Source organism: Colletotrichum siamense (genome assembly GCF_013390195.1).
Source record: "Colletotrichum siamense strain Cg363 chromosome Unknown KSG_Cg363_contig09, whole genome shotgun sequence".
NCBI lineage: Eukaryota > Fungi > Ascomycota > Sordariomycetes > Glomerellales > Glomerellaceae > Colletotrichum > Colletotrichum siamense.
Window position 1 is genome coordinate 1,720,260 of NW_023501022.1, and position 114,140 is coordinate 1,834,399.

The following is a 114,140-nucleotide window of genomic DNA, read 5'->3' on the forward strand; positions in this document are numbered from 1 at the left end:
TTTCCCTCTTCCGCTCCTCGCCTCCTTCTCCTCATCAATGTCCCGGTCTCCTCCAAGTGGTTTGCTGTCAATTGCCTTTTGCTTGTCGCAAACTTCCCCTCCTCCAACTCCAACAAAACCACCGCACTCTTAATTTTTTTAGTGTCTTGTCGTGGCTTCGCGATCGTCAGCGTTAGTTTTCTAGTCCCAGCCGTCTCTGCTCCCGCGCCTGACACTCTTCACGCATCAAGCAAGCAGCAGCAGCATCCTGCAGCAAGCCAACAGCTCCGGAAGCCAGTCATCTTGTTGCATCGTTTCCCCTCCTTCCCGTCCGCCGCCACCCGGAATCAGACTACTACCCGGTACCCAGCAGTTCAGTAACCGCGGCTCTTCTGAGAACCACCCCTTCCCCGCGACCGACCGACAAGAGCCGAAGAAAAAAATAAGGGAACCCCTCATAACAAAAACCCCGCGATACACACAAAAACCGCCGCCATCATGAACGCAGCCCGCTTCCTCCGCCGTCCCGCAACCTTCGCCCTCCGGCCCTCCTTCGTCGTCCCCAACTCCTCCTTCTCCGCATTCAACATTGCCCGCACAATGGCTACCGCCGCCAAGATCAAGGTCAAGAACCCCGTTGTCGAGCTCGACGGCGACGAGATGACCCGCATCATCTGGCAGACCATCAAGGACAAGTTCATCCACCCCTACCTCGACATCGACCTCAAGTACTACGACCTCGGCCTGCCCTACCGTGACGAGACCAACGACAAGGTCACCCTCGACGCCGCCGAGGCTATCAAGAAGTACTCCGTCGGTGTCAAGTGCGCCACCATCACCCCCGATGAGGCCCGTGTCAAGGAGTTCAACCTGAAGCAGAGTGAGTACACCTGAACGTACCCGCCTCCGTCACTTTCCTCTCCTCTCCATGCGCCGGCGTTGTGGCTGCGTGAATCTGCAAGCAATTGCGGTTCTCCAGCCCCCAACCCCGAGATACTTGTCTCAGTGCCGCCGCCGCCGCCTGCTCCCCGCATTCCGGGCGCTGCGCCGGTAGCTGCATAAAGTTTTCCGGCGCGAGCTCCCGCATGGCAGATCAGCCCCGGCCCCTCCCGTTCTCCCCGATGCCCTTAGAGTTGTAACCCCATGACAAAAAAGTAAACGCACCACCCTCGTAGACTAACACAATGACCCCTCTCCGCAGTGTGGCTCTCCCCCAACGGCACCATCCGTAACCACCTCGGCGGTACCGTCTTCCGCGAGCCCATCGTCATCCCCCGCGTTCCCCGCCTGGTCCCCGGCTGGAAGAAGCCCATCGTCATCGGCCGTCACGCCTTTGGCGACCAGTACCGCGCCAAGGATGCCGTCCTCCCCGGCCCCGGCACCCTGAAGATGGTCTACACTCCCGAGGGTGGTGAGCCCCAGGAGATTGAGGTCTACAAGTTCAAGGAGGGCGGCGGCGTCGCCCAGACCCAGTACAACACTGACGAGTCCATCACCGGCTTCGCCCACGCGTCCTTCAAGCTCGCCATCCAGAAGGGCCTGCCCCTCTACATGTCCACCAAGAACACCATCCTCAAGAAGTACGACGGCCGCTTCAAGGACATCTTCCAGGAGCTCTACGACACCCAGTACAAGGCCGAGTTCGAGGCCAAGGGCATCTGGTACGAGCACCGCCTCATCGACGACATGGTCGCCCAGATGGTCAAGAGCTCCGGCGGCTACATCATGGCGCTCAAGAACTACGACGGCGACGTCCAGTCCGACATCGTCGCCCAGGGCTTCGGCTCCCTCGGCCTCATGACCTCCGTCCTCATCACGCCCGACGGCAAGACCTTCGAGTCCGAGGCCGCCCACGGCACCGTCACCCGCCACTTCCGCGAGCACCAGAAGGGCAAGGAGACCTCCACCAACCCCATCGCCTCCATCTTCGCCTGGACCCGCGGCCTCATCCAGCGCGGCAAGCTCGACGACACCCCCGAGCTCGTCGCCTTCGCCGAGTCCCTCGAGAAGGCCTGCGTCGACACCGTCGACGTCGACGGCATCATGACCAAGGACCTGGCCCTCGCCTGCGGCAAGACCGCCCGCGAGGACTACGTCACCACCAACGAGTACCTCGACGCCGTCGAGCGCCGCATGAAGAACATCCTCAAGCAGAAGCTGTAAAAGTGCCTTCCAGACTTAGAGCGCGGCCGTTACACGTGTGATCTCCGACGAAGTTTCAGGAGACATACGATGAAGGGCAGGGTTTAGACTAGACCCTTGACAACTGTAGAAAGGACGAAAAGAGAAGGGAAGTGCCGCCTACGGCCTCTGTACCTATGGGCTTTAACGACATTGGGTATTTCTGTTTTGCGCGGTTTGAAGCAAGAACACAAGCAGACGGCATGGGCATACAGGCATCTTGGTGTGTGCGGATTGTATTTCTCGTTTTATTTGATATCACATCTGTTTAGCATTTACTTGCGAGGACAGAACGGAGGGCGGGAGAGAGAGTGAAGATAACCTTGGGGGCCGTCTGTACATAGGGAAGCACCCAGTGGTAAATAACGAAACCAACCAATTTTTGAACACAATCTGGGTGATAGTCCACTATGCTGAGTTTCGAAGAAGATGGAGAAGCACAAAGAAAAAGGTGTCATTTGATTTGCTGCCTTGCCTAATTTACCCCTTGCGAGAAAATGCTCCCGCGATGAATTCCGTGACGCCTGCCCTGCCTACCACCTGCATGCCCTACACTTGGGCTCTGCGAGGCTCAGGTCTCCCACCCGCCGCACAGCCAGCCCACCACGCAAACACGTACATGCCGTCGTCTCCTAGTTCTACCTTTGGGAGCACTGATTGTCCCCTGATTGATCTAGTGTATGATGTACAAGTCTAGAAAATAGACGATTGCGACGGACCGAGAAAGAAAAAGAAGAGGAAAAAACAGACTTTTCGCGCCAAGCAATAGTGCTCCTACAACGCGGCAAAGTAGCTATCGCACATCCATCGCACCATGTAAACTTCGAGGTCTTCGCATCCATGATCGCCTCAGTAGTGACGGAGCTCGGCCAGCCTTCGAAACCTAAGAGCCGCCCTCTAGTCGTCCAGGGCTGCGCTCTTACGCCCTCTCTTTGATACTGTGGGAGTTCCGGCGTCGGCTCCCTCGCTCTTGCGCTTCTTCTTGGCCGGACGTCCTACAGACCCCCTAGGCCTGTAGCCGCCGTCATCGTCGTCCTTAGCGGCTGCGCGCTTCCTCTTACCGCGGCCGGTAACCGGGGTCGCGACGGCCACGTCGTCGTCATCCTCTTCCATGGCTTCCCAGGCCTCGGCGGCCTCACGCATAGCTGCAGCACGCTCGGCGGCGATGGCAGCCTTCTCCGCCGCCCTCTCGGCGGCCTTCTCTGCGCGGGACGCGGCGAGGGAGGCGCGCTTGCCGCCGCGAGAACCGCGTCCGCCTCGACTGCCCTCGCCCCTAGCACCGCCGCGTCGTCTGCGGCCGTCGGTTTGCGGTGTTTCGACGGCGTGCTCTTCGTCTCCTACGGCTGCGGCGGCGGCGTTCTCGGCATCTTGCAGGAACGTCTTGGGTGCGTGCTTACGGAGCCAGTTGTACACGCTCGTAGGGTTCTTCATGGCGATGCTCTGGGACAGGGCGTGCGGATTGGCTTCCGGCAGGGGAACGTTTGTTCGGGCGGATGGGGCGAGGGTCGGGAGGAGGTGCTCCGGGTCGATGCGCCTGTCGACATCGTAGAGGTAGTCGTCGATGTCGTCTGGGGTGAGGAAGGCTGGGGTGTGCGATACTCCGGGGGCGGGCTCCATGTCTGCTACGACGGAGGGGGAATGCTCCTTTGCTTGAACATAGGTTGAGTGAGGGACGTCCTTGAGAAGGACCGTGAGAGACTTCGTCGGCTTGTTGAGCTCGTCGGTATCGGCGGCCTCGACAGCGGTAGCCTCGTCGACGTCGAGCGGAGAGTACGGTACATCTTTGGGTGGTGGTTGGGCGATGTCGACGCGTTTGTCGAAGGGAATCTGTGCTGAGGAGTTCATGTCCATGAGCAGATCAAGGATGCGACTGGTAAGAGAAAAGTCAATGCATTGTCGAAAGATTCAGGGGGGAGGCCGTTGATGGCATTTCTGGTGGCTCACTCGTTCTCGATGGCGATTTGCTTTGCAGTGGCGAGCGCTTTCGACTCTTGACGATGCAGCTCCTCGCAATCGTGCATCTTCTGGTCGAACGTGATGCGCATCTTGCGGTACTTCTTCTTCCACGACTTATACGTCGTCTTTCCGTCGCCTGCTCTCCCATCGTCGGAGTCGTTGTGTTCGTCTTTGACGTCGCGGGCGACGCTGCCGTTCGCGTCTTCCATTGCGGCAGGCATGATGAGTGCGTGTGAGGGTTTTCGAATGCTCGTTCCGCAGGGAAGTAATCAATCGCGACGGCCGAGATGCTGGAGTTTTCGTCGATTGGAATGTGAAAAGGAAAGTGGGCGAGCTACGCTTCAAAAGGTATGGTCGTGCTCATCGGATACTGATGGGGCTTGCTGTTGTTGATGACATTGATGGATAGTTGCAATTGTGTACGGGCGACGTGACCAGAGTTGCGTTGGGGGTTTCCACGGGCGCGCGGATGCAGGGCGAGGCTGCGATCGGTCCTGGCAACTTCTCTCCAGTAGGAGCTTGGGAAAAGCGTCAGTGTCGCTGATACGCCGACAGTGGCGTGGTGATAAGAAAGGTTCATCTTGCTTGTGATTGGTGTGGCTTGAGCTGGGGTCAGGGAGTGTGGCTATCACATCTCAAAACTTCACATTTTGCCTTCCACGATCCATCACCACCAACTTTCCAACAACAATCCACAGCTTGGCTTTGTTTGTGAGAACCCAATACTACGATTTTTACGATATCAAGGGGTAACGCAAAAACCTTCTTTTCAAAGATACCCAAACAGTTGAGAAAAATTGAGCTGGCACTCTGAAAGCGAAGGAGCTTTCCTCACCCACAAATCTACCCCTCAGCTGCATGTTCCGCAGCTTTTTCAGAACTAGCAACCCTTTACGAATGGCTGAAAACGCTGCAAAGAGACTCAAGATGTCGCCCGTCACTATCGGCACCCACAACGGCCACTTCCACGCCGACGAGGCCCTGGCCGTGCACATGCTGCGCCTGCTGCCCACGTACAAGGACTCCAACCTGGTTCGTACCCGCGACCCCAAGCTCCTCGAGACCTGCCACACCGTCGTCGACGTCGGCGGCGAGTACGACGACGGCAAGAAGCGCTACGACCACCACCAGCGTGGCTTCACCACCACCTTCCCCGGAAAGGCGACCAAGCTCTCTTCCGCCGGCCTCGTCTTCATGCACTTCGGCAAGGCCATCATCGCCCAGAAGCTCAGCGAGGGCGCCGAGACCCCCGTTTCCGAGGACAGCCCCGAGGTCGAGCTCCTGTACAACAAGCTGTACGAGAGCTTCGTCGAGGCCCTCGACGCCCACGACAACGGCATCTCCGTCTACGACCCCAAGGCCGTCGCCGCCGCCGGCCTCGAGAAGCGCTTCAGCGAGGGCGCCTTCACCCTCGGCTCCGTCGTCGGCCGCCTGAACCCCAACTGGAACGACCCCGTCCCCTCCGACCCTGTCGAGGCCCAGCGCCTGGAGGACGAGCGCTTCGCCAAGGCGAGCCGCCGCATCGGCGAGGAGTTCGACGCCGACCTCGACTACTACGCCAAGGCGTGGCTGCCCGCCCGCGCCGTCGTGCAGGCCGCCTTTGAGAAGCGCACGCAGTACGACCCCCAGGGCCGCGTGCTGGTTCTCGAGGGCCAGAGTGCTCCCTGGAAGGACCACCTCTACTCCCTCGAGGGCGGAAACCCGTCCGTCGTGTACGTCCTGTACCCGGAGAAGCCCGCCCCTGATGCCAAGTGGCGTGTGCAGGCTGTTCCCGTCACCAAGGACTCTTTCGAGAGCCGCAAGCCCCTGCCCGAGGCGTGGCGCGGATTCAGAGACGAGGAGCTCGACGGCATCACTGGTATTCCCGGGGGTGTCTTTGTCCACGCTGCTGGCTTCATTGGTGGAAACAAGACTTTTGATGGTGCCAAGGATATGGCCATCAAGGCGTTGGATCTGTAAATAAGGTCTTCAAGACGGATTGGTCACTGGGAGGAAGGATATTGGGACATGGGACGGCGCATGGCATCAGAAAAAAGTGTCTTCTGCTTATCAATACATCGATATCCCATCAATGCCTGTTTCTCGATGTTCGATAACTATCTGTGGCCTTCTGACTGTGCATGGTATGATGATATTAACACGGGCGTGACCTGACTGGAAAGTATCTGCACTTAAGTTGGTTCCACTGGGATGACCGGGGACGGCGTGGGTTTAAGGTAACCACGGGAGTGCTCGCAGGCGGAACGACCCTGTACGACGACCTAGTGCCCTTCCACAACTCATGAACGAACCGGTTGAACGGCGGAGGCCATGTGCCTATTGACACGAATTCTCGATTTGGCTGCTTTGATGTATCGTTCTCTTCCTCCGCTTCAGCCCTTTACACATGTACGGAAAATCAGACTTCCTGGTAGTCCCGCGCGGAGCGGGAAAAACGATCAGGAGCGCGGCGTAACACCGCCAGCGCCCCCGCCGTCCATCCACGACAGACAAGCCGACGACATAAGTCCACCTCCACCCAACAACCGATTGTGCTTGGTTTCCCACCCATTCCAACGCCAAGGAGTTTCATGAAAAGATCAACACTTCATCATAACATCGTAGTAGAAATCCAACCCCCCGACAAACACCCAATTTGCCTCCGGGGAGTTTCCGATAAACACCCGTACAAAACCTGGGGTAACAAGACAGAGAAAGGACAGCGGACTAAGGCATTCGGGCAGACCCCTCATCTTCGGATGGGGATGGCCTCGGTCTTTGCAGCGCCGTCAATGACTGGCGTGCTGTTCTCGTTGTTCTTATTCTCGACCTCCTCGGCGCTGGTCTCTTGGTTAAGGAAGCTGGACTCCTTCACGGGGCTGCCGGCTTGGGCCCCGCTGGGAACGTTGGGGTGGTGCTTGGCGCCGTTGTTGAGGGAGGAGGAGGAGTTGTTCACAGGGCTCGAGAGGTGGGGGATGTTCTCGGGGACGGGGTGCTGGCTGCCTACGGCACCAGTGTCGACGCTGTCGCCCTTGCCGGCCTTGGACATGGCATAGTCGCCCGAGTCGAAGTACTTGCGCTCCTTCAAGTGCTTGGCGAAGTGATCGGAGCGGGAGGGGAGCTTGCCGTAGAGGCGGAAGAGACGTTGCTCCTCGGGAGAGAGGGACTGTGAAGAATACTGTCAGCAGGCGATATTATTTCAACCGCTGCGGCTCATCGAGTGGCCGATTGTGTGCGTGGTAATGCAATCGCGGGCTTCGTCGTCAAGGTGGGGGCCATTGGGTAGGAAAGAGGGCGTGGCTGGTGCCAACATACCGAGACGTCGATCTTGTTCTTCTGAAGAGGGTTCATTTTGACGGCAGAAGTCGCTTTCGGGCTTTGGTTTATGAGAAGTATTGACGCTCGATAGCGAGAGATTTGACAGCTTCTCAAGTACGAAGAAGCAGAGCCGCGGGAAAGAAGATCGGAGAGGAGGGATGTTGATGTAGACGGAGGTGGGATGCGGTGCGAATGTGACGGGACTTGGAGGTGCAGTGGGTTGGTAAGGCGGCGGGTGCGTCCTGTGCTGGTGGTTTTTAGCGGGGCCCCTTTCTTTTTGGAGAGGAGGGGGGAGCGGCATCCGTCAGTGCAGGCCATTGGCGGGTGGACACAGTGAAGTCAGTCTGGTTCAGTGCCAGTGCAAGGCAGGTGTCCCAGACTGCCCTTCGCTGGTGAAGGCGGGACGGGTAGAGGCAGAGGTACGTACCTTTTCTGGCGAAGTACCGCTCTATCGATCAGCAAGGTCGCTTGGAGATGCGGGCGGTGGAATTCAAAGTCGCCGCTGGAGTTGGAGAGTGGTGGAAGGGAAGTTCATAGACAGCGACGAGAACAGGTGGGCAAGACACTTGTGCGACAAGAGTTGCCTTCTGGGGAAAACAGACACAACAAGGTGAGCAGAAATTCGCATGACCATTAGGGTCAGGATTTCGGCGGTTTTTGATTGCTAACTATAGACTGGGAAAATTCGGTTTCATCTGGTGGTTCCCGTGGAACGCAGAAAGCATAGCCATGCCCTGGACAGGAGACGAAAGGGTCCAGCAGGTCGAGGGGCAGGCCTAGATCCAGGAGCCGGGAAAGGAGGCAAGGCAAGGCAAGGTAAGCAGCTACTACTCCATCCCGTCGTCGTCGTCGCCGTAGCCGCTGCTGCGAGCTAGTGGTTGCATGAATGTTTACCGTCCGTGTTATTGCTACCTGGAGTAGTTTCCCTGCTCTCGGTTCCCAGTCACCAATTACCAGCTCACGGCTGGCTGTCTGGCCGACCTTCGTTTGCCCTGTCATGCTTTTGCATCGCACATCCGGGTGTTGTTGTTGTGGTTGCTGCTGCTGCTCTGCTCCCTTGAAGCCCAACGCGTTGCTCTGTTGCGTCAATGCATCAGACCCCAACGACTCCAATTCTCTAGCTGGGCTCTTGGGCTGGATGACACACGAACAACGGGGCTTTAGGGAAGACAGGACCCTGGTTTGTTAGCCCGAGACTTGGGGGCCGTCCATTGGCTGCGGCTGGAGCGAGCTGGGGTTTCCTTCCGGCTCGAGACATGGCTCACCTTGCGGATGGCTCTGACTGCTTGCTGGAAGTCCCCATCGTCTTTCTAACGGTGCTGTCCTGACCTGACCTGGCCTGAGTCTTTACTTTCTCGGTCCATCATCTGTTTGCATCTTCCCCATTGGTCTGAGATGCTTCCCGCAAGGCATTTTGTCTGAGCAACAGCAACAACAACAACACAAACACGCGCGCTCACGACTCATTCTTTGGCCAATGTCGCGCTTCAATGGGCCGTTTGCTCTTCTTCTCGACCGATGCCAGCAAGTCCCCGGCCATTGGCACCGCGACGTTCCGTCCTACCGGAAATCTTCCAGTTGGTCACTTGACCACCAGGCCCCCGTCCCCAACGGGAAAGGATGAGCTGCGTTCTCGGGACTCGTTGCAGCTCGCATCTGCCATTCTGTTTGGACACTCCCACACGACGCTTTTCTCGGATCAGCCAAACAGCTTTCGCTGGCCCCCACCGAGACACAGGATTCCAAGAAGGATTCCAAGATTTCGCACGTTGATTCTCTTGTCCTTCCCTGAAGATCCTCAGGGTCTTGAGTGACTGCAATGGCCACCCGATCTACATGGCCTTGATGCCGGACACTCGTTGGGCCCATTTGAGCCGTCCGTGGTACCTGCGGCTGCCCCGCGGCTCGCATATCCGGGAACGCTATCATGGCCACACATCCAAGCTCCGAGCTCTCACCTTCACTATGCCAAACGTCCACTCGACTGGTGTCACTTCTTATCAGCATTTACTTGGAAGACGGCACTCACAGGTGCGACAGCTAGTCGAAGGAGGGGATGATCCCCAACGCTGATATGGCACCCAAACCCCCAAGTGACGTAAAACGGCCATCCCTGCCGTGCCACGGTGGAGAATGGTCAAACGACGAAACCACCTCAGAGCTCGTCGACTTACAAGTGTGTCCCGCTAGACACCATCAACCGGCCTCCAAGACTTTGAAAACGCCCTCGGTCAATGCTATCTTCCCCCGCATTCCGCCCCCAAGGTGGTCTCGACTTGTTGCCCTCTCGTGATGCGCAGGGAGCAAGTGCCGCTCGTCACAACCTCGATGAACGAGGGGCAGCTTAGCCTACCATCCAGCTTTCTTTTCTTTCTCTCCCACTCACACCACCTTCAGTCGCAAAAGTCAGACTGCCGTCCTCGCCGAGGCCACCCTATGAAGCACGAGGGAACACAAGAAACTTCGTAGCGATGATAGCCGGGGCTTTTCATGTCTTCCCGCAGTCAATGGGATGCTTCTGCGACCCTTCTTTTCGTCCATGGCTCCATCTGCCGCCGCAAGACTACGGCCATCATACGATCCCGCGTGGTTGGTGTTGCACAGTCAAGACTTGACAGCCGTCAGTCCCCTGCTGGTTCAGCGGCGTGCCCACGCTTGGCCCGACGCCGCTAGCCGCTGATAGAGTTTACCGCTCCGGTCCCCAGGGTAGCCTGCATGCGCATGCTGCCATCCTACCGAAGCCCGCCATTCCCGTCTCGTCTGGCCTCAGAAGGAAAGTTGGAGCTGGAGATGCTTTCGGATTTTTGGGGGACAGCATGCCTTTTTCACTCCCGGCCGAGGCCCCGTTCGTTGTTGATACCCCGCTTATCAGCCTTCGTTGCATGCATGTACAAGCGCCAGACATGAATCGTTGGATTACCATCCTGACCTCGTGATGATAGTCACCGCTTACACGCATTCGCGAGCTGTCACAGCAGGTGCGTCCCATGAATTAAGTATTGAGCGGCTACCAACAAGTATTACATGGCCTGCGCCGTCTGAAGAAGAATCGTCACACCGAGCTTCCGAGAAACCATCCCTGTCTTCAATCGTCACCGAATGGTCTAGATCAGTATCTGCTTCTCCTTCTTCAACTGCTGGACAAACTCAATCGGAACCTTGAGGGTCTGAGCTACAATCTCCGGCGGCGTCAGGGCGAGCCACTGGGTGAGAGGAACGTCGGCGACCCTGTCTGATTTGTACAGCTCGATCCACACGAGGTCTTCCGTGTCGGAAGTGTTCTCGATGTAGTGTCTGCGGAGCATATCTTTCGTCAGTAACGGAATCCGGCACGGTGCCCACGGAAAAGAGGGGCTGACTCACCCGGAGTTGTCGGGAAAAGCGGCCGTATCTCCCGCGGAGAAGTCAAACGTCCGCGCCGCTGCGTTGCCGATGAAGACGGTGGCGCGGCCCTCGCCCTTGTGGAAGTACAGCCACTCTTCGGCCTAGAAAGTGTTAGAAACCCAGTTCCGAGTCCCGGACAGGATTGCGCCCTTACGTTTGGGTGCCAGTGAAGCTCTCTCAGACCTCCCGGCTTCAAAGTGACGAACGTTGCGGCGATGGTCTTGCTGATGGGGAAGTTGGTTGAGTCAATCTTTCTGAACTCGCCGCCGTTGCCGGGCACCACTTCCGCTGGATGTTCCAGGGTGCGATACACGAAGGAGCTGTTGCCTGAAAGGTAGCCGTTGGCACCAGCAGTCACGTTCTGGGTGGCGATGGTGCCGTTGAAGATGTATGGGTTGGTGGACGGCAGCTTCTCAAAGACTGAAGGGTCGACGCCAAAGTTCTTGGCCAAGATGTCTCGAGGGGTGTGAGCAAGCCAGTCGACGATGTTGAATGTTGTGCTTTTGCAATGTCAGCAGAATCGTCCCTTGTAATAAGGGAGTACGCACCCGATCTTGTCAAAGTCGGCCTCGTCAAACGCAAGCAGGTACTCGTTCTCATCATCGAGCCCCTGAATTGTGTGTGGCAACCCCTTCGGAAAGTACTTTGATCCCGTGAGTATACGTCTGAGTATGGAGGGGAGTGTATAGGTACCCAGATATCTCCGTAGTTTAGCTTCTCAGCTTGGTACCTGCCGTTCTCATCGACTGCCGACACGAGCACGGAGCCGGAGTAGACGATGCCCCATTCCGCCTGTCCGCCACGCAATGTTAACAAATCACTCCGCACCGGAGGATAGTGGGATGGACATACCACTTTGTGCCAGTGAAGCTCCCTGATGGCCCCCTTTCTGAGATGCTGCTGGGCAGCCGCAATGTCATGGCTCTGGGGCAGATCCTGGATGACCTGCTCGCGGACCCAACCTCCGTTGAGGATCCGGGTCTTGGAGTCGGAGAATCTCCACTTGAGGTTAGGCACCACCCCGTTGTCGGTTGGCTGCTGGCCGAGGTTGTCCGGGTTGTCTCTGTCGACTTGGTTGTTGGTGCCGCCTGTGCTCTCCCGTGTCAGTGAGGTATTCGAGGTATTCGAGAAGGCAATGTACCAAGGATCGGGCCTCCCTTGCCATTGGCGTCGATGGGCTGGCAGACGTTGAACTGCGCGTCTCGCTTCTCGTTCTGGGGTGCGGCGTTGGTGCTCGAGGCGATCGCTGCGAGGCCCAGCAGGGAAGCTTGGAGGAGTCTCATGATGGACGGTACAACGAGTGACTGAAAACCTGCGCAAAGACACGAGTGACAACTGTTTATCCCAGAGTCGAGTGACGTTCAAAGAAAGGGGGGATTGCGCTCGTCTCAGCATTGCCTTTATACACCCGCAACTTCTACGGCCTTCCGTCTCTGAATCTGTTATTACACAGCATACCCGCCGGCGATGGCGGAATACTACACGGCGCATCACGTTCAAGCCAAGCCATGGCGTCTTCCAACTCGGCAGCAGCAGGTCTGCAGCATTGTGCCTCTCGCAATGACGACATGGAACTATTGATGCTACCTGGTAATTTTGAGTCGTCAATATATCTTTCGTGCTGCAGCTCTAGCTCCGTGATCGTCGAGAGGTTTGTCTTTGAACGAGGAATTTTGGTGGTGTTGACCCCGGCCATTCGACATTTCTCCGAAGATCACGACATCGAAGGAAAGCGTGGGGGGAGGGGAGGTTGCTTGAGGGCTGCACCTGCACCGGTTAGGCGCGCCGATCGCTATGGGGCCGGATCGTGTTAGCTTGGAAAGCTTAGTTTGACCGGTAATTTTGTTTGGTTTCTTGGCTTACATGAATTTTGGGGTGGGGGTGCGGTTGTTGTTGTTTCCTTTTGATGTTAAGGTGCGCGTTTGATTTGGACAACAAGTGCTTTTCAACACTCTAGATTCAAAATGTGCTGGTTGTAGAAGTAATAATAACCATAGTGGCGACGACGACGACGACGACGATAGGAATAGCAATGATGATAACAGTAGTAATGACGATAACGACGACGATGATAGCAGCGACGATGACGACGGTAGAGTAGAGAGTTTAGCCACAGGAAAAGCAGTCGCTCTAGCACAGGAAAAAATAGGCGGTCTCATAAATCTGACTATCTTGGTGAATATTCGTCACCAAGGTATGAATTACAGAAGTCGAGTGCAGAGAGGTACACAATGCGACCATGCTGCTTCCGAAAACCATCATTTAACTGTGCGACCTTCAGGTCGCTTTTCTTGAGCTTGATTCCACAGCGTTGAATCACCGGAGCCCAAGAATATGGTAATCAGAAAAGTCGTTTGCTTCAGTCTCCCTTGACTCTCAGCCTCGATCTGGACAGCAAGTTGCCGCTAAAGATCCTGACTCCTTCGAGACTCCCTGATTCGTGGGGTATGATGCCATCCTAAGCTATTGGAACCATCAACCAACCTGAGTAATGTTTCTCTTTATCCCACAGGCAGTGATCGACAGCCTCATCGTAGTCCAAAAGTCTTTCCAAGTCAGCTTTTTTTTAGCCATAAAGTTAAGCATGCGTGTGACTGCAAGCTACCGCTGGTCGTCGATCCCTCCTGCTCTTGTTCTTGGTGATCACCGCGAAAACCAGGGGATTGGGACCTTGTGAGTGAGTCCACTGCCGAATTGAGACAATTCTGTGTCCAGGTCCTCATTTTTGGGCATCTTGGCATCTTCGGAAGTCAGACTTGCCGCTGTTGGTCAAGATGGCGACATCTCCAAACCTCCTTCTGGCGGTGTCTATCGCGGCTGTGATATTACGATGGGCATCATCTGAATGTTTTGGAAAAGTCATTTTCAACCATGTGCCGCGCTGTGCGGCTAGATCAATTACAACTGTGAATATCACGACCCAAGAAGTCTCTTCGTCTTCGACGGCGCGGATGAGGAGCTTTATTGGCTTCATGATGCGATTCCCAAGGGGGAGTGAGGGTTTTGCTCGGAACGGCAGATTGCCAAGCAGAAGAAATCACAAGTTCTCAACAGAATGGGCAATTAAGTATAAGAAGCAGATGAGATTGCTCCTTCTTCAAACACTTAGAACAGCATCACCAAGCAGACCTCATCAGCCCTCCTCAATCAATCAAGCATTCCCCGTCTGTCGTCTCCGTCTGTCACCATGCTCTCCAAGGTTTCCCTTGCAGCGCTCGCGGGCGTCTTGCTCTCTCCTGTAGCGGGAGGGCCTGTCAACGCCAACGATCACTCCCCCGCCAGCAAGAGATCTCCGCTAGGGCTCAGCCTGCCTCCTTTGATTCCCTCCATCCCAGGCGTTACGGAGCCTCTTGCCTCCAACGCGCCGCCCCTTCCTATTCTCCAGATCCCCACGCCTCCCATTGATAGCCCCCCTTTCACGGGTGCCAACATCAAGCCCAAGAAAATTGGATACTTTTGGACTGGGGCAGGCGACAACATTCACAAAGACTTCCTAGTGACTGCCAGCCTGGACGACGTACGTAACCCCCATATTCTCCCCTGTCTGATGTGTGAGGGTTTGAAAGTATTGACTGTTTTTGGCGTCCAGGATACGTTTGGGCAAATCATCACTGTCACCGATGTCCCTACCAGTGGCAATTCGCCTCATCACTTGGGAAGCTCACTCGACGGCAAGACCCTCATCGGAGGTGGACTTCTCTCACTGTTGAAGACCCAGGATACGGCTTTCTACTTTGACGTGTCGAACCCGTATGCTCCCAAGTTTAAGAAGTCCAACCGTGCTCTTTTGAGCTCCATCGTGGACGAAATCAGAGCTAAGCCTGAGGGGTAAGTTCCGTTTCATACGACGTGTCCCTTCCCATCGCTACTTCCGCGACAAATCACTTACTAGTCTAGTGGGTTCTTCATCACCTATATGGGCAGCGCAGTGGGCACCTCACCCGGTCGTCTCGTCGAGACTAACGCCGAGGGTGACATCATTCACGAGTGGCCTGAGGATGTCGCTGGCACGCTGAACATCCTTGGCGAGCAGTTCAGCCCCCACGGTCTGGCTGTAGACTTCAACAAGGGCATCATCTTGACGTCTGATTTCGTTGTTCCCATCACCATCCTCAAGCCGACCCTGGGCATTCAGAAGGCGAGCACTCTGAGACTGTGGAATCTGTCTGACCGAACGATCATTTCGACCATCACCATCCCTAACGTGAGCACCCTTTGACCGAGGATCTTGGACTCCAGACTGACGCAACCTTCTGCAGGGACTCGGCATCCAAGATGTGAAGTTCATCCCAGGAAATCCCGAAAGCGCTGCCATCGCAACGTAAGTCCCCGCCCGTCGCCCCCTCACAAGATCATCACTGACAGTCTTTCCTCACCAGCGCCGTCGGCCCAGGCCAAGTCTGGATCATCTACCCCTTCCGCCGCGACTCGTCCGGAAAGCAGGGCGTCGCCGAGCTGCTCTACGATCTCGGCTCCAAGGCGAAGGACTCCCTGGCCATCTACTCGGATATCAGCGACGACGGCAAGCTGGCGTACTTCACCATCACGCTCGGCAACCACGTCGCGGCGCTCGACATCTCAGACTTGAACAACGTCAAGAGGCTCGACGACCCCAACGAGACGCAGCCCATCATCGGGCCGCACTATGTCAAGATCAGCCCCGACAAGAAGAACCTGCTTGTTACCGGATACTTTGTCCAGGGCGGCGATGTGAGTGGCTCTCCAATCATGTCCGATGGACTTTTGGCTGACCTTGTCTGAAACAGATTTCAATTGTCAACACCCCTGGAGACTACAAGGGCCACTGGATTGACATCCTTCCCAACGGAGGTCTCAGTTTCAACAGGACGATCGATTTCGAGAGCATCTTCACCCGCGACCGTGGTGGTGCTCGGCCTCATTCTTCCGTCATTTTCGACCTTACCGATCCCAAGAACCCCAAGTACTACTGAGCAGCTGCGATTATCAGGGGCAAATCATTTAGAGATCGTATTGAGATAACAGTGTGGCGGTGTCATATTCGTACAACTCTGATCTGGGCCAATATGGGGGATGTGAATGTGTTTTGCGGCGTCGTTGTTGAACCTTTTTATCTTCTTCCCTGTTCATAGTATCCTTAATGCTGTGGTAATTTTTTCTTGGGCAGTATTATTAAAACCGCCTGTCTTTCCTGTGTCTACTTGTGCGACCATATTTCCCGTGCTCGGATGTACTCGAAGCATTAAGAGGTAGCCTATCAATCCAAGTAGAAACAACGACGATAAAGACCACGATGACGAAGACAGCAAAGACCAAGACGAAGGCAGACGACGACGAAGGTAGACGACGACGAAGGTAGACGACGACGAAGGTAGACGACGACGAAGGTAGACGACGACGAAGGTAGACGACGACGAAGGTAGATGACGATAAAGGTAGAGACGACGACGGTAGAGACGTTCTAATAAGTAGAGACTGAACCAACGGATTCTGGCGCCTCTGTAGTCCTCACCGGCGCAGCCAATCATCAAACATCAACTAAAAGGGCCCTCACACACCTTCGGCGATGGGGGTTGCCTTTTGTTTTTCTGTAGTATGAGTCTTTGAGGCTTCTGATTTTTGGAAGATTTTTCTGATGCTGAAAAAGGTTCGAAATGTGGTTCTTTGGGGCGCTCATAACTGAAGACATCACGACGGGCCACATCTTCAAGAGGATTGACCCGAGTCCGGTCTGAGAGGGTACCTATCCAGGTTGTTGTCTGCTCCTGCCAGAAATTTGAGCGTCCGTTGCATTCATCACCACATCACGGGCTTGGCAGGTGTGGATGGATGCAGCTTCCTCATCCAATATTGTGCCGGGAGCTGATGCAGCAAGAAGCAGCGACGTTGGGTTAAGCGTTTGTGCTCCACAGGGCAATCTGGCAGTGCCCGAATGCCGCTGCGCGCTAGCACTAACAATTTCCGTCACAGCCAACCTCAGTGGGAAAGTGCGTCATTGGCCCGCGCTTCCCCCAAGACATGGACTCAAGTCCGGCCGACACTTCCGTGTCGCACAATGATCCCTCCGCGCGTTTACGTTGAGCTGAACGCTCAGACCGTTGCATCCCGTAATCCGTTTCTTCCATCCAACTTCACTTCGTTTCCCCATGTTTGAGTGACACAACACCTTCACATCGGCAGAGACTCAAAATGCCGGCAAGACAGAGCTTGGATAAGAGCCCGGCCGTTCCGGCAGCGGTGGCTCAGAGAGCTTCTGCAGGGAAGCAATCCTCACGAAGTTCCTTATTAACCCGGCTTTGGCCAGTCATTTCCTTTTTGATCATCGTCAACTTCATCTTGCAGACCTACCTCTATTTCGGCAAATCAAAACAGCTTCCTGGCAAGCTCAACACTGCAAATGTCGATGCAGATAACGATGTTTATCTTCTTGGCGCTGGTCGCGCAGATATTACCGGTCCGGTTGTGGAGATCAACATGATGGGATATGCAGATCCCAAACAGCTTGGAACCGGCCTTCGCCAGAGGCTCTATGCTCGTGCTTTCATCGTCGGAAGCGTCGATCAACCGGATGATCGATTCATCTATGTCGTTCTAGACACACAGTCCGGGGACACCGCGGTCCGGTATGGCGTTTTGCATGGCCTTGCAGACCTTGGCTATGAGTATTCCATGTACGGCCATCACAATCTAGCTCTCACCGGGACACACTCCCACTCTGGACCGGGTGCTTGGCTCAACTATCTTCTGCCACAAATCACCAGCAAGGGCTTCGACAAGCAGAGCTACCGGGCTATCGTTGACGGCACTTTGCTCGCCATCAAGCGTGCCCACGAGAGCTTGGTGCCTGGCCATCTCAGCGTTGGAACTACCAAAGTCAAGGGCGCCAACATCAACCGAAGCTTGTATGCGTACATGGCAAATCCTGAGGAGGAACGTGCCAAGTACAACATTAGTGCCGAAGAAGATGGCTCTGTCGAAAAGGACTTGACATTACTCAAGTTCCAAAGAGCATCAGATGGCAAGAACCTTGCTGTTTTGACGTGGTTTCCTACGCACGGCACGTCGATGCTCGGCAACAACACTCTGATTTCGGGAGACAACAAAGGCGTGGCAGCTTGGCTGTTTGAGAAAAGTGTCCGTGAGCAAGATCACGTAACGTCGAACTTCATCGCCGGCTTCTCCCAGGCCAATATGGGGGATGTCAGTCCAAACGTTCTCGGCGCTTGGTGCGAAGATGGCAGCGGTTCGCAATGCGACTTCAAGACCAGCACCTGCGGTGACGGCAGGAGCCAAAAGTGTCACGCCCGAGGCCCGTTCTTCCGAGAGAAAGATAACGGAGCCAAGTCCTGCTACGAAATAGGCAGAAGACAATTCGATGCCGCCAGGAGACTGTATGACGAAATGGGTGACAATGCTCAGCGAGTACGCGGATCGTGGGTCAAGTCGTTCCATACTTTCCACAACATGTCCGACTTCCAGTTCGAGCTCCCCAACGGCACCGAGGTGCGGACTTGTCCTGCGGCACTCGGATACTCATTCGCGGCCGGAACCTCTGATGGGCCTGGCGCATTTGACTTTACCCAGCACGATTCGAACTCTTCAAATACATCCCCATTGTGGAAGGTCGTTTCTGGCTTGCTGAAAGCCCCGACCCAAGATCAGCTTGCTTGTCATTCTCCTAAGCCAATCCTGCTGGACGTGGGCGAGGTTTTCAACCCGTACCAGTGGACACCCAACATTGTTGATATCCAAGCTTTCCGAGTCGGCCAGTTGGTCATCATTGTCAGTCCAGGCGAGGCATCAACCATGGCGGGACGTCGTTGGAAAGATGCCGTCAGGGGCGAGGCCGAATCATTGTTCAGTGACGAAACGGCAGTCAAACCTATTGTGGTAATCGGTGGACCGGCGAACAGCTATACCCACTACATCACAACTCAACAGGAATATGGGTAAGTGTGGGATGTCATGACATCTTGCCCGCCGCTGCTAACGATTTCCACAGCATTCAAAGATACGAAGGTGCATCAACGTTGTACGGACCTTATACGTTGGACGCGTACATCAATCGCACCCTGACTTACCTGCCCACGCTGGGCGCCTCGTCAGCAAAGACGCCGCCGTCGCACGCCGGGCGTCCATACCCTCCGGACAATAGCGACCGTTCCTTGAGCTTTATTACTGGTGTTGTCCGCGACGGCACACCAGTCTTCCGCAGTTTTGGTGACGTGAAGAAGGACGTGGAACAGAAGTATTCGATTGGCGATGTGGTGCGTGCCACATTTGTCGGAGCCAATCCCCGGAACAACCTGCGTCTTGAAGGAACCTACGCTGCTGTCGAGCGTCTCGTCATCGATGTTGGCGGAATTAAGAAATGGGACATTGTTCGAGACGACCAGGACTGGAGTCTGATATTCCACTGGAAGCGAACGAGTGATCTCTTGGCCACCAGTGAGGTGGAGATTACGTGGGAGACGGAGGAGGATGTGGAAGCAGGGACATATCGCTTCCGGTATTATGGCGACTCCAAGTCGTTGGGCGGCACAATCACCAGCTTCGAAGGGGTCAGCGGGCAATTTGAACTGCATTGAGGGCGGTTTGCTTTGGGCGTTGGTTTAATTTTGGTACTGGATGGGGGGCTTTGATACCCTGCATTTCTTTTTTCGGGCGGGAGCATGGGAGGATTAGAAACCACAGACTGTATGACTGACGAGGCATTGGTTTACGAGACGTAGAATTACTTTCCTGCGTCGGCAATCGAGAAGAGACGGAATTTGGTAACCACATCGCCGCAATGGCACGAGTGACCACTTGTTTTTTCTTGGTTCGCGACGCCGGTCTCAGTCGAGACAGGCTGTGCCGCGGTCCTGCGTCGGGCGGTGCCGAGACATGTACTCGGAAATTTAGAGGTTGAGTTGACGTGCATGCGCCGTCTTTGTCCCCTCGGCGAATCAAGTTGTACGTCTATGTCCACCGTCACCGAGGTGGCGCTTCTGCAACCCTACCTACGGATAGAGCTTTTAGAACTGCGTTCTCGGTCGTCTCGTGTCTCTCGTTTATCGGATCCTTGGGAGGACAAGAACGTCAAGCCCTGCTCATGCGGGGAGAAAAGCAGTTCGGTCGCTGGCAAACCTTGCCTACCGCGGCAAGCGTGGAGATTTTGACTCCCTGAAGATGCATGGGGGTGAACTCCCGCCGCCAATGGGGACTCGCCGCGCCCTCTGCGACGCGCCCCCACTTGATGGATCCGCCCCGCCGGGAACCAACTGGCGGAGTGTTACACTCCGTTGCGTTGACAGCGTCCACCCCGCAGTTTTTAGCCCGAAAAAGGCAAAAAAAGGGGCTTTTTACCGAAAAACCACCAAATCGCCCTAAACTTCGTCTACTAATACCTCTATGCGTACGCAATGCGCGTAAATAAAAAATATATCAATCGATAGCCCTCGATTAGGTAATTATAATAATATCTTTTTTATTCTCGCGCATTACGTACGCATAGAGTTATCTAAGTGTGAAGTTAAAGCTAATTTTGAGGGGTTTTTTAAGCGGACAGTTCAACGCAACGCGCCGGGGGTTTCGTTTTTTCTTTTTAGCGTTGCGTTAAGTGTCCGCTAACCTAGAAACCCCCTTAAAACCCCCTAAACTTCACACTTAGATAACTCTATGCGTACGTAATACGCGAGAATAAAAAAGATATCATTATAATCACCTAATCGAGGGCTATCGATTGATATATTTTTTATTTACGCGCATTACGTACGCATAGAGTTATTAAAACGTGAAGTTTAGGGGGTTTTAAGGGGTTTCTAAGCTAGCGGAAAATTTTCCTTCCGGGTCAAACTTGGGGGCGGACGCTGTCAACGCAACGGAGTGTACACATTGGTGGGCGTTTACTGCAGGGCAGCACTTTTTCCAAGAGTCTCTGATTCATCAACTTGTCATTGTCGATGCATGTTTGCCCTCTGTTGGCCTGCTCGTTTCTTGTTTTCAGGAGCGCAACAGGCTATCTGCTGCCGGGAACCGTTTACCGCCTCGAGGAACCTTTCATCCGACCAATGTCGAAGTCTGTTGATCTGAGACTTGACAGGGGGTCACACCCAGCGGTGTGCAGATTGGAGAGAACAGTTTGTTCTACGCCCCAACCTATCATCGATCCGCCCATCGTCATCTCTCAGAGCTTCTCCCCTACCAACGAATCACATGTGGATAATTAGCAAGAGAGGGAGCAAACACGCTCGACGAGATCCATAGAGCTAAAGCTCACGCTACCCATTCAAGTTCGTAACAATGGGGTAGGGGTTGTGCTAGTTTCGGGTCGAGCGCACTCCGAAACCAGAGCTGTCGACCCCTGCCCACCTGCTGCCACATGGGGGCTTGTCCCGTGTCTGCTTGGACGTTTCTGTCCCTTCTTTCGTTTCTTCCATTACTCTTTTGTCGAATCTTTTCTCTACTTTTCTTCTGGTCTTTCCAGTGTCCGGGTGACGTGCTTGTTTCCTTGTGATCATAATTCTCCATACTATTAAATCTTCTCGAGGTCGAACCAGGGGAGGACGAAGAGGAGCCTGAGGTCAATTGCCGCCAGTTGCACCCGAATTCAACTCACCGGCTGGCTATAACTTCTGTCGAGCACCCCGCTACCCACTCTATCGCACACGTCGCTACTTCGATTCCTCGAAAGGCCATTGGTGTGTGGGATTTGACATCATGGTGTCTTCCATCTATGCTCTCGTCGGGGCGGTGGTCGCCTATGGCGTCTACTCCTACGTCTCCGGCTTGCAGCGCAACATAGCTGAGGCAAAGAAGTCTGGCTTGCCTTACGTCGTGTCTCGTATGTGTCCATGATGTGTTGGGATCCGCCTGGTACTGACTATAGATGCGCAGCTATTTCGCCATTCTCGATGCTTTGGCAGCTAACCCATAAACTCTGGCTCCCCATCATCAAGACCCTCCCAAAGACATGGTGGGAGGACTGGCTACAGTCCGTACCAAGACAAGCTTGCCCTCTCCTCGTCATGCTAACTCTAAAGCAGAGTCGCAATTCCCAACTGGTCCTACGAACTCCTCCACGAACCCTTCGCACGCCACGGCGAGACATTCATGATCGTTTCCCCGTTCCAGATCCTCATCCTGACCGACAGCGCCGAGGCGATCCACCAAATCACCCAGCAGCGTGAAAAGTTCCCCAAGCTCGTCGAGACGTACGCGATCCTCAAGCAGTTTGGCGAGAACGTCCTGACCACCGAGGGCGCCGCCTGGCGCATGCACCGCAAGGTCACCTCCGCCACCTTCAACGAGAAGAACGCCGCCCTCGTGTTCGCCGAGTCCATCAAGCAGGCGCAGAGCATGACGCAAAAGTGGCTCAGCGCGGACGGCAAGGGCACAAAGACGATCGAGACGCTGGACCACGACACCATGCGCCTCGCGCTCAACATCATTAGCTACGTGGGCTTCGGCATGCGGCTGCTGTGGCCGGGGCAGGTGCTGCCTGCGGGGACGGATCCGAAGCTTACCAAGTACAGCTCTCTGGAGGCGCCGCCGGGACATACGATGAGCTTTGTGGATGCGATTGCCGAGATGTTGGAGCACATTCTGGTCTTGTTGCTGGTTCCGCGGTGGCTGCTCAAGAGACTTCCGTTCAAGTACACGAAGCTTGCGATGGATTCGCACGACAACTATGTGCAGTACATTGACGAGTTGATGCAAGACAAGATTGAGGACCTGCAAAAGGGCGATCACGGGGACGCGGGCATGGATCTGATGGGGCAGCTTGTGAGGTCAAAGTACGGCAATGAAGGAGAGATCAATGGGGGCGCCAACGGGATCGTCAGCAAGGGCAAGGACTCGAAGATCCCCCAGTTGTCAAAGTCAGAAATCACCGGCAACGCTTTTATCATGCTCGTCGCCGGTCACGAGACAACAGCGAACGCCATGCACTTTGGCTGCATCGAAATCGCCTGCAACCCGGCCGTCCAGCGACAGCTCCAGAAAGACATTGACGGCATCTTTGGCGACAGCGACCCCAGCACGTGGAACTACGACAGCACAGTCAACCCCATGCTCGCGTCGATGCTGGGTGCCTGCATGAACGAGACGCTGCGCATGACGCCGGCCGTGACGGAGATCCCTAAGAAGGTCAACCCCGAAGGCGACGGCATCGTGACCCTCGACGGCGAGAAGCACGCGCTGCCGCGGGGCGCCCACATCTCCATCGTCGGGGTGGCGGCGCACCGCAACCCGCGCAACTGGCCGTCGAAGCCGAGCAAGGTCACGGACGCGGCGCACGACCTGAACGACTACGTCCCGGAGCGGTGGTACCGACAGAACATCAACGGCGAGCAGATGGAGGACAAGGGTGGTGACACGGAGGACTACGGGGGTTACAAGGGGTCCGACACCAGCGAGAAGATGTTCCGGCCGGTGCGGGGGTCGTACGTGCCCTTCTCCGACGGCCCACGGTCGTGTCTGGGGCGGCGCATTGCGCAGGTGGAGATTATCGCCGCGTTGTCTGTCATTTTCCAGCGGTATAGTCTCGAGTTGGCGGTGGACGAGTGGGCTAGTGATGCCGAGGTCGAGGCGATGAGCCCGGCGGAGCGGGCCAAGTTGTATAAGAAGGCGCAGGACAAGTGCCGGCAGACGCTGAAGACTGCGAGCACGATGTTGACGTTGAAGTTGCCGCATGGGACGACTGTTCCGCTGAGAATCGTGCCCAGGGGCAAGGAGAGGTTTGTAAATTTAGTGGACTCTGCCTAGATTGGGTTATGGTAGGGTTGGATACCTGCGGGCGTTTGTATCTCTGTACATTATTGAGGTTGAAGATGTTTGAACATACCAATGAGAACTGGCTGGAATAGCAGCTGTCTTTCTGTCGGAGAATGATTATCAAGTGCATCAAGACCATGTCATTTGAAAGCGATGATTGGAGGATACTGAATCTGGCGTCAAGCAACTGCCAATGTTGACATTGGAACCCCGCGGTTGGCATGGCAGCTGATGGTTATCACGTTCTTTCCCGGGCTTCTTCGCGCGTGTGGTGTGAAGAGGAGGGGGGAAATCGGGCAACGTGTTATTGAAAAGCACGCATCATCCCGGCAAAGTCCCCAGATGGCTCATGTCGGGAGATCACCAGTAGTCGAGAGCAGTGGCCAGCGACTATGCCGTTTGTTTACATGGCTCTTGCCTAATTCGGACAGCTCCATTGGAGGGCGCATTCATGTCCCGTGTTGCCGTCGCGTCAGTGGTGGATATGAGCAGCGAAGAATGCCCCACCCTTTTCGTCATGACTGGCCCAGTGCTTGCTGCTCCCGGGGGCCGCTAAGCCAGTCGCAACGTCCATCTGCAGCACCCGCACCGCTGTTGCAGCACATGCACCCGCTATCGAACTTCTCCGGGGGGCCCCTCCCCCCCAAAGGGTCTCCAGCTCCCTGTGTGATTGCGATTGCCCTCAAGAAGACTCGGGACGGCAGGAGGGAGGTACACGGTCTCAGTGCACCAAGGCGCACTCGTCCCGAGTCACTCGTCATCCCCTCTCCTCCTCCCTCACCCTTCTGTCCCTCTGAACCCTCCAAATCCCGCTGCTCTCTCTCACCATAACAACAAAGTGGCCCGCTGTCGAGGACGGGAAAAAAACATAAACAACGCTTCGACCAACTCGCTCATCCACACACACTACACCCTTACAACCTAGCTCAGCTCAGCCCAGCTACCCGTTGTCCGTTATCACCATCTGCCCCTCCACGTCCCACGATTATCACAACCGAAAGGACCCTTCGCCCCTTGCATCACTCCAATCACTGTACAAGAACATCTCTTCGCTCCAAGATTTAGAGTCGCTTCTTCTGCGCGATTCCTGTGATACCCATCTCAGTCGCCTTTTCCGCCGTTTCAACTACTAAACCATGTCGGGCGCAAATCCGTGGCTCGTTCGCCAGCGCAAGAGCGACTTGGTCGAGCTCGCAGAGCTGACCGGACTTACTGGGTACGTGAATCTTTGCTCTTCCTCCTCATGCGCCAGCTCGCGTCTATCGTGAGCTTCGTGCCTTTGCGCAAGGCGCATTCCTCTGCGATTTGCGCCGCGATCGCGTTCTGCCGGATCCGTCGCGCAAGGCTACCCCTCGAGGCGCGTCGAACCACCCTAGATCACCAGGTGCATGACACCCTCACGAACCCTCATGGCTAACGGCCTGCTCCTTTTAGATATGAGAACCAGAAGAAGGTCGATTTGGAGGCTACCCTCGATGAGTACCTTACGGAAAACGCGTTCAAATTCTCTACCGAGCCGAAGCTCACTCCCTACTACACGAGCCGCGCCAAGGCAGCCGGGTCACCCATCAAGAGGGAGGCTCCTTCGTCAGAAGTTGTCAAGTCTGTGCGACGCAGGACTACGAGAGTCATCGAGGAGATCCGTCCCGAGTAAGTCGCAATGTCCGGACTCTCTGCTGCGCGATGGGCATTGCAGAGAGGAATCCACTCGCGCGTCCCCGCTCGTGATCGCGAACTAACAGACGCGTCTCTAGGCCTGAACCTGAAGCTGAAGAAGAGGAGGCTTCATCATCCAGCCCAGAGCCCGCCGCGGCCTCAACTGCCCTGGCTCTGCGTACGCCTGCCCGCAATCTCTCTCTCGCCAGCCGTATTCCTCTGCCCGCAACTCCTGCCGACGTCGCTGAGGCTGTCGATCGCCACACAGTCGCCATCCGGGAACGCGCCACAGAATTGTACGACCAATCTGGCATCCAGGAGGGTACTCAGGCCGTTCGCTCCTCTCTGTCAACGGTCACCTCCATCCTCTTCACCGTTGCTGCGTTCGAGGCGTGGAATCTGCGCGCCGAGGTTCTACCCCTGCGCTACGCCTTCACCATCCCGGCTATCCCCGCGCTAGGCACCAGCTTCTACCCAGTTTACGTGCCCGACGCGTTTCTGTTCGTGACGTCGTCTTTCTGGTCCCCGGTTTCCCTGTGGACCCTGACATCCGTTCTCATTCCGTCCTTGTTCGGCTACTTCTACAACTTGAGCGCGGCTAGCCATCCCCAGAGGCGCGAGGGCTCCGAACTCACGACAGTGGAGTACAATGTCGACCCCCTCGTCTTCAGCATCGTAAAGGCTCTCATTTCCTTCGTCGTTTACGGACAGAAGGTCACCTTCGGCGGCTGGATTAACGAGAACTCGATCGACCGCATCAACGGTGCTTTGTACGGCGAATGGAAGGGCATCCTTACAGGCGCTGCCATCACCGGCCTCGTGAGCTTGTACGACGCCGTCTTGAAGAAGTAGAGACTTCCTTCAGGTCACGATCGTGCAAAGTTGCCTCCCATGGACGCTCCTCAGCTTGTCCTGCCCGTCAGATCCAGGGCTCCCATCGCAACGGGTGCACGTGGATTCGGGCGTGGCATGGGTCGCAGCAGCGACACAATCTACGCATCTACTCCAATACTGCGAAGATCGACGCGCAAAGCTTAGGCATATCTTTTTCCTCATTTTTTCATCACTCGAGGGCGGCGTTATAAGGCGTTTTGATCGGCGTCACGCGTGGCTCTTCGGCTGATACCTCTTCGTTTTCCGTATTGCGCTTGACGCAACTCTTTGAGCTGGTCTGTCCCTGAAACAAAGGGCTCTAGTCTGGCTGAAGTGGTCGTCGTTGTTTTTCACTGTGATTTGTATATCTGACCGGTGGTTTGTTGTTTCTTGCCGGGATGTTCTAGGTGCTTTTTGGTACGCGTTCTGGGTTTTTCTCTTCCGAACTGGTGCAGGTTGATTATGGCATCACGTTCTAGTAGAAGAAGGGTCGGGGTGGCTGGCGGCGATGGCAGGCAGATGAGTTTTCTCCATTCACACAGTTACGCGAGGGCGGTTTCTCTGGGAAGTTAGGGAAATCGACGGCACTGGTGTTGAGTAGAGTCATGGCAGATGCCTGGAATACATTGTCTTTTGAAGTTCTACAAATAGGTTTCTCCTTTCGCGTCGTGATCTCGTGTCTGCCGCAGGAAGGTATCGACCGTGGAATCCAGTGTCATTTGAGGCTTCATCGCAAAGCCAATGAAGTGCCTAAGCTACAAAACTAATCGTGTTGGAACTTCCTCTGCATGGTGACTTGGTTAAGACTTCGAGAGCTTCTTGATGTTAAAGACCCCTATCATAATCTATGCTAGATGACACCATCAATACAGCCTGTCTATGTCTGATATTTGTACCAACTTGATTCATTTTCCCTTTGCATTTGCAATAATGATACCGGATGGACAACCTCCGAGGGCAAGTCTAGGAGTTCAATAGCATCAGCGTGAGAGCCGATGCTTTTGAGTATGAGAGGTTCTGGGGCGACTTGAAGGTCATGCCGAGTATGTTTATCAGCAACTCTCTGCCAACCATGTATAACACTTGGATTCAGCTTCAAATCCCATGTTCCACGCCACCCAATCCGAGTTTGACTAGTCTTTGCACGGTAGAAGAACTTGGAAGCTTCCCCCTTGCGACCATTCCAAATGACCATTGTATGTAGATGTGGCATTGAAAGTGCTGTCATAGCGGCATTCTCCAAGAGAGTTTGTATCTCGAGACTTCTTGTTTGGGTGAGCATCCTCGATGTAAGGGTCAAGGATCTCATATGGCTCCAGACCCAGTCTTGCTGGCATGACCGGAAGAAGTCCGAGGCTTCAACCATGAATGCAACGGAGAGCTTCTCAAGACTAAGACTTCTTTTGGCGAAGGCAGCATTGACCGCGGGCGATGTTACTCGGACTATGTCAGGTCTCCTAGTAACTTGTTGCCCATGTCGAAGTATGCTAATGTAATGTTCGTTGGTCTCTTCAAATACCGATATTTGCTTCAGTGTCTGTGGCAAATGTGATTCAATGAGGCTCAAGTATTCTGCATAGCGAGAAGTTAGTTAGTATAAGAAACAGGTATAAGCATAACATCTTACGAGAATCCCATATAAACTTCTGTTCCGACGCATCCCAAACTTGCCATGGCTCAAGAATCAATGACTGTAATCGGGGAAGGGCATCAAATAGAAACCCTAGGGCTGGGGGCTCAATATTTCTTCGGCACTGCCGACGGAGTATGAACCGTGTTGCGACCTTGACTTGAGGGAGGCTTTCTTTGAATTTCAAAAAATGAAGAGGCTCGAAAATTCGTAATAAACCCCATTCGTCTGGAGCACCGACCTGACGTCCATCTATCCAGCCATGTTTAGAGTCGTGAAAGAGTTGATTACCAGACTGTTTGGGTGTTAGATGCTCATGCTCGTCAACACCTCCAAAGTGAAGGTTCTTGAAATAATGCTCCTTATCACTCGGAGACTGAATGGAGAGCTCCAGCGTCAGCTCGGCTCCCTCTGTTACGGGCCATTGCGACAGGATGGAGAAAAGCTTCACGATTGCTCTGCGAACCACACGAATGTTGCTATCATGCCATGAACCACTTTCAAGGTTCGTACAACTTCGACATGTGTACGGCCTCAGGTCGATGTTTAGCCATAAACGTCGAACGAGCTGTGCGCGCCTCATACCAACCATCGTCTCCATATCATCCAAGCATGATGTTTGTAGTTTTAGCCGGCGAAAACTTTCCTTCTCCAGTGTAGCCTGCCACTCCCGACAAACAGAAGCGCAGGCGCCCCAACCAGAAGTTTGTCGTGCGAGAACTTCAAGTATCATATGCCGCAGTTCCGGTGGTAGAGAACTCCAGGCCGGGACGTATGTCGGTGAAGTAGCATGGAGCTTGGAGCCAGGCATCGGAGCGGGCTGAATCGACCCAGCCATGAGGAATGAATGAAGGCACTGGAGGATGAGCTGTTGGGCAGCAAATCATCGAATAAAGGAAACTCGAATCAGGAAGATACCTCAAGAGACTCGGCCTGGCGTAGATAATAATTCATGTGTTGTAGAATCGAGTTGTTGATCTGTTTTATCAAACGAATGTGTGAATGTGTGACGTTGAACGGTTGAAGGAGCCAAGCTGCAATCAAATGGTTTGAAGGTATTTAAATATCTGCTTCCCCTTCTGTGGAGTTTTTTGTGCTTTCTTACCGTCTATGAGCACGCCTCAATCAGCAAGGCAAAGACCGCAGCGGTACCCGCCCCCCACATTCCTAAACTCAAGTCAGGAAATAATATTAGAACTTGACTGAATAGCCCACAGGTTATTGGAAATGAGTCCAGTCTATGAAGAAATCTTAGGCTACAATCGAAAGTTGATTTGCGAAGCGGCGGCCGGGGACATAGCGCATGTCTGGTACGCTTCGAGCCATTCTGCAGAGCTCTCTTCTGGGGAACAGAATTAAACATGCCGTCACTGGTATATCTGCATTCAGCGCCATTCTATGTCTTGCTCTTACTCATCCGTCTCTGATACAGGGCTGGGTCAGAGGACCGGGCGGCGTGGCTTTGAGAGCCTTGACGTGGGTGTTGGCCCGCTTTATGCCTTCTGGCTTCTTTCTTATACTTTCGTGTGGCAAGATACTGCCTGCGGACACACGTTCTCGACTTTCGTATGACCCTGACGGGGAAATATGTGAGTCACCCCCGTCTTTCATATCTATTACCTTCGACTATCTTCGTCAAGTAGTGACTGACTATTCTTCTTTCCCTATTTGACCCATTATTTCAAAGTGCATAGGCTGTTGTGAGGGCTGAAGATACACCCAGTCATGCCTAATAATTGCCGCTGTTTCGGTATAAGTAATGAGTTTTGCTGTTCAGACGGGTAGTAGGCATAAACGACAATAGGGGTAACAAAGATGACGACAGCGACAAAGACAGGGACAAGGAAGATAGAGACATCATGGACGATAGAGACAGTAGGGACGACAGAGACGACAGGGAAGATAGAGAGAGCACTAGCAACAGGGACACCAGGAACGATAGGGTCAATAGATATTTGTATTAAATGAACTATGCGTCCTAATACAATAGTCATCCGCCCGGATGGCAAGACTCTAACTTATTTTTCTCGGCTATTTCGCCTGCAAGAACGCCACTATCCTCTTTTTCCCCCAGTCGTTACCTAATAGAGTCTTCTGTGAATTGTCGTTCCAAAGAGCTCGATGTGCACAAATCTCACGATGCTGACCATCTTTCCGCCGGCCGCTGACCATTTCTCCAGTCATCGTTTCACACCTAAAATAGCCCGTCTTCCAACATCTCGATCAAAACCTTGTTGACTGGTCCTTATATATTTAACCATACTTTCCGACGGCAATTATATCGGTCATTGTTTGTGCCTTCCGGGGTTGGACGTAAGCGGTCGTTGGCCTGGGTGTGGGTCGCTGGCATCCATCCCAGCCTGCTTCTCCATGCAGAGCCAAGCCAGTCAGAACAGCGTCATTGGCGGAGCGTATTTCAACTGGGGTCCTTTCGGTTGTACTGCATATGCTTGTCCCGGCCGATGAAGAGCTCCATCTGATTTGCTGCCTGGTTGTCCCGCAATTATTTACACGTTGGCACCGCGGACAGCTTACCGTCTTTCTCTCTTCCGCCTTGAACAGTCGTCAACACACCACGGCAAGCCGGCCAAAACAAACAACCTCTGTTGCAGCTCTTGAATGACTAACTCAGAGACGAAGACACAAAGATCGAAGATGAAATGTCACTTTTAAAGGATGACCTGAAACCACAACATGATGCAGCGGACGGATCCCTGGGAGAAAAGGATCTACAATACGGAGAGGGTTTCCCAGGCTTTGAGGATTCCTTGGTCAGAGAACCAAGTGAGTTTCAACAACTCATTGTGGCTGGTGAAGAACTGTTGTCAGAAACTGCTCGACGAGGCCAATTTCTCTCGCATCCGGTATTTTGGGCAGTGATAGGTTTGTTGACCCCGAGAAAGCGCACCGTTAAGTCGATAGGCCTATACTCATATCGGCATAGGAATTGGTCTGCAAGTATGGCTCGCATCCTAGACACAGACCTACCAGGAATTTCGATGTAGCAGGACATCATTAGCCGCCAATACACGCTTGCCACATGACGAGACAGATACTCGTACCGCAGCGGGGGGATATCGTCGATGATATGTAGTCTACAAGCGTCATCTTCATAAGGAGGACTAAGTGTTTCGGATGTCGCTGCAGTGGGATGCTCCTTTGAGCGCAGTAAAAGAATAGAAAAAGAGAAGCGGCTAGTTTTTTATCAAATCATACTCATGATCAAGCACGGCTCGTTGACGTTGTACTGTGACACTTCATGAGATTTTAGTAGACTAAGTGTCTACAGTAGAAGCTCAATCGTAGTTGCATGCTAAGAAAAACAAGATGATTATCTCCAATTGGAAACCAAGTGAGAAATAACGACCGCGCTCACATGAACTCGTGTAAGCACTCATTCGTAACCCAAGCTGAACCTGTACGGCCTATCAGGACAGTGAAATAAGTTGACGGGAAAAAGGCCCAGCGTATGGACGAATGAATCAAGAAAATCCGACTTTACCGTGGTGCCCCATGGGTCACTTGATGGCTACCACAAAGGTTGTTTAGGTATCTGACCCATTACCTGAGGTTGAAACACACACCATATTTCAAAAGCCCCTGTAGACTTCACTCTATGGCACACCTGCCGCTTCCGAATTCGCGAACATATCACATGGTGACCTCTTATAATTCACCCAATATGGTACAGCCATCTCCTTGCCCACCGAGATATGTATCTGACAACTCTGTAGTTAGCCCGCCAACTCATCTCGAGGGTCACCCGACCCGTCACACTCCCGCCTCGCACCCAGTCCATCATCACCTCACGAGGCATCCATGCAACCCCGATCTCTCCCGCCAACGTCCAAAGGCCAGCCAACGATTCTTACCTCGTCCCAGCCGCCCCCACCGCAGCGGAGCTTGACACGATGATGAACAACCTCCAAAAGAGCGAAGCGCACCCCGTCGTCGTGTACAGCGCCCTCAAGGCCTATGAGGCCGCCTTCAACGCAGACAAGCAAAAGATACTCGACGGCTTCAAGCAGCAACACATCGAGATTCGAAACAGTCACGACGCGATTGACAGGGTGCTGAATAAGCTTCAACGCCTGCATAATCGTGTGTACTACTGGGACGATAGAATCGACGATTGGATGGCCAAGATGGACGCCACACCTGTGCCGGAGCGTTTCGACTTTCGCCGGGTTTTGCAGGCGGGGCTTTGGATGCTCAGCGGCGGCACTGCTGTTTATGTATGGACATCATAGCGGGAGACGTATAAGCCTGGGGAGAATGAGTTGTGTCGTTGAGGGGAGACTTGTAGTCACGATGTTGTTTGTCTTGGTACAGGCACTCATCATCTGAACTGCACCGAGCACTTGTATAAGAGACCGCCTATCTTTCCTATGCTGGAGCGACTACTCTTCCTATAGCTATATTCTACTTTACTGTTCCCGTCGGCGCTTTTATTATCGCTATTGTCGTTCTCGTCGTTGTCGTCGTACTGTTGTCGTTTTTTTTCAACGTCATCATTACTATTACTGTTGTCGTTATTATTACCGTCATCGTTACTATCGTTGTCGTTATCACTGTCGTCGTCGTCGTCGTCTTTATCGCTATTGCTATTACTACTATCGTCTTCGATAGCGGTAATTAAGTACATAGGAAACACAGCCGCGAAGACGTAGGAAAACCAGTCGGTCCCTTGCATATAAGCAGCAAAAGACATTGTCTCCTCTCATGGTGGTTTTGGGCTCCAGGCCGATTCACGTACCAACTTTGGCAATGCCTGATACATCAAGAAGCAACACAGCACACTGAGTGCTGGACCTACACACTCAAGACTGTAGTCAAAATGCGTGGCCCCAGAACGCCAAAACCTATTTTCAGCACCGAACAAAAGACCCATAGCTGATCTTCTCTGGCGAATGAGGTTCGTTTTCGGGCAGAGATAAACAATGATTCAGGGCATGGTTATCTTCAACGCGAAACGTCCCGAAAGGGTCCGCAATCTATCCGTGTCAGCACTACGTCATCGCCCGGACCTCACCGCTCCAAGATCCAGGGACGAAGAAAATTGCGATGCATGGTTTATGAACAGAATGGTAATGCTCGATATTGTATGTTCTATGGCAGTCTATGCTCATGATAGATAGCTCATCTCTTTGCTGACCCAGCTGCTGTGCGTGTGTCGGTCTGATGGTTTCCCATCTCATCTTAGGTATTCTGTAGCCAATTGCAGATTCTCGGTGACTTGATGCAACCCAAACCTAAAGCTTCTTTCCTCGTCTCAATGTAACCAGTCAACGAACGCCGTCCCGATGAACTATACAGATCTCGCTTTTCTTTTTCTCTTGTAGTCTTAACTCCTCGCTGCAAACCCGACGGCTCCTCATGGCCGCCGGTGGTATATGATACAAAACCCGCCAATTATTTGGCGGGAGGCTGGGTAGGCTTTGCGGAATGACGTCCGCAACGATGAGGGTGCTTCGGCGACTTGATGGAGCAATGGTCGGCCGCATCCTCGGGAGCACGGCGGCCGTACTTCTTGGTGACCTCGCAGTATTCCCTGTCAGGACCCATCCACTCGCGCAAGTGGCGGTACAGCTGGCAGCGGTAGTGACCACACTTGCGGCAGTAGACCTGCCCCTTCAGGCGCATGCCCTCAAGAGGGTGAAGTTGGCTGTGACCCTCAGTAGTGGGTGTGGAAGTTCCCGAGCTGGACTGCGGGACGCGGCGACTGGCGAGGTAGAAAGCCCACTCCAAGTCGTTGGGTCCGTCACGGTGGGACGACAATGGAACACTGCCGTGCATGCGACGGTGGATATCGTAGAAGTGGCTGTTGGTCAGGCCCAAGCATGCACTATCCATAGGATCGAGATAGTCCATAATGGTGTAGTGAAGCTCAATGGGAAGATCAAAGATATCCATACGAGCCGAGGGCCGGTGGGTGCGTGGTGGCGGCTCGTACTCCATGACCGAGTAGGAGCGGCGTGGGGGCGGAAGAGGAGGCCGGCGAACCTGGGGAGGATGCGGCGCATTCTTCATCTCTGTTGCTGGAAGCTCGCCCTGCTCGGGAACAGAGGAGATGGAGCTTGAGTTGGATGTAGTAGATGTCTGCGACTCCATAGGAGGAGCAGGGTAGGGCGAAGCGTTGGGCGCAGGACTGCCCTGCGACGAGGCAACGGGTGAGTCGGTAATGGACCAACCGCGACGGGGAGTGCGCCAGCCGCCGCGCTTCTTGTGAAGCTCGTCCTTGATGGCCTGGTGCTGGCTGATCTCCTTCATCATGGCATGGCGCTCTTCGCGGCTCATCATCTTGTCCTCCTGGTTAGATGCAATGCTGCTGGCAAGAATCATACGGGCCAGGGAAGCGACGTTGTCGTCGTGAGTGGGAGCGGCGTGGCCATTTTGGCCGGGGCCTGGGGACAGGACTTCGACCATTGTGAAAGGGCTCTGTGTAACAACGGAAGAGAGGATGAGGTGTCGCCGACGGCCCGAAGTGGGCAACTATTCGACGATGGCTTGGATGGTAATGTGAGGGGTTGGCAGCGACCAACCGCGTTGAAGGTCGGTGGTCTCGTGATGCGAGAGGGGTCGTTCTCGAAGGCGGATGAATTCACCTATGAGGTGAGGGGAACGAAGTGGTCGTCGGGTAAAGGTTCGTGGGATCTTTGTCGTTGTGCTCAGGCTGAGGGGGACCTATGTTCTCGGACTCCCTGGGTACTGGCGAGCTGTTTCGGTTCAGGTGATATCGATGTTGAGGCTGGGCGGGCCAATGTCGTAGAGTGATGTAGTTGGTAAGCCGGATTGCCTCAATAGCAAGTTCATGAGTTGCGTATGAACCGTTGAAGACGGGGCCGGGCGAGGTTCGTTAGATATTTAAGGGTACGTCAAAGGCAGAGTGACAGGACCCTGAAGAGGCAAAGTCGGGTGCTGATCAGTTGTGTGTTCTTTTAAGGAAGAAGAAGAGACGGGAAGCCCTGGGAGGAAAAGAGGGTGTGCGGTCGCGGTAGCGGTGGTAGTGGTGTGATGGAGCAAAGACTGGACTGGACCTTTGACCGACCGGCGCGCGAAAGGAAGAGCGTGAAGTCACAGGTACCGGGACATGGCCGCGAGGGAAAAGGATGCGCTGCTGGGGACTAGTCAGGCCAAGAGAGCGCAAGCAGGGCACCAGTGAGTAATGGTAGGCCAGATTAGCGGTGGGGATTGGGGGTCCAGAGTGTCACTGGCAACGCTGCGAGCTGCAGGCACTACGCCATAGTTGCCAAGTACGGCAGTAAAGTGGCCCCCTCGGCCTAGCGCCTTCCAGTGCCTCCCCTGATAACCTAGCGGGTAGCGCGAGGCACGACTGCTATTGCTGGACATTTGGCTGAAGCTGGCGCTAGGTATTCCCGGCCTGGGGGTCCTCGCCTCGCACTGCTCTCTTGCAGCTGCAGCACTCTTCCGAACGTCTTTTTTCTCTGTTTCCCTCGGTGACTGGCCCCTTCATCTCATGGCAGCTCGAAAAATGGGGAATTCGGTCATTGGCATCCTCGCGCGAATCATGGAGCATAACGTCCAATAACACATTGAGCAATAATGTCGACAATCCTCGCAGAAAAACACTGGAGAAGATGGAGATAGCTGACACCGGACTCCAGCTCTGTAACCGACCAAATCGCCCCTCGAGCCACTCAGCTTGCGCAGACACGCAGACAGGGCCTGCTGGAGGGTCTTTGACTTGCCTCTGTCCTCCACAAGTCCACCCATGGGTGAGGTAAGGTACGCCGCTGAGGTACGAGGTGACGGCGAACGGACGGATTCTCAGCGACGGCGCAAACCTCGAGAGGTACCGGTACTTGGCCGGCTACTTTCGTCATAGGGTCTCGCAGACAGGAAGGTGAGGGTGTACCAACCGGTGGCGGTCACCGACGAAGGACAGCAAGCAACGTGCTGTGCTGTAGGGCAGTTCCGCAGCACCAACTCTGCGAATCGACAGATCCGAGAACAACGCTCGGCGCGTCGGAAGAACGAGAGACATGCGACTTTCTCACCACCTCACACTCGACACAACTGATATCGACGCAAGCCACGCCTGTCCGTCGACGAATCGACTCTCTGTTTTCAGATCATGCCCTCCATCACCCCTCGTTTCCCTCTCAAACCACCTTTCTTTTCTGCCGACCAAGCAGCGCCTGGCGGGTGAGATGCGCGACACGACAGGGTGGTTTGAGGCCTGGCATGCTGTGATAGGTCTTGTGTCGTCTGCTTGGTGTTCTGGAACTGGCCAGACATCAATGGCATGCAGCTACAACGCATGGAAACACCGTTATCGATGCGATAGAAGCATCAACACCCACACGATTGCTAACGGCGGCCCGCAGACTTCCACCAGAGTCTAATTGCAGCAAAGACCAGAGATTCTCCCATCTTCCCTTCCTTCGTCCATTGCAACCCAACAGGGGATGCCACACCGTCTGTCAGACATCCGGTTGGCGCCCTCGACTGATCTGATCTCCTGTCACCGCCCAACGCAGGTCTAATTTTCAAGGCGCTGTATCTGTCGAGAATGATGATTCTTGCAACCACCAAGGGCTAGATCATGAACTCGGGCATGCAGAGCCGAAGCAAATCAGAGCTCAGCACCCCAGCCAGGCCGCTGTTGTTGTAACGCGGGGAAGCAAGACAGGTCTCATCCTGGGAAACATGGTCTCATGACCTCCAAAAACATGCCAGTAAGGCTACCATCGTTACACAGCTCTCAGCTATCATATCACCGCACCAAGCATACATTCGCCCATTGGCGTGCCATAGACAGAGGATGGCGTTGGGGCATAGCAACACCAGACGGCGGAAAACAGGGCGCTGCCTTCCACGGGATCGACAGCGTCATGCTCTGTGGTGCACTGGTCGTACAGCTGCACCATCCGTGAATACCACCCAACGTGTGGGGGGACCACAGAAGCGGTGGCGCTTCTCTTCCATTCCAATCGTGACCTATCGTTGCCTGCCTCATCCAAGGGATTCTCCAGTCTACCCCAATCTCCGCTATGGAAAATCGCAGCGAAATCTCCTACCCCAGCTTTTCCACGCGCATCGGCTCGACGGCCGTTCACGATATGACGATGCCCCACGGCACGTCACCGGCCCTGCAAAGAGGGTCCAACTCCGGAGGAGCTTCCAACGGGCGGCCGGGAACCACAAGTCAACGAAGCTTGACCTTGGAAGAAACGTGGACGAACTTCTGCCCTGGGCTGCCTTCTCGGATGGTGGAAACGCCGCCTATTTCGCTGATCTGATCTGGCGCATCCTTCCCAGGCCACGTTCCCTCCATCGGCGCACACCGATCAGGCCAGCACAGGACCGAAGAAAATATGCGTAACCTCATGATCTGATCTCGCCCCTCACTGCCGTTTCCAGCAGCTGTGAGGGTTCCGGCGGCGCTCAGCATCAAATGTGGCACACACATGCCGCGTTTTTGCGCCTTGAATCTTGATGCGGGCGGGGAGATCTCGTAGAAGTCCCGGAGAGCACAATCCCGTTCAATCAGATCAACATTCTGCGCCGATACTTTTTCGGCGTCGTTTGTTTTCGACAACCATCTCGAGAGTCGGTGCTCTTCGTTCTCTCCGAAGAGGGTGTGAAAGCCGTCAATGTCGGCGCCGGCACCGGCACCAGGACATCGTATTGCTCTTACTAACCACCACCACTAACAAGCCGGTCCCAACGCTCAGGGTCTTCCTGAATAGTTGGAGGGGGTAACTGCAACCACAAAGTCTAAGGCGCCTCGAACCGTGGGATGGCCCTAAGCTACTTTGCGACTCGCGCCCATCCGCTGTGACGACGTCCCATCCGTATTGAGCTTACGGTATGCTCATCCAGAGCTGTCCGGCCGGGAAGTGACGCTTCTTCGCCAACTAGTCCGATTGGCAAAAATGTCAAAGATGTCAGATCGAGGTGTGCGAATCGAGTGAGCGAGGTTGAGAGAAAAGATCATCAGGGTCCTGCGGTTTTTGGGCGTTACGGGGACTGACGTCGCCACAATGACATACGACAAATGGGGGACTTCAATCTGTGGGACCCATCTCAACCGCAATTGTCCATTCACGAAGAGCCACGCTGAAGGACGCTGCAGAACGACGTCTGGTCATTAATGCTGCAGAACTCTGATACCATCAAGTTTTGAGCAATCTCATTGAGACATAATCTAGTCAGCCGCTCTAAGCGTACGTAGCACGTGAGCTGCTACCCTCCCACTGGGGTTGATATTGGCATGGCTTAGATCTTATGGCTCAGATGGGGGAATGGAAAGGCGCATTTTATATGGCATTTCCGCTTGTGCAGGGATGGCACACCGAGATTATTCAATGCGCCTCATTCGTCGGGCGGTGAAGACCACAACAAATAAACAATCCAGCACAGCAACCGAGGAATATAGTAAAGAACGAGAAATGAGGCACAGAAGAGAGCTTCATGATGTTATCGTGTTTCTTGTATACCATCAAAACTCCGGCTGTTGTAAATCCGATAGAATAGACGTACATTGACCTCCGTTCGCCGTCGATGACCGACTTTTCGAAATGCATTACCAACAGACGTGCTTCATCCTCCCGGCGTGCTTGCCATCCAATTTATATACCGTGCATGATCCGTCCTGGCCGCATTCAACCCCTATCGTTAGACGGGCGACCTGCTCTTGAGCCTCGTAGTCCGTCTTCCCTGGGCGGACGATCCTGCTTTTCGGGAAGAGGTTGACGGCTTGCCACAGGACCACTCTCTGAGCCCTTCTCCTTAGCGGTCTCTGGCCCTGGAGCCTCTGACCTGCGCTTCTTTTAGGCCTGTCGACTCTGAACATTCACCGCTTAGATAGCGACCCAGATGAGCATGATGACGACATCCATGCCCTTGCCCTCGCCGCCGTCGTACTTATAGGACCACATGCCGTCCTTCTTTTCATCCCAGTAGGCACCCGTGGCGCTGTGCATGCCGCGGCGTCCGACGTGAGGCTTGCCGTCGGTACCGGTAGTCTCGGCGCTCGTGGAGATGTGCGGCTCCTCGGAGTTGGCGGTGGTGCCCTTGGACTTGTTCAGGGAAGAAGTAGGAACGAGGTGCTGAACGATCGTAGAGTTGCAAGCGAATTTATAGGCAGGGGCTGATCCGCCTTGGGGAGTGGACTCGGAGATGACAGCCTTCAGGACGGAGGACTGTTGCCATGGTGGTTAGATTTCGGCTGGATCGTCCCCGAAAAGGGGCTTGGGAGGAGGGGAAGGAGCCTACAATGATTGCACTATTCCATTGCTCGGTCTTCGCATGGTCGTAGAATTCCGCAGATCCAATTGCTGATTGGCAAGCCTGGCCATTGTGTCAGTTACTGTTGCTATTCCCAAGTGGCGGTAAGGCAGGCGCTCGTTGCGCTGCTCGAATGCTTACATCGGTAGCGATCTGCTTAAGGCGGTTGAACGCAACAGGCTAGATGGCAAGAGTCAGTGACAGTTCCCAGATGCAACATTGGAAGCCAATGCGGCGGGGTAGCCAACGTACGGGCGTAGCGGTCGTGGGTGCGGCAGACATTGTGATCGGATGTTTTGTTGATTCCGGGAAATCGGTGAGACTATTGACGGAAATTTCGTGATGATTGGAAGTCACTTGTGTCGATGTCAGCGTTGCTTGAGACGGCCAAGTTTTTCAGTCTGGTGGTGCGGTGTTTACCGGTGTAGATGTGGATGCGGTGGTGTTGTCAGTTGCGGAATAAGGCGAAAGATGAGGCTCCTCCACAAAAAGTTAAGGCGTCCCGTGTTGTGATGCGCAGCCCGATGCAAGCGCCTCGCGTCGCAACACGGGCCGTCCGGTCTGGCGCAGCTGCCGCAGGCCGGTGCGCGGGGCAACGGGTCACGTGCGACGCACTCTAGCCACCATCGTTAGTCATCATGCAGAGAGCGCAGCTTGCAGATGGCCCCTGCTTGTGGCTGAACCAATCACCAGCTTCGAGGTCCGCACGTGTGGTTTCTGCAGCAGTGATCCATGGCTCGTAGCTGTGGCTGGTGGAGAGCTCTAGCCGTGGCAGGCCAAGCGTCACAGGTTCTGCGATGGAGCTTTAAGGGAGGCAAGAGGGGCCGTGGTTCCTGCGTTGCGTCTCCGTCGCATCGAACAAGCTTTCAAGCGGGTTCTTTCTCTCGGTTCGGTTAGGTTACAGGTCTCTGCTCTTTTCTTCTCTTTTTCTTAAACCTTCACATTCCATTCATTGAACTCTCAATCTCCGATAACGACAGACCTTTGTACTTGGGTTCAGACGAAATTTCGAAAAGCTTGGCTCAATTGACGTTGTTTTCGTCACACGAATACGGGGCGCCTCGAACACAAGCGACAAAAGCCGTTGTTATCCAACACCGAGTCCGAGCTCGAACGCACGCTAAACCAGCCCAGCCTCGCCGACGTCGAGCCGCGAAAATCAACTTCACCTCGTACGATCGCGATACGCATCGCTGCCAGAAGATCTTCAATTAGGGGAAAGCAGACACAACAACCTCCAAAATGTCGAGCCAACCTCTCCTCCAGACTGCGCCGGGTATGTCCACTTATAACACAATTCCTACCTCTCGGGCATACCACCGCCGCGAAAGACCCAATCGTCGTGACCTCCAGCTAACCACCGCCGCCCTCGATCCAGGCAAGCGCATCGCCCTCCCGACGCGCGTCGAGCCCAAGGTCTTCTTCGCCAACGAGCGCACCTTCCTCTCGTGGCTCAACTTCACCGTCATCCTCGGCGCCCTCGCCATCGGCATGCTCAACTTCGGCGACCGCCCCGCCTTCATCAGCGCCTTCCTCTTCACGGGCGTCGCGATGCTGACCATGATCTACGCCCTGGCGACGTATCACTGGCGCGCCAAGTCGATCCGCGTGCGCGGCCAGGCGGGCTTCGACGACCGCTTCGGCCCTACCTTCCTGGCCATCATCCTGCTGCTGGCCGTCGTCGTCAACTTCGTCCTGCGCATAACCTACTCCTCCAAGGAGTCGAAGCACTAAGCACGACCAGCCGTTGCGGAAAGCAAAACGTTGAAAAACAAAAGGGGGGATGCTTCGTATCGACAGGCCCAGGGTGTCGTTGCTGAGTCGCGTGAGTGGTGATTACGACGAGCCAATGTAGGCCAGGAGGGTAGCAGACGTTGGAGCGCTCGCTTCTGCACCTCGACGAGTGTGATTGCTTCGGAGTTGAGGGAACATCTGTGTTGCTCGCGTAAAGTGAACGATGTCAAAGTCTGCGCGAGCAGACAGGTAAAAAAAAGTGCATTGTGACCATGGAGTACAGGTACCAGGAGAGTGCATCAGTCCGTTCCAGCGCTGTGTAATTATCTAGCAAAATATTCTCTTTTTTCGTATCTTGCGTCTGTCTGCAATTCCTCTGACTTGGGTATCAAACCGTGAATGTCCCTTTTCTCTGTCCTAACGCCCAAAGATGCAATGATGTACATGGTGCCGCCCAGCTTCTAGCAGCCTCTCGACCGCTGTGGAAACCTCTTCTGCCACCTGGTCTCCCGCCTTTTGGTTCCTGGTGTATTTATGCGTCGGTGGCTGCTGCCTGACCTCCCTACGTCTCATTGGTTTGCTGCGTGACGCCCTCCTGGGCCTTCAGCTCAGGCATGGGCTCTAGGGAGAGGAAGATGCTGAGTGACTTCGGAGTTCCTTTCTTCGGCTGCGGCATCACCGCCTTCTCGAACCGGCTCTCCATGACCTCGAAGTCGTCGTCGTCGTCCGTGTCGTTGCCTGCTCCCCCGCCGTCGAGCATAGTCTCCTCCACGACCTCAGCCTTGGGCGGCAGCTCGTACATCTTGTTGTACTGGTACCACCGACCTCCGTCCTCTTCCGCCACGATGCGCTTCACCTGCTCCGAGATGGTGATCATCTTTCCCACCTCGCCGGGCCTGGCGTACAGGAGCACCGCCCGTTTCCTCGCGTCCCCGTCGTTCTTGCGCAGGTGCAGCAGCAACCAGGTCACACGCTTGTGAATCTTTGTCGAGGAGATGGTGAAGGCGGGCAAGATGTCGTACTTGGTTTTAAGCTCGGCAAGGAGGGCGTCGTGAGGTGCGGGCGTTCCAGAACCGGCCGGAGACGGCTTGTTCTTCTTCTTCTGGTCCTCCGACTCGACCATGATGGGTAGTTTTCTCTTCTTGTCGCCTCGAATACCCGCGGCGGTGTCCTTAAGCCCGTCCTGCATTATCGATATCTTCCAGCATGATAAGTCCGGGCTTCAATGCTTCGTCGTCGTCGTCGACGTTTGCGCGGGGTCCGATGTGGTTTGTCGACGGTGTCAGTCCGGCGAAGGATTAATGGCAATGAAAATATGCGGCGGGCTGAAATCTAAGTCACAATCTTATCGGATAAGAAGCTTTGACCAGGCATCTAGATTCGGAGCCGAAAACCGATCAGACGGCCGAACGACATCGATTCGGCATTTACATAAGCCATCCCAATCGTCTAAGTTGTCAAACCACATTGTAAACTCCCTCCAGCAACGAGCCTTTCGATTCTATGCCGCGCACCGTTCGGTTCTCTTCTAGCATCCAAATCACGTCGAACGTCACAATCTGTGCCACGCAGATCTCGTGATATAACACGTGATCTACAAATCATTGATCTACTCTTCGAACACGAGCTTTCTGCCGTGGTCGGGGACGCTTAGCGTTCCGCGGAAGCAGGAAGACTTCACCCAGACGAGCGGTGCCGTCCATTCGTTGTGGGTCGTGGCTTTTCGACTTCACATGTTTGATGTGGCCTGTGCAGAAGCACGACTCATCTTGCAATGCGCTATGGTTTTGATTCGCTGGGCGCTAGTTTGGGCGTAACCGCTTGCAGCCACTCGCAGACCCCAGGAAACCGACATCGAGATGCCGAGAATGGGGATGACCCAGGATGGGCATTCGATAAACCCGAGCTGGCCGTGAAGGTCAAAAGGGTAGTTGCGGTGCAAAACGTCCCGCATCGACAGAAGTTTGTCTCGCGGACTGAATCATGAACTAAACATCGTCTCGTCATTTAGCAGATTCCAAGAGGGTCTCCCCGAGATTCCAAGCTTCCGAGATGCAGCATGCCGGCCGAGCTGCAGAGCTGCGGTCACATCGATCCGTTTCGCCCAGGAAAGCCAGAAGGCGCCATTCGGCTCCCGGGATGGGGCCTGATGCGATATCGACGTCTCTGCTAAAGGCAGGGATGTGCAGCAATAAGCGGGTACTTGAGCTGTCGCGACCTTGGCCGGTGAGCCGGAGCAATTGGATGTTGCTTCCGCGGAGGGTCGCAGCATGCCGGGGCGATTGGATTGGTTTATTGAACAGAACTTGGGGCATCTCAGCGAATGGCACTTGGCGGGACTTGTACCTCGCTAGCAATCTTCAGGTCTGAAACCAGAAATGGCAAAAGGCAAAAGCTGGGCACGTCGGGTGGCGTGGCGCATTTCAAGCGGCCACCCATGGTTTTAGCGCGTGTCGAACCCACCCACCCGTCCTTTCAGTCCTCGCGTGCGTGGCCTCGGCCGTCATCAGGGTCGCAGGGCGTCCCGAAGAACTGCGAGATGCGAGGCCTCAGAGGCTTATGGAGGATCAGAGTGTTTGATGTCAGGTTGCCTTCAAAGGACGGACGGGTTCGATTGCGAAGCGAGGAGGAGAAGGCGGCGAAGAACGGCAGTGGAAGCATAAGAAGCAATGCAGAAGCATGGCCGTCCCTTGCTGTTTAAGGGTCCAGCTTTCATGTCATCCCAGGTGGTTCCCAAATCGCTGGGCTGCGGCTTCATGTCGGCTGGCTGGGGGAAACTCTGATGCTGATGGGGTATTTGGAAGTCGGTGTCTGTTCTGTCGTGGACACTACCTTAGACCGCATCTTCAAGCCCAGCCGGAATGGCAGCGCCGCTATCCAGACGAATGAGGTGCGAGTCCGCCAAGTCGGACGTGGAGAAGAAGGACGTGGCGGTGGGAGCGAACAACAACAGACTGTTGTCAACAAATAAAGGATTTCTTTAGTTGTTTGCATTCGTCAGAGAAAGGAAAGACGGTCAGGTCATTTTGGGTCTTGTTGAATTGATGGGAAAATGCGCCAGCCGACGCCATTGCCTCTCGCGGATGTCAACAACACGGGTCCATGGAATTGACGGCGGGAAGCGCACCTCACATCAAGCAAGCAACACACTGATGTCGTTGGCAGGAGCAGACAGGCCGGAGAAGCGTGGACGCGCGCACTGTCGCTTTAGCGTTGAAGTCGCTGGAGGCCCCGACCCCAGCGGAAGGGGACTAATTAACAGCAGAAGCTGGAGGCATTCGGGTTCATTCCCACGCCTCTAGGTTCCTTAGCTCTCTGACTTTTTATGTTTACCACACCCCAAGGTCAAGGAGAGAGACATGGCAACACACCACGAGCTTTCCCCGGCTCCTCCTCACTAAGGAACCTTACTGCCGCCCTAAGCAGGTTGGGTAAGTCGGCTTGGGTAAAGTACTTACGGGCAGTGAAAGTGAAAGTCAGAGTGAGGGTTGTTAGTCAGGTTTGTCGATAAGACACTTGTTGAAACCCTTACAAACAAAACATGATTGAAGTAAGGTAGATCGACAGCAAGGCCTGTTGTTTATGGCGCAAAGACGAGCGAGAGCACGAGCGGGCCGTGTCTTTTCGTCAGATGCTTCATAGTGTTTTCCTCGCTCATCCGCCCTCACCTCCGCTCCGGATTTCCTCTGTGAATCTCTTTCACACATTTCCATCTTCCCCGTCCGCTATCACCAGAAGAAAAGGGGAATCCCTCCAGGTAAATCTCCACTGCAGCTGTGTTGTGTCCCGTATCTTGGGCGCCCACCCTCTGTCCCGTTCTATTTTCGGGGCGGCGATAAAACACGCAGTGCAGCGTAGCCAACGACCCGGCTGCGAGTTGCTACAGACCGAGTTCCCCCGTCCGTCTCATCATCCATCCATCAGACACTCAAGACAGACAGGCCAGACACGGACGCAGACACAGACAGAGCGGGAGCCGGGAGGAACAGCGTGCGTCCCATCTCGGGGTCTTTGAGGGTCCCCTCTGACTTTTTTTTCTTTTTCCTTTTTTCTAGATCCCAGATACCCTTTCCGAGTTCAGTGCGCTGCCGCTGTCGCTGTCGCCGTCGCTGTCTTCGCCGTTGCCGACGTTCTGCTTTGCGTCGTCTAGCATCTGGATACGGCGCATCCACGCCCTCGCTCTGACACGTCCACTATCGGCCTTTCTCTCGCAACAGAGCGGCAATCAAGAAGGACCTGACTCTTTCACGCTCACATCGAACTGTCCGGGTGTCTTTTAGGTTGTGTCGATATCGGGTCTGGCTCCCTGGCGTCGTGTCCTGTCGTTGTGGTGCCCTGTCCTGTTTGCCAGTCCTGGCCGGAGCGTCCTGTCGTGTTCCCCACCCCTGCTTTCCTGGGCTGCACCTGCCTGGTTGTTGCTTCCCCTCCCTGGGTTCCCTCGCCTTCTTTTCCCTGGCGGCGGTGTCCTGTCTCTGGGTCAGACCAAACAAGCGCATTCCCTCGTTCCCTCCTGCTGTCTCCCAGCGGGCCAATCAGAAGCAGCAGCCGCAGCACAATCCTTATCCACACCACCCACACCTCACACCCCCGTCTCCATTTTATGCCCCCCCTTGCATTCAATTCACAAATTGCCTTTTCCTAGTCAGTCGGTCCCTCACATCATCATCTGTGCCATCTGCACCATCAGCACCGCAACCACCGCGCCGCGCGAAAGCACCACCGACCACAGCACCAACGTAACAGCAGCAGCAGCTCTGGCACCCACAATTTGTGCAGAAACAGAGCCAGAGCGTAGTCAATCAGCGACACACAAACCACCACAGGCCAAGGCCAACCAACCCAGTGTGCCAATCCGCGGACCGCAGCAGTTGGAACCCGGGCAGTCACCCACTGGAGTCTGGAAGTGTGCCCACCAGGTATCCAACCGTCACAGTCCCGCCGCCGTCCACCTGGGCCGTCGCTGCTGTCCATCCATCCACTCATCCATCCCACCGCCCTCTTTCTTCGCGGTGGCCGTCGTCTCTTTTGGCTGAGGTGCTGTTATCGACGGTCGGTTCTGGTACCTGCTCGCTGTACACTGCAGTTACCTTACTCTGGCCCCCCAGGATCCACGGCCCACCCGCACTCGCAATCACTCCCCCCAGAGAGGCCAATTTCCCACCCAAACCTGCGCACGTCGCCCGCCCTTCCAGAAGAGCAACGCAGAGCGCCAAAGACGAGACCTCCTGGGTTCCTGCTCCCCCCCGCCGGCTTCACCTTATTCTTGTTGTTGCTCCTTCTTGTTGTCGATTTCCATCTCCAACATCTCCCATCCTCCTCCCAAACAACCCTCCTCTCCCCCCGATTTCAGCCCAGAAAACAACACCGTCCGCCCGACACAGAGAGAGCACTCAGAAAAGGCGTCGCCCTTCTTTTGCTCGTCCGTCTCTCTTCGCGCATTCATTTCCTCTCCGTTTTCCTGCGCGATATCGAGGCTTTCATTAGTTCTCGATCATTCTGCGTCGCTGTCCTCGCTGCGCGACCCGTCGCAGCAATCCCATCCCTTTGATCGCCTTGTCGCCCATCTCGGTGCCCGGCTTTCCTCCTGCCCATTTCCCAGCTTCTGAGGGGAGCGCCCGACCACATCATCGCGCGCACACTCACTCGCCCCTGCCACCCCTTTTCTGGCCCCATCCACCCAAGCAAGGCCAACGACCAAACACACGCCCCTCGCTCGACGCACGCACGCCCGCCCGCCCGCCTGCTTGTCGCCCACCGCATCTCGCTCACGCCGGCTCATCACCCACGGTTTACGTCAGCGACACCCCCCAGCTCTGCTCTGCTCAGCTCAGCACCAACGCATCCCGCATTGCACCTCCTTGCACTTCGCGCGCACCCGCTTCTCTGCATCACGTCGCCGCAGCTGCCTAGCTCTTCCGCCACTCGCTGCCACTGCCACCTCACCTCCCCCGTCAGGCTGTCGTTGCCTTGCGCCTCACCTCACCTCACCTTACACTGCATTAAAGGTCGCCTGCTCACCCTCTCGCGACTTTTTCGTCTCATCCTTCTCTCACTCACAGAATCTCCATGTTCCGGTTCTGGGGTTCAGAGCGGGGAAGCGAAACGACTGTCGGTGTCAGCCATCCAATGCCGTCGCTCGCGCAAAAGCACCAGTTCATCCTGCCGCATCCAGGTGCAACAACGACGTCTGTCTCAAGCCCGGTGCGCCCTCAAAAGAGGCGACTTTCCAGCGTTGACGCCTCTTGCGCGCCAAATGTTACCTTCATCAACGCCAACAGTGAGCAGCCTGTGAAGCGGGCAAAGCAGGAGAGCAGCAGCCCTCCCATCGCTGACATTCCTGCCTGCGATATGGCTACGCCACCATCGGCGCCCGCGCCTGTTCCTGTGGCTGTGTCTGGGCCTGAGCCTGCACCAGAGTCCAAGCCTGTTCCCGCGGTGACTAACGACATGGAAGACGCGTGCGACGCGATCCAGTACCAGTTTGGCCTGGAGATCTTGCTCAAGCACAACGAGCTGAGGCTAATCAACCAAGAGCTGGCCAAATGCCAGGTCGCCCTTGAGCAGCTTCGCCGATGCCATTTGATTCCTTATCCTACCACCTGCCCCACTCCGGCGCAGATGCTGGATATCAGCAGTGGCAAGGGCCCCTCTCTGCAGAATCGCCCGGGAGAGCCCGTCCCTCAGTGGGCGGCGCCTTTTGGAGTCGTCGATGGTCCTTACGCCCGACACTACGCCAAGTGGCTCATCCCTGATCCCAAGTTTGACGGCATGCAGCCTGAATGGTATCCCGTGCTTGACATTGCCCGTAGCAGAGGCTCAGCTGAGGGACGAACGACGAGAAACAGCATGTCTGACCTCTCAAGCGCGAACAAGAACCGGCCGGTTCGAGGTGCGGCTGGACAGAAGCTCCAGTCGCTGTCCAGTGGTTACCCTCAACCTAAGGAGAAGGCTGGGCCTTGTGTTCTGAAGCGCTCCGATGGCCAGACCGTGAAGCTCGTCTGCTTGGACTGCAACCGAGAAAACTTCAGTAGCACGCAGGGTTTCATCAACCATTGCCGCATCGCTCACAGGAGAGACTACAAGAGCCATGAGGAGGCTGCCGTGTCCTGCGGCCAACCGATCGAGGTCAACGAAGGTGGTGGCGTCGTTGGGGAGGAAAAGCCCCCGCCGCCAGCTCCCGCTGTCGCTCCAGGTCTTGTTCACCCGTTTGCCCAGTCCGACATGTCTACTCAGCAAGCCTACGTTTCTTTGCGCTCAAGGATCGCAGATTCGCTCAAGCTGTACCGTGATGGCAAGCTGCCTGGTGTGACGAGCATCCCCACTGTTCCGAACCCCGAGTCCGCGAGACCCGCCGTTCAGAACGGGGAGAACTTCGTCGGTTCGGCTGATGTCCCCTTCCTTTCGCGCCTCATGCAGAGCAGGAACTTTAACGGCAACCTCCGTGATATCGTTGGCGATGCTAAAGAGAAGATGTCGTTGGATGATGTTTCTTCGCCAGGAGAGGATTCGGAAGACGTCGAGGGTGGTCTCAGCACTCCAACTGGTGACGCTGGGTCAGCCGTTCGTGTTCCTTCCACTGCCATGCGTGTTCCAGCAAGAGCCGTCATGTCTCCTGTCGTCCCGGCGCCGACAAGGCCGACGAGCAGCAAGGGCAGGGCGACTCACTCGGGCTTTGCATCGCCGCCTATGAGCAGTCCCGACAAGGACGAAGGGCCACGGCTGATGATGATGGGCGACGAAGACGTCGACATGGTCGACCTGAGCCCCAACACAATGGTCAGCAACAACGCGCCTTCACTCGTCAGCGACGACGGCGAGTACGACGACTCAGATGATGGCTCAGACTCTGGCGTGAGCGACCGCATGGATGCCGAGTCGGTGTCTGATGTGGCCGAGATCACTCTCGATGAGGATCATGAGGGTCGACCTCTTCACCACCGGGGATCTAGCGGCTCCGGCACCACCATGCGTCTGAAGAAGGACGAGAACAAGCACGTCACCTTCGTTAGCCCTGTCAACAACAGCGCGAAACGAGCCCGAAAAGTTTAGGGTGTTTTCGGTTTCCTCAACGACCGTCAAGGCCTTTTGATTTTTGCATCAAGATTCATCCGAGGCCTTAATCGCCTTACCTTTGCCGCCACAAATATTTTCACTTGCTTTCTTCTGGCGACCAAGACTTTTTTGCGCACAAATACTCCCTTTAGTCGACGAACTTTTATTTCCTCCTTTCTTGCACTCTTCTCTTTCGACTCTGCGCAACCAGGGGTCTTTGGTCAGGCAAAAAAAAGCAGGCTACAGTGATGTGGCCAGAGATGGACAATGTCACATGTTAGAGATATGAAACGGGCGTCACGGGTGTTGGGAAGCGTCTGCCTTTTGCGTATGCTTGTGGTTTTTTTCTTTTTCTTTGCTTGTAGACTTTATACTGTTACAACTTCCTTCCCTGGATGACAGCTCCCTGGGAGTGGAAGACGCGTTCAGGAGGAACACGAATGATGGAGAGTCTCCCATGAGGGGATGCAACGCTAGCAAGACAGCTGTAGGATTCAAGGACACCCGTGTTGTATCATAGCGATTGGAGAAAGAGGCTTGATGAAAAACATGATGATAACAAGCTCACGTTGAGCAACCACACATTCATCCGATTAGCTCGCACGTGACATGTCTCCAGTTGCTGGTAGTTTGTGTGCCATTGACTTTGGCGCATTTCCACCGGTGACGTTGGGCCGGGCTTGGCCGTCCAACAGCCATCCCTGAGATGCCCCAGACGTTTATGAAGATCACCAACAGATGGATACTCTCCACCATTTTCAAACGAGAAAACCCAATGATTGCATTGAAGCAATAAAGTAATTGTCTCGTTTTGTTGCATATATCGCGCAGTATGTTTCTGGTTCCCTGCTCGTGCCCAGCAGGTTTCTTATAACATAGACGAGTCGTCGCCCTCACCTTTTTTTTCGGCGCCCTCACGTCCGCGAACCCGCGCTGTAGCATAGGTATATCAGAGAGAGGCCTTGCTTATGAGACAATAAGCACATGCAGGATGGTTCCTTGCTGCTGCGGGTGGGGAATGGGCGCGCAAACCGGCACGCAAGTCAATGTGCAGGTTAGATTCTTGCCATGTTTCAGAAGAATGTTGCTGAGTCAACACATCTCCAATATTTGTTTCTCTCTACGGATACTACTGTGTCTTTATTACCCTACGGCGGTGCATAGTACGTGGTGTGTGTGGGTGGCCCAATCAGCGACGGTGGCAGTCTTCGGGAAGATGCAGGCCATTGCATGTGTGCAAGGGCACCCGAATCAATCAACGAAGCTTTTTCGGAGTCCGGGAGTCGGGTTCGTTTATTCTGTCTCTCTGCAAGGACGACACGGGGGGGACGCAAGGGCCATTGCTAGATAGAGTTTTGATGCGATGAATGATTGGTGTTTCTTTCCCGTTTGATGGGCAAACTCGGGTGTCCCTGTCCTCTCTTCACGTGTGTGTTCTTTGTCTTTTTGGTTCATTGTCATCCCATGTTCTTCTTGTTCATGAAATTCGGCTGGATTAGGTAATTACAAAGATTCTAAACCATGTACAACAGGTTTTTGGTGAAATCATCACCCCGTGCCGTCGTCGCTATCTTCCCTGCTTCTTTTTATCCTAAGAAGTGGCAATGCTGAAGCAGCCTCCTTTTGTTTGCCGGGAGGAAAACATAGTCCCCGTCCCAGTCCCCATGTGAATCATTCCAAATGATGGCCTTGCACCGCGTGTAACATTATCGCTTGAAAATAAGACGTTTGTGTAAATTGTAATGATATATTGGCTTTCCTCTCTAGCTTAGAAATCGCTTAGAGGACGGCGGCAACGACACCGGCGACGGCGAGGAGGACGCCGCCGGTGTTGCGGGCGAGCTGGCCGACACCCAGGTTAGGGGTGCTGGTGGCCGAGACGGAGGCGGTTGCGGAGGCGGAGCTGCCGGTGGTAGGGGTGGCGGTCGCGGAGTTGGAGGCGACGGCGGCGGTGGCGGAGCCGGAGGAGGCGGCGGAGGCGGTCTTGCGCTGGGCGGCGGAGCCGTAGAGGGAGGCCTGCTGGCAGTAGATGGTGACCTGGTTCTGGGCGGGCGAGGCGCGGGCGTCGTTGGGGCAGTTGTTGTAGCAGGTCGCGACGGCCTGGTAGGCGGCGCACTGGCAGTCGTAGTCGGTGGCGGAGCAAGCCTCGACCTAGAAGGGGAATGTGTTAGTTGTTTGTTGTGATACAAAAGAGCAGAGCCGCGTCTCCACGCTCAATGGATGTTCAAAGCTTACCTTGGCGTTCTCGGAGGACAGGCAGGTCTCGACGATGGGCTCGGCGGCGCACTTGGTGTCCTGGGCCGCGACGGCGGCGATGAGGAGGGTGATGGGGAGGAAGAACTGCATCTTGACGGTTGTTGTGGTGGAGTGTGGTGTTCCGAGGAATCCGATTATTAAGAGTAAACTTTGTTTTTGTGGTCGTAACGACAATTGTTATATCCAACGAATGTGGTGCGTAGTCCGAAAACTTGCGTGCGTGTAGATAGCGAGTGACTTGATGAACCTCAGAGAGGGATCGTAGCTTATTAGGTTGTTTGGGTCGGGGAGGACGGGGAATAAGCTGTGGGTTCGTGGAGGCTATTACGGTAGAGGGATGGGAGAAGGAAAAGAGAACTCAACAGATGGGTGGTGGGATGGGCAAGAGGAATATTAAGTAAATTAGGGGAGTCCCAGGCAAGGCAATTTCATCACAAAAAAAACATTGTATCCGTATTGATCTTCCTGGGGGGCGTGGGCGGTCGCGTTCCCAGTCGCTCACTCTTCACTCTCACTCGCTGCATCTACTGGGGGTGGGCAAGACGGGGGCTAAGGAGCTAGAACGAGGATCGCGCAGAAACCAGCGAGGGGAAGGGGGGTGGAGGACTACACTGACTAGGCCGAGGGGGGGAAACGGTGGCGCGCGCCGCTAGCGAATGGACAACCAAAGGCCTGATGGGCCAGACAGACAGGCCAAGAAAGAGAGAGAGAGGCCGCGAGAAACGGAGAGAGAGGCAGGCAGAAGGACAAGAGGGCTTTTTTCTCCGGCCGAGGAACCAACGCGAGTGGAGGAGAGTGATGGGTTTACGGGATATGAGCGGGTCTCTCCAGGGGTCGTCTTGGGCCTGGGTTGACGGTCGAGTGATGGAGATTGATGAGGCTAACGAACGACCCATGGATGGGAAGAGAGGGTAGCAGCAGCAGCGGCGACTGTGAGTGTGCAGTGCAGGTGGTGTGGTACCCCGTCCGTCCTCTGCAGCTCGTCAGGAAAAGGAGAGTGGATTTGGGGGGAACGGACATGGTGATGGCGTCAAGCCCCGGTCAGACGGTTACAGGAGCATTGAGGAGGAAGAGAAGCGAGACGGGGCCACTGAATCAAATCCAGACCGAGCATCTACTCTAGGAGAAGGAGGCCGCGGTCTGGAGACATGTGCAGAAAGAAGGAAGGGTCAAATCATCAAAAGATGCTGGTGACCTACCAACCTGGAGTTGCCATGCCGCAATCCATACCATAACATGCCTAACCCCAGCCCAGATCTTCCCACTTTTGATTGTGGAAAGAGCAGCTGGCTGCTGCTACGGATACCACCACCGCATCTGCCCATCCTTGCTTGAGCTCTGCGGGAAGGGACGGACGCCGTTGCGCGCACCGCGCGCATCCTTTGTGTTTCTCAGCTTTCTAGCCCCAAAGACGGGTGTTTCTGGAGAATCGAATCGGGTTCTTGGGGTTTCTTTGATAGGAAAACGGGGGAATGCCTAGAAATTGTTGGCAAAGGAACCGACGACTCGGGGCTGAGACTAGGCCTTCTGGTCCCCTTCCCCAAAGCCTGCCGTCTGTCTCCCTGCCTCGTCACCCCCCTCGACCAGCTTTGTTATGAGGGCTTACTCTGGTTCGATGCAACTGTGCAGAACCAGAAGTGGTGATGGTTCGATATGACAGAAACGGAGAGAACGAGCACCAAGCACAGCAGAACGGCCGACGGAAAACGAGGTTCGAAAAACGGACCATGCGAACATGGGGCCCGGACGTCGAGATGAAGTCTAATCTTAGGGGGCCAGCCCCGATATGGCAGACTGATGATTGGTCGGGAGCTGGGCCAGAAGCCCCTGGTTGGCCCTTTTTTCCTTTTCTTTCCCGCGGGCCAAGAGAGAAGGGGGACAGCAAATAATTGGACCAGGGGGGGCGTGCGGCTTTCGAAGACGACCTTCGAAGGATGGGGTTACACCGAGATGCAAGTGCCGTCCGTGGCGGCATGTCCGTATTGGTTGGAGAAGAGTCGTGTTGTGCTGCCGTGGAGAGACGGATGCAATGCGAGTGTAAATATCTCTCTACAGAGGCAGAGCTCGTGGAGCAACACAAATCGTTCAACGTCAACCGTCAACGTCCATCAGGTATTCCTCCTGCATGGCAAAATGCGATGGATGCATGCATGCACATCTGATCTCAGACGACGCGGCCGTCGCCTGTCGTCTGGTGTTTTACCTGTAGCTTTGACCCTGTCGAAGAAGGTCGCGCACGGCTGTCGGGGATGGCAATAATTGGGATTATGGCCTATTGGGGAGAGAGCGTATCTGTCTGATCCCAATATTGCTTCATCAGCTCGTGTGCCTTTTTCGGGCAAATATGAAATAACACAGCGCGTTGCTTTTTGACTGGTCCGGTCCGGCCGCAAAATGTGTCGTCCTTGGGCCTCGGGCAGCTTGCTGGATGGTGTTGTGACTCGTGTCGTGTCCAGCGTCGTGTTTCTCGTGTTGTCCCCAAGGCTCGCTGCGCCCCGGTTATTCTGGCCCTGCTGATTCGCCACTCGCATTCTTCCATATCATGGGTATTGGTTGTTCGATCGACTGCTAAGGCGGGTAGTTTGGCGTCGTGGAATTTCTCTCCTCCAAGAGTTCTAGACATTTTCTTCAATGACAAGATTCCGATCCGGGCTGTGGCACTTATGGCTACACGCAAGTCTTGAAGTATGCGACGAAGCCGTCTGAACCGCAGTCGCCATCTCCTAGGTTCTAGACTCTAGACCCAGTCATTCGTGAAGGCAGGCTAGATTTCAGCGACGACGGCAAGCCCAACACACGCTGCATGTTCGTCTGTCGTGTTGGTCCCTCTCTGCCGCCCCGTTGCTGACGGTCTAGGTGGCGCACTTGCCCTAGCCGCTGCTATTCTTGCTCCTCCGCATATCCAGGGTACCCGCTTCATGCAAGTCTTCGTTTTCTGCGTGGAATACCTCATGAGGAGGTGACGTTGGGGATGTTGTCTCACAAACCAACCACTCAGTCTGCCCAGTCACCACGCCTGCTTTTTTCCGAGGCCGCAAATACGAGGTGTAGTAGCTGCCGGGGCGGCTGGCGTTGCATCGCGGAGGCAGCCTCCTGCGATGCGCCACTCCCCGCTGCAACTGCCACCGAGGGCCCGCCGAGACCGGGAATCTGAGTGATGCAGTCGGATCGAGACCGGCGATTCACTGTCTACGCCAACGATTCGTTCGAAGGCTGCGGTGGTTCAAGATGGCAGGCCGTCTCCATTTGCGGCTCTCCTTAGAAATACGGATACCTGCAGACATCTTAAACACCCATGGCCTGTCCTTCTACGGGTCTGGATGCGCGACCAGAGGGATCGACGTGGAGACAAGCTATCAAGTGGCATCCCCGAAGGTATCACGGCTCGCTGCTTTAGGTTGTGAATTTAGGTCCGAAGGCAAGACAGGCACATCCGATTCGTCGGGTATCATTCATGACTAAACCAAGCCACAACGCTCAAATTGGCCTGGAGGCCCCTCTCCTGCTGCATCGTTCATTATCATTAGACACATTAACCACAGCCGGGGATCTTCATCTTGAATGCCGGTAAACGCGCCGCCACCGGAACCGGAGCCAGCTACATCTCGGGCCTATCGCCGGCTCAGCTGCCTCTTCATCTCCCCATTCTCCCTCTTCAAGACCTCCAGCTGCGCTTCCAAGCCCTCCATCCTCTCCGCCGCGCCCATGCTCATCTCCTCGACGATCTTGACGAACCTGAACAATCGAAAGACAATGACAAGCGAAGCAATCTCCTCAACGATGCCGTGCGACAACACGTCAATCACAAAGCTTGCTATGATGACGACCCCGTCGAGCAGATGAAACCAATCCTTGAAATATCTTGGGTGGCCGTCAGTTATGCCGCAACGTCAAGCGCCTGGGGGAAACTTACCGGAGACCAAAGGCGAACACACAGAGTATCAGCTCAATCATGAACATGCAGCTGAACACAAGCCCAGCGATCGTCAACCCTTCGCGCGTGTCTCTGACCCAGGGCTCGTCCTCGCGCTTCATATCGCAGGCGACGAGCTCGATGAAGATGTTGGCCAACAGCGCTGCCACGTCCAGCGACACCAGCGCGAGCACGGCGTAGTGCTTTGTGCGAGACGAGAGGATGTCCTTGAGGCTGGTGCGGGACTCGGTGAGATGCTGCCTGAGGGGAGCCGGCCGGTTGGTCTCGCGAAACCCGCTGAAGCTCCAGAGCAGAGGCCGGATTGCCTCCTCCTCGTCGGTCGCCATCGCTGCAGTTTCAGGCGTCGCCTTCTCCGACCATTCGGAACGGCGAGAAAATATCGAGATTTGATTTCCGGAGTGATATGTTTCGTGTGTTTCTCTCGGCGACGCGGTCGCAGCCTTATCTGGACGGAGACCCTGAAGAGTAGGAAGCTCACGCGTGCGGCGCAAGAAAATGAGAAGGCTGAGAAGGAAGCCCAAATGTGGTGGTGCTGGGCCGGGGCCGCCGATACCGTTGCTGACGCAGTGTGTCTTCGGCGACGTCACACGTGGGCGACGACGACCGGCCAGGCGAACCACGGGGTCCTGAAGGGCTGACTAAGTGCAGCACCAACCTCCTTGGCAGGTAAGTTTGCGAACTTCAGACCGGCTATCCGGCCACGAGGACGAGGCTCCGGGGGATGGATGGGGTGGCTTCGGTTATCGTCGTGCCGATGAGCTCCGATGTTTTGTCTGTAATTCGTCGTCGCAGTTGCCGTTTGTCGTCTCGCTTCGTCCTTCCGAACCGCCGGGGCTGTGGAGCGCTCTCGGGGCTCCCCCGTAGCGGAGGACGGGCGACCCGGGGCGACTGGGGGGATCAAAAGGTTGGGGGGCGATGCGAGATGCGATCTTATTGTGAGTGCCCAGAGGCCAGGCAATGGCTCGGCGCTCTTTGGTCGATCGCACACATGCGCTCCCCCGCTATGACAGCACCTGTGGGAATTTGCAATGTAACGTGGTCAGGGTTGGAGCATGACGTAAGTTTGGGCATTGAATCCTAGAAGGTTGATATTGAAAATGCCGAGCCAATTTGATATACATTCAATTCTCTATAGTACGGGAGAGAGAAATTCAGCGAAGGTCAGCCCCAGGTCGTTACCACCGAGCCAGAAAGCGTGGATGTCGGAGAGCGAGACGTGGATGGCAATGCAACGGGGATGAGAAAGACCAAGGCCCAAAGGCCACTGATTTGTCGTCAAACCAGAACATTGAAAGGGGGCCTCCGTGCCTGATTTGCTCAAATGAAGCTGCCTTATACACAAATCATGGCAAAGAGCTCCGTCAGCTTCGAAGACAACAAAGAGCAGAGCTCTAAATATGAACCTGGTCCAAGGGAGACAGGAACTTTTGTGGCATCTGCCTAGCAAGGGGCGCGACCGTCTTACCAAGCAAAATGCTCCCATACCGCCAGGGTGAAGGCCTTTCTGAGAGCATATCCTGGGGTTTGTTGCCATGTTTCTGAAGCAATCTAGGTAGAAGAGTGAAAGGTCCTGAAGGTGGTCGACTTCAGTTGGGCAATGGAGCTCAAAGTACGGGCACAGCAACAGCAGGTGCACACCACTGCAGCTGTAGCTGTATCTTGCCCTGTGAGCTCCACGACCCCGCTGGACAAGGTGCTTGAGCAAGGAGCTGGCAACCAGAACCGACCTGTACGCATAATGGTGCTGCCAGTTGAACGTCATCTAGAAACCACATATTCAACTTGGAGATATCTTCTGCTTGAACCCAATATATCTTCAACGTCCCCCCTTCCATTCCAGCTTCCCAAGCTCAGACAGCTCCAAACCCACATTTGTGCAAGATCGAGATCAGGAAGCTCTTATCGGTCTTATCGGGGCGCCACCGGCTAAACCGTGGACCAATCTCCCTGGCCATTTTTGGACTCGAACCTTGGATACCTTTCGACGGACGTCTGCCTCATCTCGTCCGCCTCGCCATCGGCTTCAATCCGTTCCCTACCTTGCGCAAGCAGCTGCTCATCCATCCAACGCAGGGCAAGAGTTTGCTCCTGCAGTTGCCAGAGTCGTGAGTCCCTTCCCTCCCATGGCCGCCGCATAATCGTAGCAGGAGCTAGTCCTACTAGGAAACCCCTCCCAAGGCTGCCGGTCGCCTTACTGGCGCGTCTCTGCCTTGGCGCACGATTCAGCCATCTCTGAAGCTTCCCCAAACATCATCACTGACATTCCTCTTCCAGACGCTTTTGCATCGTTTTCAAATCACCAGAGACCGCAGCCATGGCGGACGTCAAGCCCGAGGACAAGCCTGTGGATGATCACAGCGCCGAGAACAACAGCGTCGCCGACGATGAGAACAACCACGATGAGGTGCGCAAAGACAATAAGCCTTCTACGGCCCTTAGGCTTCGCGTAGTAAGAGGAGGTTAGACTGACCAAGATGATGAACGTAGGAGGAGGAAATCTCGGCGATGAAGCGACGTGTCGCCGAGATGGAAGAGGAGGCGGCCAAGCTGCGCGAGATGCAAGCCAGCCTGAACCAGCAGGCCCAAGACCTCAACACCGACGACAAGCAAGACGTCGACAGCCGCAGCATTTTCGTCGGCAACGTTGACTACTCCGCCTCCCCCGAGGAGATTCAGGCGCACTTCCAGAGCTGCGGCTCCATCAACCGCGTTACCATCCTGCTGGACAAGTTCACCGGACAACCCAAGGGGTACGTGTTTTGCATCTCTTGACGCCCTGCAGGGCCAGCCGCGGTTGGAAGCAGCAATGTGCTAACATGCTCTCGCATAGGTACGCCTACGTCGAGTTTACCGAGCCCAGCCTTGTCGCCCAGGCTCTCGTTCTGAACGAGAGCATCTTCAAGGGTCGCAACATCAAGGTCGTTCCCAAGCGGACTAACGTCCCTGGTATGTCCAGAGGCCGCGGCCGCGGTGGATTCCGCGGAGGTCGCGGCGGCTTCGGCGGCCGTGGTGGTGGATTTCCTCCCCGAGGTGGTGGCTATCGGGGTGGTTACCGTGGCCGAGGAAGAGGCGGATACTCCCCGTATTAGGATGCCGGGGTGTACCCCTCGAAGCCTCGACCTGCGGCCCCGGCCTCGGCCCCGTGAGGGCTGGGCCGCCGACAGGACTGCAATTCGATTGTACCATACAGGATCCGGTAGGGCAAGGGAAGCTCAACAAGGCGTTCAGGGATAGGTCAGAGCTCTGCAAACACACAGAGTCGATAGGTTTTCAGTTCAGTGAATCCAAGTTCCAGTTACAAACGTTGTATGATCTACGGCTGCGTCATCCGGGTGGTCAGTCATCTGGCGTTGATGGCTCGAGATCGATCCAGATGTGAACCGTCAACCCCGGAGTCGGTCGGTTATGCTCGTTCATTGTAAGCAGATCTCGACTCCAAACGCGGATCGAACGGACTGTAACCCTATACACGGGGGACAGCGTTCGAATATGTGCAGTAAACACCATGAACAGGGGTCAAGAAGCGTCATGGAACACCAAACGATTAATCACGTAGTATCCGCAGGGTCGGGACGCCACGAGACAGGACGGACGAGCCTAGCGGTGCCGCCTTTCCGCGCGTGGCCCACGACGTCGCCCGATCCGGGCGCAGGGTTGCCGGACGAGAGGCGCTGACATGTCGCGGGAGTCCCCATCTGCCAGCTGACACACACGGCCCGGGGGATGTGTTTGCGACCTGTTCTCTACACTACCTTAGGGGGCCTCAATTCTCAGGGCTACTGGATTTTGTACGGCCTGGAACTGACTACCTGGGGCGAGAATTTCGTATTGGAAATGCTCAGCGGTAGGCTAACTAACACCTGGCCGGGGCAAGAAAGATGGTGCCCTTTTCATACCAAGGATTGGACGCAGCGTCAAGTATGTCTGCGGCACGTGCTGCTAGTTGTATGTGAAGCCGCTGCCGTGACCGCGGTTCTCATTGGATGAAGTTGGAGGCAGGAAATGGTTCGCTTTTCTCTACGTCTTGCTTGGTTTAGGAAGGAGAGGGACTTTTGCGAGAAGCACTCATTTTTGTCACCAAGGTTATGTTATTTATGGCACGCACGATGGATGGCCCCGATGATGGATGGATGGAGCCTGGGGGGCCCGGAGGGGAGGGGGAACGGGCTGAACGTGCCGGGCGACTATCATGCTAAGGGCGATTTGCGGGTTGGATGTGCTCGAATGCCTTGGGCGTCCCTTTCTGTTCCTGAGGACCACGAGCTCTCTTGCTTTCTTCTGGCTCAAGGGCTCATGCTGGGACGGACGGGAGAATTATGGGGGGTTTTGCTTGCTGATGGAAAGGCGCACACCGGCGGCGCATGAGGTTCGGGAGGATGGAGGGAGGGCGTTGATGGGACGAGGAACAATGCGCTGTTTCTGGTTTGGGTTCACTGTCGGTACATGCCTTGATCCCTTTGGCCAAGAAAGCAGGGCCGGCCAGGGCAGTAGCCAGCAGCGGTGCTGAACGAGTCTGTCTGTGTAGGGTCTTGCTTTCTAATGTTGACAGCCGTATGAGAAATGCCTTTTTTGCCTAGGATGATTGATGATTTGTTGATTAGTACTGATTAGAAAAGAGGCCATGTGACATTGCCATACTGATGGAAAATTCTGGTCCTGAAGATTGAATTCGCCACGAAAGATTATGTAAAGAGAGAGACCGGTGCTTGCTTCGCTCGCTCAGAGGTTCTAGATCTTGGTGGACGGCCCGAACTGAGGGGCCTACCAAGACCTCTTGGGCTGGGAGCACGGCAAGGGCAATCGTCAGGGTACCGCACCGTTCAAACCGGATGGTACCGTGTGCAAACATGAAGTACCCTGTGTTTGCTTGGCGGGGGGTAGCGAAAGTCAAGGTAAGGTCATGTCAGGCAAGGGGACGATGGGGGTATTTGGCAGCTCTCTGGCATCTAAGACGAGCATCCGAAACACGATTGGGAACAGCGTTTAAGCAGGCGGCCTGTCGCCCTTCGTCTGCTTCGAGCCTGAGGTGTGCTTTTTGTTCGGCATAGCCTGCGGTGATGAGCTGAGAGCTAGGTGCACTACGGACGGTTTCTGCCCTAGTCGCGACGGGATGTCGCTTTTAGTGACTGCGGTTAAGGTGAGGTACTTGCTTTCCTCGCATCGGTTGTCACCGGTTGCGTGGCCCAGCCACAGCACGCGGGATGGATGTTGCAAGGAGGGGCAGTCGACCTGTTTCTGAAGCACTACGTCAGGTACAGGATTCCCCAGGGCGCCGCTACCACGGGAAGAGGGAGGGAGCCAGGAAGACGGACGACGACGACAACAACGACAGCGGACAGGGGCTTACGGAAGGTGGATTTGAGTGCGAGCCTGGGCCGATGTCGATGTCGATGTCGATGTCGATGTCCGTGTCGATGTCGAGAGACTGACTGACTGACTGGTTGCAGCGGTGGATAAGAATAGAGGCAGGCCAGTACAATCAGGGAAGACAGCGGTGCAGTCTGCGGAACACTTTGCAGGTAACGTGCTCCCGCCTGGTAAGATTGTCTGCAGTTCAAGAATCCCATCACCAACCAACAGCATGCTTCTCCGAGGCACCTTTTGTAGTATCTGACCTGCCCCGGCACCTTCTTATGGCCAGCCGTGCCTTTGGATGTGCTTGTCATCCACCCAGCAATCTGCAGGCCCTGCCTTCTGGGGCAATCCCCAGGACCTATTCTGAGAACAGCCCCTCCTCTGATACTGATGTCGAGATACCTTTCGAGAAGCAGTGCATGTGTTGAAGCAGAATCGAGAGCAAGTGACCAGCACAGCGAGCAGTTTCTCAGATAGATGTACATATCTCTCAAACTCTCTCAAGCCAGAGGTACCCCATGGCTACCTTGAAGCCCCGCCGACGCCTAACAACTCGGGCAGAAGACTGAACAGATGGAGTGAATTCGCCATTTGCACTGCCAGCCATGCCATGCTCACCAAGTTGCCTCCAGTCGCCTGCTCCAAGTCTCCTTCAACTCACCTGCGCTTACCTGCCTACCTCCCCTGCTGTCTGCAACTGAGTCTACCAAACACCTGGGGCCTACCACCACCGCAATAGTTGCTGCCAATGTTACCTACCTACGCTACCTGACTCCATACCTGTGAACGTATGGAGGTGTCTTTTGTACGGCGGCTGCAGCGAAGAAAGATACAGGGCCCTCCACTACTTGAATGGGCTCCCTGCTACCGCTGGTGGACCAAAAGGTACCTGAGGTAGGCCCGGGGTACTTCCAGGTTGCCTAAGGTACCCAGCTGCGGGACGGGCCAAGGCTCCTCTTGCCTCTGTGTCCCTCTCTATGCCTGCCTACCTATGGCCGCTGACTGGTGACAGGACGCTCTGCCTACCCACCTCCTACCTCACCTCCCGCATCTCTCCTAACAACCTTCTTTGCCTCACTGCGCACTTCCGACCGGAGACAATAACCCACTCGCACACACATACCGTTTGACAAGCGCTCAGACGGGGGCGACTACCAAAACACCAAACTCGCTCCATCCTGTCGACTTCCCATCGCCAACCTCCCTCTGCAAACGTTCGAATCCGGTCGGCGAATCGTTCTCTCACCGCACGACTTGATCGGCGAGAAAACCCCTCGTTCTCCTCGCTCTGCCTGACCATCGCTGGCCCGATACCAGCCCAAGCATCTTTAGCATACCATACCTTACCTCCAAACCAACTTGGCCCTTCGCTCGGGCTTCCCGCCCGCCGCCGCGTCACCTTATCATCCACCGTAGCCCCGAGGAACCCCAAAAACCCAGCCCACTTGGCTATTCGAAGCGGGGGGTTTCTGCACTGCACAGCACAGCACAGCCTCAGCTCTGCCTTTGCCGTCGTCGTCAACCTCAATTCCCGTTCGCATCATCTCGCCGTCGCTGCACACCTTTGCTGCGTGCATCCCGTCCTCGACCGACGCCAGACCTACCCCGTACGATCGCGATCCGGTATCCTCAAACAAGTTCCGCAGATCATTCGTGACCCCTCACCTGTTCCAACACTGGGCGACTCTCGTCTGGACACGACAAATATTCTGGGAGTTGATACCGTTGTCGCTGGACATCCTGCGACGAAATGAGTTCCTCCCGCAATGATGCCGGGCAACCCAAGTAAGTTTGCTCCTGCTTGGCCGGACCCATCTTCATGGACTCTGGTCATTCCGATGTCATCAAAGCCGGGAAGCATAACGATAGCTAACTGTCACTGCCCGTAGCCGCAAGCCCAATCTTCGAGTAACGAGTTCGTCCTCTCCGCGTCGGCTCCCCGCGCTGCATCGACAAAAGCTAACTTGGACACAGTCATCGCCGCAGATGGCCTCTACAAGCGAGATGTCTTCCGTACGTAGTCCTTGTTGCCATCGTACTTCACCATGTTGATTAACACCGTCGACAGGGTTTCCGGATCCCTTCGCTGTCATTACCGTCAACGGAGACCAGACCAAGACTACGACGGCTCAAAAGCGGACGTTGAACCCGTACTGGAACGAGAGCTTCGATCTGTGCGTAGTGCTCCGGACATGTCTCGTGCAGAGCATCATCGCTGACAAACCACAGCCACGTGAATGAAGACACCATTCTCGCCGTCCAAGTATTTGACCAGAAGAAGTTCAAGAAGAAGGATCAAGGATTTCTCGGCGTCATTAACGTTAGAATCGGCGATGTTATCGAATTGGCACCCGACGCAGATGGTAACGCTCTTCCCCTCGTCAGCTTGTTTCATCCTGTAGGACGTGACTAACCCGCTTCCCGCCGTAAAGACCAGATGCTCACGCGAGACCTGAAAAAGTCGACCGACAACCTCGTTGTCCACGGAAAACTAATAATTAACCTTTCTACGAATCTCTCTACACCCGCTCGCGCTGGCCAGGCCTCGTCCAGTCGTCCCTCTCTCGTCCCGCCCGCTCAAGGATCCAACATTTCGTCGCTCTCCGCTCCGCCGCCCGACGGCAGACCGGGCTCCGCCATGGGCGCTCCCAACGGGGGGCCGGTTCCTGGCTCTCAAGTCAATCTACCGCACCGCCCGGCTAGCATGACGTCAACCGGACCTGCGCCTGCTGCAAATGGAGCCGCGGCTCCCGCGAGAACCACCGCCAGTACTCTCAGCCCGTTTGAAGATGCGCAAGGCCGACTGCCGGCGGGATGGGAACGCCGGGAGGACAATCTGGGACGGACATATTACGTTGATCATAACACGAGAACGACTAGCTGGAACAGACCTACTGCCACCGGAGCTGTGGAACAGAGAAATGAGCGTGAAAACGCAACCCAAGTGGAACGCCAGAGACATCAGAACCGAACGCTTCCCGAGGACCGTACCGGTGCAAACTCCCCGACTCTCCAGGCCCAGCAACAAGCGGCCCAGCAGAACGCGAACAATGCCACGATGATGCATACCGGCGCCACAAGCCCGGGTACTGGCGAGCTGCCTCCCGGTTGGGAACAGAGATGGACGCCGGAGGGACGACCTTACTTCGTGGACCACAACACCCGGACTACCACCTGGGTGGACCCTCGTCGCCAGCAATACATCCGTATGTATGGCGGCCAGAACAACACAAATGGCACCATTCAGCAACAGCCCGTATCCCAATTGGGACCTCTGCCTAGCGGCTGGGAAATGCGCCTCACCAACACAGCAAGAGTGTACTTTGTGGACCACAACACGAAGACGACAACTTGGGATGACCCCCGCTTGCCATCATCCCTGGACCAGAACGTGCCTCAGTACAAGCGAGACTTCAGAAGGAAGCTTATCTACTTCCGCTCGCAGCCCGCTATGCGCATTTTGTCCGGCCAGTGCCACATCAAAGTGCGCCGCTCCCACATTTTCGAGGATTCTTTCGCAGAGATCACTCGGCAGTCTGCTACTGATTTGAAGAAGCGTTTAATGATCAAGTTTGACGGAGAAGATGGTCTGGATTACGGTGGTCTGTCCAGAGAGTTCTTCTTCCTCCTTTCCCACGAGATGTTTAACCCCTTCTACTGCCTTTTCGAGTACTCCGCCCACGACAACTATACCCTCCAGATCAACCCCCACTCCGGCATCAACCCGGAGCACCTGAACTACTTCAAGTTCATCGGCCGTGTCGTCGGATTGGCCATTTTCCACCGTCGTTTCCTCGACGCGTTCTTCATCGGTGCCCTGTACAAGATGATCCTTGGCAAGTCGGTCGTTCTCGCCGACATGGAGGGTGTTGATGCCGATTTCCACCGTTCCTTGCAGTGGATGTTGGACAACGATATTTCTGGCGGTATCCTGGAGCAGACGTTCTCTACAGAAGACGAGCGCTTTGGTGTCATGACGGTCGAGGATCTCATTCCTAACGGACGTAACATTGACGTCACGAACGAGAACAAGAAGGAATACGTTGATCTTATGGTCAAGTGGAGAATCGAGAAGCGTATCGCGGAGCAGTTCCAAGCCTTTAAGGATGGCTTCCACGAGCTCATCCCTCAGGACCTTATCAACGTCTTTGATGAGCGTGAGCTTGAGTTGCTCATCGGTGGTATTGCGGAGATCGATGTCGATGACTGGAAGAAGCACACTGACTACCGCGGATACACTGAGTCTGACGAGGTCATTCAGTTCTTCTGGCAGACGATTCGCTCCTGGGATGGAGAGCAGAAGTCGCGTCTGCTCCAATTTGCTACGGGTACATCACGTATTCCGGTTAACGGTTTCAAGGATCTCCAGGGAAGCGATGGACCGAGAAGGTTCACTATTGAGAAGGCGGGTGAAATAAACAACCTTCCGAAGGCCCACACATGGTAAGCTCTGTTGTTATTTTCGCAGCCGATATTTGTCGCTAACCCATGCATAGTTTCAACCGTCTGGACTTGCCGCCGTACAAGAGCCTCGAGATGCTGCAGCAGAAGCTCACCATTGCCGTTGAGGAGACCATGGGCTTTGGCCAGGAGTAGTTGCAAGCAGAAGCCTGCCCGAGATTTGCGATCTTTATTGTTATCCGGTTCGACATAGGCTCAAGACTTACATCATGCCTTATGGTCATGCGTCATGGCAATGGACCGGCCCGGAGCTGTCGTTTGTGTGAATTCTGCAGCATCAATTTCATTCGGAAGTTCGGCGTGCGGTTAGGGATATTTGGAATAAACCTTCTCTTTCACTTTCTATATGTGGAGGGCCGAGGAAGTGACGATGAGACGACGAAGCCGTTCGAGTCAAGAGATCGAAAGAGAGCGAGCAAGAGCGTGGAAGAATAGCTGTGTTGTACCAAAAGCTCCTTGGGTGCGGCGAATTTGCATGGGTAACCTAGAAAACTGCGAAGTGCGTCGCAGCAAGGAGATAATACTTGCCTTGGAAAAGCTGCAGCCATACGGAGCCTCCAAGGGCAAGAGGCGGGAACGAGCTTGCCATAGGGCGTCGACGTATTTGATTATTACGGGCATCACAACTCCAGTGTGTAACCGCATCAGACATATAGGTAGTTATATATACACATCATGGACTTGTGGGATTTTGATTGTTCTGCATCGACCCGTCGGGCAGTATTTGTGCCGTGCAGGTGGTCTTCCAATTTTGCCAAGGTCAGTGATAGTTGTTTTTGGATTGCGCAGAACTACCCGGGGGTGCTTCAACATTGTCTACCAGCTCGAAAGGCTCGGTCACCAGGATGCCATTCCCAGTCGAGATATTTACCACAATGGCACCATCGGAATAAATTTTGTCACAGCAGTCAGCGGCCACAGGCCATTAAAAAAGTAATCGTGGAAGCAGAACTTGTTTAATCTACAATCCATCCGCGGCTTGTCTACCGAATGGATCCTCCGCATATGTACACAGACGCACACGCATACAAAAGAAAGAAAGCCCAGCCTCCCGGATGCTCCCCCAATGAATGCCATTTTGCATATCAGCCTCTCTCCTGTAGGATCATCTCTCCTCTCTTCGCTCCGTCTCTAATGGCTTAGTGGCCAAAAGGCCAAGCCCAATTTTTTCCAACGCACCGGCACCCCACCACGCATAAACCACCCATGAAACAGACGGCAAATAATCTACTTGCGGTACCACATGCGGGTGATCTTGGTGTTGCGCATCTTACGCTGGAGCTGGAAGATGCCGTACATGAGGGCCTCGGAGGTCGGGGGGCAGCCGGGGACGTAGACGTCGACGGGGACGATGCGGTCGCAGCCGCGGACGACGGAATAGCTGTAGTGGTAGTAGCCGCCTCCGTTGGCGCAGGAGCCCATGGAGATGACCCAGCGGGGGTCGGGCATCTGGTCGTAGACCTGGCGCAGGGCGGGGGCCATCTTGTTTGTGAGGGTGCCGGCGACGATCATCACGTCGGACTGACGCGGGGAGGCGCGGAAAATGATGCCGAGACGATCCTGGTCGTATCGGGGCGTGGAGAGGTGCATCATCTCGACGGCGCAGCAGGCGAGACCGAAGGTCATGGGCCAGAGGGAGGACTGGCGGGCCCAGTTCGTTATTACGTCGAGGGAGGTGCTAGGACGTGCGAGTTAGTTTGGCGCGGACGGAAGAAGGTGTTTGGTGATGTGACAAGTAGGGAGATTATTGCGGTCGAGGGGGGGAGCGCTTGTGGGGGATAGTGGTGATGAGGGGTGGTTTTTCGTACAGAGCATATTGCAAGACGCCCTTGGTGGGCTCCTGGCTGGGCAGGGGAACCTCCTTGCGCTCCTTCTTGATGAGACCGCTGGCAGAGTGCGGCGTGACGGAGCTGGCGTCCTTTCGTGACGAGCTCGAGATGGAGGCGGCGGCGACACGGATGGGCATGAGGGACGCGGTCGGCCTCGCTACGGGTGCCAATTGAGGTCAGCAATGTCCATTCACATTATCGCAGTCGTTCCATGTGTCCATCCTGAAGTGCTGTGGGCGGGTGTGATGGCGATTGGGTTGTGGTTGGGGGTATCCGTCGTCGTCGTCGTCGTGGGATTCCCGCGAGGGAGTTTCTTTTCGGGCGCTCGGGTGTCGGGCCGGGGCAAAGGCTTACCTCGCAGGGCCATTGAGGCCGCTGTCCTCGTGGAGGAAAGCATCTTTGAATGTGACGAGAGGTTTTGGTGAAGGACAGGGGAAGGTGCGGCGGTGATGGAGTGGAGAGGTGTCGTTCGTCGAGGGGAGGGGCGGTGCGGCCGGCGGAGGACGGGGGGGAGTTCGCTATGAATGCGTGTGTCGGCGAGTGGTCGACGTCGTCGATGGTTTTCGCCTCTTCTTTTTCGGGCGGTTCGCTAATATTGCATTACGGAGCTCTTGATTGGCTGGAGGGGGCCGGGTTGGTCCGGGTTTTTGGCTGTGGTGGTTAGGTAAGCTGTGTGGGGTCTCCAACTTGGTTCACTTGGGGTTGTTGATCCGATGGAGTCAATGATGTGGTCAGTTCAGTGCATGCACGTTCATTGGAGGTCTATCATTCCGAGTTACTGAAGAAAAAACGTCTTAAAGACCGAATTGCCACCAGTTGGGTTTGTTTTCCTCCAAGAGCCAGGCATCAAGTGGCTGCAAAAGGTGTAGCGTTTCTCAGATTTGGACATCTGAAGACGAAGTGGACGTGTCATCGGTGGACGCAATGACATCTACGTTGTCGGGCTCTCAAACGGCATCCAGGCAACAAAAACGGCCCTTGGCTCACACGGATGTTCTCACATAGCCAAATTTGATTCTCTAGTCGATTCATACATTGTGATTTCAAAATGGGGAATGCCATCATGGTCAGTGTGTAGGGGGACTTCTAGTAGCGTGGCGACCTTGACATCAGTACCTCAGTAAATTCAACGTTCCTTTGCATAGTGTGAGTTGATAACCTTTCCGCTTATTGCTTCTTGGCTATTCTCTTCTTCTAGTCCTGCCTTTGAGAGCGTAGATACGCAATGAATAAATAAAGTCTTTAGCATCAAAGAAATGTAATGTTGCTGTAACTACAGAGATGGCGTGACAAGTTCATGATGTTTCGTTGAGATGGGCTATTTCTCCCATGCCAGAGCGACTAATTTTCATGTAGATTCATAACTAAGTCTGTTTTACTGTTGTCATTGTCCTTACTACTATTGTCATTACTAACGTCGTCGTTGTTTGTCAGCGCCTTCGTGTGTCGTCGTCGTCGTCGTCGTTATTTTTACTATCGTCCTCCTCGTTATCGTCATCGTCGCTATCGTTGTCTGTGATATAAGTGCTTCAGTGCACAGGAATAGCCACCTAGACACGGGGAAAAATAAGCGTTCTTTCTCATTACGCCCTCAAACAAGAATAGACGGAAACTCATATGTTGCTACACTATTCATATCATGGTTGATTCCTCTACTTATTGGCCCAACACCGCTGCATTTTCTTCATTATGTCGAGGCTCATTCGACCGCTGAGGAATGCGAGAGGTATGGGGCCGTGCAGAGGTCAGACCTAGTTGTTCAAATTCCTGCACCAATACCACCAGATTTCCCCAGTAACCACAAAGCAGAAATGCATATTTGACAAACACAATCACTCAACCCGTCTCGTCCTTGAGGTCTGCCATGCCTTCAACCAGCATTGTCTGCGAGTCTTAGACAGCAGCTGCGGTTCAAATTTACTCACTTAAAGTGGCTCGGCGCAATCTCCCCCACTACGCAATCATGTCCCCACGTCAAGCGAACCAGGGTCTGCCACCGCGGCGCATCTACTGGTAAAGGGGCTCCTGAGCCGCGTAGCCTTTTACGAAAGCTACCCGCAGCAAATGGCTTTCGTCATTCGTGGACGACGGAGGGTCTTTGCTTTCGTGGACCGACCTTCGCTTCTCCTCTGTCGGTGTCGAACATGGGAAGCCGGCCGCACTTCGAAGCCCCCACGGTGACCTGAACCTGATCTTCCCCATCCACTGAGCGGAAGAAATCTCGTACTCAGTCGCCATGGTGTGGCAGGCAATCAACAAGCCGCCGCCCAGCAGGTCGCCCATGTTCCTGCTCAAGGGTGTGCTGGTTGTCTTCACTCTGTCGCTCATCCTGACGAGTTCCTACATCTACCGCGACACTATCACTCAGAAGGCCTCCACGATCAAGTTCACCGACGGCGAGGCGACCGACTATTTCAAGTACCCGTTCAACTCGAGCGACGCCAACGCGAACCCGATCGACTGGCTGATCCACGATGCGCGAGCGAGGCAAGATGCGGTCCTCCAGAAACGGAGCCGCACGCTGCATAATGCCGCGCAACGCTACCGAGAGCGGCGCGGACGACACCCGCCTCCGGGCTTCCAAGAGTGGTTCCGCCATGCCGAGGAGACCCAAGCGATTGTCATTGAGGAGTTCTTTGACCGCATCTACGACGATCTGAAGCCCTTCTGGGCCGTTGAAGCCAAGACGATTGCAAGCCAGGCGAACACTGCGGAACATGTGATTCGGGTTCGGAATAAGAAGGTAGCGAGCGAAGGAGACACTATGGACGCAGGGGACACCAAGGACGAAGGGGACACCAAGGACGAAGGGGACACCAAGGACGAAGGAGATATCGAGGGGAGGGGGCCTTGGCTGGAACTGTGGAAAGCGCTCGTGACCGAGTTTGAGGAGTATCTTCCAGACGTGGATATGCCCATCAACTACATGCACGAGCCCCGCGTATTGGTCCCGTGGAAGCTGAAGGAGAAGTACTTGGCGAAGGAGGAAAAGGGACGCAAGATGCCCATGAAGAACAAGGCTACGAGCGGCTACAAGGGTCTCACGGACGTGGGCAAGTCGTACTCGAAGGAGTGGACGAGCGACGATCGTCGCAAGTACTGGGATCTGGTGCGCGAAGCATGCCCCGAGGGCTCACCTTCCAAGAACGTACCCGCGGCAACAGACTTGTCACTGCCGCCAACGTTGCCATATTCGTGGGAGGCACCGTTTGCTCGACAAGGCTACGTCCAGAATTTCACCGGTTCCCAAGATCCTTGTGTCCAACCCCATCTACGTTCGCTCCATGGGACTTTCGTGGAGCCGCTGAATGTCAACACCACAAAGGACCTCATTCCCCTCTTCGGCGGCTCCAAGCTCCGCGTCAACTCGGACATTCTCATCCCGGGTGCCATGTACCTGTCCGACGACGAGGCTTACACGGGGGGCAGCTCACATGGCCCGGCATGGCCAGACAAGCTCGACCGCCTTACATGGCGCGGCATAGGGTCTGGCGGTCTGACACAGTCAGACAACTGGATGCACTTCCACCGTCAGCGCCTCGTTGAGATGCTTAACGGAACGACCGTCCGTGGCATGGAGGCCAACGACGTCCGCGCCATGACGTTCGACATGCCCCCTCTGGAGCGCTACAACACCACGCGTCGCCGCGAGAAGCGTCTAGGCGACTTCCTGTCCGGATTTGCTGACGTGGGCTTCACCCATTTGTCGTGCGGGCCCAGCAACGACCGGCGGAAGGAATGCGACTGGATCACGCCGCACCTGTCCGTCGTCAATGCGACGCCCATGGCAGAGCAGTTCTCCAGCAAGTTCCTGCCCGACGCGGACGGGTACAGCTTCAGCGGCCGCTTCCGCGCGTTTCTGCTGTCGACGAGCGTGCCGCTCAAGGCGACGGTGTACGCCGAGTGGCACGACGACCGCCTCGTGCCGTGGCTTCACTTCGTCCCGCTGGACAACACGTTCCAGGACCTCTACGGCGTTCTGGACTTCTTCACTGACGGAGATGACGCTGCGCCCTCGCAGTGGGATGTGCACAAGGTTCTGGGGAAGAAGAGTAAGGGCGATGACGCTGCAAGATGGATCGCCGAGCAGGGCAGTGATTGGGCGGCAAAGGTACTCAGGCGCGAAGACATGAGGCTGTACGTGTGGCGGCTGCTGCTTGAGTTTGCCAGGCTGTGCGACGAAGAGAGGGATACGCTGGCCTACGTGGACGATCTGCCTTGACGTCAAAAAGGAAGGAAAAAGAGAGTTTACATAGACTGCCGTGTGTGTGGCATGCGCATATATGACATATCTGGGGCAGGGAGTCAAAAAGGAGAACCGGCGTTCGGGCATTTTCAAAAAGAGTGGACGCATGGCGAAGGCATATTTCCCCCCGCCATGGAAGAGATACATGGCCGCCCTTTTACATACACAACAAACAATTAATGATCGTTTTTCAAGGTGGTAATCGCTTACTCGCAAGGGCAGCACCCCTCGTGAAGCTTATTTTCGCGCGCTTGGCAGCCCCCAAATGCTTGTTGGCGCGGAGGTGGAGGCGGAGGCGGACTGCCCCAAAGGTTCTCGCCGCTTACCTTGGCAAGGAAGGTGGCTCGTCCCGTTCGGAGGCACAACACCCAGTGAGCTGGTTTGCCTTTAGCCGGGAAGTTTGTTTGCGATCACGAATTGAGGGCGCGGAGGTGAGATTTTGCAGTTTGTCCGTGCAAAGTGCCGCGTGAGTCGGCCAAGTCTTGGAGATGCGCCCGCCGCGGGTGGCATGGCGCCGAGGCTTAAATAACGTGGCCGGCCCCATCCAAGGGTCGGCCGTGATGTGATTATGGGCGGAGGCGCCGGGAGCATACCGGGAAGTCTGGTTGGATGTAAGTTTCCGTGCGATCGGCACCCCGTCGCCAGGTCGTACTCTTCTGTAAGACTTGTGCGTTGGCACAAGAGAGACAATGCACCCTCAAGGATTTTCATATAAGCTGCAACGCGACCGGACCGTTCCTTAGAAAAGGCGTCAGTGGCCGTCGTCACATCAATTGAACGTCGAGGCGACTAGACGACAACCGCCGAGTCCCGGTGTAAATCGTGATCAAGATGCATGTTTGCGCGATCCCACAACAGCCGATATCCCACCCGGGGCCCCGATCACCGACGTGGCCGGCGTCTTGGCGGCGATGGAGTCCGAAGAAGCCGTGGAGTTCAAAAGCCGCTGCCGGCGCTGCCCCGTCGGCGGGAAATGGGACAGTCGTTCGCAAGAACCGAAGGGCGCGTCTGACGTCTTCTTTTGTAAGTGGTTCGTGTGTGCGTATAATGATCTCGCGTTGGCGTGCAGTCGCGGTCACTCACACATACCTCAGATGAGTCGAGGGAATAAGAAAGAGTCGCAGGCTGCCTCGCGAAATCAATTCTATAGCATCGAGAAGGAGCAGCATCGCTTCTACAGCGTCGAGAAGGACTTTGACGACGCGTCCACGATGGCGAGCACGCGACAGTCTGAGGACGTGCCGCTGTTGGAGATTGATGAGAAGGTTTCGCCATGGATCGTCGAGACTTCGCGGCCACGATCAATGAGAAACACCCGATGCAGGATTCGTCGACTTCTCCGCTTGCACCGTCGTCGTCCTGGTTCGAGGAGCGGCGATAATGCGACAAAATCGCCGAGGAAGGCGAAGAAGACGCCGCAAGAGCCCGTCAAGACGCATGAAACTATCATTGACAAGGGCAACGGCAGCTCGAGTCAACACTGGGCGTACAACCTGGCCCTTGGACTTGCGTGGTACATGCCCGCGCCTTACGATATGATGCCCGTGGGGTACCCGTCGCGAGTTTTCTGAGTTGGACATGAGTGCTGGCACAGTTGTGTAAGGGAGTATAGGGACATTAAGGGTATTAGGTCTGGGGAGCATGGAGTGATGGAATTTATCGTATCGGTCTGTGTTTGCTTCTCACGGATGAATGCTTTCTGTCCATGACGATCTTCTCTTTTTTCACACGGACACTTAGTAGGATCGATCATTGCCGTAGCAGATAACTTCATTCCTAATCATAAATAAAGATCAAATGGCAAAAGAGTTCACCCACCGGTGTGGGCTAGTCTCTGGTGCACATTCCGGGAAATTCGATCGATCGGTAGTTTTTGCCTGTCGTCGCGTAGGCTCGAACCCATATCCTCCACACCACCCTCCTTTATCCTAGACCTCTTACCATTCCACCACCGAGCGGGTAGGGCGTCCCCTACCCGCTCGTGATGATCTCGAGGTGAATTGAATCGTAAGTAGGACATTTGTCATTGTTGTGTGTTCTTACTGGGACGGGAAGGGAAGGAACGCGTGGTATCAGGGTGCTGCGCGCCTTCTACATCTCGACGACCAGGGGAACCACCACACCTACTTCGCCTCTGCGGCGGATTAAAGTGAAGTGCCTGAGGATTTCTATTGCGAAGCTCACCCACGAGAATTTCGACACCTGTTTTCTGAATAAAGTAGAAATATCCTGGTGTTTACCTCCATCCATCTCGCGTATCCTAGGTGCCCACATCACGACCTTCAGCGTCCTTCCCTTTTCTGAGTTTTCCTAGGTCGCTCATCACAAGCAACATGACCATGTTAGTTTCTTTGCGTCCTCCATCATTCTTTGTTTTCTCTACCTCCTATTATGATTCCATTTCTTTGGTTCCCCCTTTTTCTGTTTCTTCCCTCATTCTGATAGGAAGCATCCCAGTCCCAAGACTTCCACGATAGGCACACAGACACTTTCTTTTCACACCATTTTAGTACTCACATTTGTTTCAAATAATAACCATAGTGGACACACAGCGGTAGATATCTAAGTGAAGAAGATGAATTATTAGAGTGTTCCTCGCGGTGCAAGCTTGGTCGCGTCCCGCTGCATGCGAGGTCCAGCTTCACACGTGCACCAGATCCTCTTTTATGATTTCTACCTCCTCTGAACCAAGTTCTTAAGTAGCATTAAGAATGTAACATCAACAAGGGAGAAAGAACCAGCTTGAAAATGGTGATAGCACCTTTGGTAGCACTGCCATCTAGCAGCGAAACTTGGTGTTGTAAGTGACGCACAGGGGTGGATGACACCTTCCGATAAGGTTGCTTCGATAAATTTGGGAAAATCAAACCACTCTCAAAATTTCCAAGCCCGAATATTGACAAGTCCCAAACATACTGGAAGCATGCTGCGGACGGCATCACAAAGGACGTTGACATCCACGAGGTGAGGTTGGTCTGTTCATCCACAACAGCGACATGATTGGGCAAGAGCGTTGAGGAGCCTTTATTTGGACGGGGGCGGGGCAGGCGCTCCACCAAGGCGGGCCCCATCTCAGTTATCGCGCCAACTGACGTCTAGCTGCATCGGAGAGAAGCAAGGGGACTCAACCAGATTACCAAGCACCAAGATAAACGGTCCTCAACACGTGGTGACACTAATGTCCGCCATCAATCAATCATACACATGGCGCTCGCTGGTCAAGTAACTCATGTGATGCAGAACTAGTGCGGCTTCCAACCAACATCCCCTCCCCCGTCTTGTTTCGTTCTTGGGATTTTTTGAGTTTACTGCCTGCCTTGCATCGTTGCGCAAAGAGGAAACCAGCTACCCCGCCAGAGCTTCAGCTTCCGCTTCCATGGGTAATGCCGAGCCTGGCCAGTGCAACCATCCGAGATAAGGGCATTCTGGCCGAGTAGAAACCGCATCGTCATGGCGGATGAAGCGCATGTTCGGAGACGGCAAGGGGATGTCGAGTCGCTCCCCGATGAAGCCATCGCGACGGAGACGACGACGCTGCTGAACTCCGAGACGAGCTCTCGGACGCTCCGAAATGGGTCGCCGGCCGGCAGCAGCGGCCGAGGCCGGGACTCGGACGGAGAGGAGGACCATGATGCGCCCAGACAGCACATCGGCGCCGCTCGGGCCGTCGTTCTGATGATCAGCGTCTGGATGCTCATCTTTCTTCAGGGTAAGAATTTCCGGCAGTGATCTCCTCTGAGGCCGATGTGAGATGGCAGTTGATACTCATTTGTCGGCAGCGTCGAACACTTCCGGCATGACCATGACCCAGTCCGTCATCGCGGAGGAGCTCAAGGCCTATGAGGGCGCCATGTGGTTCACGAGCTCGTACCTCATAAGCATGGCCTCTCTGGCCCCTCTGTTTGGCCGTCTGGCGACCATCTTCCCGCCGCGGTATCTGGTGATGCCCCTGGGTGGCTGCTTCGCGGTCGGCGGCGTCATCACCGCCACGGCGCACTCTTTTTGGGTCCTCATATTTGGGAGGATCGTGACGGGCATGGGCGGTGCCGGCATCATGACCTTGTCAGTAATTCTGGTGCTGGAGTTGGTCGACAAGAAGAGGCGGGGCATTTTTGTCGGGCTGGTGAATGCCGGCTTCACGATCGGGCTGTCGTTTGGTGCAGTTGTGTACGGAGCGCTGTTGCCAGTGATCGGATGGGTTCGTCTTCAAGCTCTTCCCCTGCTAGTGGTTTTCCAAACTGACAATAATACAGAGAGCGCTCTTTGGGGCCCAGACACCAATCGGCATCCTCGCCGGTCTCGGGGCCTTCCTCACCATCCCCAAGACCCTCAGCTCGGAGCAAGAAACGAAAGCGCAAGGCAGGTCGGTGACCCAGAAGTTGGCCCGTATCGATTATGCCGGCGCATTCGCACTCGTGAGCACCCTCATCACCCCGCTCTTCTCACTCATCATGCTAACCCCATAAGGTCCTGACAATCTCTCTCTTCCTCTACGGTCTCTCCGGCGACATCCAGTACCTCCCCATCCTCCTCTCACTCTCAGGACTCGCCCTCTTCGTCCTGATCGAGTTCAAAGTCGCAACCGACCCCATCATCCCCATCGCCATCCTCTCCTCCCGCGGCGTCCTCTTCTCCTGCGTCGCCCAGCTCTTCTTCATGTCCATCCGCTGGACCCTCCTCTACTACACCCCCATCTTCGTCCTCGCCGTGCGCGGCTACGCCCCGGCCATCGCGGGCTCCATCCTCATTCCCACAAACATCGGCTTCGGCTCCGGCGGGCTCATCGTCGGCTGGCTCCACGTCCGCCGCAACGGCGCCTTCTGGCTGCCCTCCGTCGTCGCGCTGTCGTGCTTCGCCGTGACCATGTTCGGCCTCTCGCTCGCCGCCACCGCCGACGGCGCCATCTGGACCCTCGTCGCGGCCGTCGTGCTCAACGGCCTCGCCACCGGCGCCACGCTCAACTACACCCTCGCGCACCTGCTGCACCTCAGCGCGCCCGCGGAGCACTTCATCTCGACCAGCCTGCTGGGCACCTTCCGCGGCTTCGGCGGCAGCTTCGGCACGGCCATCGGCGGCGGCGTGTTCTACCGCCTGCTGCGCTCGGGGCTGGTCGAGAGCTTCATGGAGCTCGACGGCAAGGGGAGGCTGAGCGCCGCGAGGGAGGAGCTGATTACAAAGCTGATTGGGAGCCCGGCGCTGGTGTTCAACGGCGGGCTGGAGCCGGCGGAGCACGCCATCGCGGTGAAGAGGTACGCGGGCGCGTCGAGGGGTACGTGGCAGGCTGCTGCTGCGTTGGCTGTTGTTGCGGTTTTGATCCAGGCGGGGACGGGGCGGACGAGTCCTGTCGGGCAGAAGGAGGTTGACGATGAGACGGAGGCGAGGGCGACGTTGATGGAGAATGAGGGCGTCGGGGAGGCTTAGAGATAGGGCTGCTCGGCTCTAGGGATTGAGGACATAGAAGGAGTTGATGTGGTTGCTGGGGCATAGTTCATTGGATGATTTTCGTTATCAGCATTCATCCTTTGCACATGGATATAGATCTATGACGTCTACATAGATACATAAATGGGGTGTGATAATTCCCCCAACTGTACATTGTACATCGCCGAATATCAGGATTACATATCAGCTATAGATAAGACGGCTAAAGACCTTGCATGCTTCAGAACCACAACTGTGATGGCTGGAACTTCGATTTGTATCATAGAAAAGGCCACGGCTTCAGCTCGCGTAGACTAGGCAATCGCGTCTTGACGGCGTTCGTGCTGCAAGAGCATGTCTCGGATGATCAAGCATCTCCAAAACCGACGCGGGAGAAACACGATGTCATGTGAGCGTGGATGCCTGGGGGTGGCTTGGTGGCTTGCTCTTGTCCAGGCAGCTGAAGCCTCTAACGGCGATCGGAACAAAACAGTTGGATGTGGGCTTACGGCCTGGGCTTGCGGCTGAGAGAAAGAAACCAGCCACGAAGATACCGGCGGTAAAGTGACATCCTTAAATCGAGCACAGAGTGCCCTCATTCTCCGGGATGAGCGTACGGCATATTCAGGGTCACTTCACTTTTACGGACAGACAGCATCATTTCCACAGTTTGTGAAAATGTCTTCAGACGGCACCGCTTGCGCACCGCCCTACGGGCAAATGACTTGGCTCGAACTACCAGTCACTGATGCGGCCCGAGCCGCCAGGTTTTACACGGCAGTATTTGGCTGGGAGTGTCCAGAGACTCCCATGGCATCGGTGACGCCGTGGGTGAAGACGGTGCATTTCTTCAACAAGGGCAACCTCCATGGGGCATTCTTGCTCATGGAGGAGAGCAACCGCATCTCAAACGTCGACGAGGGAAGGCCGGAGCGTATTCCGGTTCTGCCGACGTTCGCCGTGAAGAGCATTGAGGATACGGTCGCAGAGGCAGAGAAACTGGGTGGGAAGCTGCACGTGTAAGTGACCGGTGCTTCCCGACCTCGATCCCTTGTGCCCATCTGCAAAGATGACTGACAGCGATCATCACAGGCCCAAGACTGCAATTGGCAACGGGATGGGGTTCTTCTCTCGGTTCATCGACTGCGAGGGCAATCTGGTTGGTATCTGGGCTCAGGAGTAGGTGTCGTCATCGGTCGGAAAAGATCGAGTCTCGAGTCTGGCGTCTTCAATACAGTTGTATTCCTCGCGTCGTTCTGGCCCTGCTGCGTCCTGCCCGGTAGGAGAGAAGTCGTGTCGTTGTGCAGACGCCGCCCTCCTTCGCTTGCAAGCTCACTTCTCGTTGTGAAGCTCCGCAACCCTCTGGGGGCCATCCCGCCTATCCGGGCCGTCTTGTCCTTGGCATTGGTGCATGTCGGTTGGTGAGTCGTGAACAGCCGGGCAGAATGGCTTGCTTCTCTTTTTATGTTTTGTACTCTGGAATCTTGGCGTACATGTGAAGCGGTGAAACTCAATGCACCGCTCCACCTTTTGCGCCGTATCTAGGTTTATCCACCAACGGAGGCAATTGAAATCGAGATTCCGATCAGAGAGGATTCTGCACCAATAGGCTGTATTGGAATAGGAGTCGTGTTGTGCTTCCGATTGATTGCGAGAAGATTTGTTTGCTGGCCAAGGACCACGAGGTTGAGAAGTTGAAACTTTGAAGATTGGGCCCCAAGACTTTGGCTTCGTGTTGCGAGCGTCAGGATGAGGCGATGGTTGGGGTTGTCGTCCTACGCTAGCGGAATCCGGACGGCTGTAGACGGATATCCACGAATTGTCTTCAATGGAGTATATTGAAAGTCCACCGACATGATGTGATGGTCGAAACTGTACCAATATGGGGGAAACATTGCGAATGAGGTAAGGAGTCGAGGCCCACGGAGTTCGGCCAGCTCCACCTCTCTGGCCATCATGGACCTGTCGGAGTCGATGCCATTGCTGGGCAGACCACCGTGTGATTGTTGGATGGGCAGATAAGCTTGTGCTGTAGGGTTTTTTCTCCGAGCGCACATTGGCATCTGCAGCAGCGGCTATGCCGGTTGTAATGCTCGCGGGACGAGTTGGCAGCAGATGGAGGGTTCACGGTGCGGTCCCGGGGTTGAGTCCGAGCAGACGGGTTGTGGCCAGCTGGCCCGGGCAGAGGCTAGGCCGTCTGGCCACGCTCGCTGCTGGCCTTGTCTACGCCTGACTTGGGCTGTCTGGGTGCGACAAGGCCGATCAGCGGCCGTCTGTAGCCGTCTGCAGGCTTGCCGCTCGCGGGCTTCCAGAAGCGAAGACGGTTACCCGCACGGTGGTGAAGGGTGCTCGCGGTAGGTCGATCCCGAGGTTCTCGCATGGCCGGCGCGGCGGCGGGGCCCAATCAAATATTTGCCGATAATGTTTCCACATCGGGTCCGACGAGGAGCGATCTCTGGGCGAGCAGGCTCATGATTAAACGTCAGACGATTGCCAGAAGTTGGTGAAGGGGGGATTGTCCGGCGAGAGAAGCAAGCGGTGCGTGGCCACCTTCCCTCGTGAGCAAGCAATTGTTTCATGAGGTGATCCATATGGTGGAGCGGCATCCTGAAGAGTTAGGTAACAGGGCGTCCGGCGTATGGTTTAGCACAAAGCCATTATCCAAGCACGTAGAGTTGACGGGATTGTTGTATGCATGGTGCCTGTAGGTCAGTCTTGCACGTACTTCAGGCTAAGAAGCAAGGTGACATTGGCAATCACGCAGCCAGAGACACGGGCGCCGGAAGATCTCTGCTGCGTCGGCTGCAACCACACCTTCATCGCGAAGGGTTCGTTCGTTTGCTGTATATGAGATGACAGGTCGAGAACGAGGCAGAACATAAGGTGGTGAGCCGCGGTATTGCCCTGTTGCATTGGTGCTTGGCGAGCCAAGTCGGGTTAAAGTGGTTGATCGGTTGGTTGGTGGTGATTCGAGAAGACGGACAAGGGCCGAGACAAGAGAGGCTGGGCAGCTGGACAGAGCTGATGATGGCAGGTGAAGCACTGATGGTGACCGGACTGGCACTGGACACGCGAGGTAGGTGAGCCAGCCCAGGGGAAAGGAACAATACGGTCTTCGAAGTGTGAGGTGAGTGTGAGTGTGTGTCGGGTGTGGTGTGTGATGGGCAACGGTGGAGAATCAGAATCCTTGACCTGGTAAAGGAGTTTCCCTCCCCAGCGGGATGGACGCTAACGGTGCCAAGTCGCCCCGAATGGCGTGGGCTCTGGAGGTACAGAGGGCTCTCATTGGCGGATAATCTCGGTCACCCGAATCCCGGAAATAGGGAAAATGCGGCAAATCTTTGCGGCGACGACGACCCCCAGTCGCACCCCCTCTGAATCCCAGCTGTCTCCCCAAAGTCTCTCCTCAAGGGACTCGAGGGGACTCAACCCAGGGGCCCAGGGGGTCGCTTTTTGGAGAGAAACATCCCAGCCAGCTGCACTTTAGGGGGGCCACAGGGGATGCCACTCCCCATGGTTTCCCCATTTACCCCACCATTTGGCAGGCGCAAGTCAGTCGTTGCTATCGCTGGAGTAGTTCATGGGGTGTGTTTGTTTGCATGCAACGCCTTTTACTGTCCTTCACCCAAGTGTTCTTCATTTGGCATCAACAAGACACGCGGTGGAGGGTCTATCTGTCTCCCAACATCAGCAGCGACGCCCATCACAGACAACGACGACGACGACGACGACGACGACGACGACGACGACGACAACAACACCAGGCAGCAAGTTGCTATTCGACTCTACGAGCTAACCCCGTCTGGGGAGATCATCATTAGACCGTGTTCTGGACGACGGACGAGGACGACCTGCAGCTCCCAGCAAGGCACCCGGCCTCCGGTGTTGTTACCGGCCTTCAGGAACATCGGCACGACTGTCTGCCCCAAGACCCAAGCTTTCCTCCTGCGGCCCTAACGCCAGTCAGCCAGCAGGAGCTCTTCTACTTCTTCCGTCTCAGGCCTTGTCCCATGCACAGCTATCCGGCTTGCCCCTCCTCTGCTGCTGCTGCTGCCGCTGCTACTGCTGCATACCCAGTGGTACCTGTCGTCTCTTGTCAAGAAGTCTGGTGGAACGCTGTGTCTGTGGTGGAACAATTCGCCGTCCCCAACTTCCATCAATCTTTCCGTCTCCTCCACCAACGACGACCTCCAGATTGTCCTTTGCGTTGTACCGTCCGGCTTTGCCGTTGAGATCACACACCTCGCCAATTCAATCAGTACGCCTATCATCCTGGCATTATCGTTCCTCCATATTGCCCTGTCCGTCCAGGGATCTCCACGTTCTGGTCTGGTCCATACTGCCAGACACCACACGAACAGACGGACCACCCGCGGGCCACAACCTACATCCCTACCGGACAAGACTCTTCTGTCCCGAAAGCCACCGCCGCCGCCGCCTCGCCAACTCCCTGCTCGGCGAAATACCTCCTCTCCCACTAAGCTAGACCTCCTCGCGGCCCTGTCCTTCCCGTGCCATCGGCCGGTTCATCTCAACTCCTCATATTGCGACAACCTCCACTCAAACACGCTCTCTTCCCACGGCTACCACGTTGTCTGCCTGAGCTCTGTTCGTTGGCTATCGTCGAGCTCGTCCTCGTCCTGACGCAGAACCCCCCCACGGCTCGACTCGCGCGCGAAGTGCGACTGACCCCAGAGCACCATCACCAGAGCTTCAATCGAGATTCCTGCCACCCGTCATTGGCACGCGGCCCAGTCTGCCCGCGCTTCAATTAGACGAGCCTGCCCACCCTTGGAATCGCAGACTCCTTATCCTGCATCGGAACACCTCGACCTCCATCCCGAATTGGTGGAAGAAAAGTACCTCGTTCTACCAGAACCTTTGATAGGGCTGCTCTTCTCACCGTCATCGCCCTCCTTGTAGTCAGCAGCTTTCTTCTCTTACTCTTATCAATCCCGAGCTTCACAGCGCATATCGCGCCCCCGATCTTGAGGACGCCTCTTATGCAGCAACCTCACGACGACCCCCACCGGCTTCCTCTTCCCGGCGCATATCTCTGACACCATCGGATCACCTGACACCATTGGGGCCCTGCTCACTCGCTTCTCAACCATACTACACCATCTACCCCCTCTGTGACCTGTCAAGTCCATTCCAGTCGCCCTCTGTACTATCAAAATCCGACTTGGAACATCGGCTCGTCCTGTCATGGGATTTTGGTTTGACACTTCCAACACCAACTTACACCGCCAACATACTTCCCTACGGTCATCCGAGTTATTCTGAAGGAGGAGAAGGGGAGGGACCGGCCTACAGTGGTGTTGTTGCAGACTCTACGCCTCAGTTCACCGTCCCCGGCGTGACTGCTCGGATTTCTCAACTTGAAATCAACAGATCTTCGATGATAGACATGGCATCGGTGCACCAGCTGGGAGTTGGGCCGACGCCAGCACGCCCCCGCAGTATGAACATGAACGGATCTGGAAGCCACGATGTCGACATGGACGTTGACCGAAATGGAAGCCCTGCTGTTGTCGCGAGCAACACCAGGTTTGGGAGTGCTCCTCAGCGAGGGGACACGAGGATCGTCGTTATCATGTTTGGTTCTGGTCAGGACAAGATCGTCTCAGTCTTTGCCGATGTTCTGGGCAAACCGTTCGCTATCCGTTCTTCCTTCAAAGAGGTCAGCGCTGCGGATCATGGACTTGTCATTGGCATGCCGGCGGAGCTTGCAAAGAGCGACATCACCTCGAGAAACAAGGAGGTCGTTGTGGTCATCAACGCCCACTGTGTCAATCTTGGCATGCCGCCAGACATCTTCCTTTCGGCCGAGTGCGATTACGAGTTTCTGTACAGCGAAGCCCCTTTCTTCCGCCGGGACCTAGCAAGATTCATCTCCTTCACCTTGGGACAAATCAGCCACCACGAGACATTGATGTCAAAACCAAGGACATACTTCATCTCTACGACGTTTCCCGACGTCAGTGCGGCTTTGCCGAACATCGATATTCTCACGGTTGGTGCAGATGCTGTGGAAATTCGTGTCGATCTTCTCAAGGAACCACTTGGTGACGGTACCTATTCTGCTGTCCCTAGCTTGAGCTACGTGGGAGAGCAACTCATGCTCCTACGCCAACGAACGGAGCTTCCCATCATCTTCACGACAAGATGTACCAGAGAAAACGGACGATTCCCGATGGAGAACCCTGATCTCTACTACGAGTATCTGTATCGTGCCATTCAGTGGGGCGTCGAATACATTGACGTGGAACTATGGCTGCCCGAGGCCATCCGCAAGAAACTCTGGGAACAGAAAGGTAGCAGCCATATCATGTCCGCTTTCCACGACTTCTCCGGTACTTTCAAATGGCCTTCATCGCATGCAGAGCAAGTGTATGTGGAATCAAGCAAATATGCCGACATTATCAAGATGATTGCCATCATCAACGACCATAATGAAAACTTCGAGTTGGAATACTTCCGCTCAAAGATGAGGGCAGACTACCCAGACTCGCCGCCTTTCTCGGGAGTCAATATGGGAGAGACGGGACAGTTCTCTCGCACGTTGAACAGAGTCTTCACTCCCATCACGCATCCCTTGCTACCCATTGTGGCAGCCCCGGGACAGATGAGCGCCTCTGAAATCAACGCGGCCTTGGCCCTTTTGGGACAACTTCCTAAGAAGAGCATATACGGGATCACCACGCCAGCGTTCCGAAGCTCGACTCCCCAGGCCCCCTTTTACGAAAAGTGCTTCAACGAGCTTGGCCTTCCCCATTACTTTGCTGTTGTGGAGCGTCTTCCCAACAACTTCCAGGCGATGGAAGCGTGGTGCAACCAAAAGAATTTTGGCGGTGCTTACCTTAGCCCCCCTGTCTCGTGGAGCGGTCTGCTGAAACACAGCCCTTTCTTTGCGTCGTTGAACGGGGGAAAGGGACCGGAGTTGACTGAAGCCGCTCGTCTCATCGGAACTGTGGACACGATTATTGTCAAGTCAGCATCGTCATCGTCGGCCAACTCAGCACCGGCATCCATACCGTCGAGCCCGCGGCACGGACATCACGATTCCTTTGGCCATCTTGGTTCGGGCGTATCCAGCCTGTCTCCTAACACGTCTCTGATACTTGACAATGCCAGCTGGCGAGGCATTATCAGCACTTTGACGAGAGACATGGCACCCTCAGCATACTTTGGACGGACAGCCGTCGTTCTCGCTTCATCAGGTGATGATGCTGCGTCGATAATGTACGCTTTGAAGGCACTTCAGGTTGGCAAGATATACACAGTCGGTTTCCGAACACCGCCGGCGCTCGCTCGGGACGGGCCTGCGATTGAACCTTTCAACAGCCTCGAAAGCCTGAAGAAAGCCCAGACTGTCGGCGACGATGCGGCTCCCTTCCTAGTCGTCTCAGCCCTGGGACCAGAGAAAAGCAACATTGTCGGCATGCTTGTTCGCGTCTTTGGTGCCAATAACCAAGGAAGCTCCAATTTCAAGAAGGTCTTCCTTGACCTCGCAGATACTGCGGGTGCGAGGAAAGGTGGCGATCCTAGCATCATCGCTCAGCAGGCCGGATTCTCCGCATATGGGAGTGCTGATACCGCTGCTTTTACGACGGTCGAGACTCTGAGGCTGCTCGTCGGTCAGAACGTGCCCTACAGCTTCGTCAGGCTGGCAAGTGGCAGGAGTTTGTTCTGAGAGGGGGGAAGAAGACGACAGCTCGGGCCCTCAAATGTCTTGCACTGGGCAAACGACTTGCATCAAAAAACGGATAAGAATCATGGCGATGCGGATATCCAGCCCACAGCCTCATTCCAATGGAACCTTGTAGCAAGCCTTGCACTGCAGAATGAGCCAGCCAGAACCAGTGCGACACGACCAAGAGCGACGAGGACGCTTCGACAAGCTCCGGGTTCACAGGGAGCTAGACCACATGGAGCTGCATGGGGTTCTCTACGACAGCCAAGCCAGGCTATCGGCCGCCACCCCAAGTGCGGAGAACGGAGGGAGCAAGAAGCGAGCCAATTCCCTCAGCTGCATTTCCACAGCGTTCTCCCCACGGAGAACCGGGGGGCGGCTGGAGGCCCACTATGTCATTTCCGATTGCCAGGACTGAAAGAACCGCAGATGATCGTGCGGAAGCGGAAATGGGCACTGGCAAGTCTGTTATGACTTTGCTCTCATCCTGATTGCGAGAACTCGCCAGGAGAGGGAGGATACGAGGAAGAGTTCAATGCATGTACGGCGTTTAAGTGAGAAAGGGAAAGGAGACGACTTGCGGAGAGCATTTACATGATTTATTTCCATCCAATCTATGTACGCACGAGGCCAGACTAGCCCGGTCTCCTGCTTTCTCTGAAATGTAAGGTTTACTATGTAGGCGCTACATAGCCTGCCAATGGCAGCGCTGGTTTTGACCAAGAGCCAATTCCATATCGATCAAGTTCACCGGCCTGGCTGTAGCAAGTCTATTTGTGCTGTGTTCGTCGTGTCCACCTTAACGAAACCATCTGCGTCCTTGAAGATGGAGCGCGCGATCCTTGCCTAGGAGTCATGAATTCTGACTCAAGTTAGCAATTCAAAGACCCTTGCCGTGGCAGAGTTTTCCAGAAGAGACATGGGTTCTAATATTTTCAGGTCGGGCTACGGAGGTCTCGGGCAAGTGGCGAGTCTTTTGTCGTGCTGGATGCGCCTGATCCAGACTGAGGGCGACCTCCGGAGTACGAAAGCTCAAGACCTTCAGCTGTCAACACGTAGGCTCGGTGAACATTTCCACATGATCTTTCTTCCAGCTATCACCAGGCTCGATGTATTGCAGTGTCATATAGCCATATCTGTCTCCTCATTGATGAATGGTATTCCTGAAGGAAGGGAGGTTATTGGTCAAAGTGCTGCGCAGCAACTTCGAAATCATACAAGACTAGTAGCTCGGCGACCTCTTCTTCCTACACTTTGCTTGCGATTGAGGACTTGTTGACCTCAGAGGCCCAGGATGCTATGGAATAGGATTGGAAGGGATGGAAGTTGTTGTCGTCAACAAGTCACTAGGGGTATGAACCCTAAGTTCCTACAACAGACTCGACATGTCGTGATGTCCGCGTCTATCTCAGACCACATGGTTACATTCCTAGGGAGCAGATGGTCAGCAAATGTGGCTGACATGATTAGACGAAAGCGATCATCACCACCGTGGGAGAGGTAGAGAAAGAGATGACGCAGACCACACTGAGAGACGTCTCGGCAAGAAGCTTTTCAACAGCAGGTGATCGTTTGTGGGAAAGGACGAGACGGGAGGAGTGCCGCCGAGCTGAGCCGTGTAAGTCAGCACCGGTGGCCTGCAGGAAGCACCCTTTGCTCACTCCTATGGCCCATGAAACATGTCCACAGGCTTCCGTTAAGCACCAAAGGTAAGGTGCTCTGGGCAACCAGAACTATCCTTGGGCTGGACAATTGGACTGTGATGCAGACAGCTTCAGCCACCGGGCGAGCGTGAACCCTTCACGACCCCTGAGCCATTGGAAGCTGAAGGGTAGCGGCAGAAGGAGGGGTCGCCACGCCTGCTCGGGCCGTTCAAAAGACCATCACTATCCAGTCCACATGAGTGACGTGTTAGGTGAGCCCCTCCAAAGAGAGTAACCTCATCATGCAAGGGCGGGAGAGCAAAGCTAGCCCCCCCTGAGTGCGGTTGGACCGATCGGAAGGGTTCTTCAGGCCTCAACAGCGAATAAAGCGCGGTAATAACCGCGAACCTCGGGGGGACGGAACGAGACCGTCGATGGCAAAATCGTGGTTCAGAGTACTTGTGGCGGCAGGAACAACTCGGGAGAGTCGGAATGATCTGTGACGGTGGCAGGGGTGACGGCAGACACGCTAGTGAGCTGAGTGTGATATGAAAGAGAAGCTGATGGTGACGAAAACGCTACCCTGCTGAGTAGAGATGAAGTAGGAAAGAGGCTTGCGCTGAGATAGTGTCACTGTTGATGGGCATGTCTCCCAGAGAGGAGACGGCCGCCATCTCGGTAATGAAAAGTGACGTGTTTCAAAGGAATTAGGTGGCCCAATGCAGGTTTCCCGACCCGACCTCTCTTGACGAGTGATCTTTGCTTAGAGCAGCATGACGCATCTGCAAATGCTGGTTTGACTGCTGTCTACCCAAGAGATGACGATGCAAGACAGGGCGATTTGATGTAACACGGCGTCGGAGGCGTAGTAAATGACCACTTGGATTCCTGTCTCTTACTCCAAGGAAGGCAAGCACCCGACTTCCATGATGACGATGGCAGGACTTATAGAGGTCGTGTCGATGACTTTGAAAGCCAGCGAGTGACCATGAGCGATCTTCCAAAGCCAGCCCAGGCTGATAAGTTGATCTTCGATGGTGATCCTGAACGCAAGCCGCAGAATTCGTGTGGCTGGAGTTACCGAATAATGGCTCCTCGCTATTCGCTTTAGATGACCGCGAGACGTCGTTGCTGCGGTGCTTTTACCTCCGTGTGCTTGCCCGTAAAAGCATGGCCACATCGCCAAACCCTTTACGGTCGAGAGACTTTCATGAAGAGTGGCGTACCGGGCCGGCATTTCTCAGTGGTCAGGTGTCGCGGGGCATGCGTGTAGTGGAAGGTATTCTGTACAGAGTCAGGGTTCAAGACCTGCAGAAGTGAAGGTGGTGTTCGTGGTGGATGTGTGGAGGAGTGCGGAGAGGGGCATTTCGAGCGGAGTCACAGTACACTATTGGCAACCTTCCTCCCCAGCTCTGCGAGGCGGCCTTGACTCAGATGATGGTGGGCGTCTTCTCCAAATTCTCCAATTTTCGCCATAGCCATCATGGTGATTGGCACGGTTGAAGATGGCCCTTGAGCCGTAGGCAAGAGTCTGACAGAGTAGAAGGCTTGTGGGACGGGTTCGCGCGCAGCCGCCCATAAGCTTAAACGAGATATGCAAGGGCTGGCAGAGGGGATGAAGGGGAACTCGTCAAAATCGACGCGTGCGTCTGATGTACCGATTCAAAATATCGGTGGTGCTCGAAAATGTCGGAGACACCCGCAAGAACGGCGGTGAAGTCGGGGCAAAGCCGAGTCCCTCTTCAGTCATGTCCGGCAGTTCAGAGGTGACAGTCTGGGCATTGCCTGTCTCCCACATGGCTGGTTGAGAACGGAGGACCCGGCACGATAAATGAAGACAAGGCCGTCAGCCATGCAAGTTGAGAGTGAACCAGCGGCCAGACCATCGCCCCAGACGCCACCGACGAGGGATTGGGTCAACAGCGCCTGCTCGAGTCCAGGATCCTGAATTACGCATGCAACCAGAATGAGAAGAACTCCATTTCGGACCTAGTGCCTGTAGAGGATATATTAAGTGGCATCTCGTAGTCTGGCCTTGGTTCGGAGGCACGTTGTTGCGCTGGCCCAATCTCCCCGCGGTTTGCCGCACCATAATCAAGCTGTCTTGTTTGAAGTTCCCGGCGGTCCGGCCGCGCTGGTAACCGTGAGACAATGGGCCGCTGATGCGTGATGCTGGGTCGATAGTAGACAGTCATATAGATCTCCTCGGTTTGTGAGCCGGCGTAAGGATCGTCAGGACATCACACGGTAGCTAACGAATCGCTGAGAAAGGTAGGTCGCATCAGCTGATACCGTATCGCAGAAAGGCTTCTTGTGATAAGTGCAGGGACTTTGTTGTATTAGACAAGGCCGTAGTCTTCTTCCCGGGTTGCGGCAGTTGTGGGTGCCGGAGGTCGGCCGATCTTGGCGGCACAGGGCTCCTTCTTTTCTTTTCTGTCACATTGTGACGCTCTGTTGCCAACAATAAGACGTTGTCTGGTTGTGTCAGAGCCTCGGACTGACACAGAACCTGCCGGGCTATTTTGATGAGGACCGCAGGTCAAGAAATTAGATGCGGGTTTGTCCTGCTGAGATTGGATGACCGTTGAACGGAGCCGAGACCGGCGGCTCGAAAGAGCCTTCACGCCACAAGCGTCAACAGAACCGCTGTGCAACGTTTGAGACCCACGCGTGGCGGTCAAGACTGCTGCAGTAATGTAACGACGGCAGAGAGATTGTCTACGAACAAGTGACTGTTGGCGGTGCGGGACGAACCAGGGAATCACCGTTACCCCAAGATCATGCCCAAGATCATGAAGCAATGGTTGTACTGCCCTTGCAAAATTCCCTCTTCACGTCTGTGAGTTGAGGTCTGTAGGCCCGACTTTGCGATCCACAGAGCCAAAGATTGGAGACAGTTGGCTCTGAGGATCGTTCTTTTCGAAGGTCGAACCCACGCTACGGTCGGGGTGCAGTATGCAGAGTCAAAGCTTCTCGGCAATGGATCTTAACTGACGTCCGATAATGGTCGACGACCTCTTCTCGAACAGTGCCCTCCATTAGTCGGCTCACTAAGAACGGCAGGTCAGTAATCCGGGAGCCAACATATTCCTTGGGGCGCGGTAGACACCACGTGTAACGTAGAGTCTCTCGAGGAACCCTGCTCTCTTTCCAACCGCCTCGCGCGTTCTTTTTGATGGATATGGAGCATGGAGGTTGGCCCCCAAATTTGGAGAATATGGCCGTTGTTCTTTTAGCCTCGGTGCAGTAGCGCAGGACTGACACGGCGACGCCAGTGGCTGTCTGTCGTCGTTGTGGTGGCTGCATGCATGCCATCAGAGCTGGGCTTTAAGCGAAGCGGCACGAGTAGGTACAGTAGCACGTATCCGGCTGCTTCCAGAGGGCACAGGAGATTCCGACCGGGGCTCGTTTGGGTGCTGTTGCGCCGGCCTGTATCGGGTCCTTGAACCGAGCTGTTGAACCAAGCATTCTTCGGCCGCTACTCGGCTGGGCTCGCATTTGGGCTAGGTGCGGAGGGGTTTCTGGCAGTCAGGTGTACACATGCGGGGCAGCGACTTTGTCTTTCTGGTTCAAGCTTGCGAATATCGACTTTGGTTTTGTGATGGGAATGCTCGGCGCGCCCGCTGCAGCCAGATCTCAAGCCGTGGCAGTGACCTACGCTGGACAGGTGTGTGTCAACGTCCTTGTCCGATTGTGGGTTTCTCTGGTCGTGCACATGGTTGGAGACGCTGGAAGGCACTCAATATATCAGGAGGCAACTGTGACGACTTGATGGCAGGCAACCTGGGGAAGCCAGTATCCAATGTTGGCCCGACTAGTTGTCCAGCGGCTGATGGTGCATATGAGCGCCGGGTGGCTTGTGTTGGGTTGGCTGGGCGCTGCCAACGTCATTAATCTGGTGCGCGAATGCTCTGATTCGAGCGGCAAGCAGCATCTGCCATTGTCGTCGGTGTCGAGGGGGGCCCCATCCACGAGGAAATCCAACGGGAGGTTTGAACTTTGGAGACAGAAGTTGCTGCCCGTACTTCCTTGTCATCCAAGCAAGGTCGAATGAACCGCAGTTAGTGGGAACCCCCAGAAGTTGAGACGGTCTTGGCAATAGGCGTGACGAGGTGGTCCAGCATGGAGACAAAAGCAGAAAGCTTCTCCGCATCGATCGACACGCTCCCCGCTCCCCTTCAGCCGGAGACGTTTTTGGTGTGGTGCTCTCTCAATGGTGAGAAGTGATGTCGTTGCTGATGTTCTCGAGACCTCCGTTGCTTATTCCTGCGTGCCTGTTGCCTGTACGTACATGCGGTGCTGTGCTTTGCTGTGCCCGCACACCCTCCAAGCCAAGATCTCTGTTCCCGAGCCGCTCCACCCCTGGCGCGATTAAGTGCTGGCAAACCGGGGTCGTCGCCGTTCAAGCACCACATCTGGTTGCCATGTGCTGCGATCCCCAGGGCAGGCTGGGGACGTCAGGATGAAGCAACTTGCTGCCTAGGGGGGCCGAACGAAGGGTTCTGACCGAGCACCGAGGATGGATGGGTGGATGCAGACGCCATCATTGGCTCTCAGCAAAGGATGAGCAGACACCAGCCATGCCCTCGTGGTTCGGGTTGGGTTGGATTGAGGCGGGTGAGATTCCTTATTCCATGCGAGATGCGTGGCCAGAGAAGCGAGGCGAGTCTCGAACCGTGACCATTCGCGATTGTACCTCGAAGAAGGGATAGGTAGCCATGTAATATGAGGAGTACTATTGATGGTATCTTGATATGAAGGTGGAAGCAAGGTGAGGTTGTAAGGCAGCCTGCAGAAAACGTGGTGGTGGTGGCTGATGTTGTTGACATCCAAGTGTCTGCCTGTCTGTCTGTTTGGCTGGCCGGCTGGCTGAACTTGTTCTTCTGGAGAGTTCACGGCCAAGGTACCCAGGACACGCTCACGCAGGTCACACCTCGGGCATGCCAGACGTTATCTCGGAAACGGATTAAATGTCCCGATCCAGGAGCTGCTCGCAGACAGCAGGAGCACACCCAGTCAGCTTCATGGTCGATCCCCATGTGTCCTTCCTATTGCGCCTTTATCAGGTATCGTTGAACCACCCGCGACAGTAGTCAGGGAAGTCGTCAGTCAGCATTGGGTAAGAGCAGACAACCTGTTCCGTCCGTAACGTAGGTACTGGGCGTTGAAGAAGTAGCGGCGGCGGCACCAGCAACAGCAGCAGCAGCAACCCGCGACGGCTTCAACGGTTCTGCAGACAGTCGTTGGCACCCGCATGTGCTCTCCTCGAGGACAGGCCCGCTGCGTCTCCTATTGGGCATCCATCTGAACAGCATCGACCGTGAAAGTTCGCATGACAGCAACATGTCACCTGCCACCTGCGGCCTCGACGCCTCAAGGTCTGGCCTCAGATCCCAACTTGCACCGCACCCTGTCGATGAGAGGAGCTGTCCGGCTGGCCCGCCCATCTGGAGTCTTGTCCTGACCCGCAACTTGCCTTGAGCCCCGACCCCAGGACTGCACAAGGATCCTTCATCCCATCTTTTCTGCCTCTCCAGGGGGGCCCCGGTCAGCAAGCACCCATCCCCTTTTCCCTCACACACTCGTCTCCTCCTTCACTGATTCGCATTTGCCATGTTGTCTGCCATGCAGGCCGAGGAACAGGGCCAGCCAGCGTTGCCAAAATGCCACCATCGCAGAAAAGGGAATCTTTACGAACGAACAGGCAGGCATGGCCTAGTGTATCCGTAGGCCGTTGTTCGTCATTTGCTCCCGGTACTTGACGATAGTTTCATCCGAGGCAGAGTCATGCTTAAACGGTGGAGGGCCGCGGTTGCCAATGCCGAATCCGATCTCTTGTGCCGAGAGGCCATTCTTCTTTTCTTCTTTAGCATCTTGTCCTTTGCTTTCTTTTCTTTGCTCCCCCCTCGATCCCCCTCGAGATCTGACAGCAACGTGACAAGGGCCTGTTTGACGGTCCGGCCCTTGATCTCGGTCCCCCGAAATGGCGTCCGTCATTGTCTTGGAGCGGGACGAGTAGAAAGAAAAAAAAAAAAAAAAAAAAAAAAAAAAAAAAAAAAAAAGGGCCTGCGTCTTCATCGCGTGTTTGAACTAATCTGTCAAAAGTGTCAGTGTCAAACGTCAGCATCAGAGTCATGCCCGAGTTTGTATGAAGCCATGTCAAAGAAGAAATGACCTGTTCCAGGCCCGACCAGCCTGCGCCAAGGGCACCCCTACGGATGGGTATGATTAGATGGCCCGATCTTGGCGGTCCGGTGAGTGCCGGCTTGACCAACGGGGTCCGACACAGTGGTCTTGCACCAGGTTTGCGAGGACATAGCAATGGCGAGGCATGGTACACCCATCGCCTGCTTTCCCGTGGTCCTTTTCCGCGAGGGCGATATCCGTATTCGTCTCGCGACGTTGAATTTTGCCCGTGTGAGTACTTAACCCTGGAAGGCTGGCGAGCCCAGCACCACCACGAAAGCAACCTCACAAGGGGCGACGGGGCGCTCAGCCGGGAGCATTGTCTGCAACAGGCAGGACGAGACAAGAAGCACGAATAGAACAGGCCCCGAGGGCGGGACGGGCGGCGGGGATCTGGGCTGCAAAAATAACAGGCGACGCTGCTCATCACCCAGGGCTGTTGATCTGCCGGGAGTTTGACCAGCGCATTGCATGGCACCTTGTTGCTTTGCAATGTTCCTGTTCGTCCTAACAATCTTTTTTTTTTTTTCGTTGCGTACGGCGATCCAAACAGATTTCGTCTCACCTCACTGGAGAACGACTGGTCCTGCCCATGCACTCGTCGTTTCTTATTGTCCTCGAGATGGCACGAAGTATGCCTCTTGTTGATGGGACACGGCACAGTAAATTAATTGTCTGCCAGATGAGTCCTGGGGAAGTGCATGCATGCAATGTACGTAATATAAGAAGTACCGGCCTCGAGAGGTGCCGCCTTGACCGCGGAGGAGTCCATTCACCGGGCTTTTTGGCTTGTCGTTGCATGGCCACGCGCATTCCATGGGTAGCACAGTTGACCTCGGAGGTTCCATTCGAAGGGTGGTAGGTACTAACTAGTTGTTCGAGCATGCTTGGCGGCGACAACGTGCATGTAGGGGTTTGTGGACGCTGGCCTGTGTCAACTCGACTCGATCCGACGTGGTTTGATGCTGGCCGCTCCGTGCTGTCCCGTGATGAGCAGGAGGAGGCTCTGGGCCTAGAGAGACAATGAGACAAGACCATAAGCGAGTTCGATGTCTTTGAAGATAGGAGCGGGTGGAACAACGCGGCGCTCGTGCGTTTCTGCCGCCGCCCACGTGTTGATGAGCATGTCAAACGCCAGCGGATATATCTCGCGCAGGTTTAAGTTACAGCCCGGTGGGAAGAGAGGAAAGGTAGATTGCCTGACTTCCGCGAGCAAGTATGAGAGAAAAGGTTATTGAATGAGAAGTGGATATGTGTTTTCCAGAAACGCCCCATCTTTACGAGCAACGTATTGAGCAGCAGAGTCATGTTCGGTCGTGGCGCGGGCGGAACGGCTGTTGCGTGCCTTAGGGTTGTCGACCGGGGTGTTGTTGGTGGAGTGGCAATGGAAAAGACGTTGAGAAGGACCACTGGCTGCCCTCAGCTGAGGCCTCTCTCTACATCGTGCCGAGTGACTGGGAAGACCCTATTGCGCGGCCGAGGCTTAGAGAGGCGATGTGCGCCGTGTCGGTGAGCAAAAGTCTGGGTCAATCCTGGAGCCGTGTTCTGTAGCTGGCCGGATGAGGTCAACGGGCATACGAAGACGTGAAAGATATCCGTAGAGACAGAGACGACCACCAACAAACCTGACAACGAAAAATCCACAGATGAGACGTTTCGAGGTTCCCCTATGTCTTTAGCTCCGCTCAGTTCAGTCACAGACCTAGACTGGCTGAGGACGAGCGGCGTTCTGCCCTGCGACATGGGCCGGGGCAGAACGCGGCCGCCCACCGTCGGCAGCTTTGGCGAGGGTCGCCGGGATGCTGTGGACATGGCAGTTGACATCTCATTTTGCAATAAAAAAAAAGGCGACGACGGAGCAGGACAGGGCAGCCAGCAAATGTTCCTACGCAACATCGGGGCAGGCGGGCGGCGGCGGCAACGTCGGGATGCTGCTCGGGCAGGCGGCGCTGCAAGCACCCGACATCTCGGGGCTCACAAGCTTTCCGCTACCTTATGTTGACTGCCCTCCAAAGGCCTGGTGTCTGTGATTCGATTCCCATCTTGCATGTCGAGTGTCCCGGACAGCGGGTAGTTACATGATATTGAAGGACGGCGCAGAGGGCGTGAGGTACCCGTGCCGTGTACGGCGCCTTGACTTATCGGACTCTGTTAAGACAGGGAACGTGTGGTACTTGGGGAGATGATGTACCGGCTTTGTGTGTAAATCTCGGTGGGGACTTTCGGCCTGTTCCTTTCTCCAGTCCTCCCTCCACATGGTGGGATCTTTCCCTTCTTTCCACCAAAGCTCAGACAAGAGTGGTGCAAGTCCATCTCATGTTGTCGGCTCAGTGGACATGACCGCAGAGGGGAGAACGTGGTGCCCCATGTTCCTCCCGTCTTTTCTCAGGCTTGGCAAATGCAAACTGCCAACTTCACCTGCTCAGAGCAGAGAGTCCAATGGGTTCCAGTGAACCTGGCCTCGGCATCGTCCCATCGCACAATCACACTCACAGTGTCCGTCATATGGCTGGCCTACGTTCTCCGCGGCTGCAGGGCGACTTCTATTCCTCGCAGTTGGCTCCACCGCCGTCGAGAAGAGCGGCTCGCATTCATGGCCACCCCTCTCCCGCCCACCAGCATCACGTTGACATCGACCTCACCAGGCCAGGCCAGGCCAACCCAACCCAACCCTACCCAGCCGGCACAAACAGAGATCACTGTCTACCTTGGCTGGTGCTTACCGCCTGATGTGCTGCCGGTCCGCCCCATCTGGGAAAAGCGACCTGTCTATCTCGCATGGCCTCTTCCACTGCGGCAGTGTATGTATGTATGTACACTGCAGTGACCAGATGCGCTGCACACGCTGCTTTTTTACGCGCAGCGAGCATGCTCACTTCTCATCTCGGGACTCCACACATCCCATCCAACATGAACCCTGGCCCGTCTGGACGCAGTGTATGTATCTCGGGTCGTGTGAGAGGAGAAGAAACGACTGGAACGCCACAAAGCAGGTACCTTACGTTCGTTAGCCACGCGAGTCTGCAGCAACCCGTGTGTCTCGAACGGGGAGGTATCAACTCCCACCTTGACAATCTTTTGATCCGGCGTCAGTCATTGCTGACAAGTCCTGACAGACAAGACATGGCAGCATCAGCTTCCTCGATCCTGTCTGTGTGGTTTCGACCTCGAGCGGCATTGTCAACGCTTGTTTTAGGTACACGAAGAAGAAAAAACGCCGATGAGATGAGCGGCAGCACAGCGGGTGGCTCAACCGCCTGTCCTTGTTTACCTTTGTGCTTGCCTTGGAGCCCGACTCGTCTCCCTGAGTTTTTTTGATTGCATTCCTCTTTTCTTGTTTCATTGCCCAACAGAATACAGCACTGGACAACGACAAGGCATTGTCCTACCCGTTGTCGATGTTCTCCGAGACATTCGTGTGCGTCGGCATCGGGAGAGGTTCGCCGGCCTTTTGGGTGCTTTGGATGTCCAAGTCAGTCCCGTATCCGTACCTTAGGGCCTCACAGCTGTCTTTTTTCCATTCCGTTGCCTGGGTCTTTCTCTCCTCCAGGCTAAGGTAGGTAGCTAGCAGTATCCGTAACTGTTAGCAGGAACAGGGGTGGGTGGGCGTCAAGGCCCAGGATCCCAGGGTGGCAGCCCCCAGGTCGGCTCCTAGCTCGCATCGAGACCTTCGACAGAACAAGACAAGCCTCGCTGGTAACCCCCCATACCCCGGCCTGCACGCTAGGTACGTTAGCAGCAGGTTGCCCCATCTTTCCCCAACATCGTGCCCCCCCAAACGTCCCTCCCAGGGCCCCCCCTCCCCTCTCCGAGTCTCCTCCTGGGTCCCGAGTCCCAAGTCCCAAGGCCCAAGTGAAGTCCTTCCTCGGTCCTTTCCTGCTGGGCCCTCCTCATTCCCCTCAGGGCTCCGCTCCCCTCTCTGTCGCCTGCATTGTTCCTCGTTGGCTGACCACACTCCGACTCCATCACTCAGTCACTACCGGTCACTCACTCACACACACACACACCAACGCAGTCCATCTCTATGTCTCTCTCTCTCTCCTCCCGGCGTTTGTAAACCTGGACCTCCTAGGCAGGTAAGGCAGTAAGTGTACAGAGTACCTACTCCCCCTCCTCTGCTCCTGACCAGTCCCTGGTTTGCTGGCCTGCACTGCTCTGTCCCGTTCCTAGTGCACTACGACTCCATGACCGCCCCCCCAGTGCTGCTCTATTTTATTTTTCTTCTGCCCCCTTCGTGCAACCTCCCTTTCTCCTCTGCCTTGATTGGACTCGAGCTCCTTGTCAATCTCTTTCCCCCTGGTTCTGTAACCGTTCACTTTTGCTCCCCTGTTGCTTGATGCATCCGAACTGCCTCCCAGGGCGACGAGGGACGAACACACCCTAGTCGGCTGCAGTACCTAGCCACCTCCACATGTCTACACACAGACGGCCACTTGGGGGACAGTCATCATTTTACATGCTAGGCCGCGCCTGGTAACCTCTTTGCCCTTCCTTACTTCATAACCTCACCCGTCCCCGATCCTGTCTCGCTACCTACCCTTAGCTCGGCTTCTGTTCTGGCTTCTGTGCTTCCGCACTTCAACCACAGACCTCTTCGCTCGTCATCTTGGTCGACATCCAGCAGACGACTTACAGGCCGCATTGGAGTTGCCTCGACATGTTGTGAGAGACGGACCGGCTTGCTTTCCACACAGCCAGACCAGACCCAGCTTGCTTGAACCAACAGCTTCTCGCCCCCGACTTTCGGAACCGTACCGAACTGAGCAGCAACCAACCCCCAAAACTCTCTCTTATTACCTACACCCGCCCCCAAAGACATGACGACGTCCATCTTCGAACCAATGAACGGAATCGCACCTCCCGGAGTCCACCCCGTGGCCATGTCCCGTCCTCAGGTCGGCATCGAGCGCCTACCAACACGGCGGATGAGCAACGAGCCCCGGGAATCCATGAACTGCAAGTCATGCCGCAAGCGCAAGGTGAGACACCAACGTGAAATCTCGCGGCGCTGTACGCAGGCTAGATATGCGCGCCTAAAGCTCTGAACCAATGTCTTAACAAATACATCCTTCTAGATCAAGTGCAACAGGCTCCGCCCTTCATGCGAAGCGTGTCAAGTTTTTCAATGTCCATGCATATACGGTAAGCAGAGCTCCGTCATCGACTTGACTGAGAATTTAGCTGTGAGAGGGTCCGTGGTTTGACTGACTTCATTGTTTTGCTATTGCAGATGCTGTGCCGAAGAAACGTGGACCCAAAACTGATGTACTCGAGGCGCTCTTGAAGAGAGTGGATGGCTTGGAAGCAAAGCTGAAAGAGAAGAACGAGGGAGAGAAAACGCCAACGACGCCAACGACTGCTGGAATCAAGGAGGAAGACGCTTCTCGCCCTGAAGCTGACACGGAGGACAGCCCAAATCCCAAGCGTCTAGCTCTGGACACTTCGAAGGTAGACGTTGATGAGTCGGCCATCTACTCGCCTGCACCCGCAAGGTAGGCCTTCTCCCAGGCGAATCATAGAAACCGTCACCTAACTTGAGCAGTGAGCCTTCACCACCAGGTATTCAGCCTGATGCGCTCCTGGATACGTACTTCACCAGGTTCCATTCCAAGCCATATCACATCCTCGACGAGTCGTCGGTTCGACAAAGGCTGCAGTTGAATCAATTACCAAACTACCTGGTCCATGGCATCTACGCGGTTGCTGCGAGGTATGTGTGGCCAAAGAGGGCGCTTTCGGCTACTAACCCGTCTTCAGATACACTCCTCACCCTAGCGGTTATCAGTCAGCTGTTCAACTTAGCGAAGAGTTTGCTGCCAGGGCAAGAGCAGAGATAGACACGGATGAGCCTTCAGTCGATGCCTTGCAAGCTTTATTGTTGCTCGTAATTGCCTTCACGGCGGCAGGCAAGGGCAAAAAGGCATACATGTTGATGAGTACGTGCATCACACCATGAGCCACGCGATGATGCTAACACAGGTCCACAGCAAACGCAGTAGGGATGGCAATGGCCCTCGAAACTCACCGCGAAATGGACAACCATGCTCGAGTCACGCCTGTTGAAAGAGAAATGAGGAGGAGGCTGTTTTGGACATGCTATTTGCTCGACCGGTTTCTGGCCTGTGGCTCAAAACGCCCTTCTCTCATCGGCGACAAGACCATCCTCCTCCGACTCCCATGCTGGTCACCGAATCCCTCAGCACCACCCATCGACGGCGAATTCTTTCAGTCTGGGTCCAATCTCCAATTTCTTCAGGGCAGTGGGAAAAAGTCGCAGGGAAGCACGGGTATGCTTATCGACATTAGCCGCATTCTCGGCATCACAAACCGATACCTTGCAGCCGGAGGTGTGAAGGGCGACTCTCACTTTCCTTGGCACTCGCTCTCAAACCTCTCCAAGATCCGTCAAGACCTGGACATCTGGGCATCCGGCACCGAAGACGTCTTCTCGAGTTTGGATACGCTATTTGGCCAGCCCGACTCGACGATCCTCGTCCTGAGTAAACTGATCTACCATCTCATTCACTGCCTCATCTACCGACCGTTCCTTCCGATCGACCTTGCCGAGCTTGCTGGAACCGGACAGCATCAGTCATGGCAGATTGAAGCGACAAACATGTGTTTCCTCCATGCGAACGCCATCTCCGAGCTCGTGGAACTCGGTAAACAAACCGGAACAATCGAGTGGCCAGCTTTTGTTGGCTACTGCATTTGCACTGCAGGCACAGTTCACATTCACGGCGCACACTACAACAAGAACGGAAGTGGAGACTCAACAGTGTTCAGCATGTCGGCCGACTTCTTGTCCCGCGAGATGCAACAACTGAGCGAGCTGCGGTATGCGTGGGCCAGCGTCCAGCACCAGAGAGAAACGCTCCAGGGCATTTACAACGCCCATTCCGAGCTTGTCAAGAGTCTAGGAAACAACCCCATGCGATACTCTCCAGCTTTCCACCTCGAGGATTTCTTCGACCGATACTCCAACATTGGTGGACCTGGCGGCCAGACGTTCAACTTCGATGCCGCGAACTTGAGCCTGTCTGACGTCGTTGTTGACTTCACCACGGACACTTACACGGGACATGATCTCTACGCACCTCGCGCGAACAGCATGCACGAGAACGAGCGGCCGAACCTCAAGCGCAAGAACACCGCGCCATCTGGCCGCAAGCGTCCGGACCCGAAGGTCCTGTCGCCGCTCAGTACTACCAGCATGGCCCCTCCGCATGGGTTGCCGACGCCGTCTCACGCCCGCCACTCGTTCTCTCACCCCACCCCGACAATGGCTGCCCACCCATCCCCGGGTCTCTTGGCAACACCCACCTCGTTGCCACCTCACCCTGAGGCAATCGAACATGCGCCCATACCAGTGCCTCATGGGCAGTACGATGAAGCAGCTGCAAATAACGCGGCGGTAGCAGCGGCGGCCGCTGCGGGGTTCTCTCTTGGACCTCAACACCATCAGCAGGGTAACATTCCCACTCTATCCTCGACTCCCTTCTCCCCTCAATTCAGCTTCGCGACCCCTGGACCAAACAGCAACAACGAGGGAGGCGGTAGCTACGACCCCATGTTTGGCGGTCTACCAACCAACGCTTTCGGCAGCCCTGCCGCATGGCACGGCGACGACGGAGGAAACAAGGTGGCACCGGGGGTGGCCGCACCCAGCCCGGGCAACAAGAGCAACAACGGCAGCACTGGAACCGGTCCCGGCGAAGAGAAGGATCCCTTCCTGAGCCTCTTGGAACAACTTGCTGAGAACGAGCACCAATTCGCACGTCCGGGTAGCGAGCTCGACTTCTTCTTCGGCGGCACTGGCGCGCCGCAGTAAACTTGTGTGTACGATTCGACGATCCTCCAGCTATGGCTCGTACGTCAAAAGCTGGCAGGTCATTTCCTCAATTTTTATTTATCTTTCCGCCTAGCACGATACCTCTGCTTTTGCGCACACTTTTGTTTGGAAACATGGACAAAGCTCGGGGGCAATTGGCATTCTTTATAGAAAAGGGGGCAAAAGTCATCATCAGGACGGAAACGGCAATTCTGGACGGAGCGTTGACGATGGGATGATCTAGCATGTCTGGGAGTTTTATTTATGGCACTGGGTGCTTTCTCAGCGGGGGGTTGTGTATGAACAACGAACAAGCATCCATGGATCCTTTTCGGATAATGGCTTTCACGGAGGCAGAGAGAGATTCGGGGTCTCGCATTGGAGGGAGGGGCCTTTACCATTCTTGATCGCTGAGCGACGGGGGGTCCCATCGGGGCAGATAACCTGTCCTCATGCTACCCTATTTTAGGGACTTTTTATTTTAGCTTTGACGAGAGAGTTCTGAGGACTCTACAGTACACGCTTACCAGAGCCTGTCACAATGGAACCAAATATTTCAACGTCATATCTGTGTCTGCTATCTTATCAACCGAATCAGTGACGTTTTGTAGATGCCTCCCGGTGTAGACACCTCGGTCTGATCCGATCGAACCCCAAGACTTTTCGTCACCGCAGTCACTCTGCACGTCTGGCACAAAGTCCCGACCTGGGGAAACCGGCCCCAGCCAAGACAAAGACATATGCCCAGTCTTCAGCTCGGGGTTGGTTCGCATCTACGCCACCAAGACGAGGGCTGGCTGAGAGTCCTGGGGAAGGGGGATGGGTGGGCTGTTCATTTGGGCGCGCGCAAGTAGTCAGGTCCAGGTGCAGGATTGCCGGGCAGGTGACATGGTCTTGGGCCTCCATCTCTCTCTCGCTTTCTCCATGTGCATTGCACGCGCTTGCCTTCCCGCCCCGTTCAAAAGGGCAAAGAAAGCAAGAGAGATAGGACAGGCAGTCAGGCACCCTGGGGGTCGTCATGTGTCTCGGCCGAGCGGAAGGGAGGGGACAGCAACCAGGATCTTTTGACGAGAAGAGCCAAAGGTGCCGGTGCGACGCTGTAATGAGGTAGCGAATGCGGGGATTTTGGGGCAGGCTGGCGGGCAGAGGCACCGGAAACCAGGGTCTGAACACGACCTACGGAAGATGCCTTACCCCTTCTGAGTTGCCCCCTCGGTATTCGCTCGGGTCGGGAAGGGAACGGTGCGAGGAATCGGCAGGCAGGCAGGCAGGCAGGCAGGATGCATGGGGCTGTTTTTCTCTCTCTCTCTCATGCTTGTTGTATCCGTACAAGGTACCTGACCTAAGGTACATCATGGAGGTGAAGTTGTGGCGGCAGCGGTGTGTGCGGCTCCGTGGTGTGCGGATGGAGGTCTGCTGCTAGCTAATAAGGTACCTTACCTTGCCCTGTTGGAGTGCAAGAGATGAGAGGAGGTGTGGAGGAGACGGGCTCCGTTTCGCGCGGCTGTTCGGGCCGTCGCATCTGAGGCCCTTTCTTTCGCGTTTTCTTTTCTTTTATTCTAGAAGAATGAAGGGGGAGGGGGGCATATAGCAGAGGGCACATATCGGGCGACCTAAGCTTGGGGCGGGCTGGTAGTGAGGTGGTAGTGAGGTTGGGGTAGGATTTCTGGGGTTGGAGGGAGCGGGCTGGGGTTCAGTCCGGGGTTTGTGTGGCGCGCGTGCCTGGCTGTGCGCTGGAGCTGTCAGCCAGTCAACGACAGCACCTGGCAGGCTGGTAATAGCTGCTGCAGGATGGATGTGGGAAACGGGAAAAGGCGGGGAGAGGAAGACCGAGTAAGTGATGGGTTGTTCAGCTACACCAGCAGCGAGACTGTCCACGATGAGAATCCAACATATTAAATGGGAAGGATCAAAAGGAAGTTTTGAGTTGGGAGGGGTTGGATGGATGGACGCATGGAAAAGGGTCTCTGGTGGTTTTCCGTGGGTTGGTCGACCCTGGATTCGGGTCACGCGCGGCGTTCCTGGGTGTTAATCTCGACGCCGGACGGGACTGGGAAGGGATCAGCATCAGCAGCCAGCGCCGTTGGTAACGTTGGGTGACGGGGAAGTATTGCGGAGATGCGGGGGAAAGGTAAGGTACGGTACCTAAAGCTGCTGAACGCGTGTGGAGGGTTGGCTGTATGGCTTTGGCAAGGCGTGATTGGTATGAGGGCGGGATACGGAAGTCTAGTTGGCTTCGGCGTCGGTTCGAGGTTGTTTTGCTTGTGTAATATTCGTATTTGAGGGGGTGCGCGGTGCGCCGGGGATGGGCGGGGGCGGACGGACGACGGCCGTGCCGAACGGAGGCCGGGCTTGACGCATGACCACTCCGGAGCAGCTGTGCGACTCTTAGAAGGAGCCAGCTATAGCCCGACCGTGCCAGCGCTTGAATAACAACACCTGGAACGGTCTCAGATAGAATTGTTCGCCTCCTGACTTGTGCCTCAGGGCGGGTGCACGCATTGCATGTGCCCTTCGCTAAAAGACCAGACTCCGGGGAGATGCCGTGGTGACGGCCGGCAGTACGATTGTCACCCTCCGTCATCTGCGTATACGACCGGGCCTCTGATGCCGATGCGAATTACCAGAGCGAATACGAGAGACTATGCTGACATCACATCATAAATGAATGGCTAGACCTCCCGGTTGCTGCACATGGCAGGGAGTGTTGTCATACGGGGCAAGGCCATGATTTCCTGAATCCCTGGAGTTGTATGACCGGCCATGTCTGCCAATATTTGAGTTCTGCCTAAGATGATAGCGGCTGCTTCAGCCTAGACTGAGGCTTGGGGCTGGTCTGAATGCTGCGGGAATCGCCCATGTCGTTGTGCCAGACTGTTATTTGATACTGCAAGAACCAGAGCAGCATCAACTCAAATTTGTTCTCGATCCGATAACGACGCTGATTCTACACGTATTGCGCCTAAGTTTCCAACAATGACTCGATGTTAAGTTGTACTGGGTGAGGATGCTTCAGTTTCTGGGCGAATTAGCTTCAATGTATGCCATTTGGCCGCGTTAGTTCATCTATGATACTCAAATACTGCACGGGAAGTATGACGAGCAACTTTGACTCAGTGGGATACTCGTGATTACATAGATTCTTCCCCTGCTAACCCATCGACGAATAACGCCCACAGCATTGGTGGCTTAGAAGTGTATCTACTTACCCTGCTGGATGTCGGCTATTTCGACTCGTAAGAACATAGCTTACCTAGCAAGGTTTCAACAACTTATTTCAAACATAGAAGCAACTGCTATTATTGATGAGACACATAAGGCGCTATGATCTTGTGTGTGCAAAACAGCTTGGTCAATCACAGCCAGCCATGTTGAATGCTCTTCTCATGCAAAGAACAGGACCGACCGCATTATGGTACCCAGCATATGCCAGAGTTCAAGCTTGAAGTCATTTCATCCACGGCAGAAGTTGATAGTGCCGCGCACATGTTCACTGTTCGGTATCCGCGGGAACCCGTTTCACGGTTCAAGATGTTTGAACCCCTACGGTCTCTCGCAGAGACGACATTCTTCCTACGAAGGCGCAACGCCCGAGATGGAATGTTTTAAGATTTCCCGTACTGCGTTATGTGAAATTCAGCATGAAGGCGAACGACTTCGAAATCCAGATATGGTTGGGCTGTTGGTCATCTTCATCCCTAGCTATCTGAGAGCTATTCGCGTTATCGAGAGGTAAATCACTTCAGAAGACCGTCTAAAGTCGAGTAATTAGTAATCGAAACTTTAAAGACGCACCTTACAGCCGCTCGGTTGCTGTAGTCGGTAATCCGGGTCAGCTGGCCTTCAACCAACTCCATTCCCGCTAGCATTCACGAAAAGACATTCGACGGGAGGTTTTTAAGTACCCTTGAGAATACACGTCCGTCATTCTAGTCCGGGTCAGACATACCATGCATCTGGATTGAAACAAATCATGCTGAGTTCCTAGAGCCGAATGAATATTTCTGGAAGCTCTTGAAAAATGCCGCCGGACGTGGCCACGCTGGGAAATCCCGGGCAATCCCGGGCATACATACCGTCCACCCGATGACTTCAAATCTGTGACTTGGAGAGTCTCCATCCTAGAGTATCTGGCGATAGCATAAATGGGGAGAGGGTGCATTCATGGAGCTTTTCTCTAGCTAGCCCCAGATACACGGAATATTCGACGAGGCGCGTGCTCTGACCATTTGACCCTTTCCAAGTAACTAAACAAGCATGCTCCTTGAGCATGAATTGTAAATTCCTGTCATTCTAGTCGTCTTTTTTATCTTCCAGATAGTATTATGCAAGTATTCGTACTAATACTAAGCGGTGTTTGCCGATTCATACACTCAGGAAACCTTGACAGTTCACTCTCCGTTTTCACAACCAGACCCAAGCCTTGGCGACATATGTGTTGCTGTATGGAAAGGCACAATCATAATCGACATGAGCCAGTGGTTCCGCTCTGATAGATGCGAGACGCAGCTCATTCTCCTGGATGCGCTTTCCAGACAGTATAAGTACTAACGGTTAAGTTTGAACTGATATTCCAAGACCACCCCCAATGACACAGACGGGTCTTCGTTGATCTAAGCTTAGTTTACGTATCGCAGTGATTAGTACGTATGACACTTAGGTTTGTAACCAGGACATTGAATTTTTGACCGATACAACAGTTTTGCTTCGTCCTTTTCTACTGCTTAGGTAGTGAGTATTCTAGCCGTATAAGTTGACATTGCGGAGACATTTGAAACGTTCATAAGGCTCTCTCAGATAGACCATAGTATCCTATGAGATCGTCCTGAAACTATCACCGAGAGGTGTAAGCCTTTCAATTGGGAGAAGCATCATCTGCGTAGAGGAGCTGTTGAACAAACACGCCCACCCACGCCTTTTATACATGGCTTTGGACCACATCAGCCGACCGTACTCGCCCCCCAGCACACTAACCGCCGCACAGAACCTTCCTAAACTGGCGAAAAATATCATTGTCCCCCAATCCACAGAAGCCACAAGTCTGACCGTTAAACATCGGCCGAAAGGCCCGTCCGGCCCCTCGGACCTCGCCGGGGCGGCTTATCTTATCAACCCCGCCTCCCCCCACCTCGGCGCGCGGGACTCGGGAGACCTGACGACAACCTCATGTCATTTCCCTCTCATCATTCATTGCGAACTCACTCACTTACACAGACATCCCGCCACACTCACTATCCCATGTCTCAGTGAGTCATTCCTTCAACACCGTTCAGGAAACTTCATCAGAGAACCACCCCAATCCCCCAAAGATGAACGCCCCTCCTCCCCCGGAGCTCAAAATCTCCCCGCCCCTCCTCAACTCCGCCAACCCCTGGTGCACAACGCTCTCCGACCTCAAAGCCCTCCACGCCTCGCCGCACACCGGCGCCCTCACCACGCGCACCTCCCTCCTCGCCGGCTTCGCCCACTCCGACGCCCGCCACCAGTACACCTTCTTCTCCCCGTCAACCTCCCGCCCCTCCCCCACCGTCCCCAACTCCTCCTCCCACCACACCTCCCCGAAAGACCTGCGCCCCGAAGACGTCGCCTCGCTCAATAACCTGGGCTACTCCCCGCTCCCCCTCGACACCTACCTCGACTTCATCGCCGACCTGCCCACGTCCCCGATCGAGGGCCACCACCACCGCAAGCTCGTCATCGTAAGCGTCACCGGCTCCCCGGACGAGATCGCAGAATGCTACGCCCGCGTCGCCGCCTTCGCGTCCACGACGCCGCACCCGCTCGCGATGGAGATAAACCTCTCGTGCCCCAACATCGCCGCCGCCGCGCCGCCCGCGTCCGACCGCGCCCAGCTGAAGGCCTACCTCGCCGCCCTCCCGCAGACACCCGCCATCCCCGTCGGGCTGAAGACGCCGCCGTACACGCACCCGGCGCACTACCAGGAGCTCATCGCCGCGCTGCGCGAGGACGCGACCGTCGTGACGAGGAACGCGATGCTCAAGGTGCCGAGCAAGATCAGCTTCATCACGGCGGTGAACACGCTCGGCTCGTGTCTGTTGTTGGAAGAAGAGGGAGATGAGCTGGCGCCGCGGCTTCCCGGCTCCGGGCTCGGCGGCATGGCCGGTGCGCCGCTGCACCCGCTGGCTTTGGGAAATGTCAAGACGATTGCGGAGCTGGTCTCACAGGAGCCTGAGTTGTTGCACATCAAAGTCATCGGGGTCGGCGGTGTGTCGGATGTGGATGGGTTCAAGCGGATGAAGAGCGTCGGGGCGTATGCCGTCGGGGTCGGCACGGCGCTGGGCAGAGAGGGCGTGCAGGTTTTTGAAAAGATTTCGTCAGGGTTGGCATAGTAGGTGGTCACAACGGAAGCTCACGGAAAATGATGGAAGCGGTCAAGATATGAAATGTCTAAATCATAACTTTTCATTCATCGAACGTCATTATCATTGGGTATATAACAATTAATATAAACAGGCTCAAGGGCCTGCACAGTAATCAAAAACATCGCTCATTCATACGGTCTGGGACCGTGTATCGTTGCTCGCCTCGGACGACTTGTTGGAGTTCTTTTCTTCAGAATGCTCAACGGCCGGGGGAGTAACGCTTTCCCCGTTGGTTCTGCCAAACGGGGATATTTTGCTAAAAATGCTGCCTCTCTTGCTCTTCGCCGCAATGGTGGACATTGTTCTTCGGCGCCGTCTTACTTCGCGGTTCATGTCGATCTCGTCTTCGTGAGCCTGACGCTCCTCGGCGGTAATGACCGAGTGCTCAGGATTCGTCATAGCCCTTGCGTCCTTGAGGGACTCGAGCCAGATTGGGTAAAAGGCCGTCAGCACGAAGAGGGCCACGATGAGGACAAATGCAAGCTGCACCGTGGCGCCGTTGTTGATGATGGCGTACATGACGTAGGGAAAGAAGGCGGCGCCGGAGCCACCCATGGTGATGAAAGCGGCTGCCCGCTTCGTCCGCCGGCCCTGGCCTCGAAGGCCGATGGCAAAGATCAGCGGCCAGACGGGTCCTTCGCCAAAGTAGAACAGAACAACCGGGATCAGCAGCATGTTGGGGTCCGCCGGCCTGAGTACAACCGTGAGAAGGGCAGCGAAAAGCGACAGGCCCACGCTGATTGATAGCCACGTTCTCGGCTTTGGCATGCGAGGGTTTCGAACGGACAAGTACGTGAGGTATGCGACGATGAATCGCGATACAGCAAAGGCGCTGTGGGCAACGAGGTGATAGTCCGTCACCCCCAGTGCAAGGCCAGGCGGTTTGTCGCTGTTCTCCCCGGGGTTTGTGTCTGCGTTCGTCGCCGCTGATCCGGCGTCTTCTTGGTTCGGAAGGATGGCAATGAGCAGGGCACGAAAAAATATGTTGTTGCATTCTTGCGAAGCGACGTAAGTCCACTGGGCAATGACGGCAAATATTAGACTCCATGTTCGGAGTTGTAGCCCGCCAATGCTGCGCTTATGGGGGTTGACTGGCAGCCGGTCGGCTGTCTCTTGTAGTTCGTTATCGTTTAATTCTGGTAAGGGCATGTAGTAGAAGAACAGCCCGAGGGCCACACACAAAAGCGTGATGGCAAGGTAGGTCCATTGGACGTTGAGTAGCGTTGTGGAGTTGTCGTTGGTACCGTCCTGATTGGTGATCTTGGTGAAGAAGACCCGCTGAGCCATCAGACCGCTTAAAACGGCACCGATGCCTTGAACGCCCTGGGCGAGCAGAAGTCGTGTCTCGCCGTACTCTGGCGGCCCACAGAGAATCAGGAAGGCGTTCGCACCTGTTTCCAGGACGGACAAACCAAAGCCAACGACAAAGTTGCTGAGCAAGAAACCACCCCAAGACTTGGTGACGGCAGATGGCCAGAAGATAATGGTTCCAACGCCATAAAAGCAAAGTCCAACGATGAATGTCACCTTGAAGCCCCCGACGCTCTCGGCCCCGTGCCGGTTGTTCTTCCGGTTTCTGCGGTGGTGCTCATCGCGCCTCAAAATCCACTCACCCACGACCAAGGGGCCGAAGAAGTAACCGCCGCCAAAGTATGCGGTTGTGAGACCAAGTGTCTGGGCCACAGACATTTGTGAGACGCTCGAAATGACGTTGTTGAGGGTGTTGAGCAGGCCGTACGAGATGCCCCACATTAGGAACAAGATGGTAACCACGAGGCAGTAGCGGAACGATTCTTGAGAATCACACTTGACCATGCTTTTCGGCCGCCTCATGTTGACGAAGCCAAAATAGATGGTGTTCTCTCTGCTGGTCGCCATAGAAGTTCTGGTCCTCATCCCACCTAGCCTGCCTGCGCTGGACGCCTCGAATTGTTCTAACGTCATTTCGGGGGTGGTGAGAAACTCGAGCGCGGTCAACCCATTGCCATCGGTGTCTGCAGTCGTAGGATTTAAAGACGCTCCGAAATCTCGGCTGGCACGAGCTGCCGCAGGTGGCTGCTGGACACTAACACTGCCGCGGTTCGGGTTCGTTGTCGGTGAAATCAGGCCGTCGCTGCCGTTGCGGTTTCTCGGGCTGTCCAGAATATCCTTTTCCGTCTGAGTGCTCGAGCGCGTTCCGTCGGGGTCAATGATCATGGCAGGGAGGATCTTGATGATGAGAGGCTTCAGAGTCGGGATGCAAGCACACGACATTCCAACGTTCACCTCCACAGCTGACCACATGAAAGACAGGGAAGAGTTCCAAGCGAAGTTCGGGGTGCCGCCAAAGCGGGAGTTCGGGTCGGTCGATACGCCGGTGGGGACAGAGGTGACGGCTTGCTGCAAGTAGTAGATGCGGACGACGTCCACGACGGTAACAAAGATACCGAGGGTAAAGGTAAGGACGAGGATAATCTTCTGCCTAGGAGGCAGTCTCATGCCGGTTAAGACTGGTATCGGGAGGGCCAAGATGGCCAGATCGGTGACGATATTTATCGGCGCTGAGCAAATGAATTCGGTGAGCAGTGGGATGCATTGGGAGGTGTCCTGCCCAACCTCCCACGCTGCTTGAACGGGCCGACATTGAAAAATGTTCATGAGGGTAAGCACGGTGCCAGCGAGATTGACGATGCCTAAAGTGACCCAAGAAGCGAATCTGAGTACTTTTTGGGTGTTTTTGGAGAGTCGCAAGTAAAAGATCAAGACGGCGGTTTTTGTTGCCATAAGGGCGGGATTCTGTGAGGTTGTAAGCAGGCGGAGGGCCACAGCGCAAGCAACAGGCACGCCAACGGCGCCGAGAGGTCACTCACATAGAGTATTGAAAAGACATATTCGCACGCTCGCAATGAATCCCAATGGCTCCTAGCAATGTCGGAATCGTAACGGCCAAGTCCTCTACGGGTACCGAAGCAAATGGTGAAAGACAATCCAAAGGCAATCAGCCAGGCCAGGAACATGGTCTTGTCGTCCCAGCTGACATTTCTGACGATGAAGCGCCTGCAGAAAAGGCGGGCGGCTACCATGACACTCGCTAATACGAATGTTGCCGTTGTCACGGCAAAGACAGCCGGGCCACGATCCGGGACGCCATCGTCAGTGGCAGTGACGACTGACATGCTCGGCGAGAAGAAGCGTCGAGGCAGGGGGAGTCGGCCAGGATCTACCACCACGGAGGTTTGGAGAAGGACGGTGGGTTGCTAACTGTACACCGATGACAACCATGCCATGGCTTTAGGGTCTGACACATGGACGCAGTAAGTGTGTTGACGTTCGGGGCGCAACTCGCTCGGCGGGCATCGAGGGTCCTCGGCGAAGGACGTTCGGAAGAGGCGCAGCTGTCGTGGGTTGGACGGGCACACGCGACAAGGTCGACAGTTTGGAGAAGCTTTGGCGACGGCTGTTTGGGGAGATGGGAAAAAAATGTCGGGGTCGCTTAGTCGTTCGTGGCGGCCGGGGAAACGGGTAAAGAAGCTGGCTGGCGGGAAAAGGCTGGGGCAGTAAAGTTGGAAGTTTTTTCCCCGTCCAAGTAGTCTGGTACAGTCATGTAATCCTTCTAGCTGCAAGCTTGCGCGAATATGTTCGTGGTCGGCAGTTCCAAGTGGTGTGGAGGTCCGACGAATCCGCGGCGCGCAATTGGCACTGGCACAGGCAGAGAGGGCGCAAGCGTCATACAAGCTGCTGGCAAGAACAAGCGGCAGGCAAGCGAAGTCAAGTCGGTCGGGTCGGTTGAGTACTTGGGCCGCAGGCGAGGGCGGACGGGAAAGCCAGCAGACTCGGGAGGAAGAAAGCAGAAAACTAGAAGAAAGAATTGGCGGAAAAGATGAGATGGACGGACGGTGAGGCAGCAAAGTACAAGACCGGTAGACCAAGGTAAGGTAAGGTAGGTAGAGGGAGAGAAACGGGCGAATGCGAAATGCTGGGCGTTAAACAACCCAACGCTAAGTAGGCGTACCTTGTTCGGTATCCAACCTGGTCACCTACATACAAAGAAGGTAGGTACTTTGTGGAAGGTACCTACCTGCCTCCGCAAGTGGGCAAAAGCAAAGCGAGAGGTCGGGTGGGTTTTTTTTTTCCCCTTGGGTACAGTCCACACCTCGCTCTCACACACACTTGGGAGCAGGTTGCTTGTTTGCTGTGCTGCGGCGGTCTTGGCATCAAGGTTGATTTTTCTTCGTTATTACTTCCAGGTTTGCAGGGTTGGCAGAGTCCAGCATTAAAGCGCAAGCCTGGCAACCTACGCAGCACTATGGTATACATAACATCACCATTACCTCTGCAGAAAGCGGTGGTCGCGGATGGACATTGATGGATAATCACCAACGGGCGGCAAGCGGACATTCAGCCACTGGTGTTGCAGAGTTTTCCGATGCAGGACAGGAGCCACGGCGCTCAGTATGGAAAGGCATGGATGGATGGATGGATGGACAATTGGAGTGAACTGTGAGAGCGATGGAGTGTTGCTTTGCCGAAGGATACCTGCTCTGCTCCCACAATAATTATTATGGAGTGAAGTGGCTACCTTACTATGGAGTACACACTGATTCTGCACTTGTTCCGCAGCACCTGCTGCGAAGAAAGTAGCGCGCTGGATGAGTGGGTGACGATGCGAATCAGAGCATGTCTTTTGCAGTGCTCCCCCGCCGCAGACAGGGCGGTCGCTGTCGGCCTCAGCCAGCGCCGTCCACTTGGACCCGACAGCGTCCAGTCCCGTTGCCGCCTCGGAGTGGCAGAGCGAGATTGCCGTGGACCCCTCGCAGCTCTCCGCTCGACTGAGTCCCAAGATTCCCCGACACTAAGGTAGAGCACATAAGCTCTCCAATGTACAGCAGTACGGAGTACCAAGGACGTTTTGCACTTGCATTCGCTACCGCTTAATCCACACCAGCGGTGACGGGCCATGATGAATGCCACTGACAGACAGACGGCAATGCGCGAGATAACAACGACACCCGGCCTCCTTGTCAGCAGGCCTTGTAAGGACACAGAGTCTGGCAATTTTCTAGAGCGAGTCTAAAAACAACAAGACATGGAGTGCGGAAGCACCGCGGCAGGATGGAGGAGGGTGCGAAAATCGAACGGTGCGGCGTCTTGGGCTACGGCTGTGGAGCTACCTATCCTGCGGTATCCGCTTGTCTGTGCCTCTCAGTGTTCGTACCGCCAACCGCCGCAGGAGTCTCCAGGAGTCTCCCTGGTGCGGCTGGTACAGATAGCTTGGCGAATTACGGCGAACTGCGTAATAATGGGCGGTGGGCGATGACATCGAGTGCGTCGATCCTCGTCTCTCTGGAAGCCAATCACGCATCTCATTGCTGCGGGACTACCCCGGATTCTGGGCCTCTTTGGGCCAAGCTTGAGTTCGCTCCTGCCTGCCAGCTGGACCCAGGCACACGCGCTGGGATGCCCTGACCTCGAGAACCCAGATGAACACTGCTCTTAGAAAGGAAACTTCCAGGATGGCCGCTGGACCGCCGCGAGAGCATTGGGCGGCAGCTGGCACGGCACTCACACAAAATAGAAAGAGCACTTTCAACACTTTGAAGCACATCCACGGGATATCCACAATACAATGGATGTCATCCACTGAACGCCTAAATCCGTCGGCCACAGTCCACACCCAATATCTCCTGGGTGCTCCTCCCGAAGGTCCCCTCGGCGTCCTCCCGCCACCTCAGCTGGCATTGGGCGAGGTGGAATTCAGAGGTACACCGTATGGCGGTACACCAAGATTACCTCTTGGGGGACCGAGTCCGAATACACCAACGGCCAAGTCCCAACTTCTAGAGGCCCCAAAAACAAGATCCGGATCACTGGGAACCTTCAACTTAAACTCGGCTCAAGGTTGCGAATTCGCCACCGTCCACACAAGCTCGCGCCTCCACGTCCTCCTCATCCGAGGATTCCCCCTCCTTCAGACGGGGAAATCTCGCTCTGCTCTGTAATCAGCATCCATCCGGTCCCCATCGCCGACGCGGCTCAAAGCCCTCCGCTACCTCGGTCCTGTCCTACCTTCCGCGCAGTACCTCGCTCTCTCTCTGTGCGACGTGAGCAGTGCGGCAAATGCACCACGCGACCCCGGCTCGTGGTGAGACAGACCGACTGAGAGAATAACAGAACAAAAGTGGAGAGACACTGGAGAGAAGCCTGCTGAAGGACAGGAAAAATTCTCATGCTCTCTGTGCCTCAATGCGACGGCGACTGTGAGAGAGGAGAATCAGGGCCGAAGCGGTGCAATGGCCGACGCCGAAAAAGAGCGCCAAGAAATCACAGCCTGGCGCCCACTGCAGACTGCTGCGAATTGCTTGGCTGGTATTGGGCCTCTGCTATGCAGAAGATGGGGTTTCTCTGTTGTGGTGCTCCCCCCAGTCATGGCGCGAGAAATGGACCGAAGTACGAGCGGGCCATGCCATGCCATGGCCTGTATCCGTACTGCGGTAGCCTGTGGGTGATAGTTGATCTACCATATCGTCTAACACGACGAATTGTGAATACGGACCCTTTGTCGATCGCATGAGGGTTTAAGCATGAAGGGGTGAGGGGGTCCAAGAGGAGGTGAGAGTTGCTGCGCCAGACGAACAACTGGCAGGACGACAAGGTCAGCAGATGCCACCTTGCTTGCTTTGGATGCCAGCCTGCCAGGTATGGTATGCCACGCTGTTGCCGCCTCTTTTGGGAACCGGACGGGATGGAGGCATTCGAGAGACGAACTCGACGCTTGTGGTGACCGCAACTTGTCAATCTGCAGCTAGCTGCGGTCAGGGACGACGACGGCACCTCGTTTCTGTCATGGTGTATTGGTGTTTGCCGCTTCGCTCTCGGAAAGCTACCTGGGATGAAAAGGCCGGCTTGCGAGTGGTCACCACGTCACTGCCAAAGCAACCGCACTACCGACACTCCGTCACTCCAGATGTTGGCCAAGGCAATCAGTCCCTTCTCTTAGGACCTGTCTCCTTGACAAGTGTTGGGACGGGTTGATCGGTCGGTTATCAGGTGCTCTCCCAATTTGGGGAATCCGTGCTCAAGGTCCGCTGCCGACGCCAGCCACTGCCACTGCCACTGCCACCGCCTCTTCCAGTGACATCGGAAGTCACCGTACCTGGAGGCAAGGTAGTCAGTCACCTGCATTCCTCGTGTCGCTATCGCGCAGCCAAACCAAATCAAACCGCACCGCAGGTATCTATCTGCAGCGACGTTTTCCCCCTCAACCGCCATTCTCCACGGCCACGTTCGACATTCGACTTTGCCTGTTCCGGCCCTTGCTCCAGCCCAATCATCCACCTATCCATTGTTGTACTTGGAATTGGCTTTGCAACAAGCTATTGGTGGCGTCCGTGTCAAAGAACAGACAATGACTCTCCCCTCGCTCGGAGGCGCCCCCGGGTGCATCGACGGGCGCCTCACTGGGTATCGTGTCACTGTCCACGACGCCCGAGGCCTTTACTATGTACGCCCAGACGGGAGCTGACTCAGCTCACCCGTCAACGAGAGGCTTCTCTTCACTTCACCTCCAGTCTTTGAGGCCTCTGCTGGCTGTCCCACGGGCATCATCAAACATCGGTGTGCCTGCCCAAGTGCAACAGTACTTACGCCGTAGGTAGCAGACATGTCGCCAAAGACCGAGTCAAGAGAGAGATCGCCCTTTTCCGAAACCAAAGCTCCGTCAACAACACACCCGTTCCATGGAGAAACAACGTCATCCGAACTCGAGGAAAGAACCTTCTTTTTCCTCTCATTCTCACGTTTCGACGTCTCCAGGACTCCAAGCGCACCGACAGTCCCCAGATCCCAGATCCCCTCCCCTCTCCCCTCCCTCCCCGGTACCGGTAGTGGATAGCCTGGCGGACCACCCCACGCCATGAAATCTTGGAAGCCATTGATAACCTCTTTACTGAAAAGGCAAGGACCCGACGCCCATAGGGCCAGATATCGGATCGTCGACTGCAAGCCCACCGTGCCGTTTCCACAGACTGCAACTCTCAGAGTTTCAAGCTGATGACGGCCACGATGAAAATTCTGAATTAAGGACACCGCAAGCATTCAAAGACGCCATTCTGACATTTTTACGTATCCCCTCTGTTGATCAGGACCGGGTTTGCGTGCGGCTCCGTTAGGCTTGGCAGGCCTTTCGCGACC

The 114,140-nt window shown here is 55.2% G+C and overlaps 26 protein-coding genes across 26 annotated transcripts; 16 read left to right on the plus strand and 10 right to left on the minus strand.

The window, feature by feature from the left end:
• Positions 1-477: 477 nt before the first annotated feature.
• On the plus strand, positions 478-2,142 carry CGCS363_v013177 (Isocitrate dehydrogenase; the record flags this gene model as incomplete). The annotated part of the gene is made up of 2 exons (XM_036645026.1): positions 478-859; positions 1,181-2,142. 2 exons carry the CDS (start codon positions 478-480, stop codon positions 2,140-2,142), a joined length of 1,344 nt encoding a protein of 447 aa, XP_036489367.1.
• A 915-nt stretch (positions 2,143-3,057) lies between these two features.
• On the minus strand, positions 3,058-4,337 carry CGCS363_v013178 (uncharacterized protein; the record flags this gene model as incomplete). The annotated part of the gene is made up of 2 exons (XM_036645027.1): positions 3,058-4,030; positions 4,105-4,337. 2 exons carry the CDS (start codon positions 4,335-4,337, stop codon positions 3,058-3,060), a joined length of 1,206 nt encoding a protein of 401 aa, XP_036489361.1.
• A 706-nt stretch (positions 4,338-5,043) lies between these two features.
• C27H6.8 (UPF0160 protein C27H6.8) lies at positions 5,044-6,075 on the plus strand (the record flags this gene model as incomplete). The annotated part of the gene is made up of 1 exon (XM_036645028.1): positions 5,044-6,075. One exon carries the CDS (start codon positions 5,044-5,046, stop codon positions 6,073-6,075), a length of 1,032 nt encoding a protein of 343 aa, XP_036489362.1.
• Positions 6,076-6,844: 769 nt separating this feature from the next.
• On the minus strand, positions 6,845-7,446 carry mug134 (mRNA stability protein mug134; the record flags this gene model as incomplete). Its single annotated transcript, XM_036645029.1, has 2 exons — positions 6,845-7,261; positions 7,411-7,446. The coding sequence occupies 2 exons, from the start codon at positions 7,444-7,446 to the stop codon at positions 6,845-6,847; spliced, it is 453 nt and encodes a 150-aa protein (XP_036489972.1).
• A 3,071-nt stretch (positions 7,447-10,517) lies between these two features.
• On the minus strand, positions 10,518-12,080 carry CGCS363_v013181 (putative oxalate decarboxylase; the record flags this gene model as incomplete). Its single annotated transcript, XM_036645030.1, has 7 exons — positions 10,518-10,707; positions 10,777-10,898; positions 10,952-11,297; positions 11,346-11,440; positions 11,491-11,589; positions 11,650-11,885; positions 11,939-12,080. The coding sequence occupies 7 exons, from the start codon at positions 12,078-12,080 to the stop codon at positions 10,518-10,520; spliced, it is 1,230 nt and encodes a 409-aa protein (XP_036489971.1).
• Positions 12,081-13,984: 1,904 nt separating this feature from the next.
• Positions 13,985-15,749, plus strand: CGCS363_v013182 (uncharacterized protein; the record flags this gene model as incomplete). The annotated part of the gene is made up of 6 exons (XM_036645031.1): positions 13,985-14,314; positions 14,387-14,625; positions 14,695-15,001; positions 15,057-15,118; positions 15,177-15,507; positions 15,564-15,749. 6 exons carry the CDS (start codon positions 13,985-13,987, stop codon positions 15,747-15,749), a joined length of 1,455 nt encoding a protein of 484 aa, XP_036489970.1.
• A 1,216-nt stretch (positions 15,750-16,965) lies between these two features.
• Positions 16,966-19,364, plus strand: NCER2-0 (Neutral ceramidase 2; the record flags this gene model as incomplete). The annotated part of the gene is made up of 2 exons (XM_036645032.1): positions 16,966-18,725; positions 18,779-19,364. 2 exons carry the CDS (start codon positions 16,966-16,968, stop codon positions 19,362-19,364), a joined length of 2,346 nt encoding a protein of 781 aa, XP_036489969.1.
• A 2,113-nt stretch (positions 19,365-21,477) lies between these two features.
• On the plus strand, positions 21,478-23,523 carry Cyp3a11 (Cytochrome P450 3A11; the record flags this gene model as incomplete). Its single annotated transcript, XM_036645033.1, has 3 exons — positions 21,478-21,601; positions 21,655-21,751; positions 21,804-23,523. The coding sequence occupies 3 exons, from the start codon at positions 21,478-21,480 to the stop codon at positions 23,521-23,523; spliced, it is 1,941 nt and encodes a 646-aa protein (XP_036489968.1).
• A 7,850-nt stretch (positions 23,524-31,373) lies between these two features.
• CGCS363_v013185 (uncharacterized protein) lies at positions 31,374-31,941 on the plus strand (the record flags this gene model as incomplete). Its single annotated transcript, XM_036645034.1, has 2 exons — positions 31,374-31,376; positions 31,426-31,941. 2 exons carry the CDS (start codon positions 31,374-31,376, stop codon positions 31,939-31,941), a joined length of 519 nt encoding a protein of 172 aa, XP_036489967.1.
• A 1,162-nt stretch (positions 31,942-33,103) lies between these two features.
• CGCS363_v013186 (uncharacterized protein) lies at positions 33,104-34,117 on the minus strand (the record flags this gene model as incomplete). The annotated part of the gene is made up of 1 exon (XM_036645035.1): positions 33,104-34,117. One exon carries the CDS (start codon positions 34,115-34,117, stop codon positions 33,104-33,106), a length of 1,014 nt encoding a protein of 337 aa, XP_036489966.1.
• Positions 34,118-38,517: 4,400 nt separating this feature from the next.
• Positions 38,518-39,226, minus strand: CGCS363_v013187 (uncharacterized protein; the record flags this gene model as incomplete). The annotated part of the gene is made up of 4 exons (XM_036645036.1): positions 38,518-38,859; positions 38,933-39,007; positions 39,086-39,124; positions 39,197-39,226. 4 exons carry the CDS (start codon positions 39,224-39,226, stop codon positions 38,518-38,520), a joined length of 486 nt encoding a protein of 161 aa, XP_036489965.1.
• Positions 39,227-40,186: 960 nt separating this feature from the next.
• On the plus strand, positions 40,187-40,678 carry nrf1 (Vacuolar transporter chaperone 1; the record flags this gene model as incomplete). The annotated part of the gene is made up of 1 exon (XM_036645037.1): positions 40,187-40,678. One exon carries the CDS (start codon positions 40,187-40,189, stop codon positions 40,676-40,678), a length of 492 nt encoding a protein of 163 aa, XP_036489974.1.
• A 562-nt stretch (positions 40,679-41,240) lies between these two features.
• On the minus strand, positions 41,241-41,867 carry CGCS363_v013189 (uncharacterized protein; the record flags this gene model as incomplete). The annotated part of the gene is made up of 1 exon (XM_036645038.1): positions 41,241-41,867. One exon carries the CDS (start codon positions 41,865-41,867, stop codon positions 41,241-41,243), a length of 627 nt encoding a protein of 208 aa, XP_036489973.1.
• A 4,877-nt stretch (positions 41,868-46,744) lies between these two features.
• CGCS363_v013190 (uncharacterized protein) lies at positions 46,745-48,727 on the plus strand (the record flags this gene model as incomplete). Its single annotated transcript, XM_036645039.1, has 1 exon — positions 46,745-48,727. The coding sequence occupies one exon, from the start codon at positions 46,745-46,747 to the stop codon at positions 48,725-48,727; it is 1,983 nt and encodes a 660-aa protein (XP_036489410.1).
• A 1,782-nt stretch (positions 48,728-50,509) lies between these two features.
• On the minus strand, positions 50,510-51,076 carry CGCS363_v013191 (uncharacterized protein; the record flags this gene model as incomplete). The annotated part of the gene is made up of 2 exons (XM_036645040.1): positions 50,510-50,881; positions 50,966-51,076. 2 exons carry the CDS (start codon positions 51,074-51,076, stop codon positions 50,510-50,512), a joined length of 483 nt encoding a protein of 160 aa, XP_036489411.1.
• A 3,521-nt stretch (positions 51,077-54,597) lies between these two features.
• On the minus strand, positions 54,598-55,246 carry hvcn1 (Voltage-gated hydrogen channel 1; the record flags this gene model as incomplete). Its single annotated transcript, XM_036645041.1, has 2 exons — positions 54,598-54,847; positions 54,900-55,246. 2 exons carry the CDS (start codon positions 55,244-55,246, stop codon positions 54,598-54,600), a joined length of 597 nt encoding a protein of 198 aa, XP_036489412.1.
• Positions 55,247-57,234: 1,988 nt separating this feature from the next.
• pab2 (Polyadenylate-binding protein 2) lies at positions 57,235-58,009 on the plus strand (the record flags this gene model as incomplete). Its single annotated transcript, XM_036645042.1, has 3 exons — positions 57,235-57,369; positions 57,408-57,670; positions 57,751-58,009. 3 exons carry the CDS (start codon positions 57,235-57,237, stop codon positions 58,007-58,009), a joined length of 657 nt encoding a protein of 218 aa, XP_036489413.1.
• A 4,016-nt stretch (positions 58,010-62,025) lies between these two features.
• Positions 62,026-64,871, plus strand: RSP5 (E3 ubiquitin-protein ligase RSP5; the record flags this gene model as incomplete). The annotated part of the gene is made up of 7 exons (XM_036645043.1): positions 62,026-62,060; positions 62,165-62,190; positions 62,250-62,288; positions 62,344-62,449; positions 62,505-62,638; positions 62,708-64,718; positions 64,772-64,871. 7 exons carry the CDS (start codon positions 62,026-62,028, stop codon positions 64,869-64,871), a joined length of 2,451 nt encoding a protein of 816 aa, XP_036489406.1.
• A 1,092-nt stretch (positions 64,872-65,963) lies between these two features.
• On the minus strand, positions 65,964-66,702 carry CGCS363_v013195 (NADH-ubiquinone oxidoreductase 19.3 kDa subunit; the record flags this gene model as incomplete). Its single annotated transcript, XM_036645044.1, has 2 exons — positions 65,964-66,414; positions 66,545-66,702. 2 exons carry the CDS (start codon positions 66,700-66,702, stop codon positions 65,964-65,966), a joined length of 609 nt encoding a protein of 202 aa, XP_036489407.1.
• A 2,099-nt stretch (positions 66,703-68,801) lies between these two features.
• On the plus strand, positions 68,802-70,787 carry CXT1-2 (Beta-1,2-xylosyltransferase 1; the record flags this gene model as incomplete). Its single annotated transcript, XM_036645045.1, has 1 exon — positions 68,802-70,787. One exon carries the CDS (start codon positions 68,802-68,804, stop codon positions 70,785-70,787), a length of 1,986 nt encoding a protein of 661 aa, XP_036489408.1.
• Positions 70,788-74,261: 3,474 nt separating this feature from the next.
• dotC-1 (Efflux pump dotC) lies at positions 74,262-76,232 on the plus strand (the record flags this gene model as incomplete). The annotated part of the gene is made up of 4 exons (XM_036645046.1): positions 74,262-74,520; positions 74,591-75,009; positions 75,065-75,226; positions 75,279-76,232. 4 exons carry the CDS (start codon positions 74,262-74,264, stop codon positions 76,230-76,232), a joined length of 1,794 nt encoding a protein of 597 aa, XP_036489409.1.
• Positions 76,233-76,910: 678 nt separating this feature from the next.
• Positions 76,911-77,415, plus strand: CGCS363_v013198 (uncharacterized protein; the record flags this gene model as incomplete). The annotated part of the gene is made up of 2 exons (XM_036645047.1): positions 76,911-77,251; positions 77,325-77,415. 2 exons carry the CDS (start codon positions 76,911-76,913, stop codon positions 77,413-77,415), a joined length of 432 nt encoding a protein of 143 aa, XP_036489414.1.
• Positions 77,416-81,702: 4,287 nt separating this feature from the next.
• aroM-2 (Pentafunctional AROM polypeptide 2) lies at positions 81,703-83,928 on the plus strand (the record flags this gene model as incomplete). Its single annotated transcript, XM_036645048.1, has 1 exon — positions 81,703-83,928. The coding sequence occupies one exon, from the start codon at positions 81,703-81,705 to the stop codon at positions 83,926-83,928; it is 2,226 nt and encodes a 741-aa protein (XP_036489415.1).
• Positions 83,929-96,574: 12,646 nt separating this feature from the next.
• Positions 96,575-99,588, plus strand: CGCS363_v013200 (putative transcriptional regulatory protein; the record flags this gene model as incomplete). The annotated part of the gene is made up of 5 exons (XM_036645049.1): positions 96,575-96,736; positions 97,032-97,249; positions 97,300-97,467; positions 97,515-97,693; positions 97,745-99,588. The coding sequence occupies 5 exons, from the start codon at positions 96,575-96,577 to the stop codon at positions 99,586-99,588; spliced, it is 2,571 nt and encodes an 856-aa protein (XP_036489460.1).
• Positions 99,589-104,897: 5,309 nt separating this feature from the next.
• Positions 104,898-105,938, plus strand: CGCS363_v013201 (Dihydroorotate dehydrogenase; the record flags this gene model as incomplete). Its single annotated transcript, XM_036645050.1, has 1 exon — positions 104,898-105,938. The coding sequence occupies one exon, from the start codon at positions 104,898-104,900 to the stop codon at positions 105,936-105,938; it is 1,041 nt and encodes a 346-aa protein (XP_036489461.1).
• A 162-nt stretch (positions 105,939-106,100) lies between these two features.
• Positions 106,101-109,126, minus strand: fucP-0 (L-fucose-proton symporter; the record flags this gene model as incomplete). Its single annotated transcript, XM_036645051.1, has 2 exons — positions 106,101-108,746; positions 108,821-109,126. 2 exons carry the CDS (start codon positions 109,124-109,126, stop codon positions 106,101-106,103), a joined length of 2,952 nt encoding a protein of 983 aa, XP_036489462.1.
• Positions 109,127-114,140: the final 5,014 nt, after the last annotated feature.